This window comes from Hipposideros armiger, unplaced genomic scaffold (assembly GCF_001890085.2).
Source record: "Hipposideros armiger isolate ML-2016 unplaced genomic scaffold, ASM189008v1 scaffold_330, whole genome shotgun sequence".
NCBI lineage: Eukaryota > Metazoa > Chordata > Mammalia > Chiroptera > Hipposideridae > Hipposideros > Hipposideros armiger.
In genome coordinates this window covers 839,422-983,600 of record NW_017731680.1, presented here as the reverse complement: position 1 = coordinate 983,600, position 144,179 = coordinate 839,422, and the positions used below count along the sequence as shown (strand labels likewise).

Here is a 144,179-nt window from a genome sequence, read left to right as displayed (position 1 = left end):
TGGCAGTCTGCTTACATTTTGATGATGGTGAATTCTCTGAAGGCAATGACTATATCATGTCTTTATTTGAATTCCCCCCATGTAACCTTGCATGATACTTTGGCCATAGTAGACAGACTAGCTTGATCGGTGGTCAAGAGGTCACAGCCTAGAGCCAGGCTGCCTGGGTTCAAATCCCCATCCTGCCATTTAGCCTTGTGACTTAGGCAAGTTAAATGCCCTCTCTGCCCCAGAGTGTGCTCATCTGTTAAGTGGAGATAAAAATAGGAGTTGATTTATAAGCTTGTTTCAAGGATTAAATGAGATGAAGAGTAATTAGAACAGCAGCACATTTGCTATTGCTCTTAGGGATACAATAGGATTTGGTTGAGTGAATGGCTGAAATTCAGATGGAGTTCTACTGTACGTGGGCTAAGTTCTTAGTTTTGGGCTTCTTATCTCTAGTGCTTAACTTCACACTGGTATTTGTCAACTATTTTACACTTTGGGGAGTTTTTAAATTATTTAAATCATATCATCAAGACAGCTCAGAAGGAACTAGCACATGCATGGAGAACTCCTCTACCCTGAGGCAGTTAGCAAGCACCAGCCCCACTCTTTACAGAGTTCCATGTCCAGGGGTTGAAATGTACAGTTCTTTGCAGCTGATGGACTGTAAATGCCCAGTAAGCATGGGTTACACTTCTCAGCTCCTCTTGTGACCAAAAGCTGGCATTGGCCAGATGGTCTGTCAAGGTTGGAGCAGCTACCTGGGGCTACAGACCAGAATACAGCTCTGGAAACTACAAACTCTCCTCAGGAATTTGGAGTTTGCCTTTGGCCTTGCTGGCCCAATATGATAAAAAAAAAAAATCATAGGGTATGTCATAGGTCAGTTGTCCAGGGAAGGGCCTGAGGTGTCATGTGGAGGGAGGATGTGCTGGCAGAGGAGCCCATACTCACTTTGGGCTCTCCCTCACCCCTTCCTCCTCAAAGCACCCTGTCTGTCTCACCCCTTCCCCCTGCGTTGAGCTCACGTGCCACAGGCACTGGCCTCGCAGATTCCCTGCCAAGTCCTTGGCTTCCCTCATCCCTGAGCTGCCCGTGGAACAAGAGCAAGATGATCACCAGCCCAGCTGTTAGGAATCATTTTGAGGATGAAAACAATTAAGCTGGGCAAGAAGCCCACGCCAAGTTCTGTCCCCTCCTTTGCACCTCAGCCCATTGTTCTCTTTTATCCATTTCCTAGTCACCTTTCTATACACCCACAGGCCTGTTGAGAATATCAGCCAACAAGGTACTAGTTCCAAAGGCACCCTCTCAGGTTTGTGGATCTGGAGACTCTGGGGTGCTGAGGGAAAGGATAACTGGAATCCGGAAGCATCTCTCTCCTGGGAGGTTGGGCCAGATTCAGCCAAAGTCCCGGCCATCTGTGCAAGAAATAACAGTGCCAAACAGCATGCTTTCCTGGAGCTGTCCTCCCGGCTGTGTGCAGCAGGCTCTTGGCACTGTGGCAACAGAGATGGAAACCGAGGCATGGCTAAGGAAGACTGTGAGCAACCTGGCCATCCACCCCAGGCAGCCCCACAGGCTCTGGGGTCCAGGGAGCTCAGCACTGCCTCAGAGGAAATTCCTCAGACACCTTGGGCCCTCCCTGCAAAGGCAGGACCAGCCGAAGAAGGATCTGGAGCTAGAGAGGTCCTCAGGCTGTGTACTGCAGCTGGGGGAGCCAGGCAGGGGACAATAGGGGCACCTTTGGTCCTTTCTGGTTCCCATGCTCCGTACCACTCCCGAATTCCTCTGAGTAGGTCTGTCTCCCCACAGTCCTGGCACACAGTGGCCACTTCGAAAATCTTCCTTGACTGGCACTGAGGATACCCATCTCTTTTGGTGTCATGGGGAGGAGCCAGGGGATGGGGGGAAGCTTGGGGCTTCAGAACCCTTTCTATTTCAGTTCCAGAACAGTCCCGTGATGAGGGTAGGGGACCTGGGAGGTGAATGCGGTGTATCGCTAAGCTTCTCAGCCTTCCTCCTGCCGTTCCCGCCTGCCTTTACGCCACAGCGCTATCCCACTACCCTGCCTCCCTGTCATCGCGGCTTCCCTCTTCTCCTTCATCCTTTCTTCATGTTAAGATGCTCACACTTGGTCCCACCTCAGTTATTGGCCATAAGTATCCAAGTCTTAAGCTAAAGAAATAAATCTCTAAGATGACTGATTTCAGGTATCAACAAGCGTGGAGAAGGCTTGTTTGGGAGAGGTGGTGACAATGGGGACTCCCAGGGCCATAGAAAATGCCCATGAGGCCCAACTCCCCAGCTCTCCAAGCAGCCCTGCCCAGAGCTTCCCATGTTATCTCTGTGGCACTGGGGGAAAGTGACTCAGAGGCCAGGCCGTGGTTTCCAGTGAGGCCCATGCTGAGTGTGAAAGCTGACGACAGGGGTGCAGGGGGAGCTGAACAAAAGCAGCCCAGGGTGAATTTCTTCTCAGCGTATCACCTTACTGCAGCCATTCCACCCTGTCAGTGAGGGAGGGCTGCCCCGCCCACCCTCACAGCTGCCCGGGTGTGGCCTGAGGATGGGGGAGGCTAGGCTGTGAGAACAGATGATTTCAATTTAAGGCAGCATTTGGGGAGAATACTGTTCCACTTGCTCATTTTTCTTAGTCCTCCCACCTCCCCAAACTTGATTCAATCAGTGGTGGGTGAGAAAGGCCTGTTTCCATAGCAACACCACTGTGAGAGAGAGAAAAATCAGCAACACAGAGCAGGCGGGGTTTTCGTCTGGAAGAGGACACTTGAGTCGGTAAAGACATGGAGGCCCAGCCAACTCTGAGTGGGCTCTGAGCCCAAATTCCCTGGTGGTTGACCTTTCTTCCCACAATGGGACCCCAGAAAAGGCACTGAGCACAGGGGAGCCCCCAAAATGATTACACCCAGGGAAACACACCTGCTCGTGGCCTGGTTTCCATTAAACCAGCCTGATCTCTTTGGGAGCTAGGCCTGCTGGCCTGTGTTTATTTTCATGGCTGATGGAACCCAACCAGACTGATGAGTCTGGATCTTTCTCTTTTTCTTATGTTGTTTCCTGTTTTGTTGAACATGTTCAATATTTCTGTGCATATTCATTTCCCATCAGATGCTGCCAAAGAGGACCATGGTTGTTATTTCGTCTTCCAAGGCCATGGCCTGGACATTGTTCAGAGTCAGAGGCTTCGGTCCAAAGGGGAGAATCTTTGGGACAGATGAAAGATTTCAGTTCAACCTCTATACCTGTTTGGAGTTCTAGCAGTTGAGTTTCTAGGGAGAAATTGTTGGCTAGACTTGGTGTCCCAGCCCCTGGCCAGAGTGGCATGTTCCTGAAGGTGTTTCTAGGAGGCATGCTGCTTTAAAAATTTCCGAGTCTGGGTTTAAGGACTTGGGATAAAGTGACCCTTACACTCTTCTGGAGTTTTCATCCTGTTGGTTTCCTTAGAGATCCATCTCAGCCTAGCTCTGGGCCTGAAAAGAACTAATGGCCCTGGGTTTGGAAATATCCCCAAATATAATCTCCTCCAAGGGTTTTGCCCTTCACTCAGAACTCCACTGAGCCTTTTAAAATAGATTGAATCCATATGTTTCTGATTCATTTACACTTAACTCATCAGAATGTTCCCCTTTTTATGAGTGATTTGTTGTCTTAAGATGCCTTTGCAGTCTTGTTTATAAGCATTTCTTTTCCCGTTAGAAATAAGATACCATGTCTTGTCAAGGCATGGGGACAGAGGGCGGTGGTGGTAGAAACATAACTTCAGGTCTGAGTTTTGTTTTGATTCACAAGAGGAAATGCAATGTTTCAGCAGAGCTGTTTGGCTTAAGTGTCAAAGATTTCTTTTTGCTCTGAGCATAGGATTGGGAGCGAGTATTCACACCCCTCCTCCTAGGCTGGAAACTCAGTGAGTGTAGTCTCTAAGTAGCACTGTAACCTTGGGCAAATCACTTAATCTCTCTTCTCCTCAAATCCTTCATCTGTAGAGTGGGCATGATCATGCTTCCTGACCCTCAGGGCTGTTGTAAGAATAATGTATTTGAAGCTGTTATAAAAACATGAGTCATACGGGATTAGCTAAAGTTCCTTTAAACAGTGCCAAGCCCATGCATTGCTCTATCCTTTCCTTCATATGCCATCCTTCTAGTCAACTTAACTCTATTTATTCCTTCAAGACTCACTTCAAACATTGCTTTTTCTAAAACCTTCCCTATGCACCAGCCTTGAACCCCCCAAAACAGTCCATCAGTTTCTCCTCTGTGTCCCTGCAATATCTTATACATGTCTCTATGGTCAGACTCATCCTTTGTCAGCTGTTTCTCTGTATAAGCTGACTTCCCCTTTATGAAACTGACATCTCCTTGAAGGCAGTAAACTGATATTCATCTTGGTATTTCCAAAGCCCTGGGCAGAGTCTGACCCATTGAAGTGCTCAACAGTGGTTTGAAATTAAGGAGATAAAAACAGAAAAAGGGACACAAGCTGCCTGGTTTTGTTTGTTTGTTTTTTGTTTTTGTATTTAGGATGAATCCAGTTAACTCTATATAGCATTGTAAGAAAGTGAAGCTGAGCTGAAAATGATTGGTAAGATTTCTCTTTTTGTTCTGAGTACTACTAAGTTAATGCAAATTGGAGGGCAATTTCCAAAAAACCATGAGCAGCAAACACTTCTTCACTAATATATCAGCTCCTTTGGTCATACTCAATCTTTTGAGACAAAAGCAGGGTTTCCCAGTGCATAGAGTCAGATGTAGCGATAAATATCAAAGTCCTACAATAGAACTCCAAGTTATCCCTCTATTCAGGGTTTATCAGGTATAATGGAAAAGAGGAAAGTCCTTTCCCATTTTATGAAGGATTTATTGTCAACACTGATCCTGTTTCCCCTCTCACAATCCACATCCTATGATTACAGGCTTGAGAAAATAAAAAGTAAATCCATTTAGATTCAGCATCCAGAGTCATGGGATGTAGGATGTAAGATCATTGAATGTGGAAACTAAGGTGTGACTATGCTAGACACGGTGGGTTGTGGAGCATATAAACAGGAATTAGAAAAGACAGTTGCTTTTAGGGACTGGTTGCAGACACAGAATTAGGATGTTCAATTAACTAGGACGCATGGCAAAGAAAATAGTGGTAATTTCTTTAACAAAGGAACAAAATATAGGTACAGAGGAGGGGAAAATTAACTATCACCTGTGTAATCTGGGAGGGGACAGGGGATGACATTTGACATGGACATTGAAGTAGAGCTTTGAAGCAGATAATAGTGGAGAAAAATTACAAAGAGACCAACCTGAGCATAGCTCATGAGGTGGACATGTGCAGAATCCAAGAAGCAAAAAGAACATCTAATTACCTCAATTCTATAAGACCTTGCCAAGGCACATTATATTGGAATTGTCAATAATTAACAACAAAGAAAGAATTCTCAAGGCAGCCAGGAAAAAGAAAATGGTAACCTACAAAGGGAACCCCATTAGATTATTATCAGATTTTTCAGCAAAAACTCTACAAGCTAGGAGGGGATGGAATCAAATATTCAAACTATTGAAAGAGAGAAATTATAAGCCAAGAATAATATATCCAGCAAAGTTATCCTTTAGATATGAAGGAGTGATAAAGACCTTTCCAGATATATGGAAGCTGAGGAAATTTCCCATCACAAGGCCTGCATTATAGGAAGTACTGAAGGAGGTTATTCTGCCTGAAACAAAAAGACAAAAGGATACAAAACTATGAGTAAAATGACTAACAGAGAGACAGAAACAGGAAATGGCAACCCCTACAAAGAAGAGGGCACTAAACACTCAAACATATCATAAAGGGTAAAGAAGATAAAAATATAAAAAAAGAAAAAGAGAAGAAGAAGATAATTTGCTACTGCAACTCAGAAATGAACTCACAGCATAAAGAGGGATAATTTATGACAACAAAAACATAAAATGGGAGCATAAAGGTCTGAATTTGCAAAGGGGGATGGAGATAAGATGTATGCTGAAGAAAAAGGACTACTGTATATATGAAACCTTCTTTTACATAAACAATAGTAACCACACACAAAAAAAATTCAGAACTGAGACACATAACATAAAAAAAGAGGAAACAGAGGGAGAAATCATAGAATACCACCAAACTACAATAACAGACAGAAACAGAAGGGCAATGAAACGATGGAGACACAAGCTACCAGAAAACAGAAGATAAAATGGCTGTAGGAAATTCTCATATATCAATAATCACCCTAAATGTAAATGAACTGAACTCACCAATAAAAAGACACAGGGTATCAGATTGGATCAAAAAATAAAACCCAACCATATGCTTCCTTCAAGAGACATATCTCAGCTGCAAAGACAAATAGAGACTCAAAGTGAAAAGTAGAAATTGATACGCCAAGCAAATGGTATCCAGAGAAAAGTGGGTGTAACCATACTTACATCTGATGAAACAGACTTCAGGATAAAAAGGTAATGAGACAAAGATGGACATTTTGTAATGATAAAGGGGACAATACAACAAGAAGACATAACATTTATCAATATATATGCTCCCAATTAGGGACCACCAAAATATATGAGGTCGGAGAGTTAAGTTTGTGAACTTATCCTTAGAAAAAGTGCTACATACCTCCTTGCTGAATGTCACTATGGTCACCTTCAAAGTACTTCCCTTGGGAAGCTATGCACTGATGGTAGACCTAGTCCACCCTTCAAAGCAATTTTGGAACTCTTTTTCTGCAATGGCCATTAGAGCTGTCATTGTATTACCCTTGATGTCCTGAATCTTACCAAAATGTCTTCCTTTCAATATTTCCTTTATCTTTTGGTAAAGAAATAATCACTGGGGGCCTGATCAGGTGAGTAGGGAGGGTATTCCAATACAATTATTTGTTTACTAGCTAAAAACTCCCTCACAGACAATGCTGTGTGAGCTGGTGTATTCTCATAATGCAAGAGCCATGAATTGTTGGTGAAAAGTTCAGGTTGCCTTATTCACACAGCTTTTTCAGCACTTCCAAATAGTAAAATTTGTACCAGTTGGTACAAATTCATAATGGATAACCCCTCTGACATCAAAAATAGTTAGCAACATCATTGCAACAAGTTCATGAACTTAATTGTCAGGCCTCATATAAAGCAACTACTAACAGGACTAAAGGGAGAAACTAACAAAAACACAATTATAGTAGGGGACCTAAACACTCCACTGACAGTTATGGGTAGATCATACAAGCAGAAAATCAATAAGGAAATATCAGCCTTAAATGACACATTAGACTAAATGGACATTGACATTTACAGAGCTTTTCATCCTAGAACTCCAGACTATACATTTTTTTGTGGTGCACATGGAACATTCTCAATGATAGGCTATATGTTGGGACACAAAACTAGCCTCAGCAAATTTAAGAAGATTTAAATCATACCAAACATATTCTCCAACCACAATGCTTTGAAATTGGAGATCAACTGCAAAAAGGAAGAGGGAAAAACTATAAATATGTGGAGATTAAGCAACATGCTACTAAAGAATGGCTGGGTCAAAGAAAAAATAAAAAGAGAGATCAATAGATACATAAAAACAAATGAGAATAACAATACATTGCATCAAAATTACTGGGATGCTACAAAAGCAGTATTAACAGGGAAATTTATATTGTTACAGGCTTATCTCAAGAAATAAGAAAAATACCAAATAAACAACCTACCATTACATTTTAAAGAACTGGGGGAAAAAAATGAAACCCAAAGTCAACAGAAAAAAAGGAAATAATACAAATTAGAGCAGAATTAAATGAGAGAATAAAAAGACAATAGGAAAAAAATAATGCAACAAAAAGCTGATTCTTTGAAAAGATAAATAAAATTGGCCAACTCCTGGCTAGACTCACTAAGGAAAAAAGAGAAAAGACACAAATAATCAAAATCAGAATGAAAGAGAAGTTACAACAGATACCATAGAAATGCAAAGAATCATGTAAGAATACTATGAATGACTATCTGCCACCAAATCCAATAATGTAGAAGAAATAGACAAGTTGTTAAAAATTTATAACCTTCCTGAACTGAATCATGAAGAACTGAAAAATCTAAATAGACTGATCAACAGTAGAGAAATTAAAACAATCATCCAAAACCTCCCACAAAGCAAAAACCCAGGACCAGATGACTTCACTAGTGAATTCTACCAAACATTCAAAGATGATTTAATACATGTCCTCCTCAAACTCTTCCAAAAAATTGAAGAAGAGGCAATACTTCCTAACTCATTTTATGAAACTAATATTACCCTGATACCAAAACCTGGTAATAATAAGATAAAAAAAGAAAACTACAGACCAATATCTATGATGAATAAAGATGCAAAACTCTTAAACAAAACACTAGGAAATCAAGTACAAAAATACATTTAAAAGATTATATATCCTGATCAAGTGGGGTTCATTCCAGGGGCACAAGGTTGGTTCAACATACACAAATCAATCAATGTGATATACCACATAAACAAAATAAAGGATAAAAATCATCTAATCATATTAATAGATGCAGAAAAAGCATTTGACAAGACACAACATCCATTTATGATTAAAACACTTAATAAAATGGGAAGGAAAGTATCACAATATAATAAAGGTCATATATGACAAATCTTCAGCTAATATTATACCTAATTGTCTAAAACTGAAAGCTTTTCCTCTACAATCAGGAACAAGACAGGAATGCCCCCTCTCATCACTTTTATTCAACATAGTATTGGAAGACCGCACCAGAGCAATCAGGCAAGAGAAAGAAATAAAAGGTATCCAAGTTGAGAATGAAGAAGTCAAATTATCACCTTTTGTAGATGACACGATTCTATATATAGAAAACTTTAAAGACTCCATCAAAAAAACTATTAGAGGGGCTGGCTGAGTGGCTTGTTGGTTAAGAGTTGGCTTGGGAGTGCAAACTCTGAGCAGCAGAGCCACTGGTTCATATTCCCACATGGGCCAGTTACGCTGTGTCCTCTACAGCTAAGATGGTGAACAACAGCTCGACCTGGAGCTGGGCTGCCGTGAGTCACCTGCGACGGCGTAGGCTGCAGCCCCTGCTGCAGTGGGCTGCCGTAAGCTACTGTGAGTGGCCAGCAGCCAGAGTGAGCAGCCAGCAGACGGCATGAGCTGCTGTGAGCCGCTGTGAGTTGCCATCCAATGGGCGGTGACCAACTCAGCCGGGGAGAGCGTAATGATCACAATACCAACATGGGCCAGTGAAGCAACATCCTCCACAACTAGACTGAAGAACAAAAAGACAGCAACTTGTCTGTTCCTCTTCCCCAATTTCCCAACGCTGCCCCCCTCCCCCAATTCACAAATAAAATCTTTAAAAAGAAACAAAAAGAAACTATTAGAAATAATAAACAAATACAGTGAAGTTGCTGGATACAAACTCAATGTACAAAAATCCAATGCATTCTTATATAATAACAATGAAATTTCAGAGAAAGAAATGAAAAAAACCCCACAATTACTTTTGCAATTACAAAAATAATAAAATACCTAGGAATAAACTTAACAAAGGATTTGAAGGACCTATATACTGAAAACTATAAGCATTAGTAAAAGAAATTGAAGACACAAAAAAAGGAAAGATATTGTGTGTCCATGAATTGGAAGAATCAACATAGTTAAAATGGCCATGTTATCCAAAGCAATATACAGATTTAATGCAATCCCCATCAGAATCCCAATGGCATTTTTTAAAGAAATAGAGCAAAATAATGATCAGATTTGTATGATATCACAGAAGACCCTGAATAGCCAAAGCAATCCTAAGAAAAAAGAACAAGGCTGGAGGCATCACACTCCCTGAACTTCAATTTATAATGCAAAGTGATAATAATCAAACAGCATGGTATTGGCAGAAAAACATACACACAGACCAATGCAATAGATTTGAGAACACAAAAATAAACCCACACATATAAGGGCAAACAAATTTTCACAAATGAGTCAAAAACATACAATGGAGAAAAGAAAGCCTCTTCAATAAATGGTGCTGGAAAAATTGGAAAGACGTGCAAAAGAATAAAACTAGACTGCTATCAGTTGCCATATACCAAAATTAACTAAAAATGGATCAAAGACCTAAACATTAAGACCTGAAACAATAAACTGCATAGAAGAAAGTATAGGTACTAAACTTAGGGACCTTTGGGTTCAGAGAGGATTTTATGAATTTGGCCTCAAAGGCAAGAGAAGTAAAAGCAAAAATAAATGAATGGGACTATATCAAGCTAAAAAGCTTCTGCACAGCAAAAGAAACCACCAACAAAACAGAGGCAACTAACTGAATGGGAGAAGATATTTGTAAACAACACCTCTGATAAGGGGCTAATATCCAAAATATATAAAGAACTCATAAAACTGAACAACAACAGCAAAAAAAGAAACCCAATCTAATTAAAAAATGGGCAGAGGACCTTAACAGACACTTCTCCCAAGAAGACATACAAATGGCCAACAAATATATGAAAAACTGCTCAAGTTCACTAGCTATCAGGGAAATGCGAATCAAAACCACAATGAGATACCACTCCACACCTGTTAGAATGGCTATTATTAACAAGACAAGTAATAACAAGTGTTGGAGAGTTTGTGGAGAAAAGGAACCCTCATACACTGCTGGTGGGAATGTAAAATGGTACAGCCACTATGGAAAACAGTATGGAGGTTCCTCAAAAAATGAAGAATAGAATTACCATAGGACCCAGCAATCCCTCTTCTGGGTATCTACCCCCCCCAAAAAAAAATCTTAAAACATTTATCTTCAACCATATATGTACCCTTATGTTTATTGCAGCATTAATTCACAGTGACCAAGACATGGAAACAACCAGTGTCTTTCGATAGATGATTGGGTAAAGAAGATGTGGTGTATATATACAATGGAATATTACTCGGCCATAAGAAAAGATGAAATACTGTCATTTGTGACAACATGGATGGATCTTGAGATTATCATGGTAAGTGAAATAAGACAGAAAAAGTCAAGAAACATATGACTTAACTCATATGTAGAATATAAAACTGAAAGCAACAAATGAACAAGGCAAGCAAACAAAGAAACAAAAACTCATAGACACAGATAACAGTTTAGTGGTTACCAGAGGGTCAGGAGGGAGGGGGTGGTAGAAGAGGGTAAAAGGGGCCAAATATATGGTGATGGAAGGAGAACTGACTCTGGGTGATGAACACCCAATGCAATATACAGATGATGCATTATAGAATTGTACACTTGAAACCCATATAATTTTATTAACCAATGTCACCCCAATAAATTTAATAAAAATTAAGAAAAAAAGGAAGAAAAAGAAAATTGAGCATTTGTAAAAATGACTACCTCTTCCAGTCTTGCAGACTGGTTAGCCAGGCTGTTCTGAGCCTTTGGATCAGCCCAAGGAGAGAGCTTAATGTCTTCTCAGGTTTTTTCTCAGCACGTGCCTTTTCTGGGCCTCTGTATGTGTCTCTTCAATTACCCCATGTACCTAGCTGCTTATAAATGTCTTAGCTGCACAAGGAGTCTCACCTCAGATTTTCCTTGGGGCCTTGGGTGGTGTATTGTATGTCTTTACCTGTAGTCCCTTGTGTCAGACATCTGCAGGTCTGTATTTCCCCTGCAGCTTCCCTGAGCAGCATCTACCACTTCTCTGCCTCAGGCAAAACAGGGGACTAGTGGGTCAGGAAGCCCCCAGAGAGGTTAGAACATTACAAATAAGGTTGGCCCTGCTCCCTCCAGTTCAAGGGAGAGGGCTGGGAACTGCTGCCTCCTCCAGACGAAGACCATTCCACAGCAGGGACAGGGTGAGCGAAGGGCAAGCAAAAATACCATTAAATTTTCTATTTGAATGTGGCTTTTCCTGATTGGGTGTTTGCTTGGTTGCTTTGAGCTTTGGTTATACACATTTACTTTATCCAATTTTTTGGTTGTTTTTTGATGTATACATGAGGAAACAAGGGCTTGGAGGTTCCTAGTCTGCCATTTTGCTGATGTCACTCTCCATTATCATTTTTATGACTCTTTTTAGTAGCCCCTGGCTGCTAGACATCCTTAATAGACTAAAAGGAAGGCAGGCAAGAGGGTCAAAGGCTATGTCTCCATGTATGTGTAATAACAGCTGAGTTTCCTTCATGAGCAGCATCTATGCTGCTGAGGAGCAACAGGCTATGAAGAGTGAGTACGTGCCAACAAGGGCCTTGTGAAGGAAAGCTCTCCCAATCCCAGCTGCTATTCCCAAATGCTAAGCAACTCTATCCAAGTACAACTGGATGAGGTATTGAGTTTGCCATGGTTGGTCCAAAGCAAATCTTATTCTGGAAAGGCAGCTGTGAAAAGACTCAGTTTCCCTGAAAGCAGAGCCTGAGACAGGACACTTATACAGGTAGTTTGTTTGGGAGGTAATTCCAAGTTGCAAAAATGAAGGACGGGAAAGAATGAGGAACAGAAGAAAAAGCCAGTATAAGAATGTTGTGTCAATGCCACTGCTGTGGACATTGGGGGTTTATTCTGTTAGATCTCTCAAGAAGCATACAGAATCATTCACTCCCAGGAAAGCTGGGAGGCCAGAGTATTTATTAATTGTAAAGAGTTGCCCCTGGGGGCCCTAGCTCTTTTCCCAACTCCCCCACAATGCTGCATATCCTGGGTCTAGTGGGCTCCTATCTGTCTCTGAGGCATTACACTGTAGGTAGGGCAGTGGTGGACTTTGACATTGGTCAAGGGTGAATGTGAGTTGGCTAAAATGGTGCTCCCTCATGACTGGGAATGCTGATGTTAGTTGGGCAAGGTCAAAGGTGTTGATAGCATGGCAGTCCTGCTAAAACCTCATAAGTATGTACGTGTGTTGTTCTACCAAACAGAACTCAACAGTATAAGTGTAGAATCTCATCTTTTCTCTTCATCCTCTCTCTTTCCCTTCTCTCCTTTTTACTTGTCAATTTTTCCATTTAAAAAAGTCTCAGTACTATAACAATACAGAAATAACGCCATGCTTTTCCAAACCACTGCTGTTATATAAGTTGTCCCCTTGTTTTCTTAGGGGCTGATAATCAGCGATACATATATATATATATATCCCAGAGGAAAGTCCTTAGCACATTCTTGGGCTTCTCAGGCTGACTTTCCATCTGTTAAGAAAGTAGGATATCAGGGGTCTTATTGGTGACTCTGCACTGGTTTGCATTAGCTTCTTTATGGGAAATTTTGCAATATTGCAATACAAAGGAGATACCCAGGAACCCTGCATGTAATGTGCAACCATTCATTCTGACTCTTTCCCCCTAGGATTTCTTTTGGCTGAACAGCAAGCTCTTTGGGCTCTGTAAGTAGAGAACATCACTAACATAAGATAAATGCTGGGCAGCTGCTGGGAGCTAGAGATAACTCATGATGAACATCTGTGTGAGGTTTGACCTTTGGGGAAAAGCAACACCACCAGAGGCTGGTTTCCATTTGGATTTAGTGCAAATGAGGCATAATAACAATCAAACAGAGATATCTGGAAGGGAAGAAAGTTACAAAGGCATTTCATGTGGAGTAAAAAGAGGGGATAAAGGAGAAAATAAATTTTATGGATGACTACAGAGAGAACCTTTCCTAGAACTGAAAGAGGTATAAACTGGTATGAGTCATTAGCTTTATGAGAGTAGACTTTCACTGTCCCTTATGTGATTCTGTACTGTTTAAGCAGCCCACCTGACTAGAACATGAAAAAGCCCTGCAGTTGTCAAGTGTGGCTACGTGAAAGGAGAGGGGTTGAGAGGAGAGGTTCTGTTCATAAGATAATTGGAGACGCTGGGTTAGAGAGTGTGGGATAGCTCTGTCAATGCTTGCATGTGTTGGATAGTTAGTGGTAAACGTCTTGGTTAAGATGTCTGGCACAGGCTGTCAGGACTTGGAGCTATAAATCTTGGGAGAAGAGGTTTTTTTTGTAAGATCACTTGAAATTCCATGTAAAATAATAATCCGTGTGAAAAAATAATCCATGTGAAAACATTAATTATAGGAGGTTGGAAAGGCAAACACATTTGTGGCTGTAGACAACTGCAAATAAATGTTGGTTGCCTTACTTAAGCAATGCCAGTTGTTGGTCTGTTTTCTCAAACCAAGTGTACTCTAAGAGATGAAAGGGGAGCAAAAGTTCCTGCCCCAAAAAACTCTAAGTGTGTTTGGGGTAAGGCAACTATAGTCTGTTTGTTTCCTCCTCAAATCACTATTGCAATTTGGGGCTTATAGAAATGGCATAATAAATGTTTGTTCAACTCAATATCTCAGTAGCCCAAATTCTACATGGATTAAACAAATCAAATTATGGTCAATCTTTCTACCAGTCTTGAATTCCATGACTTCACTAAGCTTTCCCAATGTGTTTAGAAATAGTTTCCAAGAGAAGTTAACCAAAAAGCTTTAAACAGTGGGTGTGTATGCTTTATGGCACTGCTTAGTGATAGAAAGCGTGAGCTTTGGTATCAGATCTGAGTTTCTGGCTCCACCATTCATTAGTTGTTTGACAGTGAAAAAATTGTTTAGACTTTTTAAAGCTTAGTTTCTTCAATTATAAAATGGGTATGATAACTGTATATAATCTATGGAACTATGGAGATAAAATAATACTCATAGAATACTTAGCACAGTATTTTGCACAGAGAAAGTAATCAATGTTAGTTGTAGTTGATCACCAATATCCTCCTTTTCCTTCTCCCCCTCGTCATTATCATCTAGAACAGGTAAACTATGGCCCACCACAAGTTTTCATAAATAAAGTTTTATTGGAACACAGCTATGTTCATTTGTTTACATATTTTCTATGGCACCTTTCATGCTACCAGGGCAGAACTGAGTAATTGTAACAGAGAACGAATGGCCAGCAAAGCCTAAAATATTTAATATCTGACCCTTTACAGAAAAAGTTTGCTGACCCCTGATCTACAATAGAAGCAAGAAAATCTGGAAAGGTGTTTATACTTTTCTTGAACTTTAATTATCAGGAAATCATGGTTTTTATTGGAAGAAACTAGATGAATGAACTGGTAAAACAACAAAATATTATATTTTCCCATAGGTTCCCAAAATATATTAAGAGGCAGAGATGAACAAATGCTAAGAGAGAAAGGTAGAATCTTTTTACCCGAACGCTACCCAATGAGAAAGGACAGAGGTAGAATTTTACAGTTTAAAAGAAAAGCCACAGAAGCAAGCAGAGAAATCCTAATGAGTTAGGAAACAATGATTTCCATGGCCTTTGAGAATGTCTTAGGTTATTTTATTAAAATAGAAATTCCTGTTTCTGAGTCCAGAGATGTAATGGAGAAGGTCATGGAGCATACAAAGCAGGGAAGAATTTGCACAGAATAACGACATGGTATTTATTCCCAGTAATTTTTTTCCCTTTAATTCTGAAAATTAACACAGACAAATACAAAGTACAGTGGAATTCTTGGTCTTCTAAAATTTTCTTTTTAGACTCATAAGAGAGAAAACCATCTTAAAACTCACTTGGAAGAAAGGAGTGAATAAAGTTGGAAACAGGTTGGAAAGCGAATTAAAAAGACCAAAAAAAAACAGCACCTCAAAGTTAGATAAAAGCTGCTCTGGGAAGATCAGCTGAGGGAAAGGGAAAAAGAGAGGGACTTGCCCAGGGAGTTGGGTTGGTATGACTCAAAATGGGAGGCCATGCCAGAGGGACAACAAGGACAGGGTTAGAGTCAAGACCCTGGTCAGCCTCAGCCTGCCAGCACCATCCTTCACTGGAGCTGGGGAGTCACACAAGGATTGAGCCAGGATTCCACAGCTCTTTGACGAGAATGCATGTCTCCTAACAAAAAGCTGTGTTAAATGACCTTCGTTTCCCATGGATCACCCAGAAGAAATGATGGACGATTATTGGTGTCCTGAAATTTTGCTTACCTTTTCAAATTACCCCACATAATCCCCACGTTGAAGGACTGGGGACGTTCATAAGATTGTTGGAAGTGGTGTAGAAAGAGAAGTTCCCAGTGTCTGCAATCGGGCTGAGAGGTGATGCAGGGTTGACCACAGTTCTAGACCTCCCCCAAAACTAAGAGTATGGTGGAACACACCCTGAGGGCACGTGGTAATTGTTAGGACGTCATTAAGAAATTGATACCCAGAAGTTTCGAGTATTTTATTTCTGTCTCTTAGATGGTTCTAAAGTGTTTAATAGTGATCATGTGAAGTTCTGAGAACTGTGCCCTCAGAACAGTTGCTCAACATGGTAGCTATTATTATTTTCATTGTTGAGACCAAACTTTGGTATCTGCTCTGTAATAAAGACATTCTATTTGCTTCTTCACAACAAACAAGCAAAAAGCCCTTAGCCTAAAATGTCAGTGTAGCTTTCAGATTCTCACCCCTACTAAGTTCTTATCCTAATCAACCCCTTTCACACATTCTGTGATGAACTTTCTCATGTGGCAATTTGCAGGAGCCATTGCCCAGGACCATTCATGAGCTAAATATGTGCTACTCTAATCTGCTTTTTGTTCCTAATTCTTGAATGAATGTCCTAAATCTCCCACACACAATGACTTCCTCCACCAGCCCTTTCTTTCCCAGAAACACTATGCTTGCTCTTTTGTACATTTGCAGGATAAAAGAAATATAAACATTTAAATAATAATGTATTTTTAAAGACATAATGGGGTTAATTTAGGTAAAACAACCCATCTCACATCATCTGCAGAAGAAATCTAATAAGTTTTGGAGTTCATCGGGGAACCAGAGAATATTCAATTTTATGAGAGTATTAAGTTTTTATTGAATTACGTCTTTATTCAAGGCACTTTGGTTCTTCTACTGAAATTAGAAGTTTAAGTGAGTGATCTCTGGGCTAGTAAAATCCAAACCACGATGAGAACCTTTGGATGAATCAGTTCTTTTAACAAAGACTCCATTGGGCCTTGAGGGCTGCCGGATATTGGGTGTTCCCTGGAGATGAGGCTGGTGGTGGCTATTGACTTCTACAAATAACCAAAGCAAGGAGGCCCAGCACCCTTAAGTGGCCTAAGTGCAGTGGAATGAACAGTGGATGAATGAATAAAACCAGGTTCTATTATAGTTATGGTTTTGCCCCTAAATAATGGAAGCTCCCAAACTTCTCTGGAATGCGATTTTATCATCTGCTAAAATAAAGATATTAAGACAATTGGTGATTCCAAAATGCTGACCTGACATTGAGCTAGTTCCTTAAAACCCTCCAGGGGAGGTTGTTAAAAATACACATTTCTTAGCATAAATCTGGAAACAGCTTAACTGTCCATCATTAGGGGACTGGTTAAATAAGTTATGGTAGATCCAACTATAAGTGCTTTTAAAAAGCATTAAGTAGATCTTCATGAGCTGATATAGAAAGATCCCAAAGTAATACTGTCACATGAAAAAAACAAAATGCAGAGCAATGGATATGGCAAATTTTGTCTTGTGTAAGTAAAAATGCATATATGGGGGCCCTGTTTCTGGTTTGTTTACAGAAGGATGTACAAGGAACTCTTAACAGTGTTCATCTTTGTAAACTCCAACAGCTCTGCATATTAACAGTCATACTGTTATCAGTTAAGGGCTGAATCACCTCACCTGCTGATACCCTGTTTCCTTTGGGTCCTTCAACATTTCTCTATTAACACATTATAACAAGTAGGTAATTTGGTATCTTGAGAAGAACACTGAGCGGTAAATGGACCTGAGTTTAAATCATATACTAGGTGAGTAATCTTGTGTAAGTAACTTTATTTCTCTAATTTCAATGTTCTTGTCTCTTAAATGGATTAGCAGAACTAGCAATAAAATTTGGTGGTTCTATTTTAATTTGCACATAGTGTTGAGACACAGACACACAGAAACACACTTGAACAGAAAAATGAATAAAGCACATTAACTAACTCTCAGCAAATACTTTCCTTTGTTTGCTAGTACTTTTCTATGGGGAATAGAGAAAAAAATAACCTGTTCTTGAGAAATTTTATGATCTTGTATGAGAGAGAAACCATACTTGCACAAAACAACCAGAGAATAATAGGAGGTCACAGATGAACAACATGGGTTTCTCTCATTGTTACAGAGCTCACCTGAAATTCAAGAAAACCAGACTCAGCAATAAAAGTAAAACCCAAGTCCCTTGGCCACATTTGCACTGATCTATAAAATAAAGGTTAGACAGATGATCACTAAGTCCTTGGCAGTGATAAAATTCTATGCTTCTATAGTCTCTGAGAGCAAGTCCAAACTGAAGAATTTTTTTTCCCCCTTACACCAGATTCCTCCCTGTTCAGTAGAGGCTCCATTTCCAATTTAGGATTTTTACAACCCCATATAACTCCTATGCACAGAATTCCCCAAAGATAAAGCTAGAGAAAAGGCCTGCATTAAGTCAGCCCCACTGTCACTCTTGGCTTCGCCTTGTCTGGGCGATGCAGTGGGAGAGGGAACTTAGCTGGGGGCAACCAGGTGGCTGTGTGACCTGCCTTGTCACAAAGGCCCCAGTGAGCCTGAGGACCAGCACATGACAGGGGCTCTGGACAGGTCAGACTTGACGCCTAACTTGACCCCATTGGCAGCCAGGGTCTGATAAAGACGTGATTGAGCTGGAGATTTCTCCTGACAGCTTAACGGATGGCTATAATTAGAGGGCCTGTGTTTGGGTGAGGAGACACATAGACCCCATTGTAGGGAGGCTAAGTGCTAGAAAGGTCAAGGCCAAAATATGGTATGAAAGAAGCTCAAAGTTTTCCAATGTGTAGGAGGAGTGAGTCTGTAGGAAAATGGGTTTGCTGAGCATGACCAAGGATTCCCATTTCCTATGGGTTCTTGGTCTCAGAATTGTCATTAATGGTGGATCTTTGTAGTAGAGCTTCTAGGCCTCAAGTTGTGGCTTTAGAGACTAGCTCCATGATGATGGAGTAGAAAAGATAAACTTTCCAGCCTGAGAGGTTATATATATATGTGTGGAAGATCTCAGAAAGCAGCTGACTTTCTTTTCTTCTCTAGAACCACCTTCCCCAGGAATAATAATAATAACGATGATAACAATAGCCAAAACACACACATAGATTTTTAATCTTAATCAATATTTGTTATGTCTGTTTATGCTTCCTTGTCAAAATGATGATTAGTGAAAGTGCCTTTAAGCCCAAGATACTTTCTGAGACTTTTAAGGACATTTTCTTAGAAGCAAGAGTCATATAGTGTGCCAGCCATAACAAGATCCGATTTAGAATGATCAAAAATACAGTGAGTAATGGCAATAATGTTCTCATAAAGGAAAACAACAGCTCACAATTTGGACAGAAACCCAGGGAGGCAGTGAAACTCCCAACCATGGAGGGGTTATAGGCTGAACTTGAAAATAGCCTTACCTGGTTTCAGCCCTGGTGAATTCATTTCCTGGTGAAGCTGGTAAAGTAGACATCTTGAAGAAGATTCATTAATCAAAGAATTAGATAATCCCAGGGTTGGAAGGGATTTTTAGGCCATAGAGTCCAAAGCTTCAATTGTGTCTCCAACATTCCTGATGAGTAGCTGACCCTCCTATGCTGTAAGAATCCTGCTGATCAGAAGCTCTACATGTTTACCCAGCCTATTCCAATTTGGGCAGCCAAGAGTTTTAAAAAACTCTTCCTAATTTTGATAAAAAATCTGTTTCTATTGTTTGGTCCCATAGTACCTCTTGGGGTCACATAGCACATGACTAATTCCCTGCTATGCATGTAACCAGAACTGGCTAACATGATTTGCAGGGCCCAGTGCAAAAGGAAAACATGAGGCCCTGTGTTAAAAATTATTAATAATGTCAAAATATAATATTGAATGTCAACTATAATTGAAATTATAAAAAAGAATAATCTCAAGATGGTGAGAGCAGAGCGTTAAGCCAAGCATGGAACCCTTCTAGGTGCAGGGCCTCATATGGCGATACAGGTAAGCACACCTGTGTGTAACAGTTTTGTTTTGTTTCTGAATGACTAGACTTGGTAGAGTACAAACAGAAATGAACTTTATTTTTTTCTCCACTTAGTGTTAAATTCTCTTTCAATTCCTTCTTCCTTCCTGCAGATCCCATAGAATATTCTGGTCATTTTCAGATATCAGTAAGCCCAGTGCCATCTTTTGTCAAACTCCAAGCTCTCTTTGGTCACTACCTTTGCTCTGCCCTGGCAGGGCCTCATTGGGGCTGGGAAGCCTGCAGAGACTGCTTCTCCTCTTTGTCCTCCTTGCTGGTCCATTAACCCGCCTCACTCTCCGTGTTGTCCTTAGCTCCTTCTGGGAGAAAGGTGATGGGCAGAAGAGGTTTTCCTTCTTGGCAGATACAGATGTGATCTGGCCTAAGTGCCCTCTGTGTGGATAGCCCAAGTGCCACCCCTCTGTCTCATGGGCATTTTTCTAGGTTTTTTTGAGCACCTCTCACTGGGGACTTCAACTGCAGTCTTCTGGTGGGGGTGCATTTTTCTCCCTTGGCTGACTGCTTATGACACCCTCTCAGCCCAGGGCCAGTGGATCACCTGTCTTCTTCTGAGGTTACCTATCCTACACCTCACACTTCAGTGACCCCCTTGCATAGAGAGGTTTTTCAAGCTGTTTCATGGCTGGGCCCTCCTTTGGGGTTGATATTTGGACCTTAGGAAACATGTATTCTTGTCCTGCCAACACGGCCATCCCCACCCCCAAGCTATAGTCTCTTTCCTTCAGATTGTCTTCCAAGTATGAGTCAGATACCAGTTCCACAATCTTCCCTAATTCTAAGGGACACACATCAAACCTGTTGGGAGGTTCATTAAAGCCCATCTCAGTTAACCTAAGCAATAGCAGGGCACTTCAGCACACAACTTTTTTCTACACAAACCTCACCATTATTACTTCCCACTACAATGGATTCTTAATCTTTTCTGTCATCTGGAGGTGGGTGATAAGCTACTACCAGCAGAAAAAATTCTTGGCCTAGCACCTTTCTTTAAATTTGGGATGCTAACGCTTATTGTAGGGCTTCAAGAGAAACTGAGGCAATAAGAGATGTCCCACTTCAACATCCTGTTACACAAGTAATGCACTGTGAAGCGTTTGAGGATAACTACTGCTATAACTGAGTGTTTGTGTCCCCTTCCCCCAATTCCTATGTCGACGTCCCAATCCCCGATGTGATTGTATTTGGAGATTGGGCTTCTACAGAGGTAATAGCTGTCATATTAGGTCATAAGGGCAAAGACCTGATCCAATGGGATTGGTGTCCTTATAAGAAGAGACTAGAAAGCTCTTTTTTTCTCTCTGACACGTAAGGACACTGCCAGAAGGTGGCCATCTGCAAGCCAGGAAGAGATCCCTTGGCAAGAACTAAATCAGCCAGCACCTTGACCTGGGACTTCCAGCCTCCAGAACTATGAGAAAATAAATGTTGTTGAAGCTGCCCACTCTATGATATTCTGCTATGGCATCCCAAGCTGACTAAGAAAACTGCTCTGCACTGTCCTGAGCATTGCTCTTTTAATTTGGGTATCTTCCATTCCTTTAGCCTTTCCCAGTAGACCAAAGTTTGCTTGTTCACCTCTCTGAATGGACTCTTGTTTGTTTATACAGTGGAGGCACATCTTCCACAAAGATTGTTGTTCTACCATAAGGTGAAAATCTGATGCATTGCTTCACCCTTGAAAATCAATTTAATTGTTCTTAAAATATAAATACATGGTATGTGATTAAGTAGAGGGGATGAAGATGGGCTGGGTGCATAAACATATAACTAAGCTTGCTCTCTTCTCAACATTATTTAGATGGTGGCTTTTAATTCATTCATTTGCTGTCTTATTTTCCCTGTTTTATTCTCTATGCCACATTTTTTTAAGCAGTTGCAGAATTTATATTTACAACTTTTTAAATTGTCTTCAGATTCAGCCCTTTGTTCCCACATTCATTGATTTGTTGAAAATTAATTATTGATCTTAAAGTATCCCCTCACACATTTACTGACTGCAAAGGGAAAAACAGGTGGAGTAATATAGCAGACACCACCTTAATTAAGTGATCACTGTCAGCATCACCGTAATAAGTCATGTGAACATCATGTACCACCCTGATCGGATGCACTGAGAGGACAAAACAGTGTCATATTCTGTCATATTCTTGCCAGAAATACATAGCCTCCATCTAACCTAAAGAAAACATCATAGAACCAAACTGGGGAACATTTTATAAGATAACTGACCAGAACTTTTGAAACAGTTAAAATCATGAAAGACAAAAAAAGACTGAGCAACTATCTCCCAGGTTGGAGGAGATTAGGAGACATTATGGCTAAATGCAGTGTGGGATCCTAGATGGGACCCCTGGCAAGAAAAAGGACATTAGTGGCTCTGATGCTGATAACAATGCCAACAGTGTTTTTCTCCATACCACTAAGCTAGTAACGCAATTCTGACACTACCTAGAGATAGCATCAGATACCACACGTTAAGGGCTCGGTTCTACAAGATTGCTCCCTCCCCCACTGCAGACACCAATTGCAAGTCCAGGTTGTCATCTGTGCTTCCGACCCATGGAGGTTTCCAGGACCCCATTCTTGGGATCCATTAATTTGCAAGAGTGGCTCACAGAACTCAGAGGAACACTTACATACATTTACCAGTTTATCATAAAAGGATATAACTCAGGAACAATCAGGTGGAAGAGACACATAGCACAAGGTATGAGGAAATAGTGTGGCGCTTCCATGCCCTGTCCAGTTGCTCCACCCACCCAGCACCTCTACGTGTTCACCAACCCAGAAGCTCTCTTAACCCCATCCTTTGGGGTTTTATGGTGTGTAGAGCATGAACTATGAACACAAAATGGACTCTAATAATTGTGATAGTTATGTCAGTCATAAAGTGACAATCATGCCAGAGCATCACACGAAAGGTGTACCCAGTGATCGCCCTAACCAGATAACCCCAGACGCAGGGTGGAGTGTGAACATCTGGATGGCTTTATCAGACTGCAGATGGGTGCACCACACCCAATCTTGAGCCATAAAATCAGAGTTCTCTGATGGCTCATCGCTCAGGACTCAACTGAGGAGCTGAGAGCCACATCTGCACTTGTCCCAGACGGAGCACTTGAAACCTCGCCTCCTGACCATCTCACCAGCCAGCCTGACGCCTGACTCTACGCACCCCAGCATGCCGCAGGGACTCTCACTGAATGACAGACTCTCTCTCTCATCCTTCTTTCATAAGACTCTGTTGGCCTTGCCTAACCCCGTTGCTTGCAAACCTGTGTGACCCTCTTGTGTGAAACCGCTACACCTTGACTATTGGAGACTATCCTCTGGCCGGAGCCTTGGTTAATGCCCGTGGTGAAGTCAGTCAGCAGGGCTAGATCCATGGCTTGATTCTAATAAAGTTTGACATTGTGGAAAGACACAAACGTGTGTGAGACTGCTACTTTGATAGCCATGTCCCACTCACGACAGGTGGGGACTTCATTATACAGGCATTACATATGGAGGCTTCATTACACAAGTTAATTAAATCATTGGCCCTTGGTGGCTGAACTGAATCTCCAGCCCCTGTTTTCTTCCCTGGAGATGGGACAGGGGTGGGGGTGGCTGAAAGTGTGAATCCGCTAATCATAAGGTTGGTTTCCTGGGACAACCAACCCCTGCCCCCCATCCTTAGGTTACCTAGGAGAATTCTAAAAGTGGCCTCATTAACATAACAAAAACCACTTTTTTTTTTTTTGGCTTTCGTCTCAGGAAACTCTTAAGAGTTTTACAGTTCTGTTTTAGAAATGGGGAAAGACCAAAAACATATTTCCTATTATAAATCACAATGGGAAATTGGTGAATTTCAAATGATGTCTTTAGATTATTTAAGGGTGTTGCGTCAATGACAACATCTTGGTTTCAATAACTTGACTATGATTTTATAAAATGTTAACATAAGAGGAAGCTGGATGAAGAATATATGGGAACTTTGTATTATTTTTGCAACTTTTCAAAAGTCTATTGGTATTTCAAACAAAAAGGTCAAAAATACATTTACTGAGTACCTATTCTGTGCCATTCTCTGGGCTGGGGAGGCAGCGGTGAACAAGACACAGACCTGGTCCCTAAAGACTGAGAGCTTGGTCTGCTGAAGGACAAGTAAACATGCATTTTTAGTCCCAACATTAAGTTAAGACAGTCGTATGTACACAATACAACAAAGAGGGTCAGAGAAAGCTAGAAGTAATATCTAAGTTGAGTGCCAAAGATTGGGTAGGAGTTATCCAAATAAAAGAAGGGCCTAAGGAAGACACAGGTGAGGAGTCATCCAGGCGGAGAGAACAAATTGTGCACAGGCATTTCCTTTGAGGAATGTAAGTCCTCAGGTTACTGGAGGGCAGAAGGGTGGGTGGGGGTGTGGCCTCAGGAGGGAAGAAAGCAGTTGAGTGCTGAGGGAGGAGCAGTGAGCAGGACCTCGGAAAGCCCTGCTGAGGATCTGGGAATGGGGAGCCATTGATGGGTTTCAAACAGGGTTTCTAAGTGAGATTTAAGATTTAATAAAAGTGCTCTGGCTGCTGAGTGGCTGACTGACTAGAGGGGACAAGACCAGTGTCAGAGAAACCAGAAGAGACTGAGAGGTCATTAGGTAATAATATAGGGACGGGACAGGAGGACTCTTTTTACAGAACAAGAAACTAAAAGGTTGGATTCCAAGCCCGCTGCCTATGTGCTGTAAGACACAGCACTCAGGCAGACGTTAATCAATTAACACAGAGCAAACTATTGAAAGCATAGAGATTCCATTATGACCATTCCTGTAGTTAAGCCCGCACAAAGAAAACACAGGTTGTGCTTTATGAGTGTTAAAAACAAACCTGCCCCTATTCTTGCATCTTACTGAAGTTAAAGATAAACTTACCATTGTTCTTCTGTCCTCCTTTCCCCACTGTACCAATGAATTTTCCGTGGAAGCAGAAAACACATATAAACCCTAGTCCTGGGATGGACAGAATCTCTTCCACTAGCGATTAGAGGCTGCCACTCTGTCTGTGGGGTGGGTGGCCTTTGTTTTCTTACTTACTCGCTGCTAAATAAATTACCTTTTACTTTAAACTCTATATTGGCTCATATTTGAATTCTTTGCTAGGTGAAGCCAAGAACCCTCTTTTCCTATAACAGAAAGAGGACAGTGGCCTGAGTGAGTGTAGAAATCAGCAAATGATTCAGTGACTTTGTGAATTGTACACTTCTCCTCAGTAGAAGAAAGGAATTAATGAGTGCCTACTATAAGTTGAGGTTTATTATTCACTTATGTGCCCATACAAAGTGTATGTGAGCGTTCCAGTTATCCTCATTTTATTCATAGCTAACTGAGGCTCTCTAAAGTTCAGTGCTTGACATCCATCATACAGCAATAAAAGGACACAATGACACTTCAAGCCCAGGTCTGTATGATGGCAGAGCTCACCCTTTCTTCATAGTCCAGCATCACATATAACCTGATATACTATCAGTCCCAGTTAGCTTCGTGTCCCTGGCGTATTGTCATGTGTAAGATTTACAACCTAGAGAAAACTAACCTCTGCTAGCACCCATCTGAGGTCAGAGAGGTGAGAGGTGAGACATGGCAGAAGGTATTTTAGGCAGAAGTAGGGTGACCAATCATTTTGCTTTGCCTGAGACTGAGGGGTTGTGGCAGTGGACCCTAGACAGACGCCTTCCCAGACCATGTGGTCACTAAGGATTTTGCACAGGCTTCAGACAAAGACATTCCTGAACTGTACTGGTCAGCAAGACTTCCGCGTTTAACATTTCCAAATTCCTACCTCACCTGAGAGCCAGTCAGGAACTGGCACAATGGCCACATGTCCTAATAAGGAACCCGGAAACCTCAGGGTATATAACCCCGAGTCCTGCCCAGGTCGGGGCTCAGCCTTTGGATGTGAATCCGCTGAGCCAGTGCCGGCATTAATAAAAGTTGCTTCCCACACCTTGATGTCCTGTCTCTTTGTCTGGGTTCCCCACAACAGGGTTTCCTGGCATGCAAGACTTTCACGGCTAAAACCAAGACAGTCCCAAGCAAACCCTAATGTCCATCACCCAAGGGAGGAGAAATATATGCCAAGTGTGAGAATGGTTAGGTCCTCACCATTTTTTGAATAATGATCTTTTCTATGTATTCAATGTTCTTTTTCTTTTTAGGGTAACTTTTTCTGGAGGGCTAGCAAGAATGTTGCTTATTGTAGGATATTTATAGTGAGAGCTTAAGGGCCACATTCTCTAACAAATGATGCCTCATTTGCGCTTTTAAAATGAGATACTTCAACAAAGCCCTTAAGCGGAAATAGATAATTGAGATGTTATTACCTTTTGTTCTTCTCTCCCCTTCTCTCTTTCCCTCCTCTCTGTCCCTTCCTCTGACTTCCTCCTCCTTCCCCGGCTCCATCTCTTTCTTTGGCACCAAATACCTTCTAACTCTTTTGCTGAAGCAGCAGCAGAGGAGTCACCTGATCTAGATAATGTTGTTCCTGGGTCCTGGGAGCAGTGGTCCAAGAACTAACCTAACAAATGGGAATTAAACAAGTCCATTTAGAATCTCAAGAGGGAACTCTCTAACAGAACAGTAGTAGTAGTAGAGTAGTAGTAGTAATAGTAGTAGTAGTAGTAGTAGTAGTAGCGACAATAGCAACAACAACAACAACACAATACTTGCTTTCTTCTATCTGAGTGCTTCACCCATATTAGCTAATCTTGTGTGATGAGGAAGTGCAATATTACACCCAGCCCAGCAGTTTATTTTCAAAAGCCATCAGGCCACAGGAATTCAGCTTGGTCACAGTATTTATAGTGGCTCTTTTTCAGTGCCTGATTCTCCATCCCTCCCTCTTAATGATTTTCAGTGTTGGTGGAAATACATTTACACCCTGCCTCTTTTAGAATCTAAAAATGAGAGTGGAAACAGTCTCTTTAGTCCCAATCCCCCTTTTTCACATTTACAAACACAAATCTCTGTTGTACGTTCAGATGCATTTCCCTATCTCTTTACCTATCAAACATGAACGAGTTGGAGCTCTGGGCAGATGAGGAATGGGACCACACAGGAGTTTCAAAAGTTGTGCCAAATGGTACGAAGAGTACCGGGAGGGGCTGAGATCTGACCTTCAACACTTCTCAGAGGGAACAGCTGACCAGTTATCCTCAGTAGTGGTGACCACGACCTGTAGGAGAAACAGAAAGGGAATGGGATCGACTGGGCAGCCTGTAGGTCCTTGAAGCAGGGGCCTGAGTGCTGGGTTCATTAGGGGCCTTAGTGCTGGAGTCATCAGGGGTCCTCAGTGCAGTGCCTGGCACACAGCAAGACCTCACTGTGTATTTGTTGACTTACTGATGAATGAGTCTGCAATGAGAGAGAATCAAACTAAACAAGGATACTAACTCTCCAACCAGCAACAATATGAACAGGGAAAATATTGCCAATAGACCCTCCCCTTTTATTTTTATTTTTATTATTTTTTTAAGATTTTTATTGGGGAATTGGGGGAGGGGAACAGTGTTGGAGAATTGGGGAAGGGGACCAGCCAAGTTGTTGTTCTTCAGTCTTCATTGTGGAGGGCGCCAGTCGTCATCTGGCTGCCCGTTGGCAGCTCGTGGCCTCTAAGCTCAAGGTGCTGTGTTGAGTCTTAGTTGCGGGTGGGCGTAGCCACCATCCCATGCGGGAATTGAACCAGCAGCCTTGTTGTTAAGAGCGTACACTCTATCCACTGAGCCATCTGGGCGGCCATCTGGGCGGCAGCTCAGCTCAAGGTGCCGAGTTCAGTCTTAGTTGCCAGTAGGCATAGCCCACCACTGAACAGGCAATCTTGTTATTACACCAGCTGAGCCATCCTGACACCTGTTGGTAGCTCAGCAACAGCTCAGCTCAGGTGCAGCATCACTGGTCCATGTGGGAATCAAACCTGCAGCCCTATTACTCAGATCTCATGCTCTTAAGCCAACTCTTAACCAACTGAGCCACTCGGCCAGCCCCAAACCATCCCCTTTTAAACCACCAGTTTTTATAACCATTTTCCCAGGATCCCAGTGTCTGCTTGTCTCCCCAAAGCTGTGGTGCCCTTACAAAGCTTCTGTTTTCCAGGAAACAGCTGATATTCCCAATATCCTATTTCTTATTTATTCAGTGAAGATTTGGGGAGAAAGTAGATAAAAGTTATGGGTTCCAGCATCAAACACACCTGTGTTCCTCTCCTTGCTTTGTCATTTTCTAGCTGTGTAATCTTGGAGATATCGTTTAATAACTTACAGCCTGTTTTTTTCTCCATAAAATGATGATAGCACAGACCACCTCAAAAGACTGCTGTGCAGAGACGGGGGACTGTTCAACAGAGACACTCAGGAACTTGGGCTGACCACACAGCCACTACCTCCAAGGTTGCCAATTGGCTGAGCCAAAAGGAAACAGTGCTCTGAAGGGTCTCTCATTAACACTTTAAATGGGTAACAGGCCCACGGTTCATTTGATTGGCTAGAACCAGTCACATGGTGCCACCCACCACAAAGGGTCTGGGAAATACAATTCCCACGGGTGCCAGGAAGGCAGAAAGCAGGGGATCTTTGGCAATTAGTGCAATGTGTAAAGTACTTAGCACTATGACCAGCATGCTGCAAGCACTCCGTCCATGCTAGCTATATTTCAGTTTGGATCTGTTATATATAAAATGTATGTGTTTTAGAATAATATTCTATTATTTTAGAATATTCCAAAGTGGTAATGGCTGATAATTCATTGATGTATTAACATCCTCCCTTTCAGAGGTACATCCAGTTTACTAGAAGATTTTTGGAAACATGATATTAAACCCAAGGACTGAATCTTGCCAGTAATTTAGATGGTGGAAAGATTCAGATTTCCTGGAGGAGGCAGGGTTTGGATATTTGGGTAGAATCTCAGTAACAAGCAGCCAAGGATGACTTTCAGCACGTGGCACAGAGTACCTGACTTCTTTACTTTGGTCCTGGCAATTTATTTACCATTTGCTCATTTGTTTGTTTATTAATTTACTTACTCATCAAATGTTTACTCAGTGATTACATGCGGTCTGAAAATTAAGTTTGCGAACTCATCCTAAAAAAAGTGCTACATACCTCATTGCTGAATATCACTATGGTCATCTTCCAAGTACTCTCCTTGGGAAGCTATGCACTGACGCCAGCTCCTAGTCCACCCTTCAAAGCAGTTTTGGAACTCTTTTTCTGTAATGGCCATCAGAGCTGTCATTCTATTACCCTTGATGTCCTCGATGTCATCAAAATGTCTTCTTTTCAATATTTCCTTTATCTACAGATAAAGAAAGAAGTCATTGGGGGCCAGATGAGCAGGGAGGGTGTTCCAATACAGTTATTTGTTTACTGGCTAAAAACTCCCTCACAGACAGTGCCGTGTGAGCTGGTGCATTGTCGTGATGCAAGAGCCATGAATTGTTGGTGAAAAGTTTAGGTTGTCTAACTTTTCCACGAAGCCTTTTCAGCACTTTTAAATAGTAAACATGGTTAACTGTTTGTCCATTTGGTACAAATTCACAATGAATAATCCCTGATATCAAAAAAGGTTAGCAACATTGTTGCAACAAGTTCACCAACTTAATTGTCAGACCGCGTCTGTGTCAGGCACTGGGGTCATATCATTGAAGAAAGCAAAGACACTACCTTCATGGAACTTGCTTTTTAGTAGGAGAAGACACTAAAATGAACACAGGTAGCAGTACATGCTGGTAACTGTATCTACGAGTAAAGTGAAGTATGGGATGTTGGACACGCCACGGCTACAGAGGGCAGGAGGGTGTTGTTATTTTATTTGGGGTGGTCAGGAAAGGAATTGGTGGAGTCTGTGGAGATCTAGAAGGACATTCCAGACAGAGGGGCCAGAGAGGGCCAAGGCTCTGAGGGGAGAACTTTCTGTGCCTATTTGAGGAAAGAGTGAAATGGTGGAATGAACAGGAACTAGGAGCTGTGGTACAGGGCTTTCGTTCTGGTTCTGCTACTGACCTGCAATGTGGTTGTGAAGATGGGTTGGGAGGGTAGACTGCCTGGGTTTGATTCCAGCTCTGCCCCTTATTAACCAGATGGGCTAACCTCTATAGTCTTCGATTTCCCCATCTGTAAATCTGGGGCAGTCCTCATACTTCATGCCCTATTTGGGAGGATTAAATGAGTAGATTGATACACAGCACTGAAACCAGAGGCTGACACACTTGCTGTGAGCACAGTTTGATGTGAGCTATTTCTATTAGAGCAAGTTGGTTCTCTGTTGGGTTCAGTACCAACATCCACAGATGGCAAGCTTCAGAGACATTCTCTCTTTAGGCTCTCAACTCAAAGATTCTTTGGAAACCTGATGCTAATTTAAATGTTATTCTGTAGACCATTTCCTGTCATTTGTTCTATTCTCAGAATTGCTTTTTTTTTTTTTTTAATGGTCTGTCCCCACAGTCCTCTTGCTGGATTTAACTTCTTTCGAGTGATGTCAAGGATGGGGTCCTTCACTTGTCTCTGCTAGACATCAACTCCTTCTGTGTCACTGGTGGACTTTATTCCTTCTGGGAACTTTACACACCACTTCAGTCCACTTAGTTGATTGAAAACATTCCCTCCATAAACTTCAGTACACTGCCAAGGGATCTCTGTAGCAGAAACTTAAAAAAATGAAAATTTCAGACTGTCTTCTGTTTGGAGACCAAGCGTCTGGGAAAGATGCCATTTTTGCTAAGGGGACACCAAGTCACAGATACTCACAGATGGCCCTCCCTGCAACGTTGTCCTGGATGCCAACCAAGCATTGTTTGGTCGCCTAATTACTGCCCTGGCCACAGTGCCCCTTAGAGTAGCGCACTTGAAGATCCTTCCAGTCTCTCTAGAACTCATGGCACACTGCGTGCTCTGTCAGTGCTGGTGACCAATGGGCACTCAGATAGGAAGGACAAGAGGTTTTTGAATGAAAACTGAAACCAGGGATCCGTGCTTCTCTTTCTGTGAATGACACACTCTGTGTGAGTCACCAACACCTACGTTAGGCCCCCAGGTCACAGAGTGAGTAAACGCTCTGAGTAGCAGGGATGCGGAATTTGCCCTTCCCAGATGGGTGCTCAATTCCATAAGGACCCAAGGAGAAGTGGCCTGGGAAGAAGGGAGACCAGAGAGCCCAGACGGGAATGCCAGCACCGCCATTTATAAAGTCTGTGATCTGAGTCTCTTGTTTCTCATTTATAAATCATCAGTGTTTATCTTTGCTTTGATGAATAAATGACAATACATACCTTTATAATTTTGTTATTTATTATCTTGCGTAACTAATGTGCATATTTACCTTGCTAAATGAATAAGATGGCTGTTCAATTTTAGATCTTAGCAAGTCCCTGTCCTACTGAGTTTATTGTATTTCTTGGTCAGGGAGGAAAGAGAGAGAACTGTGCCTATCGAGGACCCCAGGTCAAGGAAACTCAGCGCAGAGTGAAGGTTGTTGCGGCGTCTCTCCCAATTCTCCTGCACCCTTGGAATTATTTATTTATCTACAAGTTAGTGCAGATGGATGCACCTATAAAGAAATACACATATTTTCGACACCAGCGCTTTATGCAATTCTCCCTTTTTTAGAGCCTGCTGACCATGAAACCTGGAGAGGACATATGGACATGGCCTGCCAACCCCATCATCTGGCCTGCACCCTCATCAGCTCCCTGTCTTTCCACCACTTCCTCACGTGACAGCCCGTTACCCACCTGCTCTTTCTTGCCTGGCTGCTTTTGCTCTGACTGCCCCTCTGCCTGCATTGCCCTTCTCAACTTTCCTTACCAACTTGACCCCGACTCTACTCAGATCTGTCTGGGATCACCACGAAGCCGTTACCACCCCCTCCCCCCACCCCAGGCTGGACGAAGTTTCTTCCTATGTGCTCCAAAGTGCTCCAGCCCTCACTTCCCTCCTCACTGTGACTTTCTGATTATGAGTTCACTCACCCTCTCCTCATCCTGTGGACAGTGACTGTCATTTGTTATTTTTACTCCTGCATCTCAAGCCCAGCTCGCCCTACTGTGTATGTTCTTAATTTATGTTGGTGGAACACATGGAAGGTCGAGGAAGCTGTGGGGGTGAAAAAATAAACGATTTCCTTCAAAGTCTCCCAGCAAAGTGGCAGTGCAGCCAGAACCGGAATCCAAGAATTCAGGTTCCTCACCTAAAGCTTCTCCATGGAATCTGACTGTCTGGAGCTTGGCTCTGCTTCGGGGGTGGGAGGGAGACGATGTTTGGCTGGGTCAGCCGCGCAGCATCTCCTCCAGAGATCACCCTCTTCGCGTAGGGCGTTCTCTGTCCCCCAGCGAGGATGTTCATGGCCTGCCCCAAATTGGAGCCGTTCGGGTTTGATGGTTAAGGCAACAGCGCCACCTCCTGGCTTCGATGCCGCCTGTTGTGGATTCACTTGGGAGGTCTTGGGCGCCCTCTTGTGGGCTTTCGGAAGATGCAGCACAAAAACGACTTGGTTATCCCTGGGTCACAACTTACACACTGATGCCCTGGGGCCATTTCCATCTTTGAAGTTTGAGTCATTTTGTGATCCTGTACACTGGAACCAAGACTAGAAAGCAAGGCTTTTTAACAGCTTAGAATGCAGACGATCAGAGGCATATGATGTAATAAGTTCCCAAGCATAGAAAACATGGCATGTTCCCTAGTGACAAAATATCCAGACAGCTCCTCAAAGTGGCAGAGAAAAGGGTGGTAGGTGGTGAAGAAAGAATTGTGGAAAATTATGGAAAGGAATTGGGTAGGAAAAAAGTGGAAGGAATGTAAGGGGGATGCTATTCTGACCCACATGCCCCTCCTCCAAGACTGAAGTCACTAACAAGGTCATTTAAGAACAGCAGGCCCCAGTTTTTCCCCCAGAAGGAGTTGCCAGTTACCCTTGTCTGACCATTAGTAACATACTCAGACCCTAATCTTCACTCAGCTCTGTTGTGTTATTGACAATCATTGACGGCCCTGGCGCGGGCTCAGCCTCAACTCCTCTGTCAGCCATATAAGAATCTAAGTGTCTTGGGAACACGAGCCCAACATGAAATACACTTCCCTGAAAGGCTCATTTTGTTTTGGGACAAATCTCATGCCAATCAGTCTTGCCAAGAAATTATTTCTGTTGAACTGTTGGTTTTCACTGCTGTCAAACATAATCTTACAGAGAGAGCAAGGGAGCAGTCACCCTCGAGACAGAAGGCTTTTGACTGGGTGGGTGGGACTGTCTCAGAACCCTCAGGAGAATTAAAAAAAAGGAACATCTGAGATGGCTGCTGTTTGATGAACACCAACACCCACAGTGCAGCTGAACCACTCACTCACTAGTGGCACTGAAGACCTGGAGCCCCGGTTGCAGCTTGGCTTTGGGCGTATGCTTGCACTTCTTCTTTATTCCAAAAGCAGATAGTCCTACAGGGTCCTGCCTAACTCACAAAGGTTGGGAAGAATGAAGAAACAATTTGCCAATACAGTAATACCTTGGTTTGTGAGCATAACTTGTTCCAGACACAAACTACTCGTATTGCAAGACATCGCTCGTTTACCACTTTAAAATGTATTCGAAATGTTTGCTCATCTTGCGGAACACTCGCACACCAAGTCACTCACAATCCAAGGTTTTACTGTGTTTGTGCAGGTCTACGCTACTGAAGGGACTCTAGACAAAATCAGTACATGTAGTCGGTGGACACATAAGGTAGTCATGTAGCTGGAACCTGCAGCTGGGGAGAACAACCTTGAGCCACAGCCCCCATCCAGTAAGCAATAACGGGCAGGTAGAACCATAATTGAAGGAGAGAGAAGCAGGTTTAGAGCAAGTTTCTAAAGTTTTACATGCGCATTAGTTAAAAGACCTGTCCTATGGCTAACTTTTCCTCATTATCATAATAAAAAACACTCTCCTAGTCAGAGATTAAAGATGCTCATGAGTATGTGATGCATGAAATAGCATGTAGGTACATTGCACAAGCATAGTGTAGGATCTGCCTCGACATACCTTGAGAAGGGAAAGAGGAAGGAGTGGCCTCCAACCCCAAGAGCGCAAAAAGCCATTGTACCTGTAAACCTCAGGGAGCGGATCCATTCTCTTTTGGAGCATGCTCCCTTGGTGCATCAAGCTTTCACTTCAATAAACCTTTGTCTCCGTAAACTGTTTCATCTACTGTCTTGACTTCTACCTTGAGAGGGGTATGGACCCCTGTGCCCATAACATCTCCATGCTTCCTTTTCAGTAATGCCTCTCAAAACACTTGGAGGCATGGAGGGGTGAAATTTTATACTGCTGGCATTGTTTTCTTATTTGTTTTGTTTTTGATTCTAATAAGAATTATTTTGAAATTGAAACCAGTAGAAAATTGAGAGCTCAAAATCTGTTCAGATAAATTGTCACTTCAAAACAAGTTCTAGAAAGAGTTAACTACTAGAAATCAAATATATTAATTTTCCAAGTGTGAATTACATTCATTTTCCCCATCTGGGACTCAGTTTCCTTCTTTGTACAGTTGGAGGTTGATCTTTCAAAAGACCTTTATAGTTCTAATGCTCTTCGATTCTTTGAAAGGAAACCTTATACCATCCCAAGGGTGCTGCATGTCACATTGTCGCACATAATGGCTCTTACTTTACAGGGAAATGTTCATTTGCTCATTCATTTTCTCACCCATTTATTCAAATAATAGTGAGGGCCTACAATATTCCTGACACTGTTGTAGGCATGGAGGACAAGCTCAAAGTGAGGTCTTGGCCCTCTTGGAGCTTGCAGTCTGATGGGGGTCACACACAATAAAAAAAAAATTTAAAGATATATAGTGTAATGTAATATAGTGTAGTGTAATAGAATATAATGGCAGCTATAATAGTAATAAATGCTATGAAGAAAAATAAAGCAGGATAAGGATTATAGGATGGTATTTTTTAGACAGGGTGGTCAGGCATGTCCTCTCTGAGACGATGGCATTTGGACAGAGACAATGGAGTAAGGGAGAGAGCTGCTGGACGTCCAGGGAAAGGTCTTGGCCAGGCAGATGCAAGAACGAGTACGAAGGCCGGATGCAAGTATGCTTGGTGTGTTGGAGGAAGACACGGAGACCGGAGACTGAAAGGCTGCACTACTGAATTCCATCTTAGGTTTTATGCTAAGTATGTTGGGTTGCCATTGCAGAGCTAGTACGTTTTGCAGGCTCAATGTTGTGAGCACCAAGAGAGAAAACAGCCTCTGCGCTGAAGGACCCACCGAACGAGCGCGCACTGATCCGTACGTGTGACAGCGAAGGACGACGGGAGGAGGTGTGTGCAGGCCCGAATGGACCGTGCAGACGCTGGTTCTGAAGGAACTTCGGAGACTCGAGGCCCCTAGCTCAGCTGGAGGAATCAAACCTGGACCGTGAAGAAAAGGCAATCTGAGGAGAGGAAGCTTTTCAGCCAAGGAAGGAGTGTACAGTGGGAGAAGGTGGCAGTGGGCAGGGCCTAACTGGAAAATGGCTTGGTTGGAAAGCAGCTCACAGCAGAGAAATAGGGAAAAACGGTGTAAACAGGCTGACCAAGTAATAGTTTCCCTTGGGGTCTCATCCTCTCCAAGTGCTTAAAGAGATGGTTACCTCATAGGCCACCGGGCCCCACATGCCTTGTCTGTAAAGCAGTACTGTTCCCATGGGCACAGCTAAGGAAGGATGGCAGCTTAGCACCGCCGTGTGTCTTTCATCATGTGAGTTGCTGTGCTCTGCATTCTGATCAAACCCTGCAGATGCTTAAGGGCCTCTCCCCCAGGGATCACCTTTCTGCAAACCAACGTGACTTGTCCCAAAACGAGCCTGTCTCCATCTCGGCCTGTGTTTTCCTGCTGGTGTGAAGATTTGCAAGACCCCAATATACTAGGGCACAGATTGGATTCCGGGGCCCCAGGCCGTCTGCCCACTGAGAATTGTGGATGGGGACTAGTCCCAGAGCGGGGCTCTGAGCCATGCCTGCCAGCAGCACGCTGGTGTCCGCCTGCTGCCACCATCTATGAGATAATGTCTCTCCATTTTGGGATGGTGACATAGTTACATCAGACCTCAATGGCCAGTGCTCACATTCCAGGCCTGAGACCAATGTGACAGCAGGGAAACCTGAGCTGTGAGGGGACATTCTCAGGCTAAAAAATCACAAACCCGACAGGGAAAGGCGTTGGATCTGAAAACGACACCCTTTGGGTTTATTTTAATGCCCTGGATTTGAGCTGCCCTTTAAGTGGAACCCCTTCTGTCGCAGGACTGTGGTGCCAAGTGACCCTGGTGGGTGACCCTGGTGGATGACTTTCACTTGTTTTTAACTGGAGAACAAGGTCATGTCTGGTTCAGGTGCACTACAAGGTTGGTTGTACAGACCGTGGGCAAGAGGGCAAGCCACAGTTCAGGTCAGTGTTTTCTGCATACAAATGTGCAGATGGCGGCATAGACCAGGTTCTGAGGCTTTGTGGCAGAAGGCCTGGCGTGAGTGCAGGGACAACTTTCTCCCCTTCCCAGCCCCTGTCCCTCCCAACAGACAACTCCTGAAACTTCTACCCTTGTTCAGGGTACCATAATGTGATGTCAAATGCCATCTAGGCAAGATCTTTGATTATCCTGAACTTGCAACTAAAAAGTAGGAATTGCCAGCCACTTGGAGAGATCATCATCAGTCTACCAACCAACAATTCATGAATCTAGACTCTTTATGTACCTACTATTTATTGAACATTTTGCTATGTGCAATGGAGAATACAAACCTATGAGGTCGGACAATTAAGTTTGTGAACTCATCCTAGAAAAAGTGCTACACACCTCATTGCTGAATATCACTACAGCCAGCTTCAAAGTACTCCCTTTGGGAAGCTATGCACCAATGCCAGCGCCTAGTCCACCCTTCAAAGCAATTTTGGAACTCTTTTTCTGGAATGGCTATTAGAGTTGTCATCATATTACCCTTGATGTCCTGAATGTCATCAAATTGTCTTCCTTTCAGTATTTCCTTTATCTTCAGGTAAAGAAAGAAGTCATTGGGGGCCAGATCAGGTGAGTAGGGAGGGTGTTCCAATACAATTATTTGTTTACTGGCTAAAAACTCCCTCACAGACAGTGCTGTGTGAGCTGGTGCATTGTCGTGACGCAAGAGTCATTCATTGTTGACAAAAATTTCACGTTGTCTAACTTTTCCACGAAGCCTTTTCAGCACTTCCAAATATAAAACTTGGTTAATGGTTTGTCCAGTTGGTACAAATTCATAATGAATAATCCTTCTGATATAAAAAAAAAGTTAGGAACATCGTTGCTACAAGTTCACGAATTTAATTGTCAGACCTCGTATACACAGTATAGTCTGTATTCTCAAGGAGTACACAATGAAGTGCAAAATACAAGGCTTATACTCAGGGAGCCACTAAAAAATGGCCAATATTGACTGGTCTGGCACTGATAATATTTGCAATAGGAAGGAAGAAAGACTATTCCAGTGGACAAATAGGAGAAAAGACCTGCACCCACACCAATGAGTCACCCTAACTTTTTCTCTCTTAAGCCTGAAGATAAAAGACCCTTTCCCCAGAAGAGTGGGAGAGCCTGCCTTCAGGCTGTCAGTAACATTGGATGAGAGTGCTTGCTTTATAAATTTTAAAATCTTAAAGAGGGTTGATACCCTACCCAGAACAATGGAGGGAGGCATGGTTTAGCAGTGAAAGGACAAAAAGAAGTTCCAGGAGCACTTAGTTCTAGATCTTATGAACAGAAAGGCTTTGGATGAACTTTCCACTTAAATTTTGAAGGCATCAGGTTGTCATCTGTATATTAAGGATAATATGGATGTAGGGCAGCAGAAACATCATGGAGGTAGAAGTTGGAAGACTCAGGTTCTAGTATTGACTGACAATAATAGTAACAAATATTTATTATGCATTGTATGCTAGAAATTGTTCTAAGAATCCTAAATATATTAACTCCTTTAGCTCCTTTCCTCACCCAGTCTGTAGGAGGAGAGTACCATTATTATTCCCATTTATAACAGATGAGGAAACTAAGGCACAGAGATTTTACGTCACTTACCCAAGGACACAGAGCTCATCAATGGCAGAGCTGGGATTCTCACCTGGCTGTCTGTTTGCAGAGCCAATTTCTTAATCCCTGGGCTGTTGCCTCTTGAAAAATTGGGCGAGTGATCTTGGGCAAGAGACAAGCTCTTTGTATTTCAGTTTCCTCTTCAGTAAAATGAGGACACTAATAAATTCCCAAATTACCTTAAAAAGTGACTCTCAAGCTCTAAGTAAGATATTGGATATGAGACACTTTGTGATTAGAAAGTCCTATACACATGTAAAGTATTACACTCTTCAGAGCAATGATGAAAAAGATAAAATGAGATGGTTGATGAAAAATATTCTGGAAAGTGAGAAAAAAAGTGTATAATTTGATGATCAAATACTCCCATCATCCTGAGAAAGACTAACTGGAGGTGAATTGGTCCTTGGACTCTCATGAACATTTGGAGGGTGTGGCTTATTCTTCAAATATGTGTCGCATCCTCAATCAATTTGATTTGGGCAGGCTTAGAGAGGAAACATGTAGTTTAGGAGATTTTTATTCTAGGAGCCCAGAGAAAGTCAAGACATTCTTCTCAGAAAGCATAACTCGTAGTCTTTTCTTCCTTTTTCACTTTCAGACTATCATTTGTCCTTTCTTCCTTCCTCAAATTGAGCCCCAAATGAAGTGGAAGAAAATCTCTATTGAGATAAAAGTCAAGAAGAAATCTAATCTTATTCATTCATTTTCATGGTAAACAATCAGAAAGCATCAACACTGTTCCAGAAACTGGCCAAGAGCAGAAAGACAGGGTCTTAACACTCTAATTGATGTTATAGAGCTGGACAAGGTCTTTGTTATTATTCAATCTGACTTCTGTCTAGAAGGAAAAAACCTAAGTCCAAGGAAGTGAAGAGATCTGTCTATGAGCACTATGACCCACCACTGAAAGCCAGCTCCTCCGATGCCCAGGCAAATGTGTGTTCAGCCCCATTTCACTGCTTTCTTTCTGGGCAAGTTTGGGGTGAGTGGGAATTTGTTCATGATTCATATCATGTCCCTGTGACAATTTCAAGGAATGTCAGATTTTAAAAAAACTCATCTTTGAGATGGTTCCTTCTCTTCCTTAATAGCCTAAAAAGTTAAGTAAGTGCAATTCTATATGGGTCTCATGGATACCATTATCGTATTTTGCCATGTATAATGCATTCCCGTGTATAATGCGCATCCACGTTTTTGGCCCAAACTTGCAGGGAAGAAAATTTTTCATTTCAATTTTTTAATTAAAATTTTTGTTTGTTTACATTTAGGTACTGTTTTTTTGTATTATAAAGGAATTTTAGCATTTATTTTTTAACATATTATGGTACAAGAAATTTTATGTAACAAATAATTACAAAACACAAGAACAGATACAAGGTACAAGAAATTTTATGTATGCGTAACAAATTTATGATGTTTACCCATCATAGAAGATCAAGAAATCTTCATTGTTGCAAGTTCAATAAAACTGATTATCGTATTCCAGGGTATTATTGGGTTGTCGGAAAAGTCATGACACATTTTTGCAATGAAAAACAGAGAAAAAATACATGACTTTTTCGACAACCCAATTTTTTGAATATTGATATCATTGATTTCTAGAGTTACACTTTTAACTCATAAGCATAAACAAAAGAATAAAAAACATTTATATAGACATGGAATTAGTACTACCCATGTATAATGCACATCTTTATTTTTCCTGCACAAATTTGGGCAAAAAAGTGTGCATATTCCTGAGGCAAGGAGTGCTTCCCTTTAAGACTGAAATGTGCACTCATTTAGGGTGTTGTGTGTTCCTGTGAGCTGAAACAGTCAATTACCATCATTAAATATCAACAAAACCTCCATGAAGTTGCCTTTCTGCTCCCCTCCATCCCTGCTTTCCTTCTTCACATAACTGGTAGCAGAGGCTCTCCTCCACTGACAGGAAGATAATTCAAATCCTTTCCTGTTATTGCTCCCTCCCGCTGTAGCTTACCATGATACACAACACAAAATGTAATCGAAAGGTATGTGGGAGGGGGCAACCTTTCACCAAGGTTTAGGTTGGAGATTGAAGAGTATGTCTGTTAGGGGGGGAAATCAACACCATTTTTTGAGGCCAGGATTCATCAGATTCCTCCTGTGGTAATAAAGAGGCCATTTTGCTGCAGCAGCAAAGCAGTTCCAGCTTGGAATATATGTTTATGAGATGGGTCATGGTTAAGAGCTGCCAGTCTGGGGTCTGCTTCTGGGGACATGTCCACCTTAGATTAGACAGCAAGTCTCCAAAGGCATCAGAGTCAGGAGGGAGCTGCTTACTGTGGCAACAGGTCCCTCAGAGCGTCACCAGTTTCAGGTGAGGCTGCTACAGCGACGAACATGCCCAGGATGCCCTCCTTCCATATCCAACTGAGAAGCTGGTGCATTGTCACAGCAGAAGGGCCGTCTGCAGGAAACCAAAGCCTAAGGCTTCGCCTTGCTCACGTGGAACTTGGTGTTCTTCCTGTCATCTGGTTTCGTTACGGGGACTTTGAGGGGTGCAGGCTCCATTGCATGTGTAGGAAGATGGAAAGGAAATTGCTAGGTGGCGACAAGGATTCCAAGCCTAGCAGAAGGAAAGAAAAATATTACTCACTGACACAAGAAGGCTGCCAACTTAGTTTATGGATCAAGCAACTGTGTGCAGGCAAAGTCTGTTACGAGCCTAGGTGGAGAGGACAGAAGAACCAACCAAGGCTCCAGAGAATTTGTGAGATGATAGGAAATAATAAGGAGCCATGGTGTAGTACTTGATGCTGGAGATAGTATAGTAAACAAGACAATCTGCCTTCAAGGGGTTAAGACAGGCATGTCGTAAGGGGCAGGTTAGGACAGACACTTGACTACTCCATGTGCTTCTCCACGAAGACAGCTGGGTATGTTTCAAGCAAGCTGTGATAAATCCAGCCCATTTAAGAAAAACTTTTGTTTAATTATATCTCATTTTAAAAAATTACATATTGCTTATCAGTGCAGGTAGGTAAAAGCCATATAGTATTATGAACAGGTGCAATTAACAAATAGCAAGTTTTTTGGGTTTTTTTACACATCATATTTCCCATTTGAACATTAATTATTCAGCATTTTCTCACCAGTTTTCAGAAAGTTTCTCTAGGAGGCTGAACTTGTAGAGGTGATTTGAGGGAAAGAAAATCTTTAGCAATATCTCCAGAGGCTGTTTTATATTTCTTAATGTCTGAACTGTTTTTTACAACAGGTTTTCATTGGAAAGCTCAACAAGTCACTAAATTCTCTGCGTCTCAGAATCTGGACTTAAAATCAGGGGAAGAGATTGACATGGCTAAACTTTCTAGTTGTGTGTCTAGCTCAGTCTGCCATAACAAAACACCATAGATGGATGGATTAAACAACAGAATTTTCCCCCCTCTCAGTTCTGGAGGCTGAGAAGACCAAGATCAGGGTGCCAGCAAGGTAGCTTCATTCTAAGGCCTCTTCTCTTGGTTTGTAAGTGGCCAACTTCTTACCATGTATTCCCTCTTCTTCATACACATGAGGAAAGAGGAAGCTGTGGTGTCTCTTCCTCTTCATATAAGGACACTAATCCCTTCACGGGAACTCCACCCTCATGATCTCATCTAGTAAACCTAATTCCTCCCAAAGGCCCACCACTAATACGATCACATCAGGAGCTAGGGTTTCAACATATTATTTGGGGCGGGGGGGGGGGGGGAGGCAACAAACATTGAGGCCATAACTTTGTGTGGAGAGTTTGGAAGATGTAAAGAATTTATCCAAATGTTTAATTGTAGTGTTGGTGGTTATTCGGATTTTACAGAAGGGAAACTAGCGTAATCTTTCTCATAGACTGTCAAACATGGAATTAAGGACAAGCTTACATGCAACCTTAAACTGATTTTCAAATTAATTGATCCAAAAGACCATTAGACTAATGGCACAGTCAAGTCACTCATGAAGATTGGTAACCTACTACAGGAAAATAATTTAGGGATAGAGAGAAAGCAATTTTGAGCTGCACAAGAAAAGGAGAAATGACAGAGATATGAAGTTCTTTTCAAAAGCTTTTGTTATTGGTTTCGTTTTTAAGAAAAGGGTTTCAGGAATAAACATGGAGAAGGAACTGAATGAGGCAAACTTCTAGTCCAAGGCTTCCTGCTATGAAAGATACTAGAAGAGGAAAATTTCTATCACTTGGAAAAAATCCACAGAAACCCCAATCTTATAAAGAACTCAGGTCATCCCACCCCAACAGTGGGCATTCTTCCATAACCAAGACCTCTATATGTGGAGCTTGCTGAAACCTAAGCTCTCGTCCCAATTCCCTCCAGAATGCTAAAACGAGGTGCACAGATAGGCCTGCTCTTCAAGCATAAAGGCCACAGATACTACTGCTATCCACGCACGCACACTTATCTCCCCCATTATCTGTCCAGAAAAACTTTTGCCCTGTAAATGCCATATGCCACTCACAAGCCCACATCTGAGCAAGACACACACCTGTACATGGGGATGACTTGTTTCAAACATTAGAGCACCAGCTTTCTCTATCTCATCCCAACAGATCACTGAGAAGGAAACTTTTCTTGGTCCTCCCCCATATGCAGGATGTACAAAGCTGTCTGGAACAGATCTGGTGTTAATTATCTGGTGCTCTACGCTGGAGTAAGTGGTTAATTCCAAGGAGGTTTACACTGGAGACTGACCAACCTGCCCCAGGGTAGATATAGAACCAATCTTGGCTCCAGAGATGATTCCACGTCATGTGTTTTGCAAAAGCGCACTGGCACAAGGCACAGACTTCATATTCCACAGCAGATGGGACCCTTCTTATGCAGGCCTACTCTAAGATAATATATGACCAAAGCACTAAACTGTCTAGAGTTTCCTTTTCTTCCTGCAATGCATGAGTTTTCATTCTCAGACTGAACTTCCTTCCTCCTTTACCTGCTCTTGCCTTCTTTTAAATCATGGTCTGGAGGCTTGATCGAGGGTCCAGTAGCAGCAGATTGTATCCCTACAGGGCCAACACGCCAACCTGCAGCTAATCCAAATGTCTTAGATTCATTAGTTTTCATTCTTATTGCAGCTGCCTACTTTTGATCTATTGTGTTTGGGAAAACAGTTGCTTTAGCAAATGTGGTGGAGATGACTGCAAACACCTGTATAGCAAGGAAGACTTTATGCCATCCTTTCTTTTCTTGAAGGTTATTACTTTGGCTTTAAGGAACTTTCCTGTAGTATCTTAGACATAGCTTAATGAACTGTTAGAGAAGGTGTGAAATAAAGAATTTTAAATCTGGGTCAAAAGGATTTTCAAAATAAATGAAGAAGTCAGCAAGCAGAAGAGAAATCAGTCTTTCTCTTCGTTGTGATTGCATTTCTTACAAATTTGTGTCTGACGTGGGGAAGAAGTTGAGAATACTTTCTGCACTCAGATTCTTTTGTTTTTTTCTGATCCCAGTGAGAGTAGGTGAAGGTCAAGGACTGGGGAGTAGACAGTGTATGTTGGGTATTATTTATTTTTTAAATAATTATTTTTCAATTACAGTTGACATACAATATTATATTACTTGCAGGTGTACAACATAGTGATTAGACATTTATATAACTTATGAAGTGATCACCCTGATAAATCTAGTACCCACCTGACACCATATATAGTTATTACAATATTATGAACTATATTCCTTATACTCTACTTTAATCCACATGACTATAACTACATATTTGTACTTCTTAATCCCTTTCCCTTTTTCAGTCCCCTCCCAACCAACCCTTCCCTCCCAGCTGGCACTCATCAAAATGTTCTCTGTATCTATGAATTTGTTTTTGTTTATTTTGTTCTTTAGATTCCACATATAAGTGAAATCATATGACATTTGTCTTCCTATGCCTGACTTCCTATGTATTCCTATGACTCCACTCAGCATAATACCCTCTAGGTCCATCCATGTTGCTGCAGATGGCAAGATTTCATTCTGGCTAATATTCCATTGTACATATGTACCATCTCTTTTTTATCCATTCATTCATTGATAGACACCCAGGTTGCCTCCATATCTTGACTATTTTAAGTAATGCTGCAATGAAAATATGGACACACATGTCCCTTTGAAGTAGTGTTTTGGATTTCTTCTGATAAATACCCAGAAGTAGGATTACTGGGTCCTTCATTGTCTCTTGTTATAACTTTTGTTTTAAAGTCTATTATGTCTGGTTTAAGTATTGTTACCCCAGATTTTTGTTTTTCTTTCCATTTTCATGAAATATCATTTTCCATCCCTTTACTTTCAGTCTCTATGTGTCTTTTGATCTGAAGTGAGTCTCTTATAGGCAGCATATGTAAGGGTCTTTTTTCCTTATCCATTCAGTCACCTTTTTGATTGGAGCATTTAATCTATTTACATTTAAAGTCACTGTTGATAGACAAGATGGTGGAGTAAATAAACATTGTAGCTGCTTCCTTTCATGAATACAATTACAACTAAATTATAGAAGAATCAACCTGGAGAATCATCTGAAGTCTAGCTGAACATAAGTATTATAACTAAGGATATAATGAAGCCACATTGACTGGCAGGATGGGTGGGGACATGAAATGGGCTGGCCCCAAGCCTCCATGTGGCAGTTGAGAATGAGGAGGGATATCTCAGCCATGGAGGTTCCCCCCAGAGGAGTAAGGAATCCCAGCCCCATATCAGGCTCCCCAGCTGGAGTACTGGTGCCGGAAAGAGAAGCCCCCACAACATCTGGCTGTGAAAAACAGTGGGGATTCTGACTGTCTGGGTGGGATGGAAGGGTTGGGGAAACCCAGATGTTCTCTTAAGGGGCCCACACACAGACTTGCTCACTCACAGGCACTCACCTAAGATCCAGTGGAGGGACAGTGACTCAGGGGGCCTCAGGGTGACAGCTGGAAGACAGTTGCCATTTTCTTCTGTGATGAGGCCTCCTCTCATGCAGCAAGCAGGTGGGCACCATCTTTCTTGGGTTGAGCCCTATCACACACGGCCAAATCTGAATCTGATTGGTCTGATGAGCTCCACAACTTCATCCTGCTGACTCACTGGGTCCACCCTAACCAACTGGCCCAATGCCAGAGGCACTTTTTCCCCAAGCAGCCCACCCTGCCTGCATTGCACTCTTCCCTGGAAAACTATCAGAGTCCACAGACTCCAGGAAGGTGGCGATTGGCCTTGGTGTGCTCTGAGGCTTTTGCTGAGTAGCTCCAGGCTCAGCACTGGCACCAAACCTGAATCTACATTAATCTGGTGACCACATCTCTTCCCACTCTAGGGACTCCCTGAGACCCTGCCTCACCCAATTTGTGTACCACAGGAGGCTTTATCAGTGGCTGAACCTTAAGGGAGCCAGCAGGTGACAGCAGGCCTCGGGGTGTCCTGGCTTTTTATGAAGCTACCCCAGGTCTGGTACTGGTGGCAGACACCCTCGGTTCACAGCATGGCCTCTTCCATGCACCTCCAGGTTTAGCACAGGCAGTGAACAACTGTGGATCACTTTGTAGCTCGTACCAGGTAGTTCCAGGCTGCTCACAAGCAGTGGGTGACCTGGGCCTGCACTGGAGTCCCTCCCAAAAGGCCCCAGAACCAACATACTTGGTGGTTGGATTCAGACCACAGAAAGGCACCACCCAATTAGCCCCACAAGCTAGGCCATCCAAAGGGCAGTCTCAACAGGTACCAGAGACCACTGGGGCAAATCCCACTCAGTGGGGTAAGGCCCCTGCATAGCAACCTGTAAGCTGTGAACGTGGCCAAACCCCACAGCCAATCAGGCTGAGGGTCAATCCCACCCACTGACATGCCAATAACAATCAATGCTGAACTGTAATAGGAGGGCACACACAATCTACAAGGGACACTCCAGGAGCATCCAGAACAGGTCACCAGGGAGACTGTGCAAGGGCCCCACAGGGCACCTACTACATAAAACCATCCAGCCAAGACTGGGAGACATAGTCAATCAACATAATACACAGAAACAAACACAGAGAGGAAGCCAAAATAAGGAAACAAAGAAATAGATCCCAAATGAAAGAACAGGAGAAAACTCCAGAAAAAGAACTAAAAAAAAAAAAAAATGGAGGCATACAACCTACCAGACACAGAGTTCAAAACAATGGTTATAAGGATGCTCAAGAAACTTAGTGAGAACTTCAACAAAGAGATAGCAAGCATAAAAAAGGACATAAGAACCATTAAAAAGAACCAGTCAGAAGTGAGAAATACAATAACTGAAATAAAGAATGCACTAGAAGGAATCACACACTGTAGATGAAGCAGAGGATCGAATCAGCAATGTGGAAGACAAGGTACAGAAAGCACGCAATTGGAACAGCAAAAAGAAAAAAGAATCCAAAAAATGAGGATAGTTTAAGAGACCTCCGGGACAACATCAAGCATAACAACATTCACATCATAGGAGTACCAGAAGGAGAAGAGAGAAAGCAAGGGGTTGAAAACCTATTTGAAGAAACAATGACTTAAAACTTTCCTAACCTGGTGAAGGAAATAAACATACAAGTCCAGGAAGTACAGAGAGTCCCAAACAAGATGAACCCAAACAGGCCCACACCAAGACACATCATAATTAAAATGCCAAAGGTTAAAGACACAGAGAGAATCCTAAAAGTAGAAAGAGAAAGGCAACTAGTAACTTATAAGGGAGCTCCCATAAGATTGTCAGCTGATTTTTCAACAGAAACTTTGCAGGCCAGAAGGGAGTGGCACAAAATACATTCAACATGATGAATAGCAAGGACTTACAACCAAGGTTACCCTATCCAGCAAAGCTATCATTTAGAATTGAAGAACAGATATAGAGCTTCCCAAATAAGAAAACGCTAAAGGAGTTCATCACCAGCAAACCAGTATTACAAGGAATGTTAGAGGCACTTTTCTAAGATGGAAAAAAAAAAAGATCAAAATTATGAATAATAGAATGGCAATAGGTATATATCTATGAAAAATTACTTTCAATGTAAATGGATTAAATGATCCACTCAAAAGACATAGGAGGGCTGAATAGATAAAAACAAAAAACACAAAAAAAACAAAAAAAAAATCCCAAAATGACCCTTACATACATATGCTGTCTACAAGAGGTTCACTTTCGCTTCATGTTGAAAGACACACAGAAACAGAAAGTAAAGGGATGAAAAAAGATATTTCATGAAAAAAACCAACAGAAAAGCTGGAGTAGCAATACTTATAACAGATAAAATAGACTTCAAAACAAAGGCTATAACAAAACTAGAAAAAATCCAGTAAGCCCATTTCAGGTTATTTGAAAAAATGCAAATGCTATTTCAAGGGGATGTGGCATCCATATGTTCATTGCAGCACTGTTTATAATGACCAAGATGTGGAGGCAGCCTGGATGTCCACTGATAAAAGAATGGGTAGATAGGAGGTGGTACATATATATTGGAATATTGCTTGGCCACAGAAGGGAATAGGTTCTGGCCATCTGTGGCAGCGTGGATAGACCTGGAGGGTATTGTGCTGAGTGGTGTGTCAGACAGAGAAAGAAAGATATAATGTGATTTCATTGATACATAGAATCTAAAGAAAATAAACAAACAAAACAGAAACAAAGTCATAAATACAAAAATCATTTTGATGGCTGCCAGATGGGAGGGGGGTTGGAGGTGAGGGCGAAGAAAGGGGAAGGGATTAAGAGTACAAATTAGTTCTTACAAAGTAGTTATGGGGATGTAGAGTATAGAATATATATATATATATATATATATATATATATATATATATATATNNNTGTGTGCGTGTGTGTATACATATATATATGAATACATATAGTTAATAATATTGTAATGACTATGGTGTCAGATGGGTACTAGATTTGTTGGGTGGATAGATGGGAGGGGTTTGGGGGCAGAGTGAAAAAGGTGCAAGATTAAGAAGTACAAATTGGTAGTTACAAAGTATTCATGGGGATATAAAATAAAGCATAGGGTATATAGTCAATAACATGACAATAACTATTTATAGTGCCAGGTGGGTACTAGACTAGTCAGGGGGGTCATGTCTTAAATTATATAAATGTCTAACCACTATGCTATACACCTGAAATTAATATAAATTAATACTGAATTTCAACTGTAATTGAAAATGTTTAAAAGGGGAAAATTTGAAGGGGAATAAGAGGTCCAAATTTCCAGGTATAAAACAAGTAAGTCATGGGGATATAATATACAGCATAGGGAATACAGTAAAAAATATTGTTATAGCATAGTATGGTGTCAGATGGTTGCTGGACATATCATGGTGATCACTTCTTTAGGTGTATAAATGTTGAATAACTATGGTGTACCCCTGAAACTAATATTGTATTTTATATTTTTAATAAAAATCTTTTAAAAATAAATTGATAGATATGTACTTATTGCCATTTTATTATTCATATTTTTTATTCTTCTTCCTCTTCCTCCTCCTCCTCCTCCTCCTTCTTCTAGAAGTCCCCTTAACATTTCTTGTAACACTGGTGTGGTGTTGATAAACTCCTTTGCGTTTTCTTGTCTGGGAAGCTCTTTATCTGTCATTTCATTCTAAACAATAGCTTTGCTGGGTAATCCTGGTTTTAAGTCCTTACTTTTCATCACTTTGAATATTTCCTGCCAATCCCTTCTGGCCTGCAAAGTTTCTGTTGAGAAATCAGCTAACAGTTTTATGGGAGCTCTCTTGTATAAAATAACTGCTTTTCTCTTGCTGCATTTAAGATTCTGTCTTTAAACTTTGGCATTTTAATTATGATGTGTCTTGGTGTGGGCCTGTTTGGGTTCATCTTGTTTGGAACTTTGCTTTTCCTGATCTTGTATGTCTTTTGCCTTTGTCAGGTTAGGGACGTCTTTCTTCATTATTCCTCAAATAGGTTTTGAATTCCTTGCTCTCTTTCTTCTTCTGGTTCTCCAATAATGTGACTGTTGATACACTTATTGTCCCAGAGGCCCCTTTTAAACTATCCTATTTTTTGAGAATCTTTTTTGCTTTTTGGTTTTTTTTTCTACCTTCATTTCTAAATCACTGATTTGATCCTGCTTCATTCAACCTACTGCTGATTCTTTTATTTATTTTTTTATTAAAGATTTTTATTGGGGAATTGGGGGATGGAAACAGTCCTGGGGAATTGGGGGGAGAGGAACAGACAAGTTGCTGTCATTTTGTTCTTCAGTCTAGTTGTGGAGGACCCCGCTTCACTGGCCCAAGTTGGCACCATCATTGCGCTCTTCCCGGGTGAGGCAGATCAGTCGCTGGCTTCTGGACGGCCGCTCACGGGTGGCTGCTGGCCGCTCACGCTGGCTGCTGGCTACATACGGTAGCCCATGGCAACCCACTGCCACAGGGGCTGCAGCCTATGCCGTGGCCGGCGACTCACAGCAGCCCAGCTCCAGGTCGAGCTGTTGCTCAGCATCTTAGCTGTGGAGGGCAGTGTCACTGGCCCTCATGTGGGATCCGAACCGGGGCCCTCTGGTGTCCCAAGCCAGTTCTTAACCATTGCGCCACTTGGCTGGCCCTGCTGATTCCTTTTAATGTATTTTTTTTTCACTTCAATTATTGTATTCTTCATTTCTGACTCGTTCTTTTTTATGTTTTGTTTTTATGTTTATCTCTTTGCTAAGGTTCTTGCTGAATTCATCTACTCTTCTCCTAAGTTCATTGAGCATCCTTATAAACAGTGTTTTGAACTCTGCATCTGGTAGATTGCTTGTTTATATTTCGCTTAGTTCTTTTTCTGGCGCTTTGTTCTGTTCTTTTATTTGGGCATGTTTCTTTGTCTCTCCATTTTGGCTGCCTCTCTGTGTTTCCTTCTATTGAGTATGTAGGGCTGCTATGTTTCCCGGTCTTAGAGTGGCCTTATGTAGTAGGTGTCCTGTAGGGCCCGGTGGTGCAGTCTGCCTGGTCACCTGAGCCGGTTGCTCTAGGTGTGTCCCTTGTGTGGGTTGTGTTCCCTTTTGTTGTAGTTGAGCCTTGGTTGCTGTTGGCACGTTGATGGGAGGGATTGGCCTTTGGGCTGACTGGTTGTGAGAAATGGCTGGCTACAGTGGAGGAACTGTTGTGCAGGGGCTGACCCTAAGGAGCAAGATTCACTTTAGCAGGGTGTTGATGCCTGCCTAGTTTGCCCTTTGGGTGTCATCTGTGGAGGCAGGTAGGTGGTCTTCTGGCGGAGTCTGAAGCCAGCTACCTGGTGTGCCAGCCCTGCAGCCTCCTGGAAAAGGCTCCGCTGCAGGCCACGTTCAGCCACAGCCTGTCCCTTGCCTGGGTGCCACCTGGCATGAGCCACAAAGCAATCTGTAGGTGGCAGCCACCTGTGTTGGGCTTGGAGTTACTTTAAAGAGGCCAAGCCATGAAAGAAGGCCAGCTGCTACTCATGTTGGACTTAAGACCACTTAGCAAGAGACATGGAGAACGTTGAGGCCAAATGCTGCTCATTTAGGCTTTGTGAACCTTTGAAAGATCTTAAAGAAGTCTGTAGCATGAGCCAAGACAGGCGATTTGGGTGGAAAGTCACTGGAAGTAGCTTGGGTGGACCCACCAGGTGGGTGGGGCAGGGTCTCAGAGAATCACCAGGAAGGGGCAAAGGTATGGTGTTAGCCAGGTTGATGAGGACTCATATGGCTCCCTGTGTCTGCACACTGGGAATGGGGAGGACCCAACAATGCAACAGTGGAGTTTGCCAGCACTTCTGTCTGGAAAAAAGCTGCCCCTCCAGACCTCACCTGACTGCAGACAACTTAGTTCCTCCCTGTATGTCCCTGGATCCTTTTGAGTTGCTGCCCCAGCTTTGGAGCTCAGGGTGAGTCCACCCACCAGAGAGTAAATCCATGTGGGGACCCTTCAAAAGGAAAGCCTGGGACTCCTGCTGCCCTCCATCTCACACAGCCACAATCTCCACTGGTTTTCACAGCATTTGTGGGGACTTCTCTTGGGAGCTTCATGTAGAGCTGGTACCCTTCACTCCTCCAGGGGCACCTCCACAGCCAAGATATCCCTTCCAGTTTTTAACTGCCACACACAAGTGTGGGACCAGCCCCTTCAATGTCTCTATCCCTCCCACCAGTCTCAAAGTGGCTTCTTCTGTATGTCCTTAGTTGTAGGACTTCTGTTCAGCTAGGCTTCAGGCAATTTTTTTTTTTTTTAGCTGAGCCATCCTGCCACCTGTTGGCAGCTCAGCAGCAGCTGAGCTCAGGTTGGGAATCACACCAGTGACCCTGTTGCTCAGAGCTCACACTCTTGAGCGAGCTCTTAATCCAGTGAGCCACTGGGCTGGCCGGAGGCAATTCTTTTTTTTTTTTTTTTAAGATTTTTATTGGGGAATTGGGGGGATGGGAACAGTGCTGGGGAATTGGGGGAAGGGTAACAGACAAGTTGCTGTTGTTTTGTTCTTCAATCTAGTTGTGGAGGACGTTGCTTCACTGGCCCAAGTTGGCACCTTCATTGTGCTCTTCCCGGGCGAGGCAGATCAGTCACCGGCTTCTGGATGGCCGCTCACAGCGGCTGCTGGCCGCTCACGCTGGCTGCTGGCTACACACGGTAGCCCATGGCAACCCACTGCCATAGGGGCTGCAGCCTATGCCGTCGCCGGCGACTCACGGTAGCCTAGCTTTAGGTCGAGCTATTGTTCAGCATCTTAGCTGTGGAGGGCAGTGTCACTGGCCCTCATATGTGGGATCTGAACCGGGGCCCTCTGGCATCCCAAGCGAGTTCTTAACCATCGCGCCACTCGGCCGGCCCAAGGAGGCAATTCTTTTTTTTTTCTTTAGCTGAGCCACCCTGCTACCTGTTGCAGCTCAGCGGCTGCTCAGCTCGGGCTGGACTCGAACCGCTGTTGCTCAGAGCTCAAACTCTTGAGCGAGCTCTTAACCAACTGAGCCACTCAGCCAGCCCTCCAAGGAGGCAATTCTTAATGATGGTTATACTATTATTCTATAGTTAGTTGTAATTTTGATGTGGTCATGACAAGAAGCAAGCACAGCATTTACCAACTTCGCCAATTTGACCAGAAATCTATGTTTGATATTTTTGTGACTGGATAATTTAAAAAACCATTTTGAAATCACGACGGATTTTCTTTAGAAGCAAACAGCTTTACAACCTTATGGCCCACACACTTAGACTACAAACAGTAGTTATAAATCTATATGGAGTTTGGCATAGAAAATATAAAAACAAACTTCTTCATTTGACATTTCATGTTGAATAAAGTTATAAGAATCTAAAAATATTTGTCTTCCCCTATCCCTCTCTAAACTTGTGTTCAACAAATTCTTTTCACTGAATTTATTCATGTATTTTTCCTCCTCGAAGTTAATAAGTATAATCTTCGAGTTTTAGTATTTATTTTGTACTTACTATGCACTAGGTATATATATGGTAAAGCTGAGGAAATATAAGGATATAATAGGAATAAAAGAGATACATGTTCCCTGCCCTTAAAGAATTATGCTAACTGAAGATGTGCATATATACGCACATTGATCTGAGAGGCGGTGTAAATAACTCAAAGGAAGGACAGCTTTGATTGGCACAGTCGGATAAAGCTTCATGGAGAAGGTGAAACTTGAATTGGCCTTGACAGATAGAGGGTGCCCACCTATGCTCAGCTAGAGGAAGGACGGTAATCTACTTGGTACAAAGAGTGACATGGGCCAAAGGACAGGAGAGAGCAGATAGAGCAAGCCCCTAGATTTCTGTGAAACCATCTCCGTAATTGTCTACAAAAGTCCTACTGCCAACCAAGCCCACGTGATTCTCCTGGACATACAAAGCCTTAATGAAAGGTGCCCTTGCTATTTTTGAAAGAACTTTTGTTTTATAGATAATAGATGTAAACTTCTGACACAACCACATGAAACTGGAAAGGAACTGGCTTGCCATCACTTTGCTCAATTTGGATTCCATGTCAGTATTTGTAAAGGCTATAAACATCAAGAGGATTTTTTTTTCTTAATAAGGTCTATGAAATGCAAACATTTTGCTAAATAACAATCTTTTCAATAGGTACAGGGGCAGGATGAGAAGTCATAGCTTCTAAAGACATGTTAGTGCCTTTATCGGCAATTGCCGACTTTTCTGTTTATCTAGCTTGGTCTTTATCCTCATGGATTAATCCAAGTGTCTGGGAGTAATTATAGGCAACTCTCTATTGCTCATAATAACAGGATGCAACAGTGACATGAAACATAAGGGGAACTGAAAAAATGTCAAAGTGTGGATTTATATATAAGCCCCAGACTTACATTCTTAACTAACACTCTAATATTAAAATTAACTTGCATTTTATAAACAAACACTGGTGACAAAGAGGTCTATTTTGGGTTACAATGAGTTGATGGTGTCACTTCAAGAAATGTTTTCTAAGTTTGTATCTTGATACTATTTTTAAATTTTTCCTTCCCAATCTTCCACCATCCCAGAAATAGTGTGCTAGTGATTTATACAGCAGTGCCTATAGGTAAGGTCTGAAAAATCAGGATAGAGAAACTAGGTTTTGTCATATTGGGGAAGTAACATCAAAGTCAGTACATATTTGTGTTGTGTTTCATCACATGCTTGCTTTCATTTCCAAAAAAGCAGAGTTCAAATGTACTTTCAGACCAAAGACAGGTAAGGAGTGACAGGGAGGCAGCAAGAGTCACACATCTGAGAACAGCACAGTGTATGTGTATTTGCCAAGGTGACTGCTGGTGCCCAAATTTCCTCCGCCACTTCAGAGTTGTTCGGTTTCAAGCCCTGTTGCTACTGGGTCACAGCAGGAAGAAGTTCTGTTGATTTTTCACTTGTTTCTTGCTTGACACATTCAGGATTTATGTCTTGTTTTTTAAGCCAGCCACTGTTGTCTTTGTGTAATAAAAAATATCAGACAAGTCTTAGGATATGGAAGTAATGTTTGAGGCAGTCTCCCTCACTGGCTCTCTCCTAAGAAATACTATTTTGTGCGTAGCAGCATCTCTCATCCTTTATACCACAAAGGATTGATGGAGGTTTGCTAGCTGAAATTCATCCTTCAATGATTTCATTCTCTTGTTCGCAAAGGCAGTGCAATCAACTGCTGCCCTGTGATTTCTGGCACTCCCAGTGGGAAGGAAACAACAGAGCCAAGTTACGGCAGGGCTTGCCCAGTTGGGCCTTCAATTACAAAAGCATCATGGTTTCCCTTCCTCCCCAATTACCATTCCTTCCTTGGTTCCCTTTCCCATTTTTATCCAGCAGGGTTGGCTAACATTCCTTTCCTCACCCTGGGAAAACACGTTGCTCCAGTGCAAAGGAAGATTAGAATAAACAGGTTGAAGGGGGCTGCGGAACCTGAGGCTTGCCAGAGGACAGCTTAGCTGAATGGGTGCCTGAATCAAGGCATCTCCAACTGCTCCCTCAGACATCAGAGGGCTGGGCTAATGTCACTGACATTTCCAGAGCACAGTACTTGTACTTTATAAAGCTTGTTCTTATATATTATCTCATTCCATTCTCAAAATGGTTGTAATGTATTTATCCCTTTTTCAGAGTGAAATTTAAGTCTCAACAAAGCTGTTAGCTGACCACATCCTCACAGCTGATTAACTGGCAGAGCTACGATTTCAATCAGCTCTCTTGATTTTACTTTATAGATCCCTGAAGCCAACTCATATATAAGAAATAGTGGGAACAGACTTGAAGAAATTAAAGGGGGTCAGAGTGTGACTTAAGACAGCAGTCAAATCCATAGGTGTAGGACTAAGAGCTATTTATATGTATGATCACCCCCCCCCCCGCTCCGTTTCCCAAAGCTCCTAGAAATTGTCAACCTTGATGAAAAATGCTCCTCAGGAATATTCTTCAACGATTTCCACTCTGTAGAGATGAAACAATCCCAGGGTTCTTAGCACACCATGCCTGACAGGCCCTCTCCCATCTGACTCCATGCAGCTTTCCAGCCTCTCACGCTGTCTTCATGTATGCTGTGTTCCTACTGTGCTCAGCCACTTGCAGCTCTCCATGTCTTTACTTTCAAATTTCTTGATTATAGTAAAGTATGCATAACACAAAATTTACCATCTTAACCATTTTCCATTGTACAGTTCAGCAGTGTTACTTATACTCACACTGTTGTTTTATCTCCAGAACTTTTTCATCTTGCAAAGTCAAAACTCTGTACCCATTACACTACTACTCCCTCAAACCTCCCACAATCACCATTTTACCTGTTTTTGAGTTTGACAACTCTAGGAACCTCAGGTTAGTGGAACCATCCAATATTTGTCTACTACGCTCTGTCTTTACACACATTGTTCATTGTTTCCTCCATCTGGATATCCTCCCCATGCTTTCACAGGCTACTTCTTATTAATCCTGCAGGAGTCAATTTAGATATCATCTCAGGCTTTTCATGGTCCCATCTCAATTAAGTGCCCTTCCTATACATTTAGTAGTGCATTAATCACACCCAATTGGAGTTGTCCAAGTTCTAACTTAAGTGTGGTGGAAAGCTGCATTCTCCTCGGCATACATCTGGGAGCTTGTTAAACATGCAACACACTAGGCCTTTAACAAGATCCCAGGTAAATCACATGCACATTCAAGTTTGATAAGCACTGTTCTCACTAGACAAGCGGTTTGAAACCTCTTGCGAGCCAAATCTGGCCCGCTGCCTATTTTTGTAAATAGTTTTATTGGAACACAGCCAGTCATTTGGATATGTATTGTCTCTGTTTTTATATTACAGTGGAAGAGCTGAGTAATTGCAAGGGACCACTGTATGGCCACAAAGCCTAAAATATTTATTCTCTGGTCCTTCACAAAGAAGTGTGCTGGCTCCTCTACTAGACTATGGGCTTCTTAAAAGTGAGAACGTGGTCTTATTTTGTTTTGTAAGAAGAAAGGCAGATTAGTATAATGGTTATAATGTGGGCCTGAGGGTAGACTAACAAGATTTACAGCTGGCTCTGCCATTTCCTTGCAAGTGACCCTTCCTATGCCTCATAATCCTCATCTCTAAATGGGGGCATAGAACCTACCTTACAGGGTTGATGTATGGGTTAAGTAAGTCAATGCATGTGAATTGCTTCAAGTGGCACCTTGAGCAAATGTCACCTCCTAGCTAGTACCAGATATTTTTAGAGTATCATGGGGGATTTGTTGATGTTGCTAGAATGGCCCCTGTAACAGACGCTGTCTAGTAACATCCATCCATTCTCTGCTTCTTCCTTGCTAACATCTAATGATTTTTTTAGGTATGTAACCTTCCTGGAGGGTGACCTCCTCTCTGGGGGGGCGGGGGGAGTACTATTGCAATTCAATCATAATGCCATTCTCAATGTCAGTGGAATGGCTTACGGGTGGGCAGTTCTCCCAATGAGCCATGACAATTTTCTTGATGGGCTTCTGGGAAAATGTTTCCTCAATCTTTAAAAGAAAAATGAAAGAGATGCCCCTATTCTTTCACCAATACTGTTTTGTAGGAATGTGATGCTTCAAACTGCAGTAATAGTAAAGGGAGATTGTCTGAGAACACTTACATGTTTACAATGGCAGAGCTGAAAGATGGAAAAAATCTGGGCCCTTTATGAGGTCAGAGTTGCTGAATCCATCAATCCCTGGGGCTTACCTACTCAGGTACTATTTTATGGAAGAAAATAAATTTCCCTAGTTTAATTTCAGTCCAAAGCTTCCTAATTCATAGTACCATGAACCATGTTTACACATATTTTTACTCCACCCAGGACCTAACAACTGCTGTTGGGTGCGATGAGGAAAAGAAGAGTGGTGGTTGGAAAATGAATTGACTGGGTAGGGCAAAAAAAAAAAAAAAAAAAGGATAAAAAATGTTCTGGGTCACTGCAGGCACAATTCTTCACTGCCTTTTATCACTCTCAGCTGGGAGTATCTTTTCCTGATAGCAGTGGCTCTCTTCCAAATGCAGATCTCCCTTGTTGTCTGAACTTGTTACCCAAGAAACAAGTTGGCAGGTTGTTTCAAAGCCAGATGGGTTTTGATGATTTCCTTGGAGATATCCATTATTTCCCCTCTGGGTAGATGGAGGGTATGAGGACACCTTATCTTGTAGGGGCAGAGAGAGTATGGGTGGGGTCTCTTATATAACATGAAATACAAGAAAGTTTTCTTTGGGTTGGAAGTATCAAAAGATTCCTTAGAATTTATAGCTACAGGGATTTTTTGGTGTGTCAACATACGTATGAGATATGTATCCCTTCTGAGTCAGAACTATTGGGTTGTCAGAAAAGTCACGACAGATGTTTGCAACAGATGGTACTACTTCATTTTTGGAAGTACTAGAGTCATTCGCATCTATGCTATTGCTATGTCATTTGACAGCTGACAGTTCTAGCTTCACTCTAAAAAAAAATTGAGTGATTTGGTTGAGTTCTGGAGATTTTACAAGTTGAATATGGAAGACCAAACTGTGCATTTTTGCCATATTTCACTGTTTTACTTCCATAAAGGGAAGAACGCGCGTCAAGTTTGTGAAAAGTTGCATAAAGTTTACAGTGACAGTGCTCTACAAGAACGTCAGTGTCAACAATGGTTCACAAAATTCCGCACTGGTGATTTTGATCTCAACGACGCTCCTTGGTCAGGGAGGACCACCGAGGTTGATGATGACAAGATAAAGGCATTGATCGAGTCAAACCCACGTTACATGACACGAGAGATTGCAGAAACATTGAACATCCATCATTCCAGTGTTCACGACCACCTGAAGAAGCTGGAATACGTAAGGAAGCTCAATCTTTGGGTTACACATGAACTCAAAGAAGTTCATTTGACGGCGTGTATAAACATCTGCGATATGCTCATTAAATGTGAGGATAATGATCCTTCTTTGAAGTGACTGATAATTGGTGATGAGAAGTGGATTGTTTACAACAATGTGGTGTGCAAATGGTCTTGGTCCCGATGTGATGATTCGCCTCAAACTACATCGAAAGCAGACATTCATCAGAGGAAGATTAAGCTCTCAGTGTGGTGGGATTTTAATGGTGTCGTGTTTTTGAGCTTCTACCAAGGAACCACACAATCAATTCGAATGTGTACTGTCGGCAATTGGACAGGTTGAACGAATCCATCATCCAGAAACGTCCAGAGCTTGTTAATTGTAAAGGAGTCGTGTTCCATCGTGACAATGCGAGACCACACACAAGTTTGATCACCCATCAAAAATTACTGGAGCTTGAATGAGATGTGCTGCCACACCCACCATACTCGCCTGACCTTACGCCGTCAGACTTCCACTTGTTTCGCTCTCTTCAAAACTCTTTGTGTGGTATAACGTTCAATTCAGATGAGGCTGTAAATCAGCACCTTGTTCAGTTTTTTCGCAAATAAAGACAAGTCCTTCTATGAACGAGGAATTATGAAGCTCATTGAAAGATGGCAAAAGGTTATCGAACAAACGGGCAATACATCATTGATTGATCTTTGTTCTTTATATAAATAAATGACCTTTGAAAAACATAAGACAAAATACATCATGACTTTTCTGACAACCCAATAGTAGCAGAGATTCAAAGCGATATAGGTGGCTAAGTACATGTGAGGGTAAAGTATGGGGAGAGAAGGTGCAGAAAACAAGGCTCCACCTGTCCTGAAGAGCACCTTGACCCTAGAGGAAGCAGGTCAACGGTTAGCTTCAGTAAGTCAGCTGGATCCCTGCAGTTCCACACCCCTGCAAACACTCCCCAAAGACAGACATGCTTAGATCCTTCTGCCTGGAGAGTCTAAGGTGGGAAGACGCTTGTAGAACTTTGGAGCCATAAAGTCACTGTAACAATCAAGTTTTAAGGCCAGAAGGGTCCAGGAGACACTAGGTCATTCATCTCCTCTCCTTTAGGCAATAACAACATAGCTAAAGCCTCTCAATTGCAGCAGCACACATTTTCTGGTTAAAAGCCTGGGGGTGGGGGTGGGGGTGGGGGTGAAGATAGGTAAAAAGATTTCAGGACTTTCTTCCAAAAACCACTTTAATGATGTACCCGTCACCTACTTTAGGGCCTAAGAGAAAGCTGACACTTGTTCTCAACTCACCCGTTCTTGTCAGGTAAACCCCAAGTCCCTCTTCTAAATGGGAGGATCCGTAACTCAGTGAAAGCAGGCTCTCACAGGCGAGTGCTAAAGGATGAAGGGTGAGCAAAGGTCTCGCAGTGATACTCTTTAAACCTTTTTTGTCAGCTCATATTCACATGCACTTAATGTGCAGCACTTCCCTTGTGACTTTCCGTCTGCCTCCTTCTCTAACAACACTTTCTCCTAATTGTTCGATTTTCTAATAGACACTGCAGCCTGACATAGCACCTCTGCCTTCATCACTGGTGTTTCCTAAAGACTAACTAGATCTTTAAGAAAAAGTAAGTAAAAAGCTTTTTGTGGGCAATCAATTCCCTGCAAGTTTGCTGATATTACTGCCTCCATTTAAAAGTTCCCCACCAGAGACTTGTGAAGAGAGAGCCCAGTCATTCCTGGGGTTCCTACTCTTTGGACATTCTCAGCCATGGAGCAAGTGTTTCCCTTTGGAAGCACTGAGCTGAATATGCAAATTATCATGTGATTGTTGAAGAAGACAGAGAGAAGGTCACAGAGGCCAAAACTCAATTGCTCTTGGGGAAGGGGTTAGGAATAAAGTCTGTGATGCAACTCTCTTTCAGAAAAGGGTGTGGAGGAGGGTTGGGTGGATGTACCGGAAGCCTTGGCAGTCGGCTTTGAAGTCTTCTGGACAGGAAAAGTGTAGCCACCCAGAGAAGCAGGCTTCAATGATATCCTCCATAGGGCTGATGTGTTGGAAAACAGCCAATGAGCAAGAGAAATCTCTTGAGAAATGTGTCTCTCCCTCTTCTGGAATTATTGGGAAACTAGATAGGATCCATGGGTCTTGTTTTCAAGAGCAGTCCTGAATGAATTTTTAGTTTCTTGGTGGAAACAGAGAGCTCAGAAAGATATCTGGCTATCTTTTTTTTTCTTGATTTACCTAAAGCTTGTGTGTTGGTAGATTAGGTACATGCATGCACAGGACCAGGCTATTGGCAAACAATCTTATGGAGGAGGGTAAAAGGGCTCATTCCTCTACCTTACAGATTCCTTTTTGAAAGGAAACAGGCTCTATCCACCAGCAACACTCTAAACACCACCAAAAAACGTATGGCAATGGACACGCATGCAATTGGTACATATATTCTCCCATCACCTGACTGGTCTCTGAGTGGCAGAGTAACTCCTTTCCAAACCCCCTTAGAATGGGTGAATAACCTATGGCTAAGGGGAGACACCCATCCTCTTGGGGTTGCCTGGGGCATCTGAGGCAGAGGTCGTTGGAGCACGCTCCTCAACTGAGGCATTGAGATCCAAGAATTCCAGGATGATGTCCCAAAGGCAGTAAATCAAATGCCTGAAACAAATGGACACAATTTAGAGGAAGGCGTGGCTCACTCAGGAGACACTAGATCCTGTTTATGGCATTTAGTTTCCCTCCCCCTTCCCCCATTACTGTGTAGCTTGATGAAGCCTCTGACATGACAGAAGTTTGTTGAACTAAGAAAGACTATGTCTCCAGTAAAGGTAGAAATAGTACTTGAGACTAGATTTTAGGAAATTCCATATTTGTTTACATAGCTATGGTAGCACATCAGCACTGCTCCAAAGAATTGTAAGGGAGGGAAAATCCCTGTGATATCAAGTCACTAAGAATTTTCAGAGCTTCTCACTACTGCTGTTTTTCATAATTCAACACTGTAGATTTACTTTACAGGCAATGAGGCAAAGGCCAGGAACCTTGAGGAGCGGGAGCTGGTAGATGCCATCTGCTTTGGGATAGGGTTTGAGAGAGGAATGTAGGTGCTCAATACTTCTCAGAAGCATTCTACCTCAAGATACCAGCTGGGAAATACTTACCTCTTCTGAATTATTCTAGGAGTATTCACCCAGCATTTCTGGTGCTTTATCAAAGTCCAACCTCATTATCTTGTTTACCTCACATAAAACAAAGACAATTCCTGATCCTAACACTAATCATAGCTTTGTCGTGAGGCCACGAACCTATGGCTAAAAATCATTATATATGGTCTGTAACGCACAGGGCAGGGGATGTTCTCAGTGTTCACAGGGGCTGGCAGATTTTGGCAAGAAACATTAAGCACACTAAACAAGCCTGGAGGGTGATAGAGCACTTTCAGTAGCTCAAGTGGGGACCTGCACTGAGTTCTGCCAAATGCAAACACAGAAGAGGCTGGTGCAACATTAGCTTACTACCACATGACAACCTGCAGGAGCCAGCAGTGTGTGGGTTTTACTTGGTGTGTGGGGTCACTCTCTGCAGTCAGGGCCCAGGGCAAGGAAAGACTGCAGTCCCGTTCTTTTCAATGTGGGTTGTTCACTTGGAAACCTTGGGCACCTTTGAGACCAGAGATGGCTTCAGTTATGCTGATGTTGGGTACACACTTTTTTCAGCCTACCTATTGATGAGGGGTTGCTGTAGTGACTCCAAGACTAGACTCCAGCTCAGCCGGCATTTATTCACCCCAAGGATTTCTACCAGGATATCTGAAGAGGAAAATACAGACATGGCTTTAGTGTTACCACTGAAGGCTTAGATTCTAAGGAGATTTTCTCATATCTACTCTCTTTATTCAAATGGGTACTTCTGGAATATGTCTGAACTACACAGCTAAAGTAAAAATCCTCAGAAAACAGAAAAGTTAAGGAAAAGTGTTTCTTAAGTGTCTAAATAAGAATGGGCCTCAAGAAATAATTTTGTAACTTGTCACTAAAATGAAGGTACCTGTCACTAAGGCTACCATTTAGGTTGGAATACAGAAGTTACTAACAGTAAATAACACTGTCCAGAGCTAAGAGTTCACTACTGTACCCTGGTTAACACAGCACAATCATAGATAAACTGCCCTCTAAAAAACTACAAAGCAAAGAAAAAAAAAACCCTCTTCAGAGTTTGTTTTTGTTTACTGCTACAGACCATGCATCTTACTCAATGGCCCTAATTTATCATGGCTGAGCTTCTGTAGGGCATAGGTTTCCTTCTCTGGTCCGAATTCTATGAGTTGTCAGAAAACTCAAAGTCTCCATCTGGTGGGAACTGCCTCTGTGGTGTAGGCAGAGCTTCCCCAGACCTGCCCCACAGTTATTACCCCAAATGTCTACAGGAATCTCACCTACTATCTGTGGTGTGGACACAGCCACCCTTTTCATTCCCTCAGCATCACCTGGGTGAGGGGTAAAAAAACTGCAGCCCTGATCATCTTCCTATTAGCATGAGAATTGGTGGGTCAACAGGTTTTGAGTCTAGCCACATTTAAGGCCCTTTGAAAAATGGGGAAAGTCGTGGAGCAATGGTGGCAAAACAGGATCAGAAGGAAATAGTTATTAGGATAATCAATCTCGATCAATTACCTGGCAGGACTCCCATGAGGCTTTGCAAAGCCTGTTTCTCAGCAGTCACTTTCTGCTCCTGGGTCCTTACCAGCCGCGGATACTTAGGCAAAGCCCCACCAGGCCAGATGGACTCCTGAAGAAGTCGGAGGTATTGCACCCAGCGCTGAGGACAGGTTAGGTTAGCAACTTGGACCTCTAGCCACCTGTGGTAGAAGAGAGGAAAGCTCAACTAAGCCTGAAGGAAAGGGCATAGCAATTAGAACAGGGCAAAGCAAAGTTAGCGCCAATTCTCACAAATGAAACCAGGCCAGTTCAACAACTTGGGATCACAGTACTTGATGATGAATAATAATACTGATATTGTTATTTATTGAGTGTCTGCTATAAGCCACACATCGGATTAAGGGTGTTACAGAACACAACACTTATAAGCACCACAAGAGTTCTGTCTCATACCTCTAAAAAAATTTCCCACAGTGCCTTGGTGCTCAGGAAATGTTTGCTGATTAGCTGGCAATTGTTCTTATTATAATGAAAATTTCCCTTTGTCTAAAGGGTTCTTTGTCTCTGGGCAAGGCTGTACCTTTTCAACTTTCCTCCAGTGGGAAGCATTGTAACTTCTCAGTAACGTGTACATGCAGCCTGTACAGTTAATGGTTTCATGATTGTACACAAATCCCTCTCTCTTGCCACCTTCTCCATATCTAGGTGGTCTTCAAGTCTTCATGACCTGTCTTGAGCATTTCCTGTGTCTGCCCTTTGCTCATAATAGTCCTCTCACTGACAAGGCCCTCTCCTTTCTAGTAGCAGAAGTCCACCCAAATGGCAAGACCTGTTTAAATCCCACTTCCTTCACAAAATCCTTGACCACTCCAGCTAGAAGTACTCTCTCCCCTCAGATCTCTACTGACACTTAGTTCTACAGCACAGGTTTGGAACTAATGTTTTACTTTGGAATATAAATTATTTTCTCATGTGTTTACAGCTTTACTTTTCCAACTACATGTGATGCTAAGCACCACATGAGTTCTATGTCTTATAGCTCTAAAAAATTTCCCGCAGTGCCTTGGTGCTCAAGAAATGTTTGTTGATTAACTGGCAATTGTTCTTATTATAATGAAAATTTCCCTTTGTCTAAATTTCAAAAATGAGTCAATAACTCTGAGGGGCAGATATACCAAGTCTGCAGTTCCTGCACGATGTTTCCATTTTATTCTTTATTTGTCCCTGCATTTTTTCAGAGCATTGTAATTCAAGATCACCGAGGCCTCCTTAATATGTACCACCATTGAGACTGGCATGCTGTGGCTGTAATGGATAGACCACCAGCCACATCTACCCATGCACGGAAGACTATTTGGTACAGCACCACATGTTGTCGCTCCTATACCCGAGTTACTTGTCATCTATCCAAGAGTGGAGGGGCTGCCAAGGCAAACTTTATTTAACCTCCACTCTGCCAGACAGTCTGCATTCCACTCAAGCTAGGCATTCCAGCCTTGGGGGCTGCAGTCCCCCAAGTCCAGGGCTCACAAATGATTCTAAGAATAGGAAGTCTAAAAGGTAATGGCAGGGCAAGAATGGCAGACATTGATGGAGATCAAGAGCGGTACAAAGCTCTGCTTGCCCAAAATAGCCATCACGATCGTAGTTGGTATTATTAGGGCTGCATCTCCTTTTTATAGGGCTTTTCATTCAGCTAGCCTAAGATGCCTGATGAAAGGGATCCAGTAGCAAGAATTCCTGTTTCTGTTTATAGAAGAGGGCCACCAAAGAGGGTGCAATGACCTGACTGAGTTTTCTGCAGGAAAACAAGTGATCCAATTCTCTTACCCCAAGTTCTCTGCTTTACCTCAAGCCACATATACTTGTGTGACTTTTGCTAAGGTGAATGATGTGTACCAGGGTCTCATCTAACTGATCAGAGGGAGAAGGGCTGGGACTTGAAAACGAAAATCTTTAACTCCTCCAAAAATCCAGAGTCTTAAACAAGGAAACTTCAGCTAGAGCTAGTTCTACCTCAATTTCTCATTCACATATGCATATAATAAGCCAGTTTGCTCTCATTTTTGGAGCCCATAATGCCTGAGACTCAACTCTTCAAAGGTATCTCAAAATCCACAGAACCCTTCCTAGACTAAGCATAATATCCAACAACAAATCTGGGTACGCTGGTCATTTTCTAGACATGTCTCACAGTCTATGAGCCTGACTGTATTGAATTCATGTTAATTCACCCAATGGAAACAGGACTTTCATGCATTATGGCAAGGATGTCCTCTTGGTTCTCTTTCATGGCAACTCAGTGACTCAAACACATGAGTGCAAAACAAATTTTGGCATGTAGCAAAATATGAAATTATAAATTTACACAAATCTACATGACTACAACTTAAACTCTAAATGGGAATGCTAGAAAGAAGAATCAAAATAAGAAAAAATAAAAATAAGCCCTTGATGATAAGGATGAGTTAGTGAGTCAAATCAAATTGTAGGATCTGACTAAGATAACAAGCAGAACTAACTGACAGAGAAGACTGAAATCTCCAAGTAAAATATCAGCTGCTCATAAAATAAACACACTGCCAAGCACTATAAACCCTGAGGCACATAACTGATCAACAGAAGGCCCTAGAAGAGCCAGTCCCAGAAATATAAGAACTAGGAATTGTGCAAGCTGGCAGAAATCAAACAAACTTGATGTCTAAGAAGAGGAATATAGTTTAGAAAGTGGCTTCTATTTGCTAGCTTGTTTTCCTTATTCTTTTTCATACAATGAAGGTAAAAGACACAAACCGCACACACTTGCACCACACACTTAAACATTCATTCTTTTCAGGATTCTCCTCTTGCCCAGGTTCTTCCCTCCTCCTCTAAGTAAACAGAGGCTTTCATCTAGACATTAGCCTGGGATTAGCCTGTTTCATTTCTTAGCCCTGGGCAGCCCACGGAGAAGACTAGGACAGTAAATCTTTTTTGTTCACAGAACTGAGATATGGTTATCTCCTCACGAATGATGAATCTCCCAATCTATAAGAAAAAATTATAAAGCCCAAACCAAGAAAATCACCACCACCATTACTACCATTGCCCAAACTGCCCTGCCCCTCAGATAAAACAAACAAACAAAAATCTGTGAGCTGTAGAGCAGTTTCTAAGGCATGCTGTATTATTTTTTTACACACAGTATCTTTCTTAGGTTGTAAATGGCCACATTCAGGGATTCCATCTCATTTGCTGTGCCTACCACCGAGCATGGAACCAGTAACTGATAATGATGAAGAGGGTAGGGGTTTTTTCATCCAAAGCTCTTCCCCGCTTTCCACCTCCATATTCCCTTCCTTTCATTCTCTCTAAGTGAAGTTCCATACACACCATCAGTGCTTTATCTAACTTTGTGAATTCCCTTGGTCCTGCTCAGTTTATTCTGAAATTGAGCTACAGCAGAGAAAGCAGAGAAATTAGGCTCTGGAGTATTAAAAGAGAGACTGACGTCTTAACTTCTCCTCATTAGTTCTCTTCATTGCTCTATTCCACACGTTGTCTTTCTACACTTAACCTAGGAGTGAGAAGGTTAAAAAGAAATCCGTGTCCCTATAGCTCTCTTGAAGCAAAAGGAATGAAATTTATGTATCCGAGTCCAATGCATCACAGCTTTACCAGCATCAATTTCTGGAACCTATGGGTGCTATTTACAGTTATGCTAACTGAAATCCCAAGTTTCAAGGTACACACACACACACACACACACACACACACACACACACACACACATATGGCTCTGAAAATTTATTATAATTTATAAGAAATCACTAAATACAAATTCTATTGTTTATGTAATATAAGACATAAGAGGTAAATATGCTAAAGTAAATATGGCAGAGAAGAGCTTCAAATAGTATTGGGTTTTCTTTTCTACTACTATTCCAGTTCTGATATTTGATTTAAAGATATCTCCTTCTACTATCCTACCTTTTTCCCAAAAAAAGAAGAGAAAAAGCCAAACCAGGTCTGTTCGGTCAGGCCATCTCTGAATGATTCAAAACACATGGAAGCCTTACTAGTGGGCCCAGAAATAGCCAATAAAATGAGAAAAAAGCAACAACTTATTGACACTGAGACATTCAAGAGCTTCTCTGATGCCAGATGTGGAAGGAGGGAGGATGTAAAGATTAGGGCTTTCCATTACACTGAGAATGCATGCCTCGTCCAATGTTCAAAGGAACCTGGTCTGAAATAGCTACAGATAGAGGAATGAAGCAGTGGCTAAAAAATAAACAGTTTAATACTAGGGCTTAAGATGGCACTTCAAGGTTAGCAGAAGGTCATTCGCTTCCCATCAGAACAGCAGAATCAAATCTCACAAGTAGGGGAGAAAACTGTAGGGACCATGTCTAATCTAATTAGCCAAATTCCCTTCACTTTTCTAAGAGCTGCTATGGCTGAATGAGCAAGGACCCTGAGTAAATATGCCTTAATGGGGAGGGCAGGGGGTAAAAGATAGTGAAATCATAACACAGAAAATATTCCTAAGAGCAATAAAAATATTCTAACAAAAATGCCTGGTGCAGTCTCAATAAAATAAAATAACAAACTCATTCCTTGTACCCTTTTTATCTACTGGGCTGTACCTCTGTAGACAACCCAAGTGTGATTATGCTCCAACCTCATCCTAATGTACCAAATAAAAGTCAGAAAGAAAATGAGAAAAGAAAGGTCAGGTTAAAGCTTCTATCATTCTAAATAGATATACAGTACATTAGAACTGTCAAATTATTTTATTAGTTTTTCCAACCTTGGCACCACTGACATTTTGGACTGCTAATTCTTTGTTGTGGAGGGCTGTCCTACACACTGTAAAATATTTAGCTGCATCTCTACTCCCCCACCATACTAGTTGTATGACAAGCAATGGTGTCTCCAGACATTGTAACATGTTCTCTGAGGGACAATATTGTTCTCAGTTGAAAATCACTGCAGTAGACTTACGGTCTTTTGTATAGTGTATTAGGCCACTTTTACAGTCATTAAAAATTGGTGGTTGTGGCACAATAATTTTCAAGCTGTGGAATGAACAGCAGTAGAGGCCCTGTAATCAGCTTTGTGGTTTGTGATATTTAAATACATCTAGATAGAAATAGATTAGAAAACATGAAAGTGCATCTCATGTTTTGAGACCCTTCTGTTTCATATATAAGATCTGACAAGTTCAGGAACTCATCCTAGAAAAAGTGCTACATACCTCATCGCTGAATATCACTATGGTCACCTTCTAAGTATTGCCCTTGGGAAGCTGTGCACCAACACCAGCTCCTAGTCCACCCTTCAAAGCAATTTTGGAACACTTTTTCTGGAATGGTCATCAGAGCTGTCATCGTATTACCTTTGATGTCCTGAATGTCATCAAAATGTCTTCCTTTCAGTCTTTTCTTTATCTTCGGGTAAAGAAAGTAGTCACTGGGGGCCAGGTCAGGTGAGAAGGGAGGGTGTTCCAATATAGTTATTTGTTTACTGGCTAAAAACGCCCTCACAGACAGTGCCGTGTGAGCTGGTGCACTGTCGTGATGCAAAAGCCATGAATTGTTGGCAAAAAGTTTAGGTTGTCTAACTTTTTCATGCAGCCTTTTCAGCACTTCCAAATAGTAAACTTGATTAACTGCCCAGTTGATATTATAAATTCATAATGAATAATCCCTCTGATATCAAAAAAGGTTAGCAACATCATTGCAACAAGTTCGTGAACTTAATTGTCTGACCTCGTATGTATGGATGGATATATATCTGATATGTGTGTGTGTGTGTGTGTGTGTGTGCACGCACGCACGTGCACGTGTGTGTGTGTTCACATGGATCATGATATAAAATGTATTTTTTACTGTGGGTTGAAATTTAAAAGAAGTTTGAAAAGCACTGATATAGTATAGGGAGTCAGGAACTGCAAGAAAGGGGGGAAAAAATCCCAAGCCACATTTTTAGTCTCCTGGAAACACTCCCTACCTACACCCACACCCAAGTACCCTGTAAAATGTTTACAATGGCATAAACCATGAACACTGTGCTCTGTATCCATACTCCTAGTACATTACTATGCGTATGTGCTCATTAAATCAGTAGCCTCAATCTGTGGGGCAGAGAGAAAGGAGATCTAGAGGGTGATGGTGTGGATCCAGGGTATTTCCCACTAAACAGGTTGTTTTTGTCAATTTCACACCTGATAAAAGTAACACTTCTGTTCCCCGATTCCTTTTCCAGGCCTCTGCCTTTCTGCCATAGCCTCTCGTGTTTATACAGTTCCTCCCTGGCAGCTCTTAGCTCTAAGCTTCTCAGTCTATACCTAGCCAGACCCAAGTTTCTCAGCTGTGTCTGAGAAAGTTCAGCATTGTTGTCCTCTGACTGTGTATCTAGGTCGCCATCTTTTCCTGCCTGTGTTGAGAAAAGAATGAGGAGGAAATGAACTTCAAAGGCAAGATACTCCTCTTTCTTTCTCCCAATGACTATTGTAAAATCTAAAATGGCTCATGATGTCTACATAATTTCTTCTTTGACTTTTGCATTTATGTTTTAAATCACAGATCCACATGTTTAAAACACATGCCTAAATACCACGATTTAAGAATCTGAGTTCCATACTTTTATATCTAGCTACAAAAATAGCTTTTGCTTTTGATTAGTAATATACAAGTTATAGATATAAAATATGCATTAAGAATTGAAGCAGTCTTAAAAAAAGAAAAAAAAAAGAATTGAAGCATTCTTAATCAAGGAAAGAAGTTAAAGAAATCATTTGTTGATCCAGTCAAGATGGCGGAGTAGGTAAACACTGCTCACCTCCTCTCAGGGCATCAAAATTGCCAATTACAACTAAACCACAGAACCACCATCATTGAGAATGACCTGAAGTCCAGCTGAACCGAAGCCCTACAACTAAGGACATCCAGAAGAAGCCATTCTGAGATTGGTAGAGTCTCAAGACCATCTTGAGACTGGCGGAGACACAGAATGGGTTGGTCCCACACCCTTGTATAACCACTAAAAATCAGGAGGGATAACTCAGCGGTGGACGTTCCCCCCGTCTCCCCCAAGAACAGTGAGCGGTCCCACCCAGCTCCACAGCAGGCTCCTCAATCCAGGGTCTCAGCACCAGGGAGAGAAGTCCCCATAACTTCTGGCTGTGAAAACCAGTGGAGATTGTGGTTGAGTGAGATGGAGGGCAGCTAGAGTCCCAGGCACTCCTCTTAAAGGGACTGGTAATGGACTTACTTGCTGATGGACTTAATTGCTCTGAGCTACAGTGCTAGGGCAGCAGTTAGAAAGGTGCCAGGGATATACGGGGAAGAACTGAATTGTCTGGATGAGGGCGAGAAGCAGCTTTCTACCTGATGGCAGAAGCCACTGTTTCTTTATTGGGTCCTCTCCTCTCGTGGCATGCAGACATAGGCGGATGCTATATCTGAGTCTCCTTCAACATGGCTAACACCATTAGTTCACCTTGATTCAGAGACACCACCTGGCCCAACTTTAGGACCCACCCAAGCTGCTTCCAGTGGCTTTTCTGTATAAATGGCTTATCTTGGCTCACACTAAGGACTTTCCCAAAAAATTTCTGAAAGGTTCACAAAACCCAAACAAGTAGCATCTGGCTTTGGTGCATCCCATACCTCTGGCTGAGCTGCCCTAATCCCGGCACTAGTGATAGGCAGCCTGGGTTCACAGCTTGGCCTCTTGAGGCACCTCCAACCCCAGCATGGTCAGCAGCCATCTGCGGGTTGCTTTGTGCCTCATACCAGGTGGCCCCAGGCAAGGCACAGGCTGTGGCTGAAATTGGCTTTCAGTGGGGCCCCTTCCAGGAGGCCTGGGGCTAGCATGCCCAGTGGCCAACTTCGGATTGGGCCGGAGCATCACCCAGCTACCTCTAGAAATGACACCACCTAATGGCAGACTGGACAGGCGCTAAAACCCTGCTAAAGTGAATCCTGTCCCTAGGTTCAGCCCCTGCACAACAGCTCTACCACTATAGTCATGGCCAGCCCTCACAAAGAATTAGTCCGAGGGTCAATCCCTCCTACTGACATGCAAACAGCAATGTAGGTTCAACTACAACAGGAGGGCACACGCAACCCACACAAGGGACACTCCTGGAGCACCCAGCTCAGGTGACCAGGGAGATTGTGCCACTGGGCCCCACTGAGCACACCTACTACATAAGACCACTCTACTAAGACCAGGAAACATAGCAGCCCTACCTAATACTTAGAAACAAAGAGAGAAGCAGCCAAAATGGAGAGATACAGAAACATGTCCCAAATAAAAGAACAGAACAAAGCTCCAGAAAAAGAACTAAACAAAATGGAGACAAGCAATTTACCAGACACAGAGTTCAAAACACTGGTTATAAGAATGTTCAATGATCTCAGTGAGAACTTCAACAAAGAGATATAGGAAACACAGAAATGGAGATAGAAAACATGAGAAAGAGCCAGTCAGAAATAAAGAATACAGTAATGGAAATGAAGAACACTCTAGAAGAAATCAACAGATTAGATGAAACAGAGGATCAAATCAGCAATTTAGAAGATAGGTAGCAGAAAACACTTATTCAGAACAGCAAAAAGAAAAAAGTATCCAAAAAAATTAGGATAGTTTAAGGGGCTTCTGAGACAACATCAAGTACAATAACGTTTGCATCATAGCTGTACCAGAAGGAGAGAGAGAGAGAGCAATGAATTGAAAACCTATTTGAAGAAATAATGACTCAAAACTTCCCTGACCGGGCTAAGGAAATAAATGTAAATGCCCAGGAAGCGCAGAGTCCCAAACAAGATGAACCCAAAGAGGCCCACACTAAGACACATCATCATTAAAATGCCAAAGTTTAAAGACAAAGAAAGAATCTTAAAAGCAGCAAGAGAAAAGCAGTTAGTTACCTACAAGGGAGCCCCCACAAGACTGTCAGCTGATTTCTCAACAGAAACTTTGCAGGTCAGAAAGGACTGGAATGATATATTCAAAGTGATGAAAAGCAAGGACCTACAACCAAGGTTACTCTACCCAGCAAAGCTATCATTTAGAATCAAAGTACAGATAAAGAGCTTCCCAGTCAAAAGAAAGGTAAAGGAGTTCATCAACACCAAACCAGAATTATAAGGAATCTTAAAGGGACTTTGTTAAGACAGAAAGAAAAAAACAGGTAAAAAATATGAATAAAATGGCAATAACTACATATCTGTCAATAATTACTTTCAATGTAAATGGATTAAATGCTTCAATCAAAAGATTGGGTGGTTAAATAGATAAGAAAACAAGACCCTGACATATGTTGCCTACAAGAGACTCACTTCAGACTGAAAGACACATATAGACTGAAAGTAAAGGGATGGAAAAAGTTATTTCATGAAAATGAAGGAAAAAAAAAAAGCTGGAGTAGCAATACTTATAACAGACAAGACAGACTTTAAAAAAAAGTCTGTAAGAAGAGACAAAGCAGCACCCAGTAATCCCACTTCTGGGTATTTATCCAAAGAAACCCAAAATGCTACGTGCTACTTGAAGGGGTGTGTGCTTCCATATGTTCACTGCAGCATTATTTACAAGAGCCAACATGTGGAGGCAGCCTGGGTGGCCGTCAGTGGGAGAATGGTACATACATACAATGGAGTATTGCTCGGCCAGGGAAGGGAATTGGTTCTTGTCATCTGCAGTGGCATGGATGGACCTGATGTTGTGCTGCATGAAGTGTCAGACAGAGAAAGACAGACACAATGTGATTTTGCTTATATGAGGACCCTAAAGAACAAAGTAAACAAACGAAACAGAAACAAACCCATAGATAAGAGAACATTCTGATGGCTGCCAGACAGGAGGGGGATTGGAAGTTAGTGAAAAAGGGGAAGGGATTAAGAAGTACAAACTGGTTGTTACACAGCAGTCATGGGAATATAGGGTATAGCATAAGGAATATAGTCAATGATGTAGTAACTATGTATGGTGTCAGATGGGTACTAGATTTATTGGCGTGACAGATGGGAGGGGGGTTGAAGGTGAAAAAGGTGAAGGCATTAAGAAGTAGAAATTGGTAGTCACAATATACTCATGGGGATGTAATGTACAGCATAGGGAATATAGTCAATAATATTGTGATAGCGTGGTGTCAGACGGTTGCTGAACTTGTGGTGATCACTTCTGTTAGGTATATAAATGTCGAATAACTATTGTGTATATTTAAAACTAATATAATATTGTATGTTAGCTATATTTTAATAAAAATCTTTTTTAAAAAAGAAATCATTTGTTGAATCTTAAAGGTTATCCATTCCAATCTCATTCACACATGAAAACAATGAAAACCAAAAAGGAACATTTCATACCAAGAGGCTACTTTACTTTAGAGTTGGAAGAAAATGTAGAGGTTTTCCCTATGTAACCTCCTCACAAAGAAATCCCCTGTGCAATATCATGGTATAGCCAAGGGTTCTGGTCTCTGAATCCAGAAAGCTGGGCTTTTATCTTTTAGCTCTACCACCAATTAGGAACGTGACTTTAGGGAAGCTGCTTAAATTCCTGAAACTGATCATTTCAATTCATTAGAGATGTTTCTTAAATACTGACAACCAAAATCTTCCTCCTGTAACTCCCAGTCATTGTGTAAATGACTTCTGCCTGCTGGAGTTAACAGGATGTATTGAAGTTACCAAGTCAAATTGTTCTTTCATCAGACAACACTTTGCATCTTTAAACACATCTATTCTTCTCCCCTGTCTCTTCTATCATCTATATACCCTCAAATTCCACCAACGTCAAAGTTGAGTTCACAGAAGACACTCAATAAATGTCTAATGAATGAAGGACAGAAATGAACCATTTGTCATCCTGGTTCTAGCCTCTGGGTGTGTGCTGCTTTGTAATTCTCTCTTAAAATAGAGTGCCCAGAAGCAAACACAACCTCCAGATGTGCCCTAACCAGCAAAGAATGCAGAGGACTAGTGCCTTCCTTGATCTAGACACTATACCTCTATCTATAAGTCGAAGGTTGTGTTGGCTTTCTGGGCATACACAACAAAGCACTAACTCATACTGAGTTTGCAGTCAACTAGAACCCTAAGTCTACATACAAACTAACACAAAATCATATGCCCCTCTGTCCAGCCTAGTCTTGCCCTTCTGTACTTGTGCAATTTTAAAAAAATTTAAATTCTGATTTATAACATTTACTTCTATTAAATTCCATCTTGTTGGTTTTAGACTATCATTCTTGCCTTTCTAAATCTTTTACACCTTGATTTTTGTCATCTCGAGTATTAATTATACCACTAAGATTAGAGTTACTTGCAAATTTACTGATGAAAGAATTTAACAGGAAAATAAGAGCAATGCTCTATCACTAGAAATTTCCTTCCAGGTTGACATAAATTAAACTCTTGGGGTAAAGACACTCAACTAGCTACAAATCACTTAAAAGTACTAGTGTAGGCCACGTACAAGGTGTGATACAAAACTATGGTGAATGCTGCTGCCGAGTGCCTTCTGACAGAAAGGCAGGGATCTTCAATACAGGAAGCGGCATGTCGAACCTCAGTAACAATGTGTGACAAGTTTCAACCTGTTCGGTGCAGTCAGCTGGCGTGAGCTATGGTTGAGAAAAGGTGTGTTTTAATGTGTGCTGTAAATCATGGATCACGAACAATGCATTAACATGAAATGGGCAAACAGTTTCATCCTTCATCATGACAATGCTCTATGTCACACATCGCTTCTGGTACAGCAATTTCTGTCAAATAAAAACATTCATTACGGTGTGTCCTTATCCACCTTATTCACCGGATCTGGCACCGTGCAACTTCTGGCTCTTCTTCAAAGTCAAAATGACCATGAAAGGTAAATCTTCTGAATCAATTCAGGACATGGAAGCAGCCACAACAGTACAACTAAAGACACTCATGAAAGAGGACTTCCAGAACTGCTTCAGAAAGTGGCAAAGAACAATAGGATAAGTGTGTTCAAAGCGAGGAGGAGTATTTTGAGGGGGATTAATGGCAATGTGTCTTTTACTGTAATAAACTTTTTAAAATTTAAACATTCACCGTAGTTTTTGATCACACCTTGTATATCCATTTTGTCCACATGAATATTATGAAAATATGGCAAAAACTTGTTGAAATCCATATACAGTATAACAAAAACGCATTCCTTTCATATAATTATCTAATAATCCCACTAAAGAAATTTAAAACACTATGTTTATCAGGCAGGACACATTCCCATTAACCCATACCGGTTTCTGGATTTCGCCATTTACCTTCCCAAGTGTTCACATCTATTTACTAAACTGCTTCAGAAATTTCCAGAGATAAATGTCAGGCTCAACAACCCATATTCATTTTTAAAAAGACATATTTGTCCATTTCTAACCCAACAATATCTCATATGGCTATTTTCCTCATGAGCTTACGTCTTCATGATAAATATAAATTTTTTCAGTTCCATGGAATATTATTCATCTGGATCAGGTATATGTGCTTTAAAACAGGTTAAATGCTGTCTTATTTTCATTCCTATTTTTTAATTCTGGTTTAATCATGCTTGTTCAATTCTTTTTGTTAGATCATTTTCCTCAAAGGAGGAAAGAGAAATTAAATAGCTTAGCAAAAAGTAGACCAATTCATTGTTGAATAAATGAAAAAAATGCTGTCTCAGTGTAACCAGTTAATACAACATCTGTTCAAACAATTTACCTATATTTTCTTTGTTCTTGTTTTTAATGTTTTTGTTTGTTTATTTTTTAGTTTTTTTCCCTTAACATTTATCCACAACTTCAGCTCCTTCTGAGTTTAAGCTTACTGGACACCATTCTTATTCTATTGCTAGTGTTTGGTATTGGTATATGTCCCTTCTATTTTTTATATATGTTCATCTATAATCTGATCTGTTAACTACCCCATTTTTATTTGATGCTGATTCTTTTCCTTCCTCATTGAAATCATGTTTATTCTATTTACTCAACACATATTGGTTGAGCTTCTTATAGGTAACAAAATAATAAGATTATAAGGTTTTGAGAACAAGGGTCTTATTTAATCATTTTGATATCTTCCTCAGCATTTACCATACTAGTGCCATTCATGCAGTAAGCAATAAAATATTTACTGAATGAATAAATCTTATTCCGCAACTCTTAGTGATAACTTCTAGTGTTATAAAATTTTAAGTTTGTTATGGGATATAAAGCAGTATTATTATTTATCTCGTACTCTGTTATATTATCCTGTGAATTGGAGTACCTCTTATCCACCTCTGTTTTCCTTTCTCAGCTGTTTTCCGTAATACCCAGTTTTAGCTTTATCTTAATTTTTTTTCAGCTTCTTCCTCTTCACTGAGTTGGTATGCCTCCTGCCAAGTATATATTTTCTACTATCCCTGAGTTTTGCTCTATCTGTAGTTGGGCATATACCATGTGAGTATCATGTACCAAGGTACAGAAATTTTAAAAAACCTTCCCTTTGTACCAGTTACACAGTTAACTATTCATTCTACATTTTCCTTTTTCTTCCCAAGACAGAACTTACAGATAGAAGAAAAGATGAAAATACAACCTGGGCCCCCAGTTCCTTAAATTTTCTTTCGAAAATCTCATAATTATTAAAGATACAGTCCATACTTCCTCATGTGTCATCATTTATTTTTACACAAAAGTAGATAATCATCTATTGATTTAATAAGCAACAGTGGACTTTGAATCACAACTCAGATATACTGTTCAGGAAGATATTACACTGTCCTATTAGGTATGCTTCTTAATCCAGAAGATAGAAAACTGAGTCATTCTTGATTTCTACTTTTCCTTGTTCCTAATCCACGTGCCCACCCTCCCCCCCACCCACAACACTACATAATTTTAAACCAATACTAAATGTGGTTGTTCCTACTTTCCTCAATATCTCATGAATTCACCATCCCTTTACCATCTCTGTAGCAATCATCTTAGCTTAGGTCCTCATCACCTTTCAATTCTATCAGTTCAATTCTTTCCTAATTTGTCTCCGTGGTCCTAACTTTGCTTCCTTCAATTAATCCTCCATAGCACTATTTAAGTTACAAAGTTAATCACGTCATCACCTATTTAAATTTTGCAAATAAAACTGTTTCCCACCAAATGGGGAACAAACTCTATGTTTTTTGAATGACTCACAAGGCTCTGTACCAGTTGGTGCCTATTAACCTCTTCAGAATAATCTTTGGCCACTTCATTGCACGTCATATATTCCTAATCATACCTGATTTCTCTGCGCACCACAAATATACCACACTGTTTTACTGCTCTGCCTTTAATGCTCTATTTTCCAATGTCTGCTCTCAACTTCCCTTCAGCCTTTAAATCCCATCTCAGATGTCTTCTCCTCTGTAAGCCTTGCCTGGGCCTCTCACAATTGGTTACTTAGCCCCTCTGAACTTCATAGAGTTCTTTTTAAAGTCCTAATTTATACGATAAGTCCTGATTTATAAGACTGTACCTCTAATAGAATGTTGAACTTCCTAGGGTAGGAATTTGGGGTCTTTTTTTTTTTGTATTTTGATCACTTAACATAGTGTTTGGCACAAAGTGGGTAATCAATAAACATTAGTTATCAAGTAAATTAATTCTGTATTTGGGACAATCACTGGTCTTAAAGCATGACACACAGTTCAAAATAAGCTTTGCGGAAGGCAAACATCACAATACTTAAAGCAGAAGAATAGTGAGCTCTTAATTATTTGTGCTTTTGGAAGAGGACAATACTAGATTAAAGAAATAGTGAACAATCTAGATATCCTTTGTATTTGACATTTTATATGTATTTATATAAACATTAGTCAGAGTTCTTTTCCTAATAGGTTTTAGTTTAGGCTAATATTAAAATTAAACTGTGTGCCAATACCAGTGAGTAGATGTAAGAAGTACACTGGGTAATAAGTCAGCTGAATTAGAATTAAGAATTCATCATGAATAATCCATACAACTGACACCTGGTTATGCGTCCCTCTGGAAAGGGAAAAGGTGGAGAGCAAGCGAGTGGGTCGGCCATGCTTCGTGTCTGGCAAACTCTATGAACCCTAGAAAAGAGAAACAGCTGCCAGCAGCCTATGTTTTCCTCAGTTTTCCTGGCAAATAGGCCCACAGGATAGAAGGGACTGAAAGGCAAACAAAAGCAAAGGGGTTATGAGGACTGTGAGTCACACTTGTATTTTGGGAAGTGCCCGGATGGATGGTGCAGCATCCAACTGATTCCAACCCATTACTTGAAACTAGTGTGAAGAAAAGGAGGCAGCAGAGCATTTGGGCAAAAAATGACCAAAAGGAAAGGTTAGGCTACCAGTCCAACAAGCATAGAATGAGAGGGAGACACTTGGGGGTTCTGTGTTCATGAGACAAATAAGAATGATTACAAAGGAAGATCTCTCTAGAAATTTGTTTTATTTTTTATTTTTATTTATTTTTATTTATTTTATTTTTTTTTTTTTTTAGCTGAGCCATCCTGCTACCTGTTGGCAGCTCAGCAGCTGCTCAGCTCGGGCTGGACTCGAACCGCTGTTGCTCAGAGCTCAAACTCTTGAGCGAGCTCTTAACCAACTGAACCACTCGGCCGGCCCACTAGAAATTTGTTTTAGATCTGAGTATTGTGACACCCTTAGGATTCCAATTTGAAAGTTTATTAGGCAAATATAGCGTGCCTCTGTAGATCTTCAGGATCAACTTTTCTCAACCCCATACTATGCTGCTATCAAGGCACCATAATCCAGCTCTGAAAAATCAGGGCTGATAGGCTTGAAAGTTAGCCAAATCAAAGTCATACTTTTTGGATGACTGCCTGCTATTCATCTGATCCGAGTGAAAGCAGCAGCAGGACATTTTTCTCAAAACCAACAAATCCCAGAGTCTCCTGAAGAGGCAATGTCACTCCAGACCCAAGAGATTCCTCTGTCAGGAAGCGGCCACCACAGTTCTCATGCCAATACTGAGCATAAAACAGGTTCACACCTGTCTGGAGAACAGACAAACTCAATATCCAGAAGAGCCACAAGGGTTTCACACAGGCAGTGTTGTAATGAGTGAAACCAACACTGAAAAGACACAAACAGATTTGAGCCTGGCTTGACCACTTAAAAGCTGAATGAACTCTCTGAGTTCTGGTTTCTTTCTAATGAAACGGGCTAATTCTTGCCTTGTCTTCTTCACAAGTTATCAAGATCAAATGAGAAAAATGAAAGCAGTTTTCAGAGTGCTTGTGTGTTTACGCATGTGTCAGAGAAAGATTCCTTAATCCTAAAAGATCCAAGAAACTAAATGATGGCAGGATCCCAGGCAAGCTTTGCATTTCATGCCTCCGTTTTCCCTTTTGTAAAACTTACTTTCCTCCTAGCAGGCTCAAGGATGTAAATATTAGAACAGTGAACCATTTTTGTAATGAGTGTTTAAAAAGATCGGGAGGGACTAACCCCCATGGGGTTATGGTAATGTGAAGACTGTATTTTGAAGTCCTTCTGAAAACTAGATCTTTACATACTAAACAATGAAACGTTCACTGCAGGGACTGCTGGATCAAAAATGAATCGTTTCTTCTTTCTTTGGTTCTGTGTGAACAGCAAGCCTGGCTCACTCTCAGTCCCCAGGTAGTTGTTCTGCTAATTAAAATGGCCACCCATTCAGAAGAATATCGAGTCTGACTGAGGGGAAAGGGCAGGGAGAAGGGAGAGACCTGCTTAAAGCTGGAGCACTGGTAAGAAAAGCAAGACACAAAAGAGGGCAGGAGGTAGGGAATTAATAGACCCTCAATTGTTCCTGGTGACCTCACCTCACAGGGAGCTCTCCAGGCTCGGCTCTGGGCAAAAGCTATCACTACAGGAGAGAAGGGACAGGTGATAAGCATGCGCTCTACTGGATGGGCGGCTCCCAACTTCTACAACTGTTACTGATCACAGATTTAAAGTATGCTCAACCAAGATTTGGAGAAGAATTAGGGATTGTATTTAAATAAGCACATGGTAGAGTTCAAAATTATGCTGGGAAAATGACTAGAGTAAGCTGGAAAAGACTAGCCTGGAAGAGAAACAAAAGATAAACAGGAGAAGCAGACATCCAAGTTAAGAAAGCAGGAAAAACATTGGGAGGAGCATGGGGAAGAGGGAAAAGTGACTACAATGAACAGACTCACTATGGGATAGGAGAACTACATGAATATATTTGTTTCCATTTTCCTGTCTATGAGCTGAATTTTAAAACCTTTCCAAATACAAGGCTATCTATCCTGACACTAAGGACACAAGGTGAGTAGCCACATCATAGGGACTTTAGCGGCATCACTTGTGGTTAGAAAACAAGGGGGAGAGAGGAGGTGGTGGCCAAGGGGCTTATCCTTGTGGATGAAAAAGGAATCACATACTAAACCTGACAAGCTCAGGGAGGCCGGCATGGTGGGCCTTACAAACCCAGAGATCAGAGTAACCACACAGGATGGTCTGAACTTAAAAATTCCTAATTAAACGCGGGAAGCTATATGAATGCACTCAAAGGAGTGACTTTCTGGCAGTATACCTTGCTCAGAAAAGCAATTTGTATGTTGATCGTTCAGAACAGAGGGGAGAAGGGTGAAAGATGAAAGAAACTGGGCTCTTTTAAAAGTCAGTGGCACCAAGGAGAGGACAGATAAGTAGCCTCGGAAACTTGGAGCAAGAGAGCTAATGGTTTTGATTACTATCACACCCAAGGCAAGGACCTATTAATTGCAAAATAAACACGGCTTCCTCCAAGGTGAGTGGGTACGGTTTAACCTGCAGCGCCTCCTGGTGCCCAGAGTGAGAATTATTCCTGTCTTAACTCCCCCAAGTAGCAATAGCCTGGTGGACTTTCTACAATGTATTTAACACAACAAATGGAGCTCTCTCTCTTGCTCTCTCTCTCTCTGTCTTGTAAGCACATACAAACTCAGAAAGGGGTTGGCTGAAAATATTCAACTATATTTAAAGGTTACTTTTTATTTAAATGTAGAAATAATGCCCCATCCCTCTCTTTAAAAACGTTTCAGTGCCTAGAATATTCTTTACCCTAAACCAGTCTAAATGATACATATAAAAGAATCCAAAATATATTTTGTTTTTGCTGTTTATAGTCTATACTGTATCATCTGATCTCACATTATTCAATATTTCTAACTGATTCTATGGATTCTCTCTTCTCTTAGGCTGAAAGGACCTTCAAGTAGAAACAATGTCACACTAGGTCTGTAGAGCTAGCACACAGCAGGTACTTAATCAGTACACATAGGAATCAAATCTTACACTTCTCAAAAATTATTTGTAAAGAGGCTACAAATAACAAGAACTAAACAAAGTTAGTTTCCTAGAAAGAAAAGGAAGAGGGTTGGGAGTACCTCGGTTAAGGGGAAGTTCCCTGGTTCTGAAGAAACTCCGAGTTTCTGCTGGGGATATTTTAAGGAACTGTGTAAGAGAGGCTGGAGTGCACAGATAGATAATATGAAGAAAGAGACCCTGATCTGAAGGATGCAGAAAAGACTTTCTGTCTTACAGGGTCTTTGCTATTAACAGATCCCAAAATGAGCTGACTATAAAGACCTCTCCCAAAACCATTAAAATGTAAACATATTATCTACTCTACATCAGATATATTACTGCCCCAGCAAGTAAGAGTCCCCAAGGAAATGAAATATGGAGTTTGTAAAGATGGACGAGAACTCACATTTATTTAGGGCTACCATGCGCCAGGCATACATCAAGACTTTCATTTATTATGTCTTATCCTCTAACCAACTTCATGAGCTAGGCACGTTTGGAGAGTAACTTGAGGCAAAGAGAGGTTAAGTGACTTGGTCTAAGTCACACAGCCACAAAGCAAAATTTGAACTCACATCTGTCTGACTTCAAAGCTCATATTCTTATTTCCCTATCTGGAAGGAAAGAGGTTAAGAAGGCACAACAGCAGATTCTTTCAGAGAGGACACGCTTAAGTGGAGCCTCCGAGCAGGAGGCTCATGATGGAAGAGGGCACTGTGTTCTTTGGGAGGGTGCCACTAGAATGGGAGATGACCTGAAGGGCCCAAAGGAAACCCAAAGGAAACACCTCTTTGCTCAGGCCCAAACGTGGCTCTGGAAATTGGAGTTGTCCCATTAAAGAGCTGTAGGGGAGGGATGTTAAGAGATTCAGTTTACATTTGAGTTTCTTGTCCCCAGGAGCTGTTAAGAATCCCTGAGATTCTCACTAGTGATGAGCAGAGGGATTGATTCCATTGGAATGGTATGTAATATTCATTCCTTTGACACAAATTTATTAAGTGCCTTCCATGTAGACTGCTAGGTGCTTGCAATAGAATGGTGAATAAGACACAGTCCCTGCTCTCAAGATGTGCAGTCTGAAACTGTCCTCAAAAACTGTCTTGGGTTCGTATTAGTAGTTACAGATGGGCAAGAGACACCAATAACTTGACTTGGAAAAAAAGGTTCTGAGGTTTAAATACCTCATGATATTGTTATTTTCTTAACTGTTACAATGACCAATTCTGTATCTCTGTTTGAGTGTATGAGAATTTAAGACCAGGCACCACACACAGAAGTGCACAACACGCATGCACAGTCACAAAGCCAATCAGCTAACCCCAGCTGTTACAACCTTAACTCTTTCACTGCGTTAATTGATTTCAATTTTTTTTCTTCCAAAATGTGTCAGAAATCCACAAAAAACAAAAAGGTGATATTTTGATTATTTTATGCATTTAATAATAACAAGTTGAGCTGCTTTGTACATAAATCACGTTATTTTTGTGTATAAAAATTTAGGATATATTCTTTCGGATATATCTGACTGTTGCAGCAAAGGGGTTAAAGATATATTCAAGTAGAAACTGTCAGTACACGATAGGAAACGTATGACGTCTTTATCCTAAGATGGATGTAGACTACGTGACACCTAAGAAATATTGGGTTGTCAGAAAAGTCATGACATATTTTTTTCTATGTTTTTCATTACAAAAATGCGTCATGACTTTTCCAACAACCCAATATGATAGGAAGGCCAGTCATATAACAGGAAAGACTGTTGGGACCCATCCTGGCCCAGTCTATAGACGTCAAGGGCTTCCCTTTGTCAAGTTCTAGTGAAAGAGGCATGGGATAAGCAGCATTCCTTTCACCCAGGAAGCACAATACAACCAGAGCAAAGCCATTACTGCAAAAACTTACTTTCAACATCTATAAAAACAGCCCTAGTCAACAATTTGAGGGCCAGGAAATAACCCGACAGGAAAATTTGAAGACTTAGTTTGAGATAATTTTGCATCTGGGGCTCTTGCAAAAGTAAGGAGTTTTCTACAGAACCTGTGCATAGAGAGAGATCAGATGTAAGATACCAGAAGGCACCAGGGCTACACTGAAAGAAAGAGAAGTTTATGGAGCAAAAGAAAAAACTGTAATCTGTGTTTCCTGAGAAGCTATGAATGTTAACTCTGATTATCTTTTTCTGAATGGGAACAGGATGTAGGAGAGATACCCAAGGAAGACTATACAATCTCTGACCCAGGAGTACTTTAAAAAATGAAATCAGAATATGCAGATGGAAATGAATTTATATGCTACCATCATATGTATGTGTCCCTGAGGCCAGTTAGATGGAAAGCAAGAGAGATCAGTTGGGAATAAGGCACAGGGACTGTCGGTGAGGCTGGTTCTAGTGGCTACTGCGAGTGAGAAAGCTTGCACAGTGGGGAGGCGGTATGGAGTGGTAGACAATGCATGGGTTTTGCGGTCAGAGTGACAAGAGGAATCTTGGGTGTGGACTTCACTAGTTCTATGATTCTGGGACACTTATTTAATCTGAATATAGTTTTCCTCATCTGTAAAATGAGAGACATGTCTCTCTCATAGAAATGCACTGTACAACAGCACATAAAGTACATAGCTGCTTACTTGATATAGTTAGTATTGAATAAATGTCAGTTCCTGTCCTGTTGAAATTGCTTGTGCCCTTTTGGTGGCAGGCCTGGAGTTTCCCTTCAGATACAACCAATATCAGAAAGACCCTTTTTATCCATCTGCTAGAGAGACTGCCCACAGAGAAAAGGCCCCTGAATGGACTCCACTCACAGAACATCTAAGATTCTGGAGTAACCTAAGGGACTAGCAGAGGCAAAAGAGTTCATGGTTATCCACTCCTAACTGTTCTTAAGGAAGATGAACACTTCCACCTGGTAGTACAGCACTCTCCAATGGTCCCATACTTTCTGTCAACAAACCTTCTCCTGACCTTTCCTGGGAGAGGGTTTGTAGAGAGATCTCTTTCATAAGAAAATGATTTCATGGCCTGGCATAAGGTCCAGAGCTTGCCATTTAATTTTCTCCTGAGTCCACTGCTTGATGGATTCCTTAAACCCGACACATTCTTTCTTTTCTTCTTCCTGTCTCTACACACCCTGACTTGACATACTTTTCTACTCTCCTTTGCCCACAGATCACAGAACCTTCTCCTTTTTACCCTACTCCTTTTGTCAAACCATTCCATTCCCACGTGCCCCCAACACACACATACACACTGTCTCTCTCTTACTCTCACTCTAACTAAGAAATCCTGACGCAGATGCCAGGAATGTGTCTGCTGCCCTTTTCACACAGACTCTGATGCCATCTTGGGGCCATGGGGAGGGCAGAGCCACGGGACGTGGCATTCAACTACTCTACTGCTAGCCTGCCTCGTATTTTTATCGTGGCGCTGTTCTGGGCATCCAGAGAGGGAACTGGTCCAGCTTCTTCTCATTCCTTCACTCTATATCAGGACTCCATAGTAACCTCACCTCTTACCTCGGCCGGATCTTGCTGCCCAAAACCTCCTACCATCAATAGAGCACAGTACATCTCTTCTCTTTCCCTCCAACCTAGTCTATGTCTGTGTACTTGACCAGTTTCCTGATTCTGAAGCATGCAGGGGTATTGTCAAGTTTCTTCTGTTTTCTGATACGAGCAGTCAGCACAAGCTGGATTCACTCCTTGGCTTAGACAGCTACCTACACTTTCTTCCCCTCCCTTTGTCTCTAATTCCAAATAAGGAGTGCTCCTTCTTACATAATTGGACGTTCCCAGCACAGAAGCTGACATACGAGGTCAGGCGCGCATGCATGCAAGACTCCCCCTTTGACTTAACAATGCCTTTTTTGGGTATCTAACTTCTCCTCAGCTCCCCTCCCCCACTTCCTCCACACCAGCAACAATCAAGGGAGATTTATTAAGCCTGGCTCAGATCAGAACTCTCCCAACCTTGGCTTAGAAACAAGGGTCATGAGGTTGAATTCTCTCTCTCTCTCTCTTATTCCCTTTCTGACACTGGTTATATCTTAAGGCAAACTACAGGGATGGGGAGCAGGGGGGAGGGGGGCGGGGAGAGGATGAACACTTATGATTTGGCAGAAGTCCCTGGTGTCCAAGGCAGTTATGTATATAGGTTTTTTAAGGAAGCAAGGAGAGTAAACAAAGCTGGAAGCAGAAGAAATTAACTTATCTTTTGGAGATGATAATGCTGGAGGTTAGAAAATGGTAACATTGTAAGGAGGAACTGCATCTAAATCTAGATGGGTGTACTATCCCTGATAACTGCAGTGTGTTCAAGATAATTAGAGAAGTGGCAGTAGCCTACCTCACTTGGTTGCTGTAAGAAAATATATATAAATAGAGATCAGATGCTGACATATGATAAGCACTCAGCAAATATAAAGGCACCCTCTTCTTTCACTTAGTCTTTTTATGATTAAAGCTTATTAAGCCTCCCCGATTCTATGTGACTTTCAGTATGGAAGGGGAGGTTTAACTGCTTGTTAATGGATTTTCTACATGTTATAGAATATATACATAATTCTGTTTTTTAGAGAAGTTTTTAGTTTTGGAGTGCCTATTAGCATAAGCCAATGCTAACAGGAGAGGTCAGGACTTGGCTTCTTACTTTGTGATCTGCCAGGATGTCTCATGAAAAAGAAATCAAAACAAGAATGGCCAAAGCTCAAGCACTATGTGTGTTTGTCTGGTTCAGAGGCAGTGTCTCTGGCCTTCTTCAGTTTAGCAAAGCTTGCATCAGTTTCATGCTTAGGAAGTTAGCAGCTAAAAACTCCATCTGTATAAAAATCTTTCAGGAGATTCAAGTAACGTTGGGAACCACAAAACCTGAATTATAAAATCCAAGTTTTAAATCAAAGGATCTGTCTATTCCTTACCATCCTGGGTCAGTACATACTTCTTCAGTTGTGAATATTTACACCCCTTTCGTTGAAAATAACTTTTGAGAGCACCTATCTCCTTGTCTTTCTTATTTTTATTGTCAGTAACTATATTTTGTCACTTAAAAGAAATGTCCACTGAAATAAGGTGGAAGGGCTTGGGAGTATAACGGGTGAAGATTGATCCTGGAGTTAAGAAGAGTTCAGTTGAAGTACTTTAAGATCACAGGCAGTGTCTGTAACTCAGTAGATTACTACCAGAAGTCTTGCAGAAGCAGACTCGTTCAAACTTTAGACAACAAGGTGATTAATCAAAGCTTTTTGATACTCTCCAAGCAGTCTTCGTCCCTGTACCCCTATAACAGAGACTCTATCTTCCCGTATGGCGATAGGTTTCCTGGACTCTACCCTTACCCTTTCTAGTGGAGAATTAGGCACCACAGCCAACACATGTCCAATTTGAAGAACTCACCAGTCTTACCTCTGAATTAGGGTCCCAAAGATAAGATGAAGAACTCTCTGCATGTTTTCTGTACATAGCCATCTCCACTGTTCCATTAGCAGCAAGAGGAGCAGATCTAGGGCTGTGTCAGCTAACTCTGTCTCTGTTCCTGGGGAATGAAAAGGCATCAAAAGGAACTCAGAAGAGACCCAGGTTTGAGGAACATATTTCAATGCACTGGGTCTTCTCCTTGTTTATCTCATCACGTATTTTTGTAATCGTTTAGTTCTTAATTCAAGTCAAGAGATGTTTATTCCATATCTAAAAAGTTCAGTGATAGGTTCTGTATTTCTCTACAATTCTTTTATGTTCCTTAATCACTTAGTAATTACTTTTTATCTTTCTAAAAGATTTTGCATGGAATTATTTTGCCTACCTAGCTTCTGTTTCTTTTGTATTTCCTCCAAGGAGCTGAATATATTTTGTTCCAACTAAGTGCTTACAGCTGGTGACTAACTGGAACGGGCAAGGACCAGTCTCTTCCATACTTGTATTCTACTCGTCTCCACAAAGCATCATGGAAATGTTGTGGGCAGCAGATTTGGGATCCATTCTCTTGTTTAAAAAGTGTTTTGAAAGCATCTCCATTACACAGAGCTATTAGGTTGGGATCCAGGAGGCTTTAATTTGATCTTGAGATAACACATGGTTTTAGGAAAAGCACTACACTTTTGGTAAAATACCATGGCAATTACTGATTTCTTTCCTGTTTCAAAGACTGAAATGGCGACAAGTGAGCTCACACCCACACTAAGCTCAAGTCTCCTAAACAGGTGTATTTTATGGGTGGACGCATCTGTTTTCTAACCCTGTTCAGGGGGTCCTGTGTCACTTCTGATTTGGTTCCCAGGAGACTTTCCCAGGAATACATAATGTTCCAGAATGAATCTTAGCTATCTGGTGCTACTGCTGTATTTAATGTTATAATTAATCAACAATAATTCTGTTAGTAGGACCAATGGGTAATCTCTTGGTTAGCTTGCCCAAGCTCTCTTTCCTTAAGGGTTCTTTAGAACATGAATGACTTCAGAATTGCATAAATCTGCTGCAAATGAAACCTATTTTCTTTTTTAATACCATCCAATATATATTTTCTTTTCCCTGCACTGTATTTCAAGGGGGCATGGAGCTGGTATGTCTGCTTTCTAGTAATTTGTTCAGAGATGGGATACTAGTTCCTTGGGAAATAGCACCATCCTGAGTCTTAGTCACCCTCCTCAATTCTAGTATTTTCTCAGGTTTAACATTTACATAGAGCTGCCACCATGTGGTGACAATTAGTTATAACAGTTAAAAAAATAAGAAAGCAAACAAGGCACCGAGGTCTCTTGAAGAAAATGGTAAATTTTCTATTAATGAGCATTTTGAGTCTCTCAGGGTTAGAAGAAAGGCTCAGGCATAAGCTATTCCTTTACAGAGATACGATCTTCAAAATTTACAGGCTTAACTTGAGCTAGAATTACATTGTTTTACCCATTCCTTCTTATAATTTCTTACAGTTTTCTGATGCTTTTGATGTCAAAACACTTCAATTACTTAACAAATGAGATACGTGTGAAGAGATGGGGTTGTAAACTCCATTTCTCACATAGTTAAGTTGACGTCCACAAGTTTTTGTGATCTTTATTTTCAGCAGAAGCCTATGTCTTCGTGGAACAGAAAATATTACTTATAAATTCTAGCTTAGCAAACATACTAATATCCAGGGCTCCAAAATTTTCCTTTGCATTCGTCTGGGAAGCAAAACTGTCCTACCTCAAATGCTTATGAGAACAGTGTCCTCACCTCTTCTCCCTTCCTGCTCTACAATGGGTAACTAGGTGGTGTCACTTGCTATGACAATAAATAAAACAGAAGGAATAGATTCAGGAAAAAAGATGAATTTCATTTTGCACATATTGTATTTCAGTTGCCCTATGGTATATCTCAATGGAGATTTCCAGTAGGCAGTTAGAAATACAATACCTAATATTAGATATCACAGCATATGTGTTGGAGTTGAAGTCAATAGTATGAATGAGATTACAGAGGGTGCGTGCGCGGAGTAATAACAGAACCAAAAATAAAGCTATGGAAGGCTAATAATGGAGCCAACAAAAGGGACTGAGAAGGAAGTGACTAGGAAAGTGGTATCACAGGCATAGATAAAGGGAGTAGTTCAAAGATATGCCAAAGCATGCGAAAAAAGCACACACAGAAGATAATGATATTATAAGCATGGATCTTATCTTGCTGGATTGGGACTCCCTGTTTTCATGCCCTGTTCCTCTGCTCAACTCAGCTCTGGGGACTTCTTTGCATTTCAGCACTCAGCATAGTATGTCAAACACTGGTGTTTAACACATGGCTTGCTTAGTTAAACAGAAGAGAAATTAAAGTGACAAATCCCAAATATAATAAGTCCCAAGTGGATTGTGTACTGGCTCCCTTCTCTGTGGTAGCAGAGATCTTGTCACTTGCCTGGATCACTGTTGCTGAGGTCTTGGGCTGGCATGGCTGTACCTGACAAGTAACCATCCACACATTCTTTGGGGATATGTTCAGGACCTTTTTCTGGGGCTTCGGCTTGCTGCGTTTCTAGTACCTCTGTCTGTTTTTCAATGAAGGATTCCATCCCAGACATGGATAGGATCTCTGCCTCCTGAAAAAAGAGCCAGCTGCATATCACACAAAGAATACAGAAGAAGGAAAGCAACCAAAGCACTTAGGGTTTTCCATGTTCCTTCTCTGCAAAAAGTATCATGAGTTTAGAACCCAACTGACTCTGTGACTACCTTAGGAAAGTTTTCATTTTTTACTGAAATTGCAAGTAAAACAATGCCTTTGTATTGCTTTTGTATTGTTATTTGTTGCAAACACTTTTGCGTTATCTCTTCCAGGAACTTTTTCTTCAAGTTCTGTCATTCCTTGTTCCATACCCATACCCCTTGAGAAGCCAACCTACCAACCTAGAACTAGTAGGAATTCCAAACCACTTGGAGAAAATACTGTTAGAACAAAAGTGACAGATCTAGATGTCGGTTAAGTCCTTTAGTAAGGCACTTAAGTCCTTTCTGATCTTGGAGACTGTCTCAGGTGCCCAGTTGCAGGATCGACATTCCAGGTGTTAATTCCAGGAGTTCTCTAGGAACTTCTTACCACATTGCCTTCCTGGAGACAATAGAGAATCTTCTCATGTGCTTCAGTCATATTCAGTGTTGGAGCAATTTTACTGGATGAGAACCTCAGTCTGGACCTGGCATAGAAAACGAAAACAATAACAAAAGAAACAATATAATTCATGATCTAGATTCCCATACAAAGGGCTCATAAGCGTTAACACCTCAAAACAAGAACACTTATACTTGATCTGGGAGTTTACTGTGGTCAGAGTTGCCAGGAGAGACCTAGTCCTGAAATACCCCAGAAAATATATATTCTGGAAATTCTTAATATGTAGTGCACCTCTTGTACTAAGCTATGTCTACAGTGCATTTGTGAGGGCTTTTGCTAATGTAAAATAGGAACCAGTCTGTCATGGTTGTATTCCCATAGGCTAAAAGAGTAGCTAGCACATACAACATACTCATTAAAAATGTGTTGAAGATTAAATGGACAAGTAGCATAGTCTAACTTTTTGTCATTGCTGTCAGTACCCTTTTTGCATATCCACTAATTCCCCTTGTGTTCCAAATAAAACCAGGGACAGGACCACAAGGGCTAACCTCAGTGTTTCAAAGACTAGCACAGGCCCATGGTCCCCCTTCAAAGTATGGGCCCAGTAAAAAAAGGCTAAGACTTGTGTTATTGCTGGCCTGTGAAACATGAACATAGAGACAAAGACAATTAGTCAGACTGACAGACACACATATAGCCTGAAAAGGCTAAGAACTGTGAGTCTGTTAGTGCTAGCCCATGAAACATGAACACAGACAGTTAATCAGTCAAACACACACACACACACACACAGATACAAACACTCTTCATCCCTCAAGCCCCCACATTTTCTCTGACTCCATAATGGTCAAGATACAGATATGACGTTTCCAGTAAGGTTAAGTATGGTGCCCTTCCCTTCCACATGTTGGCTTTGAGTACTACCAGGGAACATCTGGGACCGTGGTGCAGAATAGCAGCAATACCAGTTACTAAAATGGGCCCTGCAGGTATCCATTCTAGTCCTTTACTGTTCATTGCTAATATATGCAACTTCTAAACCAAAATTTCCAGAAATGATGGTAAATAGAGATCAGTTCTAAGACTTAATTCTTAATAGGAGTGAAACATCTCAATTTTCCAGGAAAATAAAAAAGGAGAATATACATATTCTAGAGTTTTCCTTCTAGTCAAAAATCCCTGGTCAGTCTGGGTCCTGGGTTCCCATGGCAAGACAAACATTCAGCAGGGCTGTTTATGCAGGATCTCAGGCTGTTTTGGGATGAGCATTAAGGAGTCTGAGGTCTGGCTTTGCATAAAAACTGGTATATCTGACCCACCTCCTCTTTTCTGGGGCTGAGAGTTAGGGATGGGCTTTGGCTGAGGATTGGAGATCAATCAACCTGAGAGTTGGGAAAGGGTCCCTGGGTGACTGATGGGCTTCTCACTTGCTAGCCTTCTTGCCTTCTGTCTGAGGCTTGCTTTCTGTTTCGGCCTCACTCAGCTCCTCTGTGGGGCTCTGGGGTTCAGAGCGAGGAAACGCTGTCTTCAAGGTGTCCACGATAGCACTCACCACCATCTGCAGGGGTCAGAGGTGCAGGGTCAGAGAGAAAGCACCGAATAAGCAGTTTTCTCATGGTGCTTTATGCAGTCAGGTCGGGCAGACAGCCAGGCTGTCTAGTGTACTCTTAGCTATCAGTGTAGTCAGACACCAGCTAATGACTTAGTGGCAGCTATCCTCCCGTTTCTCTACGGCCATAAAAATCTTCTTTCTCACAGACTTAAGACAAACAATGCCATGGGAAAAGAAACCGAAAAAAACAATGGGATAAATAAAAACCTGGGAGTTCTGCAAGCTGGTGAAATGCTTTTCATTTTCAATTTCTTTCTCTGTATATAGAAGAATGATTTTTAGTTTCCAAATTGATGATCCTTTCACCAAGATGTGAATAAGTAGAAGTAATAAGGCAGGAATATATGGAGAATGAAGATTATCAAAATAAGAAATATAGTCTAGAGGCATATATAATGTAAACATGCTCAGTAATTCAGAGAGTAAAAAACTGGCTTTTCCAGTTAATTCAAACAATCCCTCTTCTTCAAGTACAAAAAGGATAACAAAAATAACTCAGGTAAAATTAAGGAATCTGAAGTTGATGTAAACTTCTCTACTCATAAAGACTAAATAAAACAATCTTCAATGAAAAGTAAGAATTATCTCTATTTTTCAGAATAGGAAAATGACATATAGATATTTGCTAAAAAGGAAAATTTGTACAAACAAATGAAGCCCTAAAATATTGAAGAAACACAAACTTTTCCTTTGGTGCCTCTCACTAATTAATTCTGCCAGCTCAGAGCAGCACCATGATGTCTTTAACTTACTCTTGTGTTAACCCTCTACAAGGAGCACAGCTAGCTCAGCTAAGACATGGCTGGAATGGTGGAGTAAGAATACACTAAAGACTAGGGCACAACAACCAGAGAAAGAACACAAAAGGTAGCATGAACATGCATAACGTAGCTTAGAAAATAGAACTTACTCTCTAGGCTCACAACATTGTAGTCTGTAGGGAGTGTCCTATTCTGTCTTGTTCACTATTGTATCACATGCAACTAGTACAGGTCATAGCTTTAAACAGGCAATCAGTAAGCAGATGCTGAAGAATCAATGAATGAACGCATCTGCATGGAACACTGCAGATTTTAGCTTGTGTATCACTTTCTACAATAGTTTGCAGTTCTTTCCTCATAGCAGTGAATGTCTCCTAACTCCTACCACATGAAATTCCATATTATCATTTTGTCCCCTGAAGTCTAGATGAGAAGAGTGAGGCCCCTCTTCTGCCAATGAGTCAGTGTTTTCCAACCTTTTAAAACATATGCCATCTTTTGATAAACTCAAACATCTGCCTTGGGGACTATAAAATCAGTTGGTAATCATTGCTTGTAGGCTTTAATGGGGTATATAAATGTTCTCCAACCATCTCCAAAGGTCCTGAAATAGCCTCTTGAAGAAGGTGCAAGTCTTCCCCTGCTGTTCTCCAGCAGAGAATCACTACATCAATCTAAATCCAGTTTAGTGTTCTGTCTTAGGGCTCTCTTTCCTGAGTGACCAATACTGGGAATGACCTTCACCTCCAGAAGAGACCTTCTGGCCCTCATCTATCTATGGAGGTATAGATCTACCCTTACATACCTCCACTAAACTAGTCATGATAACGACAGGGGATATGGTGTACACTTATAGTGTCAAGGGTGTTGTACCCTCATAGTTGCTCACTGTAATTCAGCAAGCTGATGATCCAACCAATATTTGGGAACAGGTCTAGCTGAAAATTGCAGTCCATGTTCTATTGACTCCTCTGTGCTGCCACTCACCACCACCCAATGTCCTTATTTTTCAAGCACTACCTCCACTCTGATGACAAACTAAGGCTAAGCACAGTGGCCCTGCTGGTACCTTGTCTATTCTGGAGACCATGAACGGTTTCTTGACAAAGGCAATACGAGCATCTGTGTTCAGAGCAAGGAACTCCTGTACCTCCTCACTGTTAGCGATTTCAGGAATGGCACAGAGTTGCTGCAAAAGACACAAGAAGGACTTCAAAGAGAAATTCTAGTCCCCAGATCTCTATACCTTGGCTTGGGAGTCTGGGTGTAGAGTTAAAGCACAGCCCCAACAGAAGGATACTGACCTTTAGGAATGATTCCAGGAGGCTCTTACGGGCTTCTACTCTGTCACTGTCCATGTTTCCAAATGGAAGATCTGGAAAGAGCTTTTTAGGACCCTTCACATCTTTTTTAAAAAAAAGAAAAAAAGTTCATTCACTTAACATTCACTGAGCGCTGTTACACATAAAATATGTCATCTGTGTAAAAACAAAAACAAAAACACAAAAAATGTAACTATTTGAATATATTTCCCTGGGATTTTTTTATTTCAGGATTTCCAAATATACTCCAGGGATATAATACACACAACTTACTCCTGTTATTGTAATATTAAGTTGTAAGAGGCCAAACAAAGGAGGGCCCTGAAGTCCAATTGTCCAAGTTTACATTGAGGCTCTAATTCCTCCTATAGTAATGACTTTAGGTAAGTTGCTTAACCTTTCTTTGACTTTCTTTTCTGTAAAATGAGGCTAATAATAGTATTTATCTCATACGCTGTGATGAGAATTCAATGAGCTAATATGTGTAAAGTGCTTAGAAGAGACCCTGGCACATATTTTGAGCTTGGCTCAGTATTAGCTATTGTTATTACGAAAGAAAATGCATAATTGAAATCTATAATTTATGCCTAGACTTATTAAAATGTTTATTTGGGTGACCATCAGCTTGTTTTAAAAAGTAGCTGCTTACTAGCTTATATTTACCGTTAAATTTTATTATATTTTCTTATTGTCCCTGTGCTTACAGCACACATAAAAAAGCCTGGTTGTTAAAGGGAAGTGGGCAAGGATTTCTGGATATTTTAATATTTAAGAGCAATCAATCTATGAATCTGGAAAAGTTAGTTTAACTCCTCAGGCAACCTCGTCGATGTAAGTGGAAAAGTTTCTTTCTTAAACTAAAGGGGACTCCAGAACAAAGCATTCAGGGGCAAAGGAGTACCTCAGAATATGACCACTGCTGTCCAGCACTAAAACCCATCCAAGTGTATGCAAAATGGAGGGAGCACAAAAGACCCCTGGGGCTGCATTCTCCTCCTCCATCCCTCCTCACAAAACAGTAGGCCACCAGCCTCTCAGATCAGAGTGGCTAGATGTGAAAAGCAAGCAGGCAGTTCAGGGCTGGGGAAACTCCTGACTTTTGATGAACTTTCGTAGATCTGATTTCTCCTCCAGACGGGTCTGCAGATTCAGAAACTCGCGGTAGCGACGATTCACAGTGTGGTAGGCCAGCTGCTGCAGGCCGCTGCTGTTCTCACCATCAAGGGCCGTCTCATACTGTTGAATGAACAAATTTGTTTACTGCATCAGCTCAATTGCCATGCAGTAAAAGCACAATAGGGGTAAAGGAAGGGAGATGTTCTTATTCTGTTCCTGAACCTACTAGATCTGATTGCTGCTCTCAATTGTAATGAACTCAAATTCCAAGAGAGGCTGAATGAAGGAATGAGATGCATTTCCCAACATACATTGGCCTTGAAAGTAAAAAGTGAGTTTTACTACCCTCCACTACTTCCATCTCAAAGCTCCTCCTTGCACTTTACTTTCACTTATAAAAATGATTGCGTAACTGTTTTTCGAGTTCTAAAGACAGGGCATAAAACAGAAGCTATAACACTGATAAAAATGACACTCCCTTTCACCCCTAAATTATGGGGTTTGACGTTTTAAGGGTATAACCATTTTGCCATTATAATCAACCTGTAATTATCTACATTAGTTGGAGGCAGAACAAATTATTCAAAACAGCTGATGAACAAAAATAATTTGTTTGCCTGGAATGCATTAAAGGGACATAAGTTTTTGTTTTGCTCAGGGCAGATTATTATTCTTGGAGCTAAAATGAATTGTTTTTTTCTATGTACACATCATCTGTATGATTAGAAGTCATGTGAAGATTGGAAATGTTGCAAGGGGTCAAGGTTTGCTGTCTTCATATGCTTGGAGGGCCAGTATGTGGGAAAAGACAACTTGTACTGTATGCTCCCCCAGAGACAAAGTCTGAACAGCATGAAAGCTGCAACTTTGTCCAGGCGAAGACTTTCTGACTGAGTAGTTAAAATACAAAGAAATACTGTGGAAGAACTATATATGTATTTGTTCTCATTAGGAGCAGGTTACCATTGTTTGGTTGATTTTATCATACTGTGGCAAGTGATGGAAGAAACAATCTCCATACTGGTGGGGCTTGAGGCTGATGTTTTAAAATTTTCTAGAGCCAGAAAGAAAGAGAAGCGTATTCATTATGAGCTGACATGAGCAAAATAGTCCTTCAAACCAGTAAAATGCCTAGGTAAGAGACACAGGTGGAATTCTGGGTGAGGCTCTCAAACTTAGAGCACCTTGGAGTTATAATGCTTTCTGTGAAATATTCTAGTCCTTGAAGGACACTCTTCAATACTGATTAATTCCCAAATGTGGCTGCTCTTCAAAGTTATTTGGGCTTCTTTTTTTTTTTTTAAGATTTTTTTTATTGGGGAGTTGGAGGAGGGGAACAGCATTGGAGAATCAGGGCAAGGGAACAGACAAATTGCTGTCCTTTTGTTCTTCAGTCTAGTTGTGGAGGACACCACTTCACTGGCCCATGTTGGTATTACTATGATCACTGCGCTCTTCCCGGCTGAGGCAGATGGGTTGCCAGCCATTGGACGGCCGCTCACGGTATCTTACAGCAGCCTACTGCAGCCTACAGCGTCGCTGGCCACTCATGGCAGCCCAGCTCCAGGTCAAGCTGTTGTTCACAATCTTAGCTGTAGAGGGCGCAGTGTCACAGGCCCATGTGGGAATCAAACTGGCAGCCCTGCTGCTCAGAGCTCGCGCTCCCAAGCCAACTCTTAACCAACTGGGCCACTCGGTGGGCCCCGGGCTTCTTTTTAAATATACAGATCTGATAGACTCTGATGGATTCTGAATGAGAATTTCCAAAACAGGGTCCCAGGATTTGTTTAAAAATAAAACTCTCCAGATTTGGAGGCAGCCTGTTCTAACACCAATTTTAAGGAACTGTTGCTCTAACCAAAACAGCCATCTGGTATATGAATCCCCTTTATATCATTTCTGCAAAGTAGTTCCCACTTCTGTGCTTAAACATCTCTAGGAATGATGAATTTGCTGTCTTCCAAGGTCTATATAAGCACATAACCTTTCTTCATAAAACAAAATACAAAAGATAGCAGCATTTTAAAAAAGAAAGAAATGAGCAAGGAAGAAGTTTGGAAAGAGAATTTCTGGACAAGGCTCTATACATTGGGAACCACTAAAAAATATGACCCTCAGTATCTCGACCACCCTAAGATTCTAGGATTGTTTGTGTGAATATTGGATAGAAGCCCACTCTGCTTTACAAATGAGCTTCAGACTCATAGCAAACAAAGTAAGAGCAGCCTCTCTCCCTTACACTAGCTCACGGACTCTGCTTTCCAAACTGACTCCAAGCTCAGAGTGGGTGACCAGTTCTAATCAATCCTGTTACCTTCACTGTGTAGAGCGTATAGGGGTGGAATCCAGTGCCACTGTGCTCTCGAGCAGTAATGGTGCCAGTGATGCGCAGGTTCTGGATGACAACTGGGCCATCTGGACTGCTCAGGGGCTCAAAGCTGAAGGTGGCTGAGCTGAGAGGACCAGTTGGAGATGAGGAAAGCAGAACATGTGGCAGACTAGGATCTAGGGAGCTGACACCATCGGTAAGTTCCTTCTCTAAGCATGAGGGTCGTGGCGGGCAGGTCCTTTCTGGGCTCGCCAGCAATGTTGTAAGAGAGGTAACATCCCCTTGCTCTACCTCCTTGTCTGCTGTATCAATCTGGATCTCTGGGCAAGAATTCAGCATGGAGACCAACAAGCCTGTCTCTGTTTCTGTTCCTGGAACTTCCTCGGCCTCCGCTCCTTCAGATCCCTCACCATCTTTACACTCCAGAGACTGGGAACCCCCTAGGGCACACAGGGCATCCTGGATCCTCTCAGAGAGGAAGTTGCCTGGGGTCATGAGCATGATGGTTTCTTTGCCCAGTTCAGACAATGGGGACTCCAGCTCTGTGTCTTCACATAAGAACAGAGGGCCTCGGATATCTGGTTGTAGGAAATGAGACGAATTGTTTCCTACTTTTCTTTCTTCTGGTATTGCACCCAAATCTCCCTCTACAGCTTCATGGCCTTCTTCAACGTCTGGGGAGGGGCATGAAGGTCCCTCTGACTCATTACAGTTTAGGAGCACTGGGGCGGCTGCTGGAGAAGGGGCTCTCACTTCTGGCAGACTCTGTGCCTCAGCAATCAGTGGCAAAGATGTGGGCACTGAGGGCTGCTCTGGGGCACTGGCTGGGCTGAGTGCTGGATGATTTCTGGCCTTGGAAAAGATGCCCACAATTACAAGGTGGATCCAGTCAGGATCTGACAACTTGCTGATCAGTGGTAAGACCACATTGCAAGTAATGAGTTCGACCACCACATGGCGTCCTGTCCGGGTCTCCAAGTGGGGCTTTGGCACTAGTCCTTGAAGCAACAAATTCACTATGCCACGTGTATAGGTGACCTCAGCACTGGGGCTTTCTACAGCAGGATGTGGGGCAGCAGCCTGGCAGTAAGCCTCCCAGAGTTGGGAGGGCTCCACTGTACCACTCCGCTTCCCCGCTGTGGCCTCCTTTGCCTGAATATAGCTCTGCAGGTGACAGCCACAGAGAGTCAGAACCCTCTGGGCAAGAGCATGCCTGTCCACCATGCCCATCCTCCTCCGCAGCTCATGGGCCAACCCTCTCATGGCCGCCTCCATCTCTTCCTCGAAGGCTGGCTCCTGGCTCACTGAGCGATACCAGGATGACACAAAGTCCCGAATAACCAGATGGATGGTGCGATTGATCTCCTGTTCAAGCTGTCGCTCGGCTTCGGGGTCTGGAGGACAGATGGCCATTGGGATGAAGCGCTCCAGGTGCAGTCGACCTGTAGCTCCCACAATGGCGTCTGAACCCAGCCATCCTCCCAGCACCACCAGCAACGCGGACAAAAGGCAGAGAAGCCACACACTGACCAGAAAGTAGACGACCATGAGCCAGCTGAGCACAAACCCCACAGCCATTAGCTTCCGGCGACTGAGCAGGTTAATGAGGCCACAGCTGGACAAACCCGGGGTCTCCTTTAACGAGGACGGTGCCTCTGCCTTCATGGCTGCAAGGGCCAGGGGGCAGCCCCAGGCGACAACCCTCTTTCTACTTTACTTCGGAGTTAGGGAATGGGGCATAACTGTGTCCCGGATACGAGGAAATCTGCGTTGTGATTCGGCGCCCCGTCCGCGGTTCTGGCGCTCGACGTCCTACCGGCACCGCAAAGCGACAGCCGCAGCTCTGCTTCGCGCCCTCGCTCCAGCCCCTTCAGGAGGACACGCTGCCCTCGAGGAAAACTCCGCGGCCTTCATAATGCCGGCGTCGGAGGGCCTCTGCGCTGCCTCAGGAGGGCGGTGCAGGGCTTTAAAAGATCCCTCCCCGAACACTTACAGACGCCAAGGACTGGGACCGACAGGATCGCGTTACACACCGCCGGGGCGGGGCGGCGCGCCCTGATACAGACCGGGCGTGTAGCTGCTCAACAGTGTCTCCTCCGCGGGCCTCGCAGAAGACCTCCGCCGGGCTGGGGCAGCCCGGCCGGGCAACTGCGCTGCGCAGCCGGGATTCCGCCAGGGACGCCGGCCGGCGGCCGGCGGCAACATCTTCCGGGTCGCAGTCGGTGAGAGCAAGGCATGCTGGGAGAGCGGCCGCGCGCCTCGAGGCTCGGCGCTGCCTGGCGCCCCCTGCTGTTGAGGCGCCGTTGTTACAGCCCTATTGCAAATTGGCCTCAGAACCTGAATGGAGTGCATAGCGGGTGGTCGCTAAGAGTGTGCCCAAATTTCCAAGGTAAGGAACTCTCAGAAACTCAGAGTTCCAGATCCACTTATTAAATGAGATCAGCAAACGCCTTTGACTGCTTAGGAAAAACTCTTAATAATTCAGTTTATTTTCATTTTTTCAGTGGCCTGACGCATTTTATTAATACTATTCATCCTGCTTCCCTCAACAGCGCCAGCCCCCCGCCCCCACCCCCGCCATCCTCAATACTCAGCTCTCTGAACTTGTTCTCAGGAATTGCAGAATACAAGGCATGTAACACTCATACAGAGATAGATTTATTCCTTAATTTTCATATACTGTATAGCAAAATCATATTTGTGATTTGGAATTATTTGCTTGTGGCATTACCCAAGCAAATAAATACTTTGAGCATCTTCTATAATCAATCATTGTGATAGGTAGTGTGCGCCTCCACGGGGCACTTCTCCTCAAGGACCTTGCAGCTAATTGGGGAGAGGAGTTTTTCAATGGTGAGTGGGTATTTAACAATGCAAATCAGTATGGGATATAGTATAATGCAAAATCTTATACGTATTCAGGGGAATGAAAGATCACTGTGGGTTGCAGTGGTCAAGAGAGACCTTGTTTTTGATTTTAGTAAATTTTCCTTTAGTTGTCTAAACAGACAAAATCCCTATAGGAAGATTAAATATCTGACCATGTGTAACATTATTTGTTTTGGTTTCATGTGAAACTGGCTTCCTTTCCCATCTTGGTCCCTAGGAGCTCTGTCTGCAATGTGACTATACTTTTTATTTTGGCACAGGATGTACATCATTTGTATAGAGCTGCCTATGGTTGCCCATTTTCAGCATTCTCCATGCTTTGGCAGCCTTTCATCATTATAGCGTTAGTCTCCAGGTACTTAGAGGAATCTTCAGGCAAACTCAAACAAAAAATTGTGCCAACGAAAAGCATATTTTCGCTTCTACTCTCATCTCCATTTCTACTGTTGGGGTAAAGATATTTTATTATGATTATTTTTCAATGCAGACAGAACCATCATTTAGATGCAGGACATAATTCGTGACTCTCATTACTAAAGCATAAAGTTTGATTTAGGATCAAAGTGTTCATGAAGCAGACTGGGCACATCCCTGAGATTCCAGAATGCTAGTCAGTATTTCCAGCATTTCTGAGATCCCAGAATGCTGGCCACTCTTCACTACTGCTCTCCTTCCCACAAAAATGAACATAAGAAGTGGGTAGTGCCTGCATTTACCCTGCCAGACCAACTCATGGTGCCTGGGGGCAGTTAGAAGATCACAATGATGCTTGGGAGAAATATCCCTGCTACCCAACTGAGAACTAAAATAAAGAGTTGGTAAGGGCGGAACTGACAATGATTCTGAAGACTTCTCCAAGACAGTTCAGAGAGAAAGTTTACTCTGCAGCATAATCTGGAATGTTCAAGGAAGTAAGAAACTGACCTTGTAAGTGGGCGCTGTGCCACCTGACCAGATGGTCTGAAGCACCAAGGTAGCCAAGAGTGCCTTCCTGATTTTGAAGTGGATTTGATGATGCAGGGCTTTCAAATGAACATGCCAGTGAACTTGTCATTTTGATTGGTGTGAGTTTATGCCTAGGGGTCTGGGGCAAACCCCAGTCTCCAAACAGGCTAATTACTAGGAAGAGGTGAGAGGCAGGCCTGATGTTTGGTGGTGGTGATGGTGTGTGTACAAGGTATGATCAAGAATGTTTAAACAGTGAATGTTTAAAAAAAAGTATTACAGTAAAAGACACATGGCCATTAATCCACCTCACTTTGAACACATTTGTCTCATCGCTCTTGCCACTTTCTGAAGCAGTTCTAGAAGTCCTCTTTTATGAATGTCTTTAGTTGTGGCTGCCTCAATGTCCTAAATTGATTCAAAATGTTTACCTTTCATGGTCATTTAACTTTGGGGAAGAACCAGAAGCTGCACGGTGCCAGATCAGGTTAATAAGGTGAATGAAGACACACCGTAATGTTTTTATTTGACAGAAATTGCCATTCCAGAAGCAATGTGTGACACAAAGCATTGTCATGATGGAGGATGAAGTAAAGACACTCACAAAAGAGGACTTCCAGAACTGCTTCAGAAAGTCGCAAGAATGATGGGGTAAGTGTGTTCAAAGCGAGGGCAGTATTTTGAGGAGGATTAATGGCAATGTGTTTTTTACTGTAATAATTTTTTTTAAATTTAAACATTCACCGTATCTTTTGATCAGTCCTCATATGTGATGGGGAGAGACTGACTATTTGGCCACATCATTCACCATCTTGATAGTCCTTCTTTCCTTCTTCTTATTTTTTTTTCAAAAGATTATAGGCATAGTGCAAGAATGCTGGGAATAACAAGACAAATAAGACACTGTAAGTCATCTCAAGGGATTCTCAGTCTAGTTAAAGGAGAGAGACACATAAATAGGTAAATGTAATTGAGCATTATCACATGTGGTATGATAGTTGCAATAGATGTTTATACAATAAAACGGGAACACAAAGGAGGGGTGGCAGCTGGGGAATTGGGTGGTGCCAATAAAGTTTAACCTTAAATTGGAAAAAGAAAAAGAAGAAAGTTATTTTAAGTAATGTAGGTTAGGGAGAGCAAGGGGAAGAGGAAAAGAAGGACTTTTAGGCAGAAGCAGCAGGGACAATAAAAACAAGGGGGACTGCAGCAAGAGGTCATGCTGGAGACAGCTCATGCCACACCTTGATTTTCTCTCAAAAATAGAAGTCAAAGTAACTTGACTAAAGAGAGGGGTACTGATGGGGCAGGTGACTTGGGAAGAATTGACGGTTTGGAATTACCGCTATGAGAATTAAAAGAAGGAACGAATGAAGGTCATGTAAAAGAATAAAGAAGGATTGAGGGCCTATCAGAGGTTAAATATGAGTTTGTAGAGACACCAAAACATATTGAGTTATTTTCTCCTGTGACATTTAGCATTTTCAGTATAGGAGAGAAGAAAGCAGGAAGTTGGTCTTTTGCAACATTTGATGTTTCAGAGTAGATGAAATAAACGGATAAGTGGTTAAGACCTTGACATTCTGAGAATAGAGCTGTCAAAACTTAAAACCATGATGTCTTGGTATCTAGTAAAACAAATAAAGCCAGGAGAGAGATAATCAGTTGTGAGAAGAGAGTTAGGTGTGCTGGGAGAGTGAATGAGCCAGAAGAAGAGTTTGTGGTTATAGGTTTTCTGTTGGAGACTGTGTTGATTTCCTATTGCTGCTCTAGCCAAATTACCACAAACTTACTGGCTTACAGCAACATAAATTTATTATCTTACAGTTCTGGAAGTCAGAAGTCTAAAATGGGTTGGAAGCTCTATGGAACAGTCTGTTTTCTTGCCCTTCCAGCTGCCAGCATGTCCTTGCTCATGGCCCCACATTACAGCGATCTGTGCTCTGCTGTCACATCCTCTTCTCTCACTCTGACCCTCCTGCATTCCTCTTATAAGGACCCTAGTGATTACACTGAGTCCTCTAGGATAATGCAGGATAATCTTCCCATCTCAAGAGTCATAACTTAATCACATCTGCAAAATCTTTTCCCGTGTGAGGTAACATAGTCACAGGTTCTGGGTATTAGGATGTGGACATCTTTGGAGAGGGGCATTATTCGACTTACTACAGAGCCTAAGTATTTAGAGGTGAAAACATATTTGTGATGATGAAACCTGGGTGTGGCCAAGTAATAAGTTCCTGAAGTAGGGCATGGATTACATGTTAGGATTGAGGGAAAAAATTTGAATCCATTCATGAGAAGGATGGTCTACATGTGATTGGAAGTTACTGATGTTAGCGTAGGGAGAAGGACTGTGGTCTTCGTACAAAAGTTCTCAGTAAATGAGAAGACAGACCAGGAGTTTGGTAGATGATGTAATGAGAAGAGTAGAGGATGGTAATACCAAAACAGGAGGAGGAAATTTGGCTTAAATTGGAAAACAAGTCATCTGAAAAAAGCCATGAAGAGCTAGGATGCTGCCAGGAGTATCTCCACACCGTGTTGGAGGATACATGTGTGTATATATATATATATCTCCACTAGAGGGAAGCAGGGAGTATGGCATCTTAAGGAGAAATTGTATCTCCTTTTATCATTCACTCGTCCATTCATTCATCCAACAAGCATTAAGATAGAAATTGGAAATTCAAAGATGGAGTTTATATGATTGCTCTTCTTAAAGGATTTGCAATCTCATACAAGAGACAGACACTGACACAATGTGAAAAGTGCTATAAAAGAAATATGTCAAAATATGGGAATGCAGAGAATTAGGGAAAGTTTCACAGAAGAAGTGACATTTGACTTGGCCTTGAAAAATGGATTAAATTTCCCATGAAGAGAAGAGGAACAAATCATTTGAGGAAGGAGAAAAATATGAGGAATACTGAGTAAGTTCCTGTATTAGTCTGCTAGGACTGTTATAACAAAATACCATAGATTTGGTGGCTTAAACAACAGAAATTTATTTTCTCGTAAATCTGAAGGCCAGGAGTTCAAAATAAAGGTGTTGGCAGGTTTAATTCCTTCTGAGGTCTCTCTCATTGACTTGCAGATGGCTAGTCTTCTTGCTGTGTCTTTACATGTTCTAGCCTCTGTGTGTGTGCCTGCAAGTGTGTTTCCCCCTTCTTTAAAGATAGCATAGGATTAGGGCCCCCCTATATAGCCCCATTTAACTTTAACCACCATTTTAAAGGCCTGTATTAGTCAGAGTTCTCTAGAGAAACAGAACCAGTAGGATGGGGAGATTACATGTATAATGATATATATCTACAAATATATACATATGTAGATGTGGATTTATTATGAGGAATTGGCTCATGCCAGTGAGGCTGCGAAATCCCAAGATCTGCTATGGCAACCTGCATACCCAAGAAAGCTGATGGTATAATTTAGTCTGAGTCTGAAGGCCTGAGAACCAGAGAGTCAATGGTGTAAGTACCAGTCCAAGAGCCAGAGAAGATGAGATGAGCTGTCCCAGCAAAATTGGTGAGGTAAAGAACAAAGGGGTGAATTTCTCCTTCTTCCCTCCACTTGTTCTATTCAGTCCTTCAATGGATTGGATGAAGCCCACCCACATTTGGGAGGGCAATTCGCTTTACTGGGTTTACTGATTCAAATGTTAATTTCCCCCACAGACACATGGGTATATATGTTTAATCTGGGCAACCTATATAGCCAACCAAGCTGACATATAAACTTAACTGTCACAAGACCCTATTTCTAAATACAGTCACAATCTGAGGTGTACTGGGGGTAAGGGAATCAATATATGAATTTTGGGGGGACACAACTAAGTCCATAACAGGTTTTTTCTGTCAGTGGGCTGTCTGAATAGTCATATTTTGATAATCAGGATACTGAAAAAACAGATGATAACTTTAACTTCCCTGGCGGTCTGATTATGTCAGTAATTTGTACCCAAAGCGGTACATTGTTTTGCGTGGAAATTTGTTGTTGTATATTGTAGGCCTGTAATTCTTAGGAATTACTCACTTAAATCTGTCCAAACAAGAGTCTAGTAGGCATCCCAGGTATGATAAAGTTTGAAACACAAAATCATAAATTATAATATAATAAATAATTATAAAAAATAATATAATTTTATTCAATAATGTAATCAAATAAAAAACACTGCAATTTGTCATCGGCCGGCGTTCTCATCAGCAATCACAGGAGGACACCACAGGATCGCAGAGAGCAGGTAAGGGACTTCTCTGGGACACTGCAGTGTAATCCCGAGTGTGGCTTGGGGTTACCATTTCTGGCAGTGAAAATTAACCCCGAGCCTCACTGGGGATTACCACAGGGGCCAGGGTGGTTAATAGTTTTCAAGATTTGTTTTCATGGCATGTAAAAATGGAAATAACACTGAACTACAAGTTAAAGAGATTTAGATTTAAATCCCATGTCTGGCTATATGGAATACTAAGTACTCTAATAGACCCTCCCACTGCAAAACAACTAGACCCTGAATAAGAAACATCTTCAGATGAACTAATGGGCTCGTCAAAGAAGTAGGGATGAGTTCAAGGTACACTATCCTGTTTCACTACCAAAACAAAACAGAAAATAGATATTAGGGTGGAACTGGTAGTGGGCAGTGGGCAGATGAAAGGGCAGTGTGGTGCTAAGGACAGATGTCTTCAGCAGGACTGTAACCCAGGTTCTAAGCCTTCTTCCAGTGGAAGGAGGTGGAACTGAGCCCTTGACTTCCATGTTAGCCATAATCCTTGAGGGGAAGTTTGAAGTAGTTCTAGGTCAGTGGCATTCCCTACCTCCTGGGAGACACAAATGTGAATCCTTTTTGGAAGAAAATATTCTCATATTAAGCCCCAAATTACCACGAATTTAATATAGAGTAAATATGAACTCTAAATCCAAAGTCATCAAGTATGTGGGAAGGCAAGCCAACCAACGGAGGATTGAAAGAAATGACAAACAACATTTTAGACCACCAGGACTGTATATATGGGGATTGTTTGATGCTTAATATAGAAGATCTATGTATGAAATTCAAAGAAATGAAACACAAACATGACCTAGGAATTGAAGATTATCAAACATAACCATGCAGATTTCCAAAAAGAGCCAAATGAAATTTCTATAAATGAAAAATACACTATTAAAGGGGTTAAGAACATGCCACCCCAAAATATGCCACATTGGCACATGAATACTTTGAGCTAAAGGTAAAATAACTGTCTAAAATACAGTATAAATTTCTCCTTTTATAAAGAAAATTTACACTTATAAAGCAAATTTCCATTAGTAAATGTACCTGTACCAGGAAGAGCGTTATTCCCAGAGTCAACCTTTTTTTTTTAAAGGTTTTCTTTGGGGGGAATTGGGGGATGGGAACAGTGAGCGCTGGGGAATTGGGGGAAGGGGAACAGACAAGTTGCTGTTGTTTTGTTCTTCAGTCTAGTTGTGGAGGACGTTGCTTCACTGGCCCAAGTTGGCACCGCCATTGCACTCTTCTCTGGCGAGGCAGATCAGTTGCAGGCTTCTGGACGGCCGCTCATGGCAGCTTGAGGGCCACTCATGCTGGCTGCTGGCTACACATGGTAGCCCATGGCAACCCACTGCAGCAGGGGCTGCGGCCTACGCTGTCTCCGGGGACTCATGGCAACCCTGCTCCAGGTTGAACTGTTGTTCAGTATCTTAGCTGTAGGGTGCAGTGTCACTCTACACTGGGGTGCTCTGGCATCCCACCTTAACCAACGCACCACTCGGCTGGCCCTTTTTGTTTTTTGTTTTTTGGTTTTTTTTTTTAACCTCAGAGGCTGTGAACTGCATAACAAGGCAACCTTTCTTTATTTACCATATAGCGCCTCCCCTCAGGATTTCCAGAATTTGCCTCCCCTCATCCAGAAGCCTGAAGCCCCTATTCCTCAAGAAGAAATAGATGGTCTATATCTACTAAAAAATTAAATATTTTGGGCCTCCCGAGTGGCGTGTTGGTTAGGAGTTGGCTTGGGACACCAGCTCTGAGCAGCAGGTCCCCAGTTTGGATTCCACATGAGGGCCAGTGACGCTGCGCCTTCTATAGCTAAGATGGTGAACAACAGCTCAACCTGGAGCTGGGCTGCCATGAGTCACCGGCGCCGATGTAGGCTGCAGTGGGGCTGGCTGGCAGCTGGTGTCTGCTTTCATGAGCTGCCGTGAGCCGCCATGAACTCCCGTCCAATGGCCAGGGAGCAACTGCCTCACCCGGGAAGATCGCAATGATAATACCAACATGGGCCAGTGAAGCAACATCTTCTACAACTAGACTGAACAACAAAAGGACAGCAACAGCAACTTGTCTGTTCCCCTTCCCTGATTCCCCAACGCTGTTCTCCTCCCCCAATTCCCCAATAAAATCTTAAAAAAAAATATTTTAAAAGTTTACCAGGAAGAAAATGTGGGTAGTTTACCAGCCTATTATCCCAAACCTATTCCAAATGGAATATGCTAATTCCAAATTTATATAATCTTATATAAACCCCATTAGAGGATAAAGAAGTGCATACTTTGTAACTAATAAGTTTGATATGGACTTGAAATCAAACTTGGACAAAACAGAGAAAAAATGAAAATTTATTGGGTAGCCTCTCCCATTTACATAGATGCAAAAATGTCTTAAAGTATTAGTAAACTGAATCCAGCAGTGTATGTATGTGCATACACACACACACACACACACACACACACACACTCACACACATACAGAGAGAGAGAGAGAGAGAGAGAGAGAGAGAGAGAAACACACACACACACATGCAGACACACGCCCCCACACACGAGGACTGACAATTAAGTTTGTGAACTCATCCTAGAAAAAGTGCTACGTACCTCATTGCTGAATATCACTACAGTTACCTTCAAAACACTCTCCTTGGGAAGTTATTCACAAACACCATTGCCTTGAAAGCAAGTTTGGAGCTCTTTTTCTGGAATGGCTATCAGAGCTGTCATCGTATTACCCTTGATGTCCTGAATGTCATGAAAATGTCCCCCTTTCAATATTTCCTTTATCTTTGTGTAAAGAAAGAAGTCATTGGAGGCCATATCAGGTGAGTAGGAAGGGAGCTCCAATACAGTTATTTGTTTATTGGCTAAAAACTCCCTCACAGCCAGTGCCATGTGAGCTGGTACATTGGTGTGTGATGCAAGAGCCATGAAATGTTCGCAAAAAATTCAGGTTGTCTGACTTTTCCACACAGCCTTTTCAGCACTTCCAAATAGTAAATTTGAGTAACTGTTTGTCCAGTTGGTACAAATTTATAATGAATAATTGCTCTGATATCAAAAAAGGTTAGCAACATAGTTGCAACAAGTTCTTGAACTTAATTATCTGAACTCATAAATGATAACATGAGGGTGGTTAACATTAAAAATTCCATAGACATCAGCTATGACATTAACAGTTAAAGGAGAAAATCTACATGTTACCTCAGTAGATGCAGAAAAAGCATTTAATAATATTTACTACCCATTTGTTATTTCAAAATAAAAAATAAAACAAAAAAACCTCATAACAAACCATGATAGGAGGGCATTTTCTTAACTTACAGTATCATTCTGAATGGGAAACATAGAAGCATTTCCCCATGTAATTATTTTCTTATACTTAAATATTTTTAACACCTCTATTGAAGTATAATTGACATAAAATAAATGGCACATACTTGAAGTGCACAAGTTGATAAATTTTGCATATGCATACACCCATGAAACTATTGATACCACCACAATAATGATTACTAACATATCCATCATCTTCAAAAGTCCCCTTTTGCCCTCTCAGCATTGCCCTGGCTCCTCCCCCATATAACTACTGATTGCATTTGCGTTTGCCTGAATTTTATATAAATAAAATCATACACAACATACTTTTTTTGTGTCTGGCTTCTTTTATTTGGCATAATTATCTTGAGTGTCATTTACATTGTTTTGTGGACCCATTGTTTATTCCTTTTTATAGCTGAGTAGTATCCCATTGTATGGATATATGATAATGTGTTTATTCATTCACCCGTTGATGGGCATTGGATTGTTTTATGTTTATGACTATTACGAATAGGCCTGGTGTGAACTTTTGTGTGCAAGTCTTTGTATGGGGTTATTTCATTTCTCTTGGGAAAATGCTTGTAGGGGCCTCCCAAAGACTCTAAACAGCATCCCTATCTGCCATTCATACTTCAAGCATCATTGCTCTAATGGACCATATGGCAGAAATGACAGAGCTGCAGCCCCAAACTGGACCTGTTGCAGAACCTACTCCTGTTTTGGACCCACTCAAAAGTAGCAGCTTTTTGGGTCACTTGGTAAATGGGCCAGAGTAACACACCCAAATAAGGACTATGTTATCTCCGCAATCCAAAGAAGGCCACTAGGCATGGTGCCTAGGATATATAGGGAAATGTCGACATGGGCCATACCACTTGACTTCTAGAAATCTCACTGAGGCAGAAGGTATCTGAATTTTCATTGCATTATTTCCCACCATCTGACATATACGTGTCTTACTAATAAATTTAGAATAATTGCCAGTTCTAGCTCACAAGCTCATCAATGTCTTCAATGTAATGGGACAGCGTGGTATCTTGTGGAAGGGAAAGGCAATCAAGTTTCTGTGGACTAAATTATGACAAAAGGTTGGAGATTTGATATACTACTAAATTAGGACAGTGAAGGTATATTGCCAGCTGAAAATAAACTGCTTCTAGTGGTCTTTGTTAACAGTTATAAAGAAAGAAGCATTTTCCAGATTAATAGCTGCATACTAGGTATGAGGATGTGTTAACTTGCTCAAGCAATGAAATCACATCTGGAGCAGTAGGTGTAATTGGAGCAAACCACCTGAGGAAGTTTACAATAATCCTCTGTCAGTCTCCAAAGTCCATCTGTTTTCTGCATAGGCCAAATAGGGCAGTCGAATGGGGATGTGGTGGGAACCACCACCCCTACATCCTTCAGGTCCTTGATGGTGGTACCAATTTCTGAAGTCCATCCAGTGATGTGGTATTGCTTTTGGTTGACTACTTTCCTAGGTAGAGGCAATTTTAATGCCTCTCACTTGGTCTTTCCTACCATAATATTGTAGCTCTCACTCTACAAGTAAGGAAACAATGTGGGTATTTCGCTAGTTACTCTACTCAGCATGTCTATTCCATTCTGAAACTGTGGAGATAACCATGGGATGGGTTTGTTGACTCACTTTTCCCATTGTGAGATCACTTGAACTAACACCTCATTGATAATCTAACCTCTAAATGCCCCTATTCTGAATGGTGGGCCACAGTGACATTTTGGGTCTTGTGGAATTAGTGACAGTTTAGAGCCAATGCTAAATAATCCCCAAAGTTGGATTATTTTCCTTTGCCCTAGTGTGCAGTCACTCTGGTAAAACTTGTTCAAGTCTGGGAATTGATTAAAAGGGCATGACTTCCTGTTTTGGTGATTAAAGTTAGACTTCTGATCACTTGACTTAGAACTCTTCCACTTAATTTAGCAGATTGTCCATCTATTTATCTTCTAGGGACAATAATCAACTAGGTCTCTGTGAGTCAGATTATACTGATTACTACTTTGATGCTGCTGTCCATCATAGTAACCATACTCACCTTGATTGCCACTGCTTGACTCCCTACTACCTTGAGATCCAATTGTCTACACTGCATTTAAGTATTCTAGTTCAGAGGCAGTAGATCCCATTGTTCTGGTCTAAAGAGAATAGTGACCATAGGCAAGGATGCTAGCAATTTATTTCCTTTACTTGTGGTGAAAGGCATGTCACTTGAGCCATCCCACAGAGGTTGAGCAGGCCTTACATGATAAGTTCACTGTTACATTCTAATCTCTTTAAGCCTTTGGATTCTTTCATCTATGGTATGCCAAGGCAGTTCTGGCATTTCAATTTCATTTAGTGGTGGTCAACTTTTGGTTCATGTTTCAGCCACCAACCAAACAAATTTTAGAGCCCTTTCTAAGCCCTGATGCTAGAACATTGAATTCAGGATCCCTGCTTAGTTGGCCCTCATCAATAAATTTGACTTGATCCAATTTTATGTTCCTTCTATCATTTTCCACATCCTCAGTATCTATTCCCACAGACACTCCCTAGATTTCTAGGTGTATAAATTGGAAAAATCATGCAGTCCTTTTAGAGTGTAGTATACTTTCTAATGTGTCATACTTTGCATCTCACCTCAGGGCCTGCTAGTATTTGAATCTTGCTATAGGTCTAGAATCAAACAGGGGTCATGTGGGCGTAGGTCCTGAGGAGACTCAGCAGTCTTGCAAGGCAACTAAACTACCTCAGGAAAGGCCATTATATTTGCTTAGGCAAAACAGGTTAACCTCTTCAGACGGGGGTAAAATGGCTGCTGCTACTGGCAAAGGAGACTCAACAGAATTTAAGGGTTCACTATCTTCAGCTTCATCAGGACCGGCCCATATGTCTCATTCCAATTTTTGAACAATGTCCTCAATTTAACACAATATACCATATGAGATTGAGAATTCAATTTACTTTGTAATTCAGCTACTTGAAGGATGAGATTCTGAGTACTTTTCAGAAATCTCAGCTCTGCAGCTCTAGGAGATACTAATTTTCTTTCAGGGATGACATAGATGTTTTCAGTTAATTTATGCTGAGCTTGAAGCCCTGAACTCATTCTTTTCTACTTTTGCTAATGAATTTAGCAGCAACCAGTCAATCTCATTATAATTGTTAAATGTTTAACTAAATTTAATATCAAATACATGGTAACCCAGAACCTTGCCTTTTATAGGTATTTGATTAGGAGTATCCAATAATGATATTTTGTCTATCTCTATTGCCACATCATGCCACAAACTACCAGTGTCTTCTTTACCACTGGAAATAGAGTAATTAATACCCTTAAATATAGTCAGTCAGATTACAGAACCAATTCCAGAAACCCCCTGACCAATTCAGAAAATTTATCCTTAAGATTCTGTTTCTCTCTCTCTCTCTCTCTCTCTCTCTCTCTCTCTCTCTCTCTATATATATATATATATATATATATATATATATATATATTACATAAGGTGGAAGGTTTGCAAACTTAACTGTCCAACCTCATATACATAATTTTAAATAATAAATATATACATATTTATTACATTATTATAAATATGTGTTTATGACTATATGTTAACTAAATAATAAATATATGTTTATATGCATAAATTATCTATCTAGTATCTATCTACCTATCATCTATCTATCTATCTGTCTATCTATCTATCTATCTATCATCTTCTATCAAGAGATTTATTTTTTTAAAATTCCCTCATTGAATTGTAGGGGCTGGCACATCCAAAATCTGTAGGGCAAATCTCAGACAACAATTGATGCTGTAGTCTTGAGGCAGAATTTCTTATCTGGAAAAATCTCAGTTTTATTTCTGAAGGCTTTTTAACTGATTGGATGGGTCCCACCTGCATTATCAAGGGCTATTTCCTTTACTTAAAGTTAATTGATTATAGATGTTAACCACACCTACAAAATACCTTCACAGTAACACCTAGATTAGCATTTGATAAAATAACTGAATGTTATAGCCTAGCTAGTTGATGCATAAAATTAACTTTCACATCATCAAATACTTTGCTACATCTGTTGAGATAATCATATGGCCTGTTAATATGGTAAGTTGCATTGGCTAATCCAACCTTGAATTCTTGGGACAAGCTCCATTTGATTGCAACATATTATTCTTTCTACTATTAGGTTTGATTGACTAAAATTACATTAAGAATTTTTGCATCTATATTTATGAGTGATATTATATAGTCATAGTTACTTTTCTTGTAAGGTCTTAGGTTTGGTTATCAGAGAAATGGTGGCCTTATAAAATGACTTGAGGAGAAGTCCCTCTGTTTTCATTTTTGTGCCATTAACCTTTTTTATGCTCTGCTGCAAATTTGAGTAACAAGATCCCTTTGAAGCTATTTCAGTTTTTTTTAGTTAGTGTTAGAATGGTATATAATTTTCATGCATTTTCTTTTAACAGATTTGTGTGATGTTTAAAGTGGGTTTCTTATAGTAGCTTATAATTAATGCTTGCTTTTTTATCCATGTGGATATCCAAATATTCTTGCTATATTTAATGTAACTGTTTATATTGTTGAGTTTCAATTTTGCTATTTGTTTTCCATTTGCCTCGTTTATTCTTTGTTTCCCTTTTCCCATTTTTTTTTCTTCCTTCTTTTGGATTAATTGAACATTTTAATGATACCATATTTCTTCTTTGTTGCCTCATTTGCTATATATTTTTTGTGTTCCATTTTAGGTTTATAATATACATCTTTAATGTAAAACAATCTATTTTCAGGTAACATTATACCGCTTTACTTACAGTGAGAATATTACAACAGTATACTTAAATTTTTCTACATCTGACCATTGTGTTATTGACGTATATTTAACTTCAGCATATTTTGTAGACCCCAAAATACATTTTATTCTTTTTGCTTTAAACAGTGAACTGCTTTTTAAACAGATTTAAGTAATAAATTATATTTTACATACACCCACGTAGTTACCACATCTGGTGCTCTTCATTTCTTTGCATAGATTTATATTTCCTTCTGGTATCATTCTCTTTCTGCCTGAAGGACTTCCTTAACATTTTGTGTGAATGAATGTGTGTGTGTGTGTGTGTGTGTGTGTGTGTGTGTGCGTGTGTGTGTGTTGCCATTCTGCTGGTATTTAAACCTTTCACACTTTTTATGCCTGAAAAAGTCTTTATTTCACCTTTGACAGATATAGTGTCTGGGTATGAAATTCAAGGCTGTTGACAGTTTCTCTCCCGCATCCCACCCCCATCCCAGTATTTTAAAAATACTGCTTCACTTTCTTTTGGCTTTCATTATTTCTGATGAGAAATCTGCTGTCATCCTTATCTTCATTCCTCTGTATGAAACATACCTTTTATCTCTTGCTGCTTTGAAATTTTCTCTTAAACTCTGGTTTCAACTAATTTGAATCTGATGTGCTTTCTTGTAGTTTCTTCATGTTTCTTGTGCTTGGTTCTTGGAACTGTGGCTTTATAGTTTTCATCAGTTTTGGAAAATTTGGGGCTATTATTTTTTATATATTTCTGCCCCTCATTCTTTTTTTTTCAAACTATATACGCTCCCTTGAAATTGCTGGACAGCTAGCTTACTGTGATGCTGTGCTCTGATTTGTATATTTTTCCTCTTCATGCTTTGTGTTGGGTAGTTTCTGTTGCTATGTCTTCAAATTCACTAATATTTTCTTTTGCAATATCGAATATAATATTAACCCCACCAATCGTATTTTCTATCTCAGGTATTGTAGTTATCATCTCTTGAAGCTCAATTTGGGATTTAAGAGATGTTTTCCCTGTCTCTAACATGTTGAATATTTCCTCTAGTTTCTGGAATACATTGAATATAGTTATAATAATGCCTTTGTCTACTGACCCTATCATCTACATTATTTCTGGGTTTGCTTTTATTATTGAGATTTATTTTTAAATTATATTTAGCATATTTCCCTGCTTCTTGGCATGACTGGTAATTTTTTATTCGATGTCAGCATTTATACTTTATATGCTAGATAGTTTTTATTCCTATAAATATTCTTGAGCTTTGTTGTAGGACACAGTTACCTGGAAAAAATTGATCCTTCTGTATTTTAATGTTTCAGCATTTTGGGGTGGGATCCAAGCAATGTTTGGTTTAGGGCTAATTTGCCCTATTACATAGCAAAACTGTTTTGGGTACTCTACCCAATGTCCTTTGAATTGTTAGGTTTTTTAGTTTGGTTGGTGGCAACAGGTATTGTTCTCATCCTATGTCAGTGCTGGATACTATTACTTCTAATCCTTTTAAGTGTGTTTTTCTCCCTGGTCTTGGCTGGGTAGTGTCCTCCCTTCCATGTGCTGATCAGTACTCAGTTGAAGGTTTTAGAGGAATCCTCTGCAGATATTCAGAGCTCTGTCCAGTTTACTCCTCTCCAATACCATCTCCTGCAAACTCTAGCCATCTTGACCTTCAGGCTTCCAGTTATATCTTCTCAACTCAGGGAGACCACTTGTTTTTGCCTTCAATTTGGCTTATAAACTCTCCTCAGACCATTAAAAGGGCAATTGTGGAATTCCCCTTGTTTGTTCTTGTTTCTTAGGGGTCACTTTGATTTTTTGTCAAATATTCAATGTCTTAGAAAGCTTTATTTCATATATATTTTTTTCTTGTCTTATAGTTGTTTTAGCAGGGTGGGTAGATATGATCCTTCATACTCCATCTTTTTCCGTAGTGGACGTTCTACTTTTTTCCCATACCTCTTTCATAAATCACTGTTTTATTCTTTTCAGGCCTCAGATGCAGAGAGTGGTTAATCATTCTTTCAGTTCATGGCAGGCAACATTCATATACATAAGGCTGTTACTCTTATTGTAATTTTCCACATTTTTCTTTTGACCCCTACTGTTATTTCATTCCCCCATCACAGTTTTCATGAAAAAAAAAAGGGGTTCTATGGAAAGTAATCTCACAGGGTGATCTGATTATAAATTCCTAACTGGGCAGGTCATGGTGGAAGTCATATCCCAGGAACAGAACTTTTTTAAACAATTATTTTGTTTTTTAAAGATTTTTATTAAAAATATAGCTAACATACATTAGTATATTGCTTTCAGTTATACACCATAGTTATTCAACATTTACATACCTAAAGAAGTGATTATCATGATAAATCCAGCAACCATCTGACACAGTATTATGCTTTCAAAATACTATTGACTATATTCCCTATGCTGTACATCCGTATGACTTATTTGATTTATATCTGGAGATTTGAACCTTTTATTCTCCTTCACCTTTCCCCTATTTTAATTTTTCAATTACAGTTGACATTTAATATTATTTTATATAAATTTTAGGTGTACAGCATAGTGACTAGACATTTGTATAATTTAAGAAATGATCCCCTGACTGGTTTAATATTCACCTGGCACTATATGTACTTATTACCATATTATTAACTATATTCCCTATGCTTTACATCCCCATGACCAGCTGGGGGCTACCTGGTAAGAGCTACAAAGCGATCTAAAGCTGTTTGCTGCCTGTGAACCGAGGATGTCTGCCACCAGTACCAGGCCTAGGTTAGCTCCAAAATGTCAGGACACCCTGAGGCCCACTTCTTCCTGCCAGCTCCCTTAAGGTTCAGCCACTGATAAAGCTTCACTTGCTATGCAAGTTGGGTGAAACGGAGTCTCAGGGAGTCACTAGAGTGGGAAGAGTTGTGGTCACCAGTTAATGTATATTCTGGTTTGGTGCCAGTGCTGAGCCTGAAGCTACTCAGCAAAAGACTCAGAGCACATGAAGGCCAGTCGCTGCCCACCTGGGGTCTTTTGGACTGCCAGTTTTCCAAGAAAAAGTGCAATGCGGGTGGGTTTGGCTGCTCTTGGAGAAAGTACCTCTGGCATTGGGGCAGTTAGGTGGGGTGGGACTCCAGTAGGGTAGAGTTTCAGAGATCACCAGACCAATCATATTTAGATTTGGCCGTAAGCAAAGGGGGAGGGCTCAACACAGGAAAGATGGCACCAGTCTGCCAGCTGTATGGGAGCAGGACCCCCCCACAGGGTAAATGCCGACCATCCTCAGCCCTTGTCCCAAAGCTACAAAATCCCAAATGTCTCTGACACCACCTAAGCCACTGTTTCTCTGCTGGAGCACAAGGTGAGTGCCCAGGAGTGAAGGACTCTGTGCGCAGGCCTTTTAAGAGGGTTCCTGGGTTTCCCACCGCCTTACATCCCACCCAGATGGTCAGAATCCCTACTGTTTTGCACAACCAGATGTGGGGGATCCTCTTCTGGCACCAGTACTTTGGGCTGGGGATGATGGTACGGGGCTGGGGTCCCTCACTCCTCTGGGGGAAACATCTGCTGCTGAGATATCTCTTCCAGTTCTCAACTGCCACACAGAGGTTTGGGCTTAGCCAGTTGCACATCTCTGACCCTCTTGCTAGTCTCAACATGGCTTCTTTATATCCTTAGTTATAAAACTTCTGTTCAGCTACACTTCAGATGTTTCTCCAGGTTGATTGTTCTATAATTTAGTTATAATTTTAATTTGTTCATGGAAAGAAGCAGGCACAGTTTTTGTCTATTCCACCATCTTGGATCACCCTCCCTAGGTATATAACTTCTTTAGTAAAAGGTTTATCTTTGCCTTAAGTAAGCTCTGTTCATTGTTTCTATGCATCTAGGTTAACACACCTTTGAAATATGTCATAACCAACCTCAAGAGAGCACATAATCTTGTTAATTATTCTGTAATCCAATCTCCACCTTGCTTTCCGCCACCTTCATGCAATCTTCCTTAATTCCAAATGCATAAAAGAGGCTGCAAAACGATTCCCCAGAGCATTTGCAATTTTGCTCCCCAGCAGTGTTTGGCTCAAATAAATTCTTGTAAAATTTTTCTACAGCTTTGAACATTTCTGATGTCAATAACAGGTAAATTTTTTAATGAGTTAATTTGTATATTTGTTGTTGGAGTTTGTGCAAATATGTAGTTTGGATTTTTGTATATTTTACATTTATATGAATGGTATTAAGGCATAAATCACTTTTTTTACTTAGCATCATGTCTTTAAGGCCTATCTATATATACATGTGTATATAGAATTTACTATTGCTCTCTGCTACATAGTAAACTATTCTATGCATCTACCATATTTATGTATTTACCCTCTCAGAGTAGAATACTGAAATTTCCTTCCACATCATATCATCAAATAATGCTAGGATGAATGTCCTTGTACATTTTACCTGATGGACTTGAGTGAGAACACTGCCACAGTTTCCCCCTTATGGCAGCTAAGAATTCACATGTTCTCTTCTTTCCACACATAGAGCAAAGCACTTCTCTAATAACCCAAAGTCCCAAACAGTTAAAGCATCTCATTCAAAATTCAGGCTATCTGAATGATACTGAGTTCTTCTTTATCAACTCTTATTTTAGCTATTCGAGATTTGATGAAAAAAGTAAAAAGCAAAGTACTTTCATCCCAATACTTCACATGCAAAATAAAATAATGTATTAATGTGACAACTAATGTCTCCAGGAATTGATTCTCTCTTTATTTCTTTTAGTAGTAGAGTTTTACATGGGCACATGACTGCTCAGCTTTAAATCACATTTTCTAAACTCCCCTGCAATTAGGCATGGACATGGGCCAAATTTGGGTCAATGCAATGTATGTAAAGTGATGTGTGTACCTTTTCTGAGTTACCTCCTGAGAGACAGGATGCTCACTTTAGACTTCTATCTAGCAAAGAATTGAAAACAACTTAGACCCAGAAAAAGAGACCACAATCATGTATTAATGATAACAGCTCTACCTTGCCAGCTTAAGATCTTGGGTTGCCTTTTGGAGTCTACTTTCTTTGGAATATTAGCTCAGAACAAAATAAACTTAATTTTGGTATTTTTCCTCTAATACTATAGCTTAGCCTATATCATTTTTAATACAAATAAGGAAAAGATAATTAGAATAAAAACTCCCACTTGGAAAGCAAAGAATAGGGACTACCAAAGGTCAAATCTTGCATGAATGGTGAAGTGTCCCTACTGGTGGTATAGTAGGTTCTTTGTTTAGCACAGCTGGCTACACTTGGTTCTCCTCTCTGGAAGTAAGTTCATTGTCTATTGTTCCTTGCCTTTGCCCTCTGGGTTTTCCCTTTTTTTCACTGCTGTTCATAGATGTATCTAGAATGGGTATTGAAGAACATGCCTTTTTTTTTTGGAACTGCACAATCTTCACAAGCCCAGTTCCTGTTAGTACAGATTTGGGGCCCAAGTGTGGCTTTAAGGATTGAACAGTCTTACACTTCTAAAGGCAAGGGTTTTGGGTTTTGCATTAATATAATGTCTAATAAACTAAATAGCTATCAATCTTTGAGTTTCTAATCAGTTCCATGTAAAAGTAAACACATTCAATGATCTATTCAGATTGTAATTTTTATATCTGTCGAATCTTTTAGTTACTAGCTTTTGTGCTCAGCTCATAACTCTCTCAGTCAACTTAATGATAGCTATTGTATATTGAGGCCGTTAGCAAAGATAGTCTGGTGTGGGAAGGCATCACTCTTAATCTGATCTTTGCTACTGTGTTATCTCTCGTTCTCTAGTTGGCAAAAACAGTTAATGGCAGATTCTTGAGAAAGGCTGAGCGTCAGCCTTGTTGCCTGTTGTCTGGAGATGCAGAATCAGTTGACTCTTCTAATATAGCCAGACCCTAAATCCTACTCTCAATTAAATTGCACCCAGTCTTTAAGGCTCTGATGTAGAAGTTTCACGTACCATTTCTGCTCCAAATTAATGCCCTGTACTTGGTCATTTGGTCATACTTAGCTGTAAGGTAGCAGTGATCCCAGTTACTAGTCAGTATTGTTATACTAAAACAAAGAGAGAAAAAATATGAGAAAAATATATATGAAAAAATATATGAAAAGATATATGTGAAAAAGTATGTATGAAAATACACCAGGGATGTCAAAAAATGTATACAAGTACACTTTGGTTAATGTTGCTCAAGCAGTAGTTTACCATAATCAGAAATATCTGAATGCTGATGGTAACCACTTTGAGCACCTCTTATAATTGCAGAAGTCATCTTTTGTTATTGGTATATAAACAAATTCAATACAGTTTTCCTTTCTTAAAAATGTGTATACATTTATTTGATACCCTCTGTATATATGAAAAAAAAAATATATATATATATATATGTTGTAGTCAGCAGTCTCTGCCTCACACGTGGATTAGAAAAAAAGAAATAAAACTATTATATTTTTCAGATACAATGACTTGTGTATATAGAAAACTTAAATAATTTATTGACAAATTATTAGAAAAAATGAGAAGATTTGTCTAAGTGACTGATGAAAGAATAATACATAGAAATTATTTACATTTCTATATGTTATCAACAAAACATTAGAAAACAACAGCAAAAAATAAAATATACAAGAGCAAACATTTTAAAAATTACTTAGGTATAAATCTAACCAAACATGTGTAAGAACTTTGTCAAGAAGATTACAAAACTTGATTAAAAGACATTAATGTTCAACATTCATGGAAAGGAATCCTCGATACTACAAAGGTATCAATTCTCCTCAAATTGATTTATAATACAATTCCAATAAAAATTCTAACAGTGTTTTGAGTGTAACATGACAGATTGATTTTATAATTTACATGGAAATTAAAAGGGTCAAGCATAGCCAAAATACTAAAGAAAAAGAATAAGGTGAAAGGACTTACCATTTCAGATACCAAGTTTTTTAATAAAATTGTGGTGATTAAGACTATGTGGTATTGGTGCCAGGGTAGACAGATTGTCCAATGAAATAAGACAGAGAGCCCTGAATCAGATTGATGAATATATATAACTCAAAAAGCATTCAGGGCAACAAGAGGAAAGGAGGGACTGTTCAATAACAGTTGTGGGACAATTGATCTTCCACACCAAAAAAATGACATAACTGTAATGTACAAAGAACACAAAAAATCAATTTCAGTTGGATTAAGGACTTAAATATGAAAGCAAAACTATAAAACCGTTAGAAGAAAATGTGGACAAATATATTTCAGAACTCAGTGTAGAGAGATAGCTCTTAAAATAGATAGAAATCACTAACCAAGATAGAAGAATTGATTAATTTTATTCCAGCAGAACTTAGAATTTGTGTACATCAAAGCCATGATGAAGAAAGTAGAAAATGGAAGGCTGTATACTAGCAGAAATTATTTGCAACACATGTAATTGAAAACACATTCATATCTATAAATATAAAGACCTATAAACCATTAATAAAAAACCCAATAAACAAACTGAGAAAATAAATGAATAAACATTCTACAGAAGAGAAAATATGAATGCTGAGAAACCTTTAAAAATTATTTTTAAATTCATTAGTAAATCAGAGAAATCTAAATCAAGACAAAATAAGAATGTCTGTTAGGTAGGCAAAAATCACGAAACTAGTAATACTCAATGTTAGAGAAGATGTGAATTAATAGAAACTCTTACACACTGTAGTGGGTATGTAAAATGTAAAGTATGAGGAAATTATTCAGCATTGTGAAATTGAACTTTTATGTAGTTTGTTTCCTATCAATCCCACTCCTAGGTATATGTCCTACAAAAACTTTTCACCTGTGCACTAGGGGTCGTATAAGATTGTTCATAGAAGTATTTTTCATAATATAAAAAAATGGAAACATCCTAAGTACTCATTCACAGGACTACCCTTAGGTGTAAAAACTTGAATAAATCTCAGTGACAAAGCAAGTCTTTAGAACAGTGCTTGTCAAACTTTCAATATGCAGGCATGTTGTCAAAACAAAGATTCTCATTTAGTGAATCTTGGCTAGTGCCCCAGATTGTGCATTTCTAACAAGCTTTTGGGTGATGCTACTGCTGCTAGTCCACAAATCACATTTTGATTAGCAAGGGTTAAAGACTACATATGGTAAATACCTTCTTTATGGAGCTCAAAACCAAGCTACACCGAACAGTGAATTCTTTAGGTAAACCTTACACACATATGTCATAAACTAACAAAAAAGGTAATCATAAAATTCAGGATAGTGGCAACCATTTGGGGGAACAGGGCTGGAAGGGGTATATTAGGTAGATGCAAGGTAATACTAATGTTATGTTATTAATGTTAATGTTCTTAAGTTGTATGGTGGGTCATGGATTTTTTAAAATAGACTAGCTCTGTAATATTGACCCCAACCGTTTGACACTGATTTGTAATCAGTAAGAAGACAGGATTAAGTCAGTAGGCATTTTCAATCCTCAGTATGTAACAGAATCACTTGGGCAGATTTTAAAAACAACACCAATATCTACTTCCAATCACCAGATATTCTGATAACAATGGTCTGGCTGAAACTTGGGTATTGGTATTTACTAAAAGATTGCCATGCGGTGCTAATGTGTAACTAACTAGGTTTAGGAACCAATGTAACAGCACCTCTAAAGTTCCTCTTAATGTTAATTGTCTGTGATTTAAACTTACAAATTTTATTTTACTATTATTAATTAGACTTCTTGGAAATGGATTCCTGGTTCAGCTTAAATATCATGTTCTTCAATAATTAATATAGGGCTTTTAAACTGTAATCTTACCGACCAATTAGAGCTGTATCATCTGATGCACTATTGTTTCCATTATTCGGCACAATGCTCAGCAGAGTTGTCAGTTAATGCACATGCACATATGAAGGTACCAGTGAATAATGGTTCACTGAGCTCTGGTTCACTGAATATTAACCAGAAGTCTCCTCCAGGCTAATTTTCATCTCTCCTCAGGGCTCCCACAGCAATTTACATTTACTGCATTGAGGCACTGCTACTTCTCAGTACAATTGTTTGTTTTCAGGTCCATCTCTCTCACTACACTGTGAGCTTCTCAAGGCCAGGGTTAGGGTTGTATTATTTTTAGACCCTTAGAGCTTATTCCAGTGCTTCAGCAACTGGTTAGTAGTCATAGATAAATTATTTTAAAAATTTTTTCTGCAGTGTATTATGACCCTTTACTGCTTCGTTCCTGGTCATGATTTAATCATTGAGTCAGTACTTCAGAAGCATCATCTTTATTTTCTGCAGAGCTTGCTATTCAAACTCTGCAGAAAGTAGACTTAATATTTTAGAGCAGTTTTAGGTTCACAGAAAAATTGAGCAGAAAGTACAGAGAGTTCCCAGGTACCTCCTTTCCCCACACATACACAGTCTCCCCCACTATCAACATCCTGCAGTGGTACCTTTGTTGTAACTGGTGAACTTACATTGACACATCATTATCACCCAAAGTCCATAGTTTACATCAGGGTTCACTCTTGGTGTTGAGCTTTCTATGGGTTTGGACAAATGTGTAATGACATGTATCTGCAATTATAGTATCATATAGCTTAGTTTCAGCGCCCTCCAAATCCTCTGTGCTGCACCCATTCATCCCCCTGGCAACCACTGATATTTTAATATTCTTCTTAGTTTTGCCTTTTCCAGAGTGTCATATATTTGGAATCACACAGTATGTGGACTTTTCAGATTGATTGATTTCACTTCATAATACAGTAAAATTTCCTGTATGTCTTTTCATGGCTTGATAGCTCATGTATTTTTAGCACTGAATAATACTCTATTGTTTGGATGTATCACAGTGTATTTACCCATTCACCTATTCTAGGACATTCTGGTTGCTTCCAAATTTTGGCAATTATGAATAAAAATTGCTATAAACATTTGTGTGCAGGTTTTTGTGTTGACATAAGTTTTCAATTCCTTTGGGTAAATACCAAGGACTTTGATTGTTGGATTGTATGGTAAAAGTATGTTTATTTTTGTAAGAAACTGCCAAACTGTCTTCCAAAGTGGCTGTACCATTTTGTATTGCCACCAGCAATGAAGAAGAGTTCCTGTTTCTCCACATCCTGGCCAGCATTCGCTGTTGTCTGCTGGAGTTTAGCCATTCTGGTAAGCATGTGATGGTATCTCATTGTTGTTTTAATTTGCATTGCACTGATGACATCATATGATGTAGAACATCTTCCTATTGCATTATTTTCCATCTTTGGTGATGTATCTGTTCAGGTCTTTGCTCATTTTTAAATTGAGTTGTTCATTTTCTTATAGTTGAGTTTTATGAGATTTTAGTACACTTTGAATAGCAGTCCTTTATCAGATATACCTTTTGAAATATTTTCTCCCAATCTATGTTTTATCTTCTCAATGTCTCGACATGGATTTTTAAAAAACATCTCTGATATCAATCTGAAATCTGACTATTTGTCTTTATATGCCAAAAGTGGAGAAAAGAAAAAATTTAGTTAATTAAAGATTTAGGTTAACATTGTCCTGGTTAATTGAGACATTGTTATCTTTGGCTTTGGCAGGTAGTGACATGCCCACTATTTTCCCATCCTTTAAGTGTGAGTAAACAAAAAGACTGTCATTCCCTCACACCCCATTTTTTTGTCTGATACCACCCTGTCTCCCCTTACCTGGCCAAACTATCAATGGCTGAAATCCTGGGTGAATAAGAGTGACAGTGAGGCCCCTTCCTCCTCTCTGTCCCATTACTCTAGACTTTAATGGCAGCTGATAACTACTGAAAAGGGATTAAATGTACAGAAATAGAGAGGTAGACTTAGCAAGACAAGTTGAAATGTATACGAGGTCTGACAATTATGTTCACGATCTCATCCTAGAAAAAGTGCTACGTACCTCATTGCTGAATATCACTATGGTCACTTTCGAAGTACTCCTCTTGGGAAGCTATGCACTGATGTCACGCCTAGTCCATCCCTTAAATCAGTTTTGGAATTCTTTCTGCAATGTCCATCAGAGCTGTTGTCGTATTACCCTTGATTGTCCTGAATGTCATCAAAATGTCTTCCTTTCAATATTTTCTTTATCTTCAGGTAAAGAAAGAAGTCATTGGGGGTCAGATCAGGTGAGTAGGGAGGGTGTTCCAATGCAGTTATTTGTTTACAGGCTAAAAACTCCCTCACAGACAGTGCCTTGTGAGCTGGTGCATTGTCATGATGAAAGTGCCATGAATTATTGGTGAAAAGGTCAGGTCGTCTAACTTTTTCATGCAGCCTTTTAGCACTTCCAAATAGTAAACTTGGGTAACTGTTTGTCCAGTTGGTACAAATTCATAATGAATTATCGCTCTGATATCAAAAAAGGTTAGCAACATTGCAACAAGTTCGCAAACTTAATTGTCAGAACTTGTATTTCTCTTTAGCAGCCTGTTAACTAATCACTCAGTTGATAAAATAATTTTTTTGGAGCCTAAAGTGAGAAAGAGAGACAGAGAGAGAGAGAGACAGAGAGAGAGACAGAGAGAAAGAGAGAGAGAGAGAGGGAAAGAGAGAGAGAGAGAGAGAGAGAGAGAGAGAGAGAGACTGACTTGTGAATATGACCAGCCTTTATACTTTGGTTCCTTGGGAGGTGAGAGAGGACCTGCNAGAGAGAGAGAGAGAGAGAGAGAGAGAGAGAGAGAGAGAGAGAGAGAGAGAGAGAGAGAGAGAGACTGACTTGTGAATATGACCAGCCTTTATACTTTGGTTCCTTGGGAGGTGAGAGAGGACCTGCAGAAGTAAATTCTTTATGAGGGACAGGAGTCTGATGATAGGCAGACAAGAAGCTGTGGACCTTGGCTGTTTTCAGCCTGTATGCTGGTGCTGGGTGAGCCCAGGCAAACAGCTGTGGGAAATTTCTTTAATGAGCAGCCTGGGCTTGGAAGAGGGGAGCCTGGAGGCCTAGGGCATGCCTTCTGGGTTTCTCTGAGAAGTAGAAGAAATGACAAGGTCTCAGAGAGCAAAGTGCAAGGGGCTTGGTAGAACAGTTTCAGAGTGTCAGGGAAGGAGGACTGAACATAGCTCTGATGTGGTTCTTGTCTATTCCTTCTGCTCATTCCACTGGTCCCATAGTTAAACCTTGCCTAACTCTTTTCTCTGATGCCCAGGGCCCTACGTGTCTTTTTCTAGTTCATCTTTCCACCTAAGTGCATCTCCTTATATTTCCCAGCATGAATTCTGTCCTGCAGAGATTTCCCCCCTCATTGTCTTCCTAATATGCACGATGCTTCCCTGACTCCTTTCTTATGTGTTGGCCTTTAACTTTCTCCCCTCTCCCCTCTCCCCTCTCATTCCTCCCCTAATTTTACCCAAAGAAGAATAAAGAATACAAGCATACTAGAAAAGGAAGGACTGGTCTTTTTTTTTTTTTGTAGTATTTGAAAAACAGCTTTAAACGTCTATAGGTATACTGAAGCTGGAAGAGGAATTGTGAATTTTTTTGTCTTCTACCTTTAGGCAGAACCTCACTGAAACCATTGCCAGGAAACCCAATTCTCAAGAAATGTCAGTAATATGCAGTTTTGAGAGAGGACGCTTAGTGTACTGGTTAAGAGCACAGGCTCTGGGGCAGGTAGCTGAGATACAATTTCAGCGCCATGATTTGTGCCTTTGGCCAGGCCACCAAACCTCAGTTTTCTCAAATGGAGATATTGATAACATTTACTACCTAGGATTGTATTGAGAGTTAAACAAGTTAATACCTATAAAATACTTTAGAATCTGGTACTTAGTAAGTGCTACATAATATGTAAATATTTGCTATTATTTTTAATGAGAAGTTAAATTTTTTTTTTCCACTGGGCAACATTTTTCAGGCTCTTGGCACTCTTTACATTTTCAAACTCTCCCTTTATAGGGTGGTGAGTTGGAGGGGAAGAGGTGGGGGGTGAGTTTTGGTAAAGAAGTAAAAAGCCTTCCAAACATAGAGGTTTGGTGTTCAGCCCCAGGACAAACATGGAACAAACAAGGCACCTGCTAGCTGTCAACAGGGTTCCCAGGAGTCTCCTCTGCACTCCATCATCCACACAAAGCCATTTCCTGGCTACAAGCTGCGACTTAGGTTTGTCTTCTGTAGCTGTCAGGGGTGAAATGAAAAATTTTATCATTACTTCTAATTTTTCTCGGTGTCTCAGTCATTGAAGTTTTCACATTCAGGGCCATTTGGGTGTCATCAACACATCAGGTTTAAAGAGGAAAGATGATGAATCGTGAATGTTTATGTAGAAACGGCAGCAATTATAATGATGGTAATGAAGAGGGAAGTGAAAAGATTGGCCCACTGGGATGTTTCTCCTGCGCCTAGGATGCTGGAGGAAAGTGCTCCGGTGGACTTGGGCATTTCCATTGCACCAAGATGGATGGAGCGTCTTACCCAACAGCCCTTTCAGATTCATTATTTTTTTAGAAATATGCCTTATGGAACCAGGTTTGCAAGTTTTACACTGAGTGAACAGCTATTTCTTATGTTAAGTTATTTCAGCTGTAGAATAGAGAATTGTTGAAATAAATGGCTGGAGAATTCGAATTGCATTCATTCTTGACAGTGGAACTGACAAATAGCTTTATTCCGCCACTGAAATGGAAAGTTTATTACTCTGAGACACAGGCAGGTTCTGGGGAGAGGGGGTGTCTGAGTTTTATTTTACTGTAACTTCTAAGATGCTGTGAAAGAGTAAAATAAAATGCTTTTCTGAAATTCCACTGGGATCCATCCCTGGCCCCATTATCTACATTTGACTGAAAATAAAACCAATTAAAACATTAATTTATAACCAGTACACAACCCAATCTGACAGCTGTTTATAACTGCATAAGCACAGAGTTCTCAAGTGGAATGAATGGAGCTGGTAGATGGTAGAGGTGGCATAAGAACTCAATGTCCTGATGGGCTGAGATGCAGTACCTGCCATTCTGAACAAGCCCACCAGATGCTGGGCATCTCCAAAAAGAAATGATTGATGCTGGGATGGACTTAAGGGATCTGGAGGAAAGTTTTGCCAGAGCCCTGGAAACCATTCATATGAAAATTATAGATTTCTCCTTGACATTTCCTCAGCATTGGATGCCTCTCACCTCCCTGCCAGCAGAAATCACCACAAGGAGAGATTCAGTGAGTGTTCCATTCAATGGAGCCACGAACAAGGCAAGACATATGGAAGCTACAGGCTTGCCAGAGTTGCTGGGCTAGACTCACCTGGGCCCTCCTGTTGCAAATCAGTCTGATCCTTCTGATAATGTCAGAGGAAATGAAACACAGCTGCTCATCCTCTCAACACCGTTCCTTCCTGTCTTAAAGCCCTTGATCATTGCATCTCCTCACCTTTTCTTCTCAAACTTGTTAGGGGCCTGCACATCTAAAAGATTTCACGAATCATAACTTACCCACTTCCACATTGGAGAACAGTCACCCCACTAGCTCTGTTGCCTTACTGCTGATTGTTAATTTATAAAAGCCTGATGAAAGGGCCTCCTGAGCCCTGGCATTGTCCATATGGAAATCACAGATTTCTTCTTCATGTCTCCTCAGCATCACATGTCTTTCATTCTCCCACTCCCCGGCAGGAATCCCCAGTGAAGAGTGTGGCATCTCTTCCTTGATGTTATCAAACATCAGGTAATCAGCCTGATGTGTAACACTCTAGGTATTTCTGGCCACTTTCAAGTTTGCGCTGTGAGAGATTGGAGCAGGGTCAGGCCTTGGGAGTCAAAATCTTTTTTGGAGCTGGAATTTGTCCCTGACCATTCAATCACAACATAGCCCAGGATTTTTGGGACCTCCTCTTCCACAAGGCTGGAGAGAAGACTTCTGAAGTCTCAGGGCTTCATAAAGTACCCAATCAGAAAATTGTGGGTGAGTCCAGTTTACCTAAGAAAAGCTCTTTCCTACATAAGCTCACTGCAATCCCCCAATAGAACCAGTACTGGTTTCTTACAGAAGCTCTAGAATGTTAATAGCATTGCAGATTAATTTAAAGCAATAGCCGTACCTGTGCCCAAACTGAATCTTCTCCTGCCATGCTCATTCTGATGATTTTCAGTGTAATACCTTTATCTATGTCTGCCTTACTTGAACTCTCATGCTTTTCCCATGCTACCTCTCATTAGAAAATATTGGGTTGTCGGAAAAGTCATGACATACTTTTTCTACATTTTTCATTGCAAAAATGCGTCATGACTTTTCCGACAACCCAATACTTAGGAATTAAATCCTGTAAAGGAAAAACAGGTAGAAAAGAGAGAACTGTCTAAGTCTGAGATCAAACAGATTTTTTTGCAATCATTCATCTGTGCTTGGTAGTCCTGAGGTGTGAACCAAAGCACCAAGGCATAACTTTAGGGGGCTACAGAAGCTGCTGTCATGAATGCCATCCTAGGTGCATGCATCAGAAAGGATCTTGAAGGATAGGAATTGAGTGTTCTAGATACAGTAGAAGCACTCCTCCCAAGAGTGGTCTGAGTGTTATTTTTCTTTAAGAACTTTGGTGTTGTATGGGCTAGATGTTAAAATGTTGATAGCATGATGGAGATTTCATGAGTTGAATTTCCCAAGTTATCCAACTCCTGTTGCTAATGATAGTTATAATTTTTGAGCCCTTACTATGTGGCAATCATTATACCAAGCACTTTAATATTTCATTTTTTTTCAGTATTCATTGGGCTTAAGTTTTCTACACCCTCATATTCAGTGAGTGCACCAAATTCATCCCACTTTCGTACAACTTTGGTTATACTTGCTCTAGGCCCAGTGGTGACATGACATCCAAGACATTCATTTTCAGGCTAAAAGTCCATTAAGATTTAGGCTCTAGGACAGTCAGGAGAGAGAAAAGAGATTTAAGCTCTGTCAATTTGCCATTAACATGAGAGACATAATCCAGCTTTTCTGCTAAAGTGGAAGAAGAGAGTTGTGAATCAGTAGCCATTCTCTATTGGATTCTGCTTGCCTAGACTTACATAGCAGTCTTTACAGATTATTTACATTCTTTCTCTTTACCAGGGAGCTAGGAACATGGTGGTGTAGCTTCTGTTGGAAATTAGGTTTCTGGGGCATGATGGAAGGACTGGAGGGGGCAAGATAAGATCAAGCAAGAATTCTTCAGCCTGGTTCACAAGGTCAAGGTTCACCCCAAGTGAATGTATTCCTCTAATTTGGTGGTTCTCTTCTATCTCTGGGACATGACTCATCTATTCCTGTTTTCTATGTCTGTGTGCATTCTTCTTTTATCCCTGGGTAGTCTTGGTCCCTCTATAGATTTTTTTTTACAATTTTCTTTTTTAAAAAAAGATTTTTATTAAAATATAGTTAAGATACAATATTATATTAGTTTTAGGTATATACCATAGTTATTCAACATTTATATACATAAAGACGTGATCACCATGATAAGTCATCAGCCATCTGACACTGTACCATGCTATCACAATATTATTGACTATATTCCCTATGCTGTACATTACATCCCCATGACTTATGTGTTTTATACTTGGAAATTGGAAATTCTTATTCTCCTTCACCTTTTCCCCTATTTAAAAAAAATTTTCAATTACACTTGAAATTTAGTATTATTCTATATTAGTTTCAGGTGTACAACATAGTGATTAGATACTTACATAATTCATGCAGTGATCCCTTTGATTAGTCTAGTATCCACCCGGCACTATACGTAATTGTTGTAACATTATTGACTATATGCTCTATGCTGTACTTTACATCCCCAGGGCTATTTTGTAACTACCAATTTGTATTTCTTAATCCCTTCACCTTTTCTACCCAGTTCCCAAAGCTGCCTTAGCTCTGGCAACCATCAGTTTGTTCTATGTATCTATGAGTCTGTTTCTGTTTTGTTCATTTATTTTGTCCTTTACATTCCACATATAAGTGAAATAATATGGTATTTGTCTTTCTCTGTCTGACTTATTTAACTTAGCATCACACCTTCCATGTCCATCCATGTTGTCGAAAATGGTAAGATTTCATTCTTTTTTTATTGTATATGCAAAGTGTGATCAAATATTATGGTGAATGCTGCTGCCAAGTGCCATCCAATGGAAAGGCAGGGATCTTCTGGGAAGTGGCACATTGAAACTTAGTAACAGCATGTGACAAGTTTCAACTTGTTTGGTGCGGTCAGTTGAGTGTGAGCTATGGTTGAGAGAAGGTGTGTTTTAAAGTGTGCTGTAAATCATGGACCATGAAGAACACATTAACATGAAATGGCAAATGGTTTCATCCTTCATCATGACAAGGCTCTGTGTCACACATTGCTTCTGGTACAGCAATTTCTGTCAAATAAAAACATTACAGGGCCAGCCGAGTGGCTTGTTGGTTAAGAGTTGCCTTGGGAGTGCAAGCTCTGAGCAGCAGGGCCACCAGTTCGGAACCCACATGGCCCAGTGATGCTGCATCCTCTACAGCTAAGATGGTGAACAACAGCTCGACCTGGAGCTGGGCTGCTGTGAGTCTCCGGCGACAGCGTAGGCTGCAGTGGGCTGCCATAAGCTACCGTGAGTGGCTGGCAGCCAGCGTGAGTGGCCAGCAGCCAGCGTGAGCTGCCGTGAGCCGCCATGAGTGGCTGTCCAATGGCCAGTGACGGATCTGCCTCAGCTGGGAAGAGTGCAATGATCACAATACCAACATGGGCCAATGAAGCGACGTCCTCCACAACTAGACTGAAGAACAAAAGGATAGTAACTTGTCTGTTCACCAGCCCCAACTCCCCAATGCTGTTCCCTACCCCAATTCCCCCAAAACAAACAAACAAACAAACAAACAAACAAACAAACAAACAAACAAATTACAGTGTTCTCATCCACCTTATTCACCAAATCTGGCTCTGCGTGACTCCTGGCTCTTCCCCAAAGTCAAAATGACCATGAAAGGTAAATGTTTTGAATTATTTCAGGACATCTCAGCAGCCAAGACAGCACAACTAAAGACACTCATGAAAGAAGACTTCCAGAACTGCTTCAGAAAGTGGCAAAAACGATGGGATAAGTGTGTTTGAAGTGAGAGGGAGTATTCTGAGGGGGATTAATGAAAATTTGTCTTTTACTGTAATAATATTTTTAAAAATTTGAACATTTACCATATTTTTTTAATCACACCTCATATGTACCATCTCTTCTTTATCCAATCATCTATTGATGGGTATTTTAGTTACTGCCATATCTTGGATATTGTAAATAGTGCTTCAGTGAACATAGGGGTGCACATATCTTTTTGAAGTAGTGTTTTGGATTTTTTTTTTTGGATAAATACCCAGAAGTGGAATTGCTGGGTCATAGGCAGTTCTATTTTTAATTTTTGAGGAACCTCCAAACTGTTTCCCATAGTGGCTGCACCAATCTGCAATTCCACCAATTGCACGAGGGTTCCCTTTGTGCTGCATTCTCGCCAACACTTGTTTGTTGATTTACTGATGACAGCCCTCATGACAGGTGTGAGGTGACTTCTCATTGTAATTTTAATTTGCATTACTCTGATGATTAGCGACATTGAGCATCTTTTCATATGTCTATTGGCCATCTGTATGTCCTCTTTGGAGAAATGTCTATTTAGGTCCTCTGCCCATTTTTAAAATTGGGTTGTTAGTTTTTTTGATGTTAAGTTGCATGAGTTCTTTATAAATTTTGGATAGTAACCCCTTATCAGATATATCATTGGTGAATATCTTCTTTCATTCAGTAAGTTGTTTTTCCATTTTGTTGGTGGTTTCCTTTGCTGTGCAAAAGCTTTTTAGTTTGATGAGGTCCCATTTGTTTATTTTTTTCTTTTGTTTCCCTTGCTTGAGGTGACATATCAGAAAACATATTAGTAAGAGCAATATCAGAGAGTTTACTGCATATGCTTTTTTATAGGAGTTTTATGATTTTGGATCTTACATTTAAGTCTTTATTCCATTTTTAGTTTACTTTTGTATATGATATAAGAAGGTGGTCTAGTTTCTTTTTCTTTTTTCTTTTTTTTTTAGTTCATGTCTTTTATTAAACCATATACAATTACTTGTCTTCTGGTTTGTTGAAGCAATAGGTCAGACAACATTTGCCACAATAATGTCTGTCAAAGTGGCTGGCCATAAAAACTCGGGCACCACATTGATCTGAAGGGCACTCCTGACGAAGGCAAGCTGATTTTGCCATTCTCGTCCACCTTATAGTATTTCAGGACAGCCAGCTTAACCTTCTTTCTCTTATGCTTGTTCTTCTTGGGAGTGGTGGAAGACTTCTTCCTTTTCTTAGCACCACCACGAAGTCTCAACACAAGATGAAGAGTGGACTCCTTTTGAATGTTGTAGTCAGACAAAGTACGTCCATCTTCCAGTTGCTTGCCAGCAAAGATCTGTCTTTGCTGATCAGGAGGAATTCCTTCCTTATCCTGGATCTTGGCCTTTACATTTTCTATTGTATCCGAGGGTTCAGCCTTGAGGGTGATGGTCTTCCCGGTAAAGGTTTTCACGAAAATCTGCATCTTGGTGGCGATTCCACTGCAGATGGTGGATCGGAAAGCTTTCTTTTTTTTTTTTTTTTTTTTGCGTGTATCTGTCCAGTTTTCCCAGCACCATTTATTGAAGAGATTGTTTTTAATCCCATTTTATATTCTTGTCTCCTTTGTCATAGTCATAGATTAATTGACCATATAGGTGTGGGTTTATCTGGGCTTTCTATTCTGTCCCATTGATTTATGTGTCTGTTTTTATGCCAGTACCATATTGTTCTGATTACTATAGTCTTGTAGTATAGTTTAATATCAGGTATTGTGATATCTCTTCTTTCTCAAGATTGCTGTGGCTATTTGGGGTCTTTTATGGTTCCATATGCATTTTAGGATTATTTGTTTTAGTTCAGTGAAAAATGCCCTTGGTGTTTTGATAGGGATTGCATTGATCTATAGATTGCTTTGGGAAGTACAGACATTTTAATGATGTTAATTCTTCCTATCCATGAACATGGTATATGCTTCCATTTATTTGTATCTTCTTCAATTGTTTTTCAATGTCATATAATTTTCCAAGTACAAGTTGTTTAATTTATTCCTAGATTTTTTTTGATGCAATTGTAAATGGGATTGTTAATTTCTCTTTCTGAAAGTTTATTACTGGTGTACAAAATTGCAACTGATTTCTGAATATTAATTCTGTATCTTGCTACTTTACTAAATTCTTTTATTATTCCAATAGTTTTTTGGTGGAATCTTTGGGGTTCTCTCTATATAGTATCATGTCATCTGCAAATAATGACAGTTTTACTTCTTCCTTTCCAATTCGAATGCTATTTATTTATTTATTTATTTATTTATTTGCTGTGGCTAGAACTTCCAATATTATGTTGAATTAAAGTAGTGAAAGTCGGCATTCTTGTCTTGTTCCTGTTCTTAAAGAGGGTTTTTTTTTTAGCTTTTCCCCATTGAGTATGGTGTTAGCTGTGGGTTTGTTGTATATGGCATTTATTATGTTAAGGTATATTTCCTCTATTCCCACTTTGCTGAGAGTTTTTATCATAAATGGATGCTGGATCTTGTCAAATGCTTTTTCTGTATCTATTGGTATGAGCACATGATTTTTATTTTTCATTTTTTTTACATTGTGTATCACATTAATTGATTTGTGAATATTGAACCAAACTTGCCTTCCATGAATAAATCTCACTTGATCATAGTGTATGATTTTTTTTTTAAGATTTTTATTGGGGAATTGGGGATAGGGGAACAGACAAGTTGCTGTCCTTTTGTTCTTCAGTCTAGTTGTGGAGGACATTGCTTCACTGGCCCAAGTTGGCACCATCATTGCGCTCTTCCCAGCCAAGGCAGATCAGTCACCGGCTTCTGGACGGCTGCTCACTGCGGCTGCTGGCTGCTCACGCTGGCTGCTGGCCACACACAATAGGTAGCCCATGGCAACCCACTGCAGCAGGGGTTGCAGCCTAAGCCGTTGGAGGCGACTCATGGCAGCCCAGCTCCAGGTTGAGCTGTTGCTCAGCATCTTAGCTGTAGAGGACAGTGTCATTGGCCCTCATATGTGGGATCTGAACCGAGGCCCTCTGGCATCCCAAGCCAGCTCTTAACCAATGCGCCACTCGGCCGGCCCATGTATGATCTTTTTAATGTACTGCTGAATTCGGCTTGCTAATATTTTATTGAGAATTTTTGTATATATGTTCATCAGGCATATCAGCCTATAACTTTATATTTTGTAATGTCTTTGTCTGATTTTGGAATCAGGGTAATGGTGGTCTCATAAAATGAACTTGGGAGCTTTTTCTTGTCTGGGAAGCTCTTTATCCCATCTTTAACTTTAAATGATAACATTGCTGGGTGGAGTAGTCTTGGTTGCACTTCCTTGCTTTCGTCATTTTGAATAGTTTCTACCAATCTCTTCTGTCCTACAAAGTCACTTTTGAGAAATCAGCTGACAACCTTATGAAAGCTCCCTTGCCTTTCTTACTGCTTTTAGGATTCTCTCTTTGTCTTTAACCTTTGGCATTTTAATTATGTTGTGCCTTGGTGTGGGCCTCTTTGGGTTCATATTGTTTGGGACTCTTTGCACTGTCTGCACTTCTATGTCTATTTCCTTCACCAGGTTAGAGAAGTTTTCAGTCATTATTTCTTTAAATATGTTTTTAGTCCCTTGCTCTCTCTTTTCTCCATCTGGTACTCCTCTGATGCAAATGTTACACTTAATGTTGTTCCACAGGTCCCTTAAACTGTCCTCATTTTTTTCTTTTTTTTTTCTTTTTGCTGTTCTGATTGGGTGTTTTCTACTACCTTGTGTCCCAAATAGCTGATTTAAGCCTTTGCTTCATCTAATCTGTTGTTGATTCCTTTTAGTGTATTCTTCATTTCTGATTTTTAAAATTTTTTTAGCTGAGCCATCCTGCCACCTGTTGGCAGCTCAGCGGCAGCTCAGCTCAGGCCGGGACTCGAACCGCTGTTGCTCAGAGCTTGCACTCTTGAGTGAGCTCTTAACCAACTGAGCCACTCGGTCGGCCCTCTGATTGTTTTTTAATGGTTTCTGTGTCCTTTTTTATGCTTACTATCTTTTTGTCAACATTCTTACTGAGTTCCTTAAGCATCTTTATAACCAGTGTTTTGAACCCTGTATCTGGTAGATCCATTTCAGTTAGTTCTTTTTCTAATTTTCTCCTATTCTTTCATTTGGGACATGTTTTTTTTTGTTTTGTTTTCTCATTTTGGCTGCCTCTCTGTGTTTGTTTTTATATTTTAGGTAGATCTGCTACATCTCCCAGTCTTGGTAGAGTGGACTTATGCAATAAGTGTCTTGTGGGGACCTGTGTTATAGTATACCTGTTCACAGGAGCCGGATGCTCCAAGAATGTCCCTTGTGTGGGCTCTGTGTACTCTCCTGTTGTAGTTGAGCTTTGATTGTTATTGGCAGGTCAGTGTGTGGGATTGACCCTAAGACTTACTGGCTGTGAAGACAGGCCATGATCACAGCATATGAGCTGCTATGCGTGTGTGTGTGTGTGTGAAGCTGACCCTACTGAATGAGATTTACCCCAGGAGGCTCTGGTGCTGTCAAGACCACCCTTTGGGTGTGCTGCTTGTGGGACTAATCGGGTGGTGTTCTGATGTGGTTTGAAGCTGGTCACTAGGTGTGCTTGTTCTGGGGCCTTTTAGGAGGAGCCTCTATGCAGAGCAAGACCAGTTGCTGCTTGTAACTGGTCCAGGGCTAATAGTAAAAGCTACAAAATGATCTGTGGTTGATCATTGCCTGTGCTGGACCTGGAGGTGGGTGGGCAAGGCCACACTGGGAAACAAGGCTGACCATCACCAGTACCAGTTCTGGGGAATCTCAGCAAAAGGCTCAGCACACTCTGAAGCCTGCTGCTACCTGCCAGATGTCTATAAGGCTCAGCCATGAAAAGAATCTTGGGTGTTATAAGAGTTGAGTGGGGTGGGGTCTCAGTGAGTCACCAAGGTGGGGCAAGTGGTGTTCAGTGGGTTAATGCAGATTCAGATTTGACCTCAGTTCTGAGCCTGGGGCCATTCTGCAGAAGTCTCAGAGCACATGGAGGCCAATCACCACCTTCCTGGGGTCTGCAGAGCCCTGAGAGTTGTCCAAGAAAAGCTGCGGTGTGGGCCAACACTCGCTGTTTGCCAGTCAAGAAATAAGTCTCTGGCATTGTGCAAGTTGGCTGGGGTGGAGTCCAAGGGAGTCACCAGAGTAGAGTGAGTGGGGCTTACTAGGTCGATCAAAATTCAAATTTGGCTGTGTGGGAGAGGACTCAACACAGGAAAGATGGCACCTGCCCCTGGGCTACACAGGGACAATGGCAGCTTTCCCTCCACCCCTTGCCCTGAAGCCACACAATTCAGTTTCTTTCTCTTTGTCTCTGGCACTCCCAAGCTGCATTCCCTCCATTGGTGCCCAGAGTAAGAACAAGAAGCTGGCTTTCCTTCTGTCCGTAGAAACATGCATAAGAAGGGGTTGCTGTGGTATTACATTATGATATGTTTATCTTTTATCCATTTGAAGTTTGGCTTGTGATGCTGGACTGAAGGGTAATTCACTGTTGGTGGATTTGTCAAGCTTCTGGAAGTGTTAAAATAGAGTTGTGAGTCTGTGTGTTTGCTGAGGGAAGATAGAAACACACAAGGAAAGCAGGTAAATACAATTACTGGGGGGTGGCTGATAGGATTAACTAAAAGAGTATTTTACACATGTCAGTTCATTCCACAGCACAACAGGTTTAAATTAAAAGTTGATTTTTTTTATTATTGTTATGGGTTGTATTTTTCTGCTTCCTTGCATACCTAGTAATTTTTTAGTAGATTTCGAACATTGTGACTTTTCTTGGGTGCTTGATAGTTTAGCTCTCTTGTCAATATTCTTGAGCTTTGTTCTAGGATTATTTAAGTTAATTGGAATCAATTTGACCTCATCAAGTCTCACTTTTAATCTCTGTTAAGCAGGACTAAAAAAGCATTTACTTTGAGGCTGATATTTTTTGCACCACCATGTAGGCGAAACCCTCTGAAGTACTCTTCCCAATACACTGTTAATTATGAAGTTTTCCACTACTGCTAGTGAGAACAGACATTGTTCCCAGCCCTATGTGAACATTATGTTCTGTTCTTTATAATCCTTTTGTTTGCTTCTTTTCTGATCTTCCTCACAGCATGTGCTGATCATAGTTGAATACTTTAGAGGAATTCTTTGCAGATATCTGGAGTTCTCTTACTATGCAACTCTCTCTACTGGTACTCTGCCTTACTGAATTTACCTCTCTGGTGTCCCAACCCCATCTTGTTAATTTAAGGAGTGCTGGGCTCTGCTGAAGTTCCCCTCCTGAAACTCTCTAGGCAGTAGACTGGGGCAATAATAGGGCCAATTTTGTTTATTTCTTATCACTCAGTAATCACTGTCCCTGGATACCTAATGTCTAATGTTTTCAAGACCATTATTTCACATATATGTCTTGATTTTTAGTTGTTTTATGTGGGAGGTTATATCCAGTTCCTGTTACTTCTTCTTGGACCAATGTTTATGATGCGATTATTCTGGGACATTGATAGAAGTACAGAGCAGGAGACTACGCTGCCTGAAATGTGGCATGTCAGTATCACATATTGGGTGGTCGGAAAAGTCATGACACCATTTTGCAATGAAAAACAGAAAAAACACATGACTTTTCCAACAACCCAATAGTATGTTGTTTCCTTTGCAGAAGATGCTATTCCACATATTGTTCACCCAATTAATTCCTCTTAGTCCTCTGAGTCTCAATCTACATATAGCTTTGTTCAGAAGCCTGTCCTATGAGTATCTTTCTTTTTAGATGATTTTATAGTATTCTGTACTTCTTTTGTACTTATTCACAGCTATATTTCTTTTCTTTGTCTTTTTTCATTGCAAGATGATAAGCTCTATGAAGTCAGAGATATAACTGTTTTATTCCCTGCTGGATAAAAGTAGGTATTTAATAAATGTTTGACCAATCGATAGGAGAAGATAAAAGTAGTTGTGTATAGCAGGGGCAATGGTGCATTGTGGGTAATTGGTATTCAAAACAAACATTAATTGTTGCTGGTGTGAACCACATGATAGCTGACTGGAATTACTGTCTAGAATTATCTATAAGCATATCTGCGATATGTCCTAAAAAGTTCCAGAAGCACTTCAGGGTTGGGGACAGGGAAAACTCTACAGGGATGAGTTTCTTCATGGATAGATTGGTGGGGCAGGGAGAGTCAGTACAGTCTAGATTATTATTGTAGTGCCTTTATGTCTTTACAGTGTTTGTAGACATACTATAGATATTATCATAATATATATCATTATATAATAGTATGTAATTATTATAACATATATCATGTATCATAATATAGGATAAATATTGGTTAAACACATGAATAAGATGTCTTTATACTACTTTATTTTAATTCTACTTAAGTAACATGCTGAGCTACTAGTTTTTTCATTTTTGTTTATTTCTTAAAACACAACTAAGTGGAACTCAAATGACATTCTCTCTTCATTTTATCATGCCTACAGGGAGTCTGGCTACCGAGATTAAAATGGCTTAACTAGGGCTCCAATGTTCACCTGGTGGCAGCTTAACTTAATCGCAGTCAAATTACCTCCAAGGAAATTAACAGCTTTCCAAGAGCTGATCTTGACAACTCAAACATGTGGAAGCCCTAGGGTGCCTATGTGTCCACACTGCGCCTGGCTCAGGAGACAAGAGCAGCACCACATTAAGCAGTGGGGAGACATCATTAAGATTATGATTAAGCTGCCTTGCAGGGGGAAAAAAAAATTCTGCCGAGAGAAGTCCAATGTCCTGCCAAAAACATCACTACTTTGTTACTTATTACACATTTCTGGTGATTTTTCTTCCAAAATAAAAAATAGTAATAGGAAATATTACTGCCTCAACATGAAGGGTGGCAGGAAAAAGAGTAGGATTGCAGGGTTGAATGTTACATGAGCAGTGACCGAACAGGATTTATGTACACCTAAAAGGTAGAGTTATGAGGGCAGCCAGGATCAAGTACGGGTTAAGGTGCTCAGTAGGGAGAGTTGAGAACTGACCCTGAGAAGATCAGAGGTGTGGCCAAGAAGGAAACCTAAAGGGCAGCAGTTCGGGAAAGCCTACGTGGCACTCTTGATGAGGGGAGAGTGAATAGTTTCCAGGGTGATCTGACTTAGATCAATAGAATGGCATCTTTCCCCAGAGCTGCTCTTAATGAAAAGCTAAGCACATGCCAGCTCTTGCTGTCTGGGTGTGCATAACCACCTGGCCCCTCACTCCATAGCTATCTTGGCTCATGATAACAGAGTGAGATCCAGATGGGAAAGGCTTGACTCTGTCTGGGTACTGGATTTGATGTGTCTATTAGGGCAAAGCAAAAAATCAAATACCAGTGCCATTCTCTATCCATTGTTGCTATCAGAGTCAGTGCATGAAACAGAAACCACTCTGGGTGTCTTAAGCAGAAAGGGATTTACTATGGAGAGTTAGGTGCCTCACAATAATTCGAATTGCTGCTGGAATGGAGTCAAGAGTTTACATTGTTGAGCTCAAGGACATAACAGTAGAGCTGCAATCCAGGGATCAGAAAGTCACAGTGTTTGCCACAAATGCCTCTTCATACCCATGAAGCTGGGGACTGGACTGAAATGGCACACCTGGCCACCATTACTGTGTCTTATTCTCGTATGTTCAGGACCCTACCTGCTAGTAAACAACAATGGAAAGATAGCCTCTGCTTACTTTTATCTTATAAGTATCATTCAAAGGGATCTGATTGGTAGAACCTGAATCGGACTCAGAATTGAGAGACTGGGGTACGTGGCATTTTGTTTTTGCTTTTAGTATTCATTTCTCTCTAGCAAGGCCAGGACCAGTGTGAAGCAAGGGAGGTACCCTGGACATAAAATTTACAGACATACTCATTCTTAGGGGTCAGGCAGGTATAGGTGTCCACCTCACAGAAATGTTGTGATAATTAAATCAGATAATATTTTTACAGAACTTAGTATAGTTTTAACACATGGTGAGTGCTCACCAATTGCTAGATGAATAATTTTTAGCTATAGGGAGTAAAAGAAAATGACATAACTTCCTCTATTCCTATGAGTTCTCTTCAAAGGATTCCCTTCTTCAGTGACTCTCTAGCCTTATGTTACATAGGTTTTTGAGGCTGATGATCATGGGGCCAAGGAGGGAACCTGAAGATCAGTAGTTGGGGAAAGAAGGTGTGACACTGGATTTTAGCAGGTCCAGCTGTTTGTGTGTAGCACCTCTCTAGAATATATGGGCTTCTATTACTTCCATCCTAAGATTTGAGCCTTTAACAACAAGGAAAGACATTTTAACATCTTGTGATACCTGACTATTCTTCCACACATAGTAATAGCTGGTGAAGATTCTATGTAAGAATGTCATCATTTTTCACTTAATCATTGTTTGAAATATAGATATCCATGGGAATGATAACACTAAGCTATGACCATTAATATCTTACATAAATACAGTAAATATTTTTAAATGGAGAAGTAATAAGAAGATCATTAGGACACTGGCCCTTGAGGAAGACAAAAAAGAGAAAAGGGGAAAGGAGGCTTAAAATTAAAACAAAGGTCAATAGCTACCAGGGTCTAGTCATAAATATGTCTCTAGAAAAATCACTTTATCTTTTTGAGTTTCATTTCTGTATCTCTTAAATGATGATTAGAATAGAATGTGATTTTCAAACTATTGTAAGAGTGAAAAAAAAGAGTGAAAACATTTGACACCCCCCACCCCCCCAAAAAAAAGTCTAAAGGGAACAGCTACCTCACATCACACACAAAAAGCAGTTTCAGGTAAATTTTAGGTCTCAATGCAAAAGGTAAAATAATAGGCTTTGAGAAGATAACATAGGAGAATATCTTTATCTTTGGGATAGGCAAAACTTTCTTTAAACGGCACAAAATAATTTATGTTAGAGAAAACAATTGATAAATTGGACTACAGTAAAATTAAGAACTTCTGGTCACCAAAAGCCCCTATCAAGGGAGTGAAAAGGTAGGCCACAGAGTGGAAGAAATATGAGATGTACAATGATCAAAAAAGAACTCATATCTGGAATCTAAAACTTAGCCTAAATAAAACTCCTACAAAACAATAAGAAAGAGCCAGATGTCCAATAGAAAAATGGGCAATCCTGACCAGGCACAGAACAAATGGCCATAAAACAAATGAAAAGAAGCTCCACCTCATAAATCATTAGAGAAATTTAAGTTAAAATCATAATGAGATATCAATATATCACTACCAGACTTGCTAAAATGAAAAAGACTGATAATACTAAGGGTTGGATGTAGAACAATGGAAATTCTCATACATTGCTGGAGGATTTATAAATTTATACACCAACTTCCCCTCCCACCCAAAATTAATTAATTGGCTTTATTTCCCAGTTTTATTAAGATATTACATATAACATTTTGTAGGTTTAAGGTGTACATGTGATTATATATATATATATATATATATATATATATATATATATATATATATATATATATATAAATAATTACTCCAAAAAGGTTAGTTAACATCTCTATCACCTCACATATTACCGTTTTGAGTAACTGTGGTGAGGCACTTAGGGTTTATTCTCTTAGCAACTTTCAAGTATATAATGCAATATTGTTAACTATAGTTATCCTGCTGTACATTAGATCCCAGAACTTAACTATCTTATAACTTGAATTTGTACCCTTTGACAAAAATCTTCTCATTTCCCCCACCCCTCACCCCAAAACAACTACCTTTTTATTTTCTGTTTCTCTTAGTCCAGCTTTTTTAATTTCACATATAAGTGAGATCATACAATATTTGTCTTTTTGTGTCTGACTTATTTCACTTAGCATAATGTCTTCAAAGTCTATCCATGTTGTCACAAAAGTCAGGATTTTCTTCACTTTTATGGCTGAATAATATTTCATTATTTATGTCTATATGTGTATACCCATATATACGTATAACATATATATAATATTTTCTTTATCCATTCATCTGTAGATGGATGGTTACAACTTAGGTTGTTTCCATGTCTTGGCTATTGTGAATAATGCTTGATAAACATGGAGGTGCAGATATCTCTTTGAGATAATGATTTCATTTCCTTCAAATATATACCCAGAAGTGTGATTGCTGGATCACGTGGTATTTAAATTTTAAAAAATTAAAAATTTTTAAACATTTAAATACCTCCATACCATTTTCCATATTTGTTGTATCAATTTACATTACACCAACAGTCCATGAGGATTCCTCTTCGCCACATTTTCACCAGCATTTGTTATATCTTGTTTTGTGATAATAGCTATTTTAACAGATGTAAGGTGATACCTTATTGTGGTTTTGCATTTCCCTGATGATTAATAATGTTGAGCATCTTTTTATGTACCTGTTGGCCACTTGTATGCCTTCTTTGGAAAAATATCTATTCTGGTCCGCTGTCTTCAAAAATCAGATTATTTGTGTCTTTGCTACTGATTGGTTTGAGTTTCTTATAGATTTTGGATGTTAACCCTTTATCAGATATATGGTTTGCAAATATTATCTCCCATTCTATAGGTTGCCTTTTCATTTTGTTGATTGTTTTTTTTTCTTGTGCAGAAGCTTTTTAGTTTAGTGTAGTTTCACTTGTTTATTTTTGCTTTTGTTTCTTGTGCTTTTGGTATCATACCCTCCCCCACTCCACCACAAATTGTTGTGAACACCAAAGTCAAGGAGTTTTCCCCTATTTTATTCTTCTAAGAGTTTTGGTTTCAGGTCTTACATTTAAATCTTTAATACATTCTGAGTTAATTTTTGTGAGTGGTGTAAGCTGGGGCCTAATTTCATTCTTTTGCATATCCAGTCTTTCCAGTACCATTTATATAAGTGACTATCCTTTCCCCATTGAGTATTCTTGTCAAATATTAGTGGACCATGTATGTGTAGGTTAATTTTTGGGCTCTTGATTCTGTTCCATTGGCCTGTGTATTTGTTTTTATGCCAATGCCATGCTGTTTTGATAATTATAGCTTTGTAATAAAGTTTGAAATATGATGCCTCCAGCTTTGTTCTTTTTCTCAAGATTGTTTAGCTATTCAAGTCTTTTGTAGTTACATATGAATTCTAGTATTTTTTTCTATTTCTGTGAAAAATACGATTGAAATTTTGACGGGAATTGCATTGAATCTACAGATGGCTTTGGGGAGTCATACAATCACTTTGAAAAATTGTTGTCATTAGCTATTCAAGTTAAATATATGTACATCCTATAACCATAAAACTTTTTGGGTATCAACATACATGCAAAGAATGATCATAATTGCCCTTGTAATAAAAACAAACAAACAAACAAAAAGCCCCCAAGACAAACCCAAAATGTCCATGGAGAGCAAAATAGATAAATTTTGTGTATTCATATAATAAAATTCTACATAGCTATGAAAATAAATGAACTACTGTTACAATAAAATTTATAAATCTTATAAATATAATATTATCCAAAGAATCCAGTCGCAAAAGAATCCATCCTGTATTATTTCACTTATATAAAGTTTAAAAGTAGTCAATGTGAATTCACGATGTCAGAATAGTAAATCGGAACGGTATTTCTTTTGTGAGAGGAGGAAGGAACAAGTGATTAGGAGTGGGCGTAGGAGGCTTCTGGGGTGTTGTTAATGTTCTATTTTTGATCTTGGGATGGTTACATTAATGTGTTCTCTTTATGACATTTCATGAAGCTTAAGATTTATGTTCTTTTCTGTATGTTTGTTACATTTCAGTAAAAATGTAAATAACAACAACAACAAAAATGTAGGGCAAGACTCTAATGGAAAAGAAAAAAACAAAAGTGGTATTTTGTTATTAGAAATAACTTTCTATGTTAAAATTTAACAATACTTACGAGGTTCAATTACAATAAGGCTACTTTAATTACTAGAAATCAGCATTTATGCATGACATTCTCAAAAGGTCACCCACTGACCTATTTTCTCCTCTACCAACACATCCTTGAATTACAAAGGTAAGTAGCTAAAAAATATATATATATACATATATATATATATATATATATATATATATATACATATATATAGTAATACATTGGTTTGAGAACATAATTTGTTCTGGAAATAAAGTACTCATATTGTAAGACATCGCTTGTTTACCACGTTAGAATGTATTAGAAATGTTTGCTCGTCTTGCAGAATACTCACAAACCACGTTACTCACAATCCAAGGTTTTACTGTATATATATATATATATATATTTATTTAT

The 144,179-nt window shown here is 40.7% G+C and overlaps 1 protein-coding gene and 1 pseudogene across 5 annotated transcripts; both read right to left on the bottom strand.

Annotated features, from left to right (window-relative positions):
* Positions 1-39,815: 39,815 nt before the first annotated feature.
* On the bottom strand, positions 39,816-98,780 carry SNX19 (sorting nexin 19). Of its 4 annotated transcripts, none has more exons than XR_002126047.1 (12): positions 96,566-98,780; positions 94,233-94,371; positions 93,118-93,218; positions 92,883-93,002; positions 90,868-90,998; positions 89,423-89,519; positions 88,745-88,925; positions 86,264-86,393; positions 62,567-62,751; positions 61,615-61,702; positions 60,351-60,551; positions 39,816-40,728 (listed from the first exon to the last, which is right to left on the bottom strand). XR_002126047.1 is itself a non-coding variant. In XM_019660794.1 (11 exons), exons 1-11 carry the CDS (start codon positions 98,243-98,245, stop codon positions 60,419-60,421), a joined length of 2,985 nt encoding a protein of 994 aa, XP_019516339.1. In that variant the 5' UTR covers positions 98,246-98,780; the 3' UTR covers positions 59,116-60,418. The 4 variants fall into 4 exon arrangements, 2 of the variants coding, with proteins under 2 accessions (XP_019516339.1, XP_019516340.1); XR_002126048.1 differs by lacking the exon at positions 39,816-40,728 and adding an exon at positions 53,375-55,504; XM_019660794.1 differs by lacking the exon at positions 39,816-40,728 and having other exon boundaries at positions 59,116-60,551.
* Positions 98,781-131,858: 33,078 nt separating this feature from the next.
* LOC109392381 (ubiquitin-40S ribosomal protein S27a pseudogene) lies at positions 131,859-132,359 on the bottom strand (annotated as a pseudogene). Its single transcript, XR_002126046.1, has one exon. The product of XR_002126046.1 is annotated as a ubiquitin-40S ribosomal protein S27a pseudogene (transcript).
* Positions 132,360-144,179: the final 11,820 nt, after the last annotated feature.

What these genes read in the sequence shown, in the direction of transcription:
- SNX19 (XM_019660794.1), bottom strand. Translation starts at nt 98,245, where the DNA reads ATGAAGGCAGAGGCACCGTCCTCGTTAAAGGAGACCCCGGGTTTGTCC. An exon ending in TCCTGGAATCATTCCTAAAG is followed by an intron (nt 93,003 to 93,117) that starts GTCAGTATCCTT and finishes TGTCTTTTGCAG; the next exon opens with CAACTCTGTGCCATTCCTGA. An exon ending in GTCTCCAGGAAGGCAATGTG is followed by an intron (nt 88,926 to 89,422) that starts GTAAGAAGTTCC and finishes CTCTTTTTTCAG; the next exon opens with GAGGCAGAGATCCTATCCAT.